The sequence below is a fragment of the Ascidiella aspersa genome, chromosome 3 (assembly GCF_963924565.1).
Source record: "Ascidiella aspersa chromosome 3, kaAscAspe10.2, whole genome shotgun sequence".
Taxonomy (NCBI): domain Eukaryota; kingdom Metazoa; phylum Chordata; class Ascidiacea; order Phlebobranchia; family Ascidiidae; genus Ascidiella; species Ascidiella aspersa.
Genome location: NC_139449.1, coordinates 13,320,187 through 13,441,654, shown reverse-complemented (window position 1 = coordinate 13,441,654; position 121,468 = coordinate 13,320,187). Strand labels below are relative to the sequence as shown.

Sequence of the window (121,468 nt, the reverse complement as noted above, 5' to 3'; positions counted from 1 at the left end):
TGAAAGACGTTTCGATACGAGCTTGTATCATCTTCAGTTTCAGTTAATGTCGATTTACTCGACCTTTTTGGCTTTGCAATTAATTATCAAGCTACATTAAAGATCCGTGCATAGTGTACCCAAATATCTCTACTGTTGTTTGCAATAAAAAAGATGATGGGATAGATGGAAACTGTGCATATAAGAAAATGATAAAAATAAAATAAACACACTTTGAAGTTACACTGCTAATAATACTTTTAAAAGTTACATAAATACACAGGATTGCTCTGCTTGACTATAAATGACTAATTTAAAGGCTGTTTCCTTATTTTTTCATTGGATGAACAAAAATACTACAAAGTTCATGTGCAGTTACCAACCACTAATTACAACTTTTTTAGGTAAAATATAAAAAAGGTCATATTAGAATTTAGCTGAGTTGAAATAAAAATAAAATAATTAAGTTGTAGCCTTTGAGAGTCAAATGCCATTGTCTAGGAGTTCAAATGCCGTTGTCTAGGAGTTTTTAAACCAAAATTGTTTGTTTTAATTGTTATCAGACCCGACTGCATTCCATAAGTTGTGGACGCCAAAGATTCCAGTAAAATTTTTGTTGGTTTAATCCTTTGTGCAGTATTTACACCAGAAATGTTTTTTATAAGCAAAAAATGCTACTTTTGCAAAAAAGAGATATTACACCAAATTATGTCAGTGGCGTGCTTTTGGGCAAAAATTTCAGGTAAAAGATATTTGGCGGAAAGGCAATGGAATACAATCATGGATAAGACTTATAACTACTACAACCAATTTGTTAATTAGCACTAAATTATATTAAACATCAAATCCAAAGGCTATAGTCAAACATTGCCTAAATTACAAATGTACGCAATTGCACAACAACAAAAAGTCGTGAATGAACATAAAACATCACACTTAAAAAAATTAAAACATTATAAGTTAATATTTATTTTAATATTTAGACTATATATATATAAAATTCATTGTCAAGATTTAAATATTTATGATATCATGTCATATTATGCAAATTTTAAACGGAAATTTAATGTTTACATGAATACCAAGTGGAAACTTCGAATATTGCATGGTGAACTTGTTCAAGCAGTTTAAAACTGCATCGCAGTAAATAAATTAACAACAAAAAATGCAAGCGCAACTGAAATTTAGCACATTTGGTTGACTTTTTGGGGCTAAATACACTTCACTTTGATTATTTAAGATATGCGCACCCGCGAGTGTAACTGCACATATGCTAGAGTGTAACTGCATATGCTAGAGTTTAACTGCACAGGGAATTGTTCTTTTCAATCTGCCAGTAACGCCCAATATAAATAGTATATTTGGATATAACAGAATTTTAATTCAAGGACCTGAACCCCTAGAAAATGTTTCAACTGAGCACCAGGGAGATCTGCGATACATTTCAGACTGGCCCATTAGAACTGGGCCTCTATCACACTTAAGTAAGAAAAATAACAATACGCAATTTTTACATAATACTAAAAAAATAACCTAACCTATCTAATCACACATTTACGAAGGAAACAATAAAGGAAATTATTTTGATATTCTTGTAACTCCAATTCCGCTTGCTTATTTAGTATCCTGTACACAGCTTAACATTTCATTGTGTATTATATCTGGAAGTAAACAAGATATTGATCAGAAATTTTTACATATTACTCGTTTGAAGCAACCCAAGCCAGCCAGCAATTAGACATTTATTAAAACAGTTATAGAGTCAAATAAAGTATGGGCGCTGATCTATAATCCTACCATAACCCACAATATTATTTGGGTTACGGTGCGAGTTAGCGTTTTGGTCGGTCAAGTATTATTATGAAATAATAAATATAATATTACTTGATCCACACACATCCAAACGCTAACCCGCACCATAAATCAAACACTGCTCCTTGACCTAATAATTGTTTGAACGTTGAGGTAGGATTCTAGACCAGAGTCGAGTATGAAATTTGCATTTTATGGCTATTGAAAATACTAATGTGATCTCTTCGCTGCTGTTTTCACTAAAAACAGGGTAACACTAATTTACGGAATGCTCGGAACGCTCACAGTATTATTAATAAATATAATAACACTTGACCCACCTTCACCCAAACGCTAACCCCACCCTAACCCAAATATTGTGCGTTGGTTTAATAATTGTTTTAACGGGGTAACACTTAAATTAGTGAGCGTTCCGACCATTCCGACCATTCATCATCCCGTAAATTAGTATTACCCCTAAAAACAAGATTAGCTACTGGCTTTGTCTGGTTTTATTATAGGTGGGTAGTTTTTAGTCGACATCATAAAAATCTTAAACAACCAAAAATAGAAATTTGGTTTTGAACAAGTTAAGGCTTAATTATCAAATACAATAAGGCCAATCGTCAATTTATTGAGAATATAGTACATTATATATTTTAACAATTAAAGCAAACGCCTTTGAAATTTTATGACAAAAATTATAAATATTGATTAAAACAGCGTTGATATTTTTATTTTTCAGATATTTCAATAATGAGTTGCTGTTTTTTTAATACGTCACGAAACTTACATTAAATGACTTACAATTCAAAGATTAGTCTCTGCATTTTTTGACCCACATTTTATAGATTTAACGCAACTTATATTGTATCCGAACCGAAACTTTTGAACCGGTTTTGAAATAACGATTATCAAACCGGAGCTGAACCGGAACTTTTCAATTGCTCGAAACCGAAACCGGAACTGAACCGGATTTCGAAAAAATGCTTGAACTCGAACAGAACCTGAACCGGAAAAGTGAAACGGTTCGACTCCCTGTTTATAATAGAGTATTTATAAAAAAAATCCTTGGGCTGCTGGTAGAGATGTTCGAAACGACATGTTATCACGATACTGATACCTATGCTTTGGTCAAAATTCAGTGGTATTTTCCTCAAAGCTATTTGGGTTAGAGTTAGAACAACGGGCTCTTTATGAACTGTTACAAATTATAGAGGAAATACCTATATTAAATTGGTTTTTGATTGGCATCTATATACCAGCAAGTAAAAAAAAATACCGACACTACCAACCAAACCATTCACCAAATTCACCTAAGATAATTTACCAATCCATCTAAATTTTGCGCGTTTAAACTAAAAAAATTTTTTTTCAGTCAAGTGATGTAAATATTTCCATTTCGCGGTGATCGGTAAACAATTAGGGGAAGGTTGCCTTAAATCGGACGTTGCCTGAGTCGGGACGTTGCTATTACGTAGACGTTCCGTTAGGTAGCGCCAATTATTAATTAGTTTTTCACGAACGTTTTCAACTAACAAAACTTTAGGTTTAAAAAGGAAGCATTTAGAACGGTTTCCCTAACCGTAAAAAGGGTTCAGCTATAGCCTACATCTTGGTAAGTTTAAATTAAATCATCGTATTAAAATATGTGTGTATGTGTGCAGTTTAAACTTCACGAAACAAAAACCACGCCTATTCGAATTAAAACAACATTAATGTTCAAAAATCAGGAAGGGAAGACGTCTTGCTCTTCCCCGAAATTTAATCTATGTCATTATGTAGAAATGTATATAGACGTTATTGTGTAAAGCGCAATCGTTCGATTCCCATAGAGCGAAGCCCATTTAGTATGTGTCACTGTATTTTAGATATTTTTGTCGCTCAGTTGCACATGACTGTCATTAAAAATATATCCTTGCAATTTGCACGCGACAATAAACAGAAATCAGATGAACTTACGCGGGACGTGTTTTGCTGGTCGCCCTGCGCGGCCAGGTCAGTCTCAAGAAATCACATAATCAAAAAACATTTTAGCCGCAAATGCAGAGAAAATTGCATGTGTTTTAGCCCATTTAAATGAATTTATGTCAAAGATGCCATGCGCAATATCGTATTCTCCAATGACCCATGCGAAAGTGTATTTTTACCGAAATGCTTTTTTAATCGCAGTTTACAAAAACAATCCTTAATACGGCGTCAGGAATCCAGGAATTTTGTTTGGGTGGAGGTCACAAAGGTATGTAACGTCACAAAGATTTAAATCTGCGCCTTCAGCATCCTTTTTTATGTACAGAATAACAGCTGACCAATGAAAAATGTTGTTTCTTTTTTAACCTCAATTAAATTGTTGGGCAACATTTAATCTAAAAAACAGATGTCATTGAAGTGCGTAGACTTTCCGAGTGTACTGTCACTGTTAAACGAAACCTCGTTCAACATAAGGACGTAAAGTTTGCACCAACATTTTACTTACAATAGAACTTGTTTTTTTACGGATGCTTTGTCAAACGATGAAATGTTTAATTTCTGTTTAATAAATATTTTTTTAATATTTTCGGATAAAGGCATGTTTCGTTATGTCGACGGATGTTTTATTTATTATATTTCAAATCACAAAAAATGAGCATTTTATCGTAAGTTTTGCGCATTGCAATATTACGTTTTGCGTTAATATTGGTTCAATTATTGCTAATAATCAGACGAGTTTACCAATTTTTTTAGTTTAAAGTTTCATTTTTTTGACAAGGACTTCACTTGGACCTATTGTGACTTGACTTTTTATTTATTCAAAAAGACTTGACTGACTTGATTTGGACTTAAGAAATTTCAAAATGACTTGTTTATAACACTGCCAAATACAGCTGTTCCTAATTTTCTTATATTCTCTGCAAAACTTAACATTTAGGCCAGGGCCGGATTAAGGTTTTCATGGACCTGGGGCTGTATGGTAGCCAGGGGCCTATTGGTCATTTTCATTCTGTCCAACCAGAAATAACATGAAATAGCATTGTTTTATTCACTTATCAAACAGATTCAATTAACATGTATTCTAGCTTTAGATAAAGCAAAATGGTTGATAACTTCGTCGCTGTTTTTTTGCCAAAAATCTAGTTTTTTTATGGAGAGTAGAGCTAACGAATGCAACCTATTTTGGCCAGAAACACATTTGATTCTTTACTCTTTAAGGACTGAAAATGGGCAACCGTTTGAACAATTAGTAATCATTATCCAACTATACATTCTTAGTACAACAGATACGTCAATTAATTTTCGTTAATAAGGCTAAACATTGAGCTTCTTTGCTACTTTCAAAGATAATCGTACTTCATTTAGCACTGCAGAAAAATAAATCATCTTTTTTTAGTTTTTCGGCTATTTTCCATTAAAATCTCAGTCACCTTTTTCGATTTTGCAACATTTTTAGTTTTTCTTCTGCCTTTTTATAGTTTTTTGCTTAATAGATATTTTACGTCAACCTATATAAAACGATCTGACACCAATGCTGGTAGGCCTATCTCTAGATCAGCATGGTTCAACTACAGGCCCGCGTGGGCCAAAAGTGGCCCGCGGACTCTCTTTATTGGCCCGTGATCTGATTTTAATGGGCCAGTAATGAAATCAAAAAATATATTTTTTATTCAGTCGAGTCGCCGGCCACACATAGATACACCTGCTTCCTTTGCTTTACTTGACGGCCAAACTTTATTTTTTGAAATATATGAACGCAAATTTTATCTCGCTTCACACGTACGTTTTACGACAACTTAGTAGCCTATGTTTGGAATTATGTCATGCCAATGCATGAAGGCATGTAATATTGTTACATTTTCTATGTGTCCACAGCCGAACTCTGTATGGCCTTCGACTCGGTACAAACTGAAATGTCTGTCAAATTATCTGATTACTGCACCTTTCTTACACCTTTGCAATATTGTATCATAAGTAACACCTATTCGACTTTTTAAACGAGATAAACGCAATTGATGTACTGTATTCCGCGTTTCGTGCGAAATTTTTACGTGTTTAATCTTTTTGTGTGTGTTCAAGTAAACGTTTTGGCGAAAGGAAAATGAAAAAAACAAACAATTTTTTTCGTGCTTCGCGCAGTGAATTTGCTTCGGTTGCTCAATTGCACATCAATTGTTTCAAAAACCGCACGTTTCTAAAGATATTATAAATCATGACGTAATGGTGACGTCATATGTCCCCTGCCAACTAAAATTCGGATACGCCATTACATCTTTGGCCCGCCATATAAAACGAATTGCTTCTGTTGGCCCGCGACAAAATAAAATTGGACCACGCTGCTCTAGATTAAAACTTAACAGACAGAGATAACGTCGGTTGGTCTTATTAAGTTGTTGCGTATGGGCCTATTTTTTCGGTGGGCCTGGGGCTGCAGCCCCCTTAGCCCCCGCCTTAATCCGCCCCTGATTGGATCACTATTCGGTATGAATCGTTTAGCTATAGGTATGAATCGTTTAGCTATGGGACCGTTTCGGTCCCCCAAAACACCTTAAAAAAAACACTGGGCGGGATAATGGTGAAATAATTTTGGTTTTGTAAATACAGTTAAACGAATTAGTAAGAAAAAAAGTTTATACTAAAGAAATTTTATTTTATTTTTGTTTGTTTATAAAGTGACAATGACGCCGCGGCCGCGAAAAACTGTCTCGAGAATATTACAAATGCGTTTCATGGAGTTTTCTCCTTGATAGTAGATACATTTTCATTGGTTCCGATTTCCCTTTCATCTGAATCAAGCCTCGATAATCGAAGTTGAAATGTGGACTGTAGCATTCACGAGATTGTAAACATCTAAAAAAATATAATGGTTAAAGCTTCAATTCATAACATAGCGTTGTTTCGCAACAGTTTTTGTCATTGAACTCTTTAAAAACGCTTGATCGGTTTTACTATATGGGGCAAATGTACGAATCCTGACAAAATGCGGATTCGTCATTTTAAAAAGTAAAATATTTGTTACACACGAGTTAGAAATTTTATCAAAAAATTGTGATTACCGGTATGTATATTCGGAGACATTGATATTTCCTGTCAAGCCAGTTGTCTCGCAACGTGAAGCAATGTTAACTGTGTTTCCAAAAAGACAGTAGCGCGGGGTTCTTTGTCCAATTACACCCGTAACGACCTCACCTGTGTGGATCCCGATTGTCAACTGCAAGTAGGTCATAAAATAACGTCATTATTATTATCTTTACAACAGATTTATTTGTAAACACTTGGATACGAAAGTATACCATATATATTATGTTTATTGTATGCGATGAAGAAAACAGTTCAAGAGAAAATGCTTTCTTTTTTAACAAGTTTACAGAGTAAAGTTTATGACACTTTACTTCGCGAGAAATAAAACTACTTGTATAATCCTTTTCGGCGCTTTACAAAACTATAGATGCCTTTCTTTCTAGCGTAAATAAGTCAACAACAACCATGTGCAACATACGACTGGAGCACAAACGGCTGTAACTGTTTTAGCATGTAGCACTTATTTACTTAAATAAAGGCTACTAAGTTTACCTCTATTGTTAAGTCATTAGCTTGCCATGCGGGACCTGTCTTTAATCAAGTGGTACCCGCGAGACGATTTGTATTGCTTTGTAAACAGTATGCATCATTTCATGTTATGTTTAGTGTGGTATTTATTGTACTTGGCTGAGTGGACAGGACGCACTACAACTTCCTAACTCATTAAGTATGTCACTGAGGACACGATTTATTTGTCTTTTGAAATGAAACTCTAAAAATAAGGAGCGATGAATGATCGTTTTCTAGGGCTGTTTAATTTGGTAGCATAATGGAAGATGCTGTTCGAGTTGCCAAATAAACCGTTTTGGAGCAGAAATAGACACTGTAAAATAGTTACAGAGCAGCAGAACCAAGTACTCCTGGCGGTTTCAAGGTACGTAAAAGAAACTTTCGAAAATTCACCGATACTGGAAGTCTGGGCACAAAGCACCAACTTGACGTTTGAAAACCTGTTATGCAGAGGATCTGCAAGAAGTGTTTCGCAAGATAGTCAATATCTCGAGCGTGGGGTTAATCGCAAGTGGTAACATTGTTTCACAAAGTTTGAAAAATCATTGTCCAACCGAAACTTGAAGCCATAAGCATTGCTTACTGATCCGCCCTAGTCATCCTTTGAATACCATTGGCTGCTGTTGCTTTATGGTATACTAGACGAAATACCCGGCGTTGCCCAGGTTAAATAGAATATTTACCATCATAATGTACGAAGTCTACCTGAATTTTACCTGGTTAAACAAAACGAAACAATCCATCATACTGTGGCTCTTTATAACTATTGCACATTACGTTGTAACATGTTAAACTAATAGCTTCATGTTATATCCCATAATTTTGGAAGCTAAGTTAGGTAATCAGCATACAACCCGAAAGTAATATTACGGATAGCGTACGATCTTCGTAAGTGGCATAAATAATGCAAACATATTTTTTTAAATGTCATACTAAATTTGCTTATCCCTAAACGTTTCTACTGCATGTGACTAAATAAAAATATCAAAACATGGCATATCGTGGGTCTGAAATCAGTTAAGTTATGCTTCCCCACAATCAGAGTAACACTCACAGCCTGTGTGAAAGCGGTAATAATGTAAAAGCGGAATGGCGTGTTTAATTCTTTGACTTATCTGTGTGGCTTTAAAGATCTAATTTTTTGTCTCTGTAATTTCCCAGTACTTTTAATTTGGTTAAAACAATCTAAAGATGAAAAATTAACGCATAACCTAATAAGAAGTTTTATGTCTGAAATGGGTCACTAAAGGAAAGTCGCAAACGCGCTGTGACCATTTAATTACTAATTCACGTGCTACCAGCATTGTATAAGCTGTTGAAGCCGCATGATAGAGTCCAACGGAAACATTTCTTGAACAACTTCATGTAGAAACATTTTTGGAAAACAGGATGCTTGGATAAAGGAAGTTGTCCATATGTGATTGTCGACGTTTGACATAAACTCATCGCGGAGGGTTGTAAATAACGGTTAAGTCAAAAATTAAATTAAATCTTGAAAATCGCATTGTGTGGGCAACGGCATTAAATGTCTATCCCGCATTTCATTACGCCAATCGACAAAGCGAAGAAACCTTTTATAAACCCTTTAAAACCACGTGGGAAATGCGTTAAGGTGGCTTAATATAGCAACACCAAATCATGGTGACACACACTATACCGTTTTAAAAACTCCTACAGGTAGTGTGCAGTCCGCCAGAATGTTAACATGTTGCAATTACGGCATGTGTGTAGCCACTTGCAAACCAAAACCAAGACCTATCCACAAGTTGAAGGCACATAAAGTTGATTGGAAAACGTTTGACTATGGTTTACAAAACCTACATTTCAAACTGAGGAAGCCCTTCTTACGGCAAAATATATTTTTTGAAATTTTCAAATATGATTTTATGCGTTTATACCTATTTTTGCTTAACGGTCCAAATATCAACTGATTTGAAAGCGAAAATCTCTCTTATTCATTTTATATTTTGCGACATTCTTCGTACACACGAAAATTGTTCAGCTACAGATTTACGTGTTATTATTTTTTACCTGAATCGGCATTCCGTCAATGACGATTTGTTCGCTTAGTTCCAACATATCAAGGGCCAACTGACATATGTGCCGAGCGTTGTCGTTGCAGTGCTCAGGCAGACCACTAACCGCCATGTATTTGTCTCCAACTGTTTCAACCTTAAAGTAAATTGTAACAATAGTATTCGTAGTTATCTAATGCGTTAAAACAGATAAAACTGAAACCTTACTTTGTAAACGAAGGGATTCTTTTTCGGATCGGAAAGCCCATCAAATGTGGTATAAACCGTATTTAACAGCTTGACTATTTTCATGGCGCCGTCCGATGTGCTGTGCTTAGCGCAAAACTAAAATATAAAACGACATTAAGATTTAGTTAGAATAATAACAAGCAGGATTGCTCAAAAATAAAGATCATGTGTAGGTTTACAGTACATCTATACATAGTTTGTTATTGTCAAACTAGGAAAATATCATATTATAAACCTTTCCGAAATCCACCAATCCACTGAAAAGAATAGTCACACTGTCGAATCTCATTGGGGGTACTTGTCTCTTGTGGCGTAACTCATTGGCAACCCAGTGAGGTAATACAGCATACAGCAATCTTTAAGTAATATACCGGTATACAGACATTTAAACAGATTTTTTTTTTGCTTTAGAGTGTTAAGGCTAGTAAGAAACTTTTGTATAATAGGGTGTGCAATGTGCACTAAAAATAAACATATAAACCCATAACATAGTATAGGCCGGGCAAAGCGTTATAAAAACAAGGAAAAGGCATAATTTAAACGTAAGGTAGAGAATGGAAATGGACCCAGTACGATGTCAAGTCTGACGTTAATCAGGTTAAAAAAAGATGTCATTCAGTATAAAAAATATTGGTATGGGGACTGTAGCCAATATGTCATTTTTTCTCAACTTATGGGTCTCGACCCCAAAACAATTTACATACAAGAAGAGCAAGATTTCCTAAAATTTGAGAAAACAGTGGAAGATCTACGAAGACAAGGCCCACTTTCATAAAATTTAAACTATTTATGATGTTTTGTTCATGTTTTGTTCATTTTTAAAAAGTCAGTAATATTTGGGTCGCCAAAGCTTCTTTGTTTTATTTACGTTTAGCATTGAGAAACACTTCAATATTCGGTAATATACTGACTTAAACGTAAAACAAACTGTTTACTTGTCAGTCATTTTCTTTTCACGTTCACGTGCAAGAAGAGTGTGCTGCAGCTTATCAGTGAGAATCTCTAGGTTCTGAGCAAGTCTGTAGTCTTCTTCAAACTGTTCCCCAAGCAAGACGAGGTCGCGAGTTGCGTCGTGAAGCGGAATGTCACTTAGACACAGCCCTCGCATCGTCAAATCCTCTAGGTTCATAACACTGCATTCATAAGAAAGGTTAAACAAAAAAACCTATAGCATTTCTTTTAAAATAAGCTTGAAAGAAAATAGGTTTTTAAAGTAGACGCTGCGTTGATTTGCAACCATGGCTGAAATGCCTTTGCCAGTTTAGTATTCCAATCGGTACCGATGACACCCTTACGCGTTCCGGGTCCTATATCCCTTAGATTCGACATTATCAAAAACCCATAATGCTGTTGCTTGTTTTGTTTTGTTTTGTTTTATTCATATATTTTATGTTTTAAAGATTACTTTAGGCAATATGAGATAGGAAATTTAAACAGGGCCTTCACATAACTACTTGTTGAGTTGATCATTTGTACGAATGCATTACATTTAACATTGCAAAACTCACCTTGGAGAGCAAAGGAATAATATTTGATCACACTCAGGAACGTAGATCATTTGTCCTTTTAATCTTAGAGTAGAGTTGTCCTGCTGGTCGCGAACATAACTAATTTTTCGTTTTACATTTTTCTCCTGGATATTTTCGTTGATTTCTACACTTTCCACCTCGTCTCTCGTATTTTCCATTGGAACCGTTTTTATCACGCCTTAGAACAAATTCTTATAAAAAACAGTATAATCACTAAAAACCCATCATAAAATTCGAGTCGTAAATAATTCTTTATTTATATTTTTTATCAAAGTTACATGTGATTCAATCCCCTTGGTAGCCTAATCCTTGTTTGTTTAATAATATTAAGTCATCACACTGTGAAAACAAGCTATGTATTATAAAATTGAACTCATAAGTAAGTGGGTTTATTCATGCAAATCTATTTGTTACAGACTTCTTATTGGTATCGTACTGCAATACCAAAAGTTTGTTAGAAAATTAAGTAAAAATTGATTTGTCATGGACAAACCTGCATTCGTACGAAGTACAAAGACTTGATTGATCTGGGACTTAATACTGTCGAATGAAAATGCGATGCGAGGTCGCACGAGTTCAAATAGATCAGTAATCTTCACTTCAGAGGGGTCGCATGCATCAGCGTTCAAATTGGAATCTTTAGAACATTGCATACGACATGTAAGTAAACGTTAATAAAAACAAAAACGTTTTCAAATTCCAATTGGTATATTATTTTGTATATCCAGACGGCCAGGACACCTAATTTAATGAACGCTTCACTTTAATTGACTTTTTAAAAGCACCTAAAATGTATTGGCATATTTTTAGGACAAACCTTAAGGCGTGCATACCACGTCTAGTGTGGTGCGTATTCGTGGGTACTGGTGTTATACGTTGCATGAGGTTTGGGTTTAAACTGGTTATTGTTAAAATGTTAGTTTGTCATTAAATCGTGAGTTAGGCTACATTTAGTGGCTGGACGCGGTCGTCTGCAAAAGTATTTAAATTTACCCTCAACTCTCTTTATTTTTAACTTGACGAAATACCCTGCGTTGCATAGGTTAAATAAGTTATTATTTTGCCTACTTGTGACAAACTACTAAACACAGTCAGCGTAAAACGCTCGATTTTTTCGTGGTAAAAACTGAATGAAACCATAAAGCTATTGCCTGTTGATTACCATTGCATATTATACTATTCCCGTGTAAGAGTGATCCTACCTCGTGCTATAGCCAATAGTAAAAAAATAATTTTGCAATTTAGCTTGTAACCGTAAATAAAGTAATGTTCGGTATTGTGTCCTAAATGGGTCGAGTAAATACTTTCTCACAATTAAAGTATGATGCGTCCATTGTGGAATCAGTGACGCTATATACCAGGGGTCGGCAAACTGTTTCTAGTCGCGGGCCAAAACCAAACTCAGAAAGGTCTCTGCGGGCCGCACAAAATGTTAACTGAGAATTGTGTTATTGAAATTTTAGATCAACTGTGAATCAAGCGGGCCTCGGATATTTTTTGCACTTAAAACGTGTTTAAGTACATTTACAGAGGCAGTAAAGTGTTGACGCAAAGCGCAAAACAGCATTTGTTTGGTTTAAAATTCGAGTTTACACGTCGTCATTCATACTACTAAAAACTACTTTGAGGGAACGCGATAACATTTAAATTTAATCTAGCTCATTGGTTGTTCCCTGACGAGCGAAGCGAGCGCGATTTTTTTGGTATGCCGGTTTTTCTTTTAAATTTCAAGTTTTTATTACATTGCCGAAAATAAAAAATGTTAAAAAAATATATGTCCAATATTTTTGAATACGTTTTCTGTTTTTCCGCGACGCACTTGGCGGTCATCCACGGCGCAACGGTAAAGAATCGCTGATCTAGTTGAAAAGGCAGCATCAAAACGAAAACAAACCGGATGTAGAATGATCATTGGCGCGAAGCGCGAATTTTTTCACCATCACGTAATTAAAATAGTCAAAAAGTATGTGAAATGGACTGTTGTCTAATTTGTCAAAGAGGCGGCGGGCCGGATAAATTACATCGGCGGGCCGTATGTTGCCGACCCCTGCTATATACTATAGCTATAGGCCCTACATGCTAGCAAAGGCGCTGGTAGTCCATAACAAACGCGTAATCCTGGTGCCAGATTATTCTAGCTATAGAGTATATGATTGTAGGTTAACAAAATGCAAGATTCCATTCAAGCTGTTTCATCTTTAAGAATACTATTACATATACTATATTGTACCATCCCAGCGTCAATTTACTAGTCGCGTAATATTGCCGATGATTTAAAAAAATGACTGATTGTGGCAATGTAACATATTTACTCTAAAAATATTTTTTGCGTGGTTAAAAAAACTGCAAGAAGCCATTATAAACTTTAAGCATCGACCATTTTAAAGTGAAAATTGATATCGCCAGCCGTTTGCGAACTACAACAACACCAAACGTTTTTGATGTACCCTGACGATGTAAATATATGTCCCAAAATAATATCGTTACCAAAAAAAAAACAAGTAATCTTACGTCAGAACCAAATAAATCTTACGTCAAAGCAGAACCGAACAAAATAGTGTACAAGATTTAAGGTTGATTTTAATCGAGCGAAGCAAGAAATTGCGTTCACCAGTTTTTATAGGCAAAATTTTACTTTAAAAGGCGCGAGACGCTTTTGTCACAAAACAAAGCTTATCACATTGCTTAAAAGATTGACATTTTTACGAAAAATTGGCAAACAATAAAGTATTGAGTGTCATTGACTCAACGCATAATAAACAAGGGTAGTATGGACAGTATACAAAGTTTAATTGTTCCTTGTACAATAAAACAAAAAGTAAACAAATAAGCTTTGACCGACCTATAGATAAAGAAGATAAAACGCTTGAAAGAATTGACTGTGCACTTATCATGTTTTATTTAAACCGATCATAAACTACACGAAAGGGGACACGAGTGCGACTAAATCCTGCCGCGTGGTATAGTATATAAAAGTTTGTCAAAAATCTTGCAATTACATAGTCCTTCTGCAAACTACGGCATATTACTGCATTAAACAAAAACTATGCCCTTATTGCGCACTACGTTTAATCAACCAGTTAATGTACGGGATACCTCACTGTCTCTGCGCTAGTTAATAAACGAGCTTGCGGTTGGTGTTTAACGGACCGGGTTGGCACAGAACCAATAAAAGCAATATTATGTTTTTTTTGATAAATGTTTTATATGAGGTAAAATAATTTATTAGAATAACTCACCATAATGTTCGTCGCGGTCATACTCAGTGTTTTGAGCAGCAATAAATGCCGGTTGGAGTTGTTCGACAACGCGAGAGATAGAAGCACCTGCTTGTTTTATGTTCATATTGCAATCGAACATCATGTGGAATGGTAAAGCCTGGTTGGAAAATAATCACGACGTGAAAACGTGTTACGCATCGTAATTGGACAATGTCAGTAGGCTACTGGTTTGCGTATTCTTGAACCGTGGTTGTGTCTAATGGCAAATAATGTGATATAGGTTCACAAATTACCAAGTCGTGCAAAAAACAACGTCCCGGAAGAAATTATTTGCCGGAACACCGTTGCGGGCCGCTTCGGCTTACTTCACCACGTGTGGACCAGGGATTCTTAAACTTTTTATCCCGCGCCCGCTTTACACAATTCATCAAAACTCGCTCCAAAATATTATGTTTTTAGCTACAAAGCCCATGTGCTTATAGTCTGCATTATACAGACAGTGTTTTCACATCAATATAAAAAGTGCTTAATTAAGAGGCGCTTAAAAGGTTAAACTGTTGAAGGGTTTCATGCAAAGTTCAGAGATGATGTCACAATGTTGAGTTAGAATGTAAAGTCATACTTAAAAACAACTAATCTTATTTCCTAAAACGAATTTCCTAAAACGGGCAATGACATGGCCGAAAAACAATTGGGTTTATATAGTGGAAGTTGCTAAAAGATATATATTGGTATTGTCTTGTGTGCCAATCCCTGGTTTAGCCCCGAAAAAGGACCAACATGGCAGCAATGTATAGTGTGTATAGTAAGTAACGGGTCACACTCAGGTTACATTAACTGAATCTACAAAACTGGAAAACTAAATTGATATCAGCGAGGAGAATTAAGATTAAGTGTTTGGCATAAAATTATATGTGTCAATCACAGCAAAAAGAATTAAAAAAATATATTCATGTTTTTGAAACGTCATAATAAATGAATTAAAAAACGTTTTTTTTTCTCAGTGAGGGTTTTACCCCGCGATGGTCAGGCAGTTATCCGGCCCTTAATGAAAAAAGATTGGTGACTCCTGCCCTATAGGCTGATATTGTGCGTTTTTATGTTCGTCGCAGGGTTGGTGTGGTTGGCATTACTGACTAAATAATCGAATTGTTACAAGCGTTTAGAATAGAAAGCAATGGCACGTTTTTTTTTATAAAACCTTAAAAACTCCTCTTTTCAAAGGAGAATAACGACGTCCAGACACAATATTATTTAACTAAATGTATTCTTCATACGTTAATTGATTGTAAAAACAAGTTTTTAGGTTAAAATTAATAATTTTAACTTATAGGTCAGTCATGTTCAAATATAATCGTCCGAATTACAAGATCTACAGTAAAACTGACAGAGCTATGCTACAAACTTTGCAAAAAGTCCTCGGTCCAATGATTGGTTCAAGTTCGCAAAGGTCGTCTTCAATGGCGGCCAAGTCTTTGTGCTTAGGACCAGACAGCGTTCCTGATTTGGCGATAATTTCAAGTTGAACATGGTCACATTCGTCACCCTTACGCCTTATCACCTATAGTTTAAAACTTGTTTGATGAACAATTACCAATAGAAGATATGCTTTTACTTAAAAATACAAGTAGTAGAAAGGCAACTAATCTTACCTTAACTTCAGTTTCAGTGCTATGTATTTGCATAGTAACCGCCTTTACAATCCCAATGACAATGTTTTCAAGGCCGTCCCGTTCTGAATAGTAATGAAGAATAAGTGAATCTTCTTTATCACCGTCAGTGCATCTAAAGCTTGGAGCCCTCATTCCGGGATATATCGAACTCAGATGATCGTGCAACGCATCCAAATTCTAAAATAATGTTCAATCTTATTTACTATTATTCTCAAATGCGATTAAGTATAGCATAAATAAAAAGTGCGATGAAAAGTTATTAGAACTGTACATTCCAATTTATTATAGTGAACAGATTTCTGACAGTGGTCACTGTGTTTCTTAGGTGAATGGTTTACCCCAGGAGAGTGAATTTTTTACTAACCAACAGATAGGGGTGAATGAAAGGAGAATGGTTAGTTTCAAATTGCTGTTTGTACGCATTGCCAGCACAGTCTAAAAATATACACACTGTCGTATTCCGTAATTGTTAGGCCTAATAGTTTTCTAGTTGCCCATAGCTCTACAACCGATTTCTCAAGCAAATCAAATGCATTTCAGAATAATTGTTTTTAGGCTTAGTTGAACAGAAAAGTAATAACACGGAACACACTAAAATCGGTGCAAAAACAATATAATTCAATCACCATTTAAGAAGGACTGCTTACTTAAGCTTCGGAACATGTGTTACTGGTTGTTCTACCAAGGTTGCAGTTTCGATTTTCACTGATTCCAAATATTTGTTTAACCAATAAAATATAACAGATGAGGGATGATTATGTTTTTAAAATGGAACCGATGATTGCATTTTCACCCTCTAAACCAGGGGTGTCCAACCTGCGGGCCCTTATGTTTACGTGCGGCCCACCACTTATTCTCACTTTCAGTATCCTTTATTTAAAACAATTGTTTTGACTATAACCAAAACGTGTAGAACGCGCAGTACGTGATGTAGGCCTAATCTTTTTTTTCTGAAACTATACTCGAGTCTAATGTCGCTGTTTAACATTCATCGAACACTTGTGCACCCATCATTGTTAAACAAGATGTGTGTTTTTGCGGACCGTTTTAAGAAAATATACCAGGCGAGAGGTGTCGTACCATGGCATGATACGGCATTTATAAACTCAATTTCCCTCCAGTTTACTTGCATATTTGCACACGACTTCAACTTGAAGAGCGGGCGTTTATTTTACCCAAGTCATTTGTCCTAAAGACTTAAATCAAGTCAAGTAAGTTTGCCCTATTGAAAGTAAATTAGGTGCGCTTAAGGCAAGTCATTGGATTCATTGACTTATGTCATTACCACACTGATGCCTTACCTCAAGAAACTCTCGAACGCTTGAACCAAGCGTTCTCATAATAATGTCGTAGCCAGCTTCTTCACAAAAAAGAAAAAAAAAGTTTCCGTACAACTCGAGAATTTTGCTTGCGTCAGTTTCTAGGCAAAACAGTTAGGAATTAGAACAAACCGTTTTTTAACAAAAAGGCAATCATTGTTCAATGTTTGTTTTAACTAAAAGTTGCATAGACGTTAGACGTTAGAGCGTATTTTTTTAAATTTGAAGGTATTTAACATGATTTACGGAAGATGTACTTCGTCACCGTAAGGCAAAACATTGTTTATTTGCTGTACATTAATTCGCTAGTGATTCATTTGCTGCCTTTATAGCAGCGCGCATAACATTTTAGTGACGTCATACGTTTAACAACTGCTGAAACGTCAATATACAACATGCTATGCACGCGGTAGCGTTAAGCAAAACAACTTTCGCATATTTTCCAATACCTTAATAAAACTCACTTAATACTACGCTAGCTGCCTTTACCAGGTCGAAAGTACAAATGTCTTCGTAAATCATTCTTTGAATGAACTGGCCCTGGAGGTTTAAATCGGCTTCTTTTCTAAAAAAAAATCACTTGGTTTAACTAAGTTATTGCTATTTTCAAAAACCACGATCCGGCCAATAAGAGACTTACTTAATTTTTTCCCATATCTCCTCCCCGTAGTTTCGCAGCACAAGTTGTTCCAGAGCGTAGTTAACGAATCCGTACTATAATAAGTAACAAAACTAGAATTGCTTTTTGGCTTCCAATATCTATACAAATGATAACTTACCATGGCTTGTAGTTTTCCTTAAATATGCAAACTGGACGTTGAATTTCTACTCCCATAAAATGATAGAAAAAAGATTAGATGTCCAGCTTTATAACAAACTCGATCATTGATTGTGTATTATCCAAAACAGTTTAACGTTTTGTGGCAACCTAACTTCGCATTTTTTGCAATCTGAAATTAGGTCGTGTGCAAGAGTCGTTTAAAATAAAGTAGGACAACAAGTATCTATCATTTATAGTTCAAAGCATTGTCTAATATGTTACCAAATGTATAATTAGTCTAAACTAAATAATAGTTGAACAAATAGTTAAAAAGTACACAGGTTAATTAGCGTTAACCTCTAAAAACAACCTAACATTTATGCTATAACAGGAATGCTTATTTTCTGCACACGCTGTCTCGCTAAATATATTTACGAAAAGTTAATATGAACTACCCTAGAAGCCAATGACAATAACACGCGAAGGGCTTTCTGCCTTGGCCTGAGTAGCAGTGTTATCCGGTGCATTGCGCAGCTTTAGGTGCGTCACATCACAGCAAACCGATCAAGTAAAACAAACACAACATTTTCTGCCATTTGGAAATTCTGACAGCAAAATCCTAGCTCATTTATCATTGTATCGCATTTCGGTAATTGCCTCACAAACAAACTATGCTGTTTGGTGCACGTTAGTCGGTCATTAAAATGTGCGTGCCTGCCCTTTACACTACATGGAAGTGAAAACAACCTCTAGAACCCAACGCTTACATTTCGCCGTAATTTTGCAAAACAGCATATTGCAATTACCAGAACGATCGAAGTCCCATGGTTTTAAGAAACCGTTGATTAACGAGCAGGCAACCCAACAGAATGGATAGAATCTTCATGGCGGAAATCGATACGATCGATTCTTATTTTCTAACAGCAAAGTGGCTTTTAAATTGATTTTGTGGCTTCCAACAAGCAACTAAGGCGAATCCATGTTGCCTTAAACACGAATGCATTGCTAAAAGTACAGCAACTCTAGTATATTTGCCTAAAAAGTATTCGAATTCAGACTAGACAGACTCATCACTTCCACATGCTTGAGCTGCGCTACTCAAACCACTCCCTGTAGGTTGCGCCCAAAACTGGGTAGCTACAAAATCTGTTTGCTCCATACACCATGTCTGCGCTCCAGCTGCTTTAATGTGGTTAGGTACACAGCAGTAAATCTATCAACGTCATCGCCACAAAAAAGAGGCCAGGCATAAATTGCAGAGTTTATTTTTATTAGAAAGCGTGTTTAGGTTCAACTGTGGCACACAAATTTTGCGAGAAAAAACATATAATACACGATGCTGAAACTACAGAACTCAGATTATTTTACAAACCATGATTTTCTGCACGAGACTAAAAAAACGGCCAGGGCTATGTTGGAGTGCAAACAAATGTAAATATAAACAAGGAGAAAGGGCACGAGAGCAAGTTGCATGCATTTAATTTTGGAACGGCTCATCAACTATATTTCCTTCGCGGCGTGGTAAGAGCATTCTCAGTATATCCTCCGAAAGCAAAAATTTCTCTTTCGTACTCGGCAATGAACCTGAATCAAAACGATAACACAACTGTCATTTATCTTATTGGGCAAATTCAAACTCGACGAATGCTAATATATATGCTACGAGGTTTGCCTACGAAGGATGAACGTCACATTGGCTGGAACACCAGAATTCGAACTCAAACGTATTCAAAATGGCAATATTTTAGTGAGTCCAGCAAGCTTGTTAACGTCAGCGAAACCGTGTACTGGATGTAATAAAGTGTTTAAAGTGTTTTTTTCCAATTTATAATATAGCTTTTTAATTTGTGGACTCCAATTTAACAGTAGACAACTCGAGATGCGCACATTGATTGTGTTTTTCGAGATGCGTACATTTTTTTTAAGTAAATTTGTCAAAAATGTTAGCTGTAGAGAATCCACGTAAAACATGTTGGCAAATAAAGCTTACAGTGCGTTAACGTATAGTTACAAGTGATCCGCGTCGGTTCAATTGCCATATTACAAAAACTTTTTCGATTGGCGCAAAAAATGAACTGATTTTATAGAATTATTTTAAAGAAACTGCATTTTGGTATCATGGCGTTAAAAAACTTTGGAAAAGCGCGATCGTTTTTTAATTTATTTCGTTTAAAGTCGCAAAAAACTAAAAGTTTATTGTTCCATTAGTTATCTTATTTAATAGGGAGTCCACCAACAAGGCTTACAAACGTCATATTTTTGGAAAAACACTTCCGCATACATTAAACTACCAATCAAATCGTTCACAAATATCATTCGCAAGTTTTGTTTTTTAAATCAACAACCAAATACGAACTTGAGCATTTGATGGATATGTCGAATTATCACTTTCATCTTATTATCTGGAATGCTCATTCGCGACAACACGCTCGGCAATTTCACTGTAAAAACATACGTTAGATTAACATTGTAGACTATATATATTTTTAAGGAAATATGGAGCTAATAATTTTGTACTGTATGTACAACATCGTAAAAGTACTTACCAAACAACCTCAGGAAATGATGAATTCCGTAAACAAATGAACATGGAACATACGCGCTGTCAGGTGGCCGGTAGTCGCAGGGTACAAGCTTCCACTTCCAAACCTTAGAAAAACAAACTACAACTAGACGGGGGTGCGGTTGTTGTATTTTTTTTTGTCGGGGGGGTATATTTTCAGGGCTTAGTGTTTATTTTTTTTTTAATTTTTTTTTTTAATATTTTTTATTACTTAAGTTTTAATTTTTACTATGTTATATTTTGTATTGTATATTTAATATTTTTTTTTCCTTAACTTGTTTCTGCAAGCAAAAACAGATATGGGCCGAAAATTTCCCCACTTAACTTATAGCTTTGGTGCGAAAGGGGTTCATATATTGCGTAATATTTTGGGAACGATCGAAACATATATTAGATAAATAGAATTTACCTAGATAATGCGTACGGCCATGTTATTACATTCTGGCCAGCTAACATGTTCAAAAAGAAAACATTATCATTCTCTTAAAATGATTTAACGCCTATGGTTTCCTATACTTTGCCAACTTTTACTCGGGAAATTTCTACCATGTCTTTGTCCGAGCAATCACCGTTTAAACAGACTTTAAATCTGAAAATGCAATAAACTTGAGTATTTTGCTCGCTTCGCCCTTGTACAGTTTCAAGTCGTGCAGGCCTGGTGTTGATATGTTTGATTGAAGTAAGATATGAAACAGGTGCAAACGGAGAAGTGTACACTGCCCTAAGGTTTCGCATTTAAATTTGAGACAGTAAAATATGCTGTTCAGTAAGAGCAAGAAGTTATTTTGCTAAGAGAAACCTCGTCGCACGCGCCCACTGTTACTAAGACAGCCCCTTCGCACAATGAACGTTGCACGAGTGGGACAATAAAGCGCAGCAGGCGTCTAGTCGCTTCGTCACTTCACGAGCTGGACAAAGCAAGCGAATATGAACAAATTCTGTATGAAAGTTTTTCTGCTGCTAGATGGCAGTCGTTAGCTACAGAAAGCTAAAACGCAATATTTCAGGTTTTTGCCCCCCAGTCAAAGGAACCTAGGGGTGCAGCCTCATAAACCTCGACATTGCACCTTCATACCACTCTACGCCATGTCTGAAAATTTGAAAGTTCTACGATGTATACTTTTTCTATAAAGCTCCGGACAAATATCGGTCTGAAACATTTTCGGGCAAAAACAAGATATGTCCCGAAAATAAATTTTCGGCCCAAATAATAAATTTTCGGCCCATATAAATAAAACAATTTCGCTGCACACCACACTGGCCATTTGAGAACTGTCATAAAATAGTTTATTTTTTAATTAAAGGGTAAAAAATTGGAGACACGTCGGACAAGCACGTCTATAGTGTAGCTATTAGGCAAAGTTATCAACCTGGTTTACCTGTGACAACTGTACCGCACGCTTTACGTCATTCCTCGCACTTCCAACAAACGCTTCTTGGCACATTTCAGTGCTACTTATCAGGTCAGATGTGCAACTGTACCTAAAGACGGTACAATGCAGTTAAATAAACAAAAATAAAAAGTTTTAATAAAAACTATATATTCTTACAAACTCCTTAGGAACAAGTGCTGGTAGTGTTGGAAAAAATGTCACTAATAAACTTCACTCAGCAAAAGGTGTTTTGTGCAAATTGTATATTTTTGTACTTATCTCTGAGAACCTGTCACAGGCATTGAGCCACTGAGAGCGACAGCGTGGAAAACAGTTTATGCATACCAACGGCTCAAGTGTTAAGGTTGTTTTAGGTTGAACTTGGCAAAATACCCGGCGTTGTCCAGGTAAAATGGATTTAAGACTATGTTGTCACCTTAAACTTGGTATGGTACAAAATTGCTGATAGCCAACCATGATCATTAAAAAAAATGAGTGTGGCAACTTAAAATGTAACCAAACAAGATTTGCGTCGTGTATATAAAATGGATCGACGAAATACTCGGCTACAGGGCGCTACACCAGACTTATTACGTTTAATACCACCATGAGAGCTAATTTATCGCGCCTGACAACGTCCTTCTTTAGACTGACAAACTGGCGGATAAATTTTGACAAATATAAATTATATATATACAGTTATACACACCCATGCAGAGTGGTGACAATATATTATGTAACAACCTTTAAATTATACTGTATAAATCCAGATTTCGTGGTAACTTTTATAGATGTTTAGTGCAGCACCCAGCCCTGTAAAGATAAGAAAATACTTGCCTATCATGTTGGTTGCACAGCAAGGGTAGAGGAGAGTTGACATTTCGTTCCTGGTTCGGCATGCCATGTTGGTGGTTTTGTGGAGCTCGAAGAAAAACGATCGTTTCAACATTAACGTAGAAATTTTCAACGCGTTCTGTAAAACCAAAGGTGCGTTGATTAAACTCCCTTGGCAGCGCTTGCTAATTGGTCTGGTCTAATACGCAGAAACCTATCCAATTACCTTTTTTCGGATCTTCTGAACTTCCTTGAATTCCCTCTGGTGATATCGGTGGAGAAATTTGCTGCACAACAAAACAGTTTAAAACAAATTTCTAAATCAGGTAATGTGTTCTACTAGACACGCAGTTTACAAAACACAAGTTCAGGGACGTATCCACAAATCAAAACAAGGGGGGTCCCGAATTTTCAATTTAGGGAATTTCCCCATTTTCTTATGACGTTATTAAATATTGACGTCATAAAGTAGTTACGGCTATGACATCGTAAAATAGTGATTGTAATGAGAAAAAAATAAACAGTCAATTAACGTCCAGCCAAAGCGAACCTTTAGACGCAAAGCGAACACGTGTGTCGTCAACACTCCTGCCAAGCGCCAGCTGGGAAACCGATTAGTGTGCAAATAGTGCAATCGTTAACTTCACGTGAAAAACGAAAACAAGACCGTAAATATGTGATTAATTTTCGTAGGATCATGGGAAAAAGGGCAGTTGTTACTCAACATCAGATATTAGTGCAGACAGCGAACAGCAAGAAACTTTATCTGAGCCCAACTCCACGTTTTTAGCGAGAAAAAAGGAAGGCTGGACTTGGCGTTGTCGATTGTAAAATGCACACTTGCTAATCAGTCAACCTGAACGAATAACGGATAAAGAAAAAAAAAATATCCCGCGTTTACGGTCGACCCTTGTACAAACAAAACACGGCATTTCGCGTTTGGTTTCGCACTTGTTTGAGACGCGTGACCAAATTACATAAAGAACATACCTGCTTCAAGCAGTGAGTTAAACCCTAACAAACCGAACAAAAAACGATAATAGAACACAAAAAAGGGGGGACTGAAAATAGCTAAAATTCGTCATTACAAAAAATTGCTATTGCTATGACAAGATTACAGAAAATTTTAGGTTCGTCTTCAGCAGCATATATTGAATAATTTATCTTCTACTATCCCCAAGTAATTTCATTGACTTATAAAAAAAGTAACAAAATATATAGTATTTTAAGCATAAAACAAACAATTTAAAAAAAAGATTAAATTTGGATAAATACAAGCATTGAATATTGATGCATTGAAAAATGCCTAAAAAGATCTAATTTTTTAACTAAATAAAATCTTCAGGATTTTTTTGATTAAATAACAGAAAGTTGTTTGTCTAGCAAAACCAAACAACTTTAAACGCATTTTGAATTTGGTAATAGGTATTTAGGAACACTAAACACGGATCTGTTGATTATCTTCAGTAGAAAGAGAGTGGCCCAAAAGAAATTGCCGAAACGTTTGCTCATAAAAGAATGAATCTTTTATCTATTATTTGGGCCACTCTCTTTCTACTGAAGGTAATAGGTATTGGTGTTAAAAAAACCCACAAAACAGCAAGGTAATTCATGTTTCAAATACCAAACCATTCTCAATATAAAATAATTTTGATTGACAAGAGAATTAGGTAGACATTTAGCATTGTTTATCTAAAAACAGTCCATTCTCAATATTTTGGCGGTCCTAAAACGTCCTGGAAAGTGGCACTTGTCAAAAAAAGAAACTTGTAAGCTAATTGTTAAACTCTTGTGAGTAGATATGCACAGGTGAAACATGTTTTGTTTTAACAAGCCTCGTGGCAGATTGGTCGTTTCATGCATGTACCCAACTTTTAAATAGTGTTTCAAACTTTTTGGTAGCAGTAGTGCACCTACTTTTTTGTGTGCAATTGAATCATGCATGAAATGTGCAACTAAAATTAAGTTGAATTACAACAAGGTAGATGTTTCTCAAAAAATTGCCAAGGCGAGAAAACATGACTTTATTTGGTCTTAAATTTGGTATACAAATATGACGTAATGGTAATAGCAAAGTTTCCTTAGGGTTTGAAACAGAAGAGTTTTTTTCAAAGCATATAATTTGGCAAAAAAGTATGAAGGCCATTGGCCATATATATTTGCATGGCCACACAAAAAAGATGGGAAAAGATCAATAAAAGTGATTTTTTTCAAGTTTTCTTTATAATATAGTCTTTTATGTTAAGACATAAAAACTACCCAAATGTGTATTGTTTCCATATTGCTTTGACAAGGGCAAAGGTGAATGAGTAAAATTTATCTATGAAGCAGTATAAGACAAAAGACACACCAGAGGAAAAAATGTTTAATGTGGTATTTAAAGTAAGTCAATCTAAACAATTTGTACCATTTCATCAAAACTTCGTTCTGGCGAATAGAGGTGGTGTGAGAGTCTGCTTGATCTACGTCGACCCTGTGTGTCATTGCCTAATCCAGTTCTATCCAGTTTAGGCTGGCCAGGAATGAGATATGTATGGGTTTCCTCTATAATTTGCTCCTCAGCAGTTTTTTTCCTGCAATACCACAAATCATGCACATTAATATATTAACAAAGTAAGTAATTGTCAAACAATATTTTAAAAAATGTATAAATATCTTCCGTAAGTACCTTGATTTGACAGGTTTTGTTGGTGCTCTTCCAGTACTCTCAGGTGACGTAGGGGTTGCTGTACAGCTATCTGTTGTGGCATATAATATTAAATGTGTTTTATTTTCTACACAATACACAAAAAAACTGATAACTGTCAATCACTGGTTCTTGAACAGTTTGCCACCAAACAAATGCTATGGGAAATGTGTTATAAAAGGATTTCAATCTAATTTTTTTTTTGAAATTTTTAGTGTTTTTAACGAACACCTGACACAAAGAACTATTTCATATGTACCTGAGAGACCAACTATAATAATTATTATTGATTTATAAATACATTGCAAACTTTAGCATTCAATTATATTCTTATTTAGTTGAACCACTTTTAGTTGCATAATAACTGTGATGCTGACAGAAAGAAATTTGAGACTCAAATGAAATCGAAAATAAAAGCAAAAAAGAAATTTTTAAGTGAGAAAATGTGAAAATCATTTTAATATAAGGAAACACTATATTATATTTTTATGGTAAAATATTGGAAAATATACTGGTTGATTTTTTTTTAATGAAAAATAAAAAAGTGGATTATTATTAGTTAAATAGAATGCAAAAATCATGCATATTTTAAATTTGTATTACAAGTTATAGGGTGTAAATGAAGTCTCTTAAAATGTGACACAAGAGTTTTTACACACCAACTGAAAAGTTTGTAAACCATCACTATTACACATTACATACTCAAGGGTAAGTTACTAATACTGTACAGAAGTTACAAGAAACAAGAAACAAAAATATAATGGTTTTGGTTTGTTAAAAAATAAAGTATATTCTTACCACTTTCAAAAAGCTTTTTTTTCACAGGAGTATGCCGAACACTTTTAACTTCCACGGTATCTTTGGTGGGAGTCTTTGTAGTGCTACATTAAAAGAGAACGTTTCTACTATTAATTTTAGTAAAGATTGCTAACTTCAAAGATTAGTCTAAAATTACTCATAGCCATCAATAATTGTTTAAAAGTAAAATTATTAATCATTTTTTACCAGTTAGTGTCTAACACTTCCTCATTAGATTTGATGTGGGAGTTGATCATGACATTTTTACATTGGGTTTGCTCACAATTGTACAATAGGACAATAGGCAGGATAAAGTCAAACAGAATTCGAAGTTCCTCACAAGTTTCCTTACACAACTGGATACTGAAATGATGAAGTTTATAATGTAGAAAGATTAGGGTAATTTGTACATATAAACTGAAATATTTCTTTAAGGTTTGACTTCTAAAAAAATTTTCAAGGCAAACTTTGCAAATAAATTTAAAAAAATATAAGGTATATGCCACTTACTTTTTCTCAGGTGGTGGAATATCGGTTGAAGCTTGGGTTGTCTTTAAATGTTTATCTGACGAGGGAAGTTGAGCCACATTTAAAGCAAAATACTTCACATAGTTTTCAAGAATTTGAACAATATTTAATTTTGCAGGTAATTGTACATGCTGTAGAAAAATAAATCGGGTTAATTGAAGTAGTAAAGGGCTGTGGGTGTTTTAGTTCAATTTGTCCTTTATTAGATAATAATTAAATAAGAGATTTTCTAAATGCAGATAAAAAGCCATCAGTGCACCTAGAGAACAACAACCCATTGCATGCCGTAACCATGGGTCCATGGCTATATTTAATGTTGTTTAAAACATATATTATTATTTATACATTGTTGTTTATAAAACTAACTAACAATTTTGTTTTCAATAATAATAATAGGTGATTAGTGGCATTACAACTGTTGTTATAGTACAGAGCTGCGACCCTTGTAAGATGCTTTGACAACTTATGTGTTGATGTTTTCAATAATGTGTATAAAAATGAAATATATTCCAATTCTGACTAATTCACTTTTAAATAACTAATCACTTTTTAAATGAAAAAGTGCTGGTTATTTATGTATCAGTGTTTTTCTCTTGAGAAATTCAAACAATTTCAATTCCTGTACATTTAAGTGGTTATAGTTTTAACACTTATTGTCCACCTGCATTAATATATCGGAAAAAAGCATTTATATAGACATATTAAAAGAACTTTGATACTATTCATTAGTATACAGTTTTTTGTTTTATCTCTTTCACTTTGAACACATTTTTCGCACTATTAAGCCACCAGCGACAATATTACATTATATGTAACATCACTTTTTGGCTACATGATATTTGCCACACTATTTTTTTAAATCATTAGGCGTAATATGAGACTGGCAAGCTTACACAGACATGGTACAACCTAATATGCGGTAGTGATAAATAGAAGATGAATTCTTTCATTGTGCTTCACCACACAAAGGTCAGATAGATTTGCTGTTTATCTCGCTTATTGCAACGTTAATTAAGGTACATGACCACAACTATCCCAGTGGGCCTTTACCAGTTATAATTAAACTGGTAAATGCTCAACTTAACCTGGACCATGCTAGGTATTTGTTGAGTTACAAATTTTTGTTGAAACATTTCATTCTTTTGTAATGTAGATCCCAGCTGATTGGTATAGACTTACATGACTGGCAAGTGCCCAAAGGAAAAATGGGTTGTTATTAGCTAAAATGGTACAAATTTGGGAGAAATTATGGCAAATACTGGACTGAAGGCTAATTGTTGCATAACTCGCTTGTAATAAAAAGTCTACGCATTCAATATAGTCCAGTAAAAAAATGAAACCATCCATACAAGAAAAATGTATATGTCAAAATCTAAATCTTTATTGCATCAAAATAGAAAAGACAGGTTAAATAATTGGTAAAAAGCAATTTGGTAGGACGAAAATTCAAAAGTTGTGACAAATATGTTGGGAAGTGTAATTTGATCAGGGCAAGTGCTGATTGGTAGACATCTAAAGCAAATTTTCTAATGCAAATTTTAATTAAATATAAAATCCGATTTCTTTATTTTTGAACAGCCAAGTGGGTCCCTGAAAATGTGTGATGGGTCATTTTGTGTCATGTTCACCATACGATACCTGCTGTAGGCTACAATGTAATCACCTAATTAGGTTTTAATTTATTTTTACAATGTTACTAGTATAAGTTTTTAAATTAACTTTAAATACACATTTACCATATTTCGCTTGGTGACTAAAATTGAATCCTCTTCAAGCCTTTTCAAAAGAGAAGGAGGTATTTCTACCTGGGCCACCTTTCTTGGTAATGGTGTGGAAATAATGGTAGTCAAATCTGTAATCCCATCATGAACAGAACTATCATTACTACAAGAGGGGGCATCATCACCTTTTTGACATGCAGGTGTTGAGGTTTTACGTCGTCGTTTCTTCAAACAATAAAAGATTGAACTAAGATTACTAATATATGATTATATTCATTAACGGCATCTTACAATAATAGGAGAATTACAGCTGCTATCAGATTCGGCAAGTTCATCTGGAATCAGTAGTTTAAGTCGTTCACTGTCGATGCTGCAGTCAGAGTCTTAAAAAATAGGGTATATAAAAAATATAGTTACGGAGGGTGTACATACAAAGATTACAAAAGTTTCCATTAGCTGCTGCCTATTAAGACAAATTTTAATATTGTGCATCTACATCTGAAACACTTATTATGCTGACACGGAGAAACTTTTTTTATTTAAGTTAGATTTAAAACAAAATTCTCAACAAATTGCCAGTGCTCCTAATGCAGTGGTCCCCAACCTGTGGGTCTAGGGTTGCCTAAAATTGTTGTGGGATCGCCATAACTCACCATATTTCTGCTGATTTAGGTAGTATGATTTATATATTTTGTTCTCTTTACAATGAACACTAATATACGTGACTGAGTGCATCCTCTATATAAGTGCTGTTTTTAGGTCTTAATCATTATATTGATTTTCTTTGATTTAGCGCAGTGAATGTCGCATTTTCACAATTTTCCTTGCAACATTCTTTCAGTGAATTATAAAAGGGCTGTTTTTTTTCCAAAAAGTAAACATTTTATTACTTAACTTAGGCAATGTGGTTTGCAGATATAAGGAGTAGAAATTAATTATTCTTAATTATGACAGCCGCTGCACCAAACTAGATTTCTTATAACCCGTTCAAAGTAAAATAGTCATTTGAAAGGTGGGCAATTATTTTGGTTCACATGTTTAGCCAGAGTTCTCTGGAATTGTGTATAATTTATGCTTGTTCGCTCGTGTAACTTTTGTCGAGCATTATTTCAAATGTTTTATTTGTATCTAAAACAAACTGGGCCACAATGTAAATTTGTCTTTGTAAAGGATGAATTTGCCTTTGTAAAGGATGATGGCCTTTAAATGGTGCCATATATTTGAAATTTAACTATAAAGAATGCATGTTTTGTTTATCTGTCAACAACATAATTTGAAGAAGTTAAGTGCAGGGTTCTGCAAAATCTTTTTGGGCGGGCCAAAAAAAGTAGTTCTAAAGTCATGCAACCCTCGTATGTTGCAAGTTGTGTTTTAATTTAAATGTTTTGCTTATGTCTGTCTGTTGGTAGCAACTTTTGTAAAAACATGGAACTTTGTCCAAATTGTAAAGACATTTTAAGCAAAAATGCATTTATTTAGATCAACTTTGCATAACTTTTATATTTTTAAAGGACTAATTTCTCATGACGCTTAGCCTACAGAGAAAGGGCTAAAATGTTTTCTCATGGCAAAATACATAAAGAAGCAACAAGTTTGAATTTAGGTAGTTAATGTTGGTCACAACTAGTTATTAGGTGTACAAAGCCTCATCCTTGACCACCAAGGTCACTCTAACATTTTAAGCATAAAAGTGTGATGTAAGAATAAACATAAAAAAAATTGTGCGACAGTGTCATTGCTGAAATGAAAAAAAGCAGAAAAAAAAAACGCACCAACTCAAAAAAAGCAATAAACAAAGAGCAGGTCTAGATTAATACCAAACAAAACAAATAGGAATATAGTATGTTATATTTGTTTAGTTTTATGTGCATCTCAAATAAAGAAAAAGTGAAAACTTTTCATTATAAAAATAAACGATTTGGACAAGGTTTTAGAATATTTGGACAACAGAAAAATCAATACAAACCTGATGAATCATCTTGGGAATTAGACTTTTTTAAAACACTGGCAACCCCAGGAAGATGGACCTTTTTGCGCCCATGGACTTTTCTAGAAAAAAAATTGTTCACAATTTCTTCATTACATCTCTTACAATACACTCTTGCACAGGGTAATACTAATTTACGGAATGATGAATGGTTGGAACGCTCACTAATATAATTGTTACCCCGTTAAAACAATTATTAAACCAACGCACAATATTTGGGTTAGGGTGGGGGTTAGCGTTTGGGTGAAGGTGGGTCAAGTGTTATTATTTAATAATAATACTGTGAGCTTTTTGACCATTCATCATTCCGTAAATTAGTGTTACCTCTCGCACAACTACAACAAGAATCTATATTCTACATGGTATAAACTCCTATGCATTCAATAATGCTGTAGACCAGGGGTAGGCAACCTACGGCCCACGGGCCGGATACGGCCCGTCAGTGATTAATCATCTGGCCCGCCACCTCTTTTTCAAACTACACACAAGGCCATATGCCTCATTTACCTTTTTGAACCATAAGAAAATGCAAAAATTTTCTCGCTTCGCGCGAGTCTCGTTTCACTTTAAACTATACATTTTCCCTTTGAGGGCGTCTTCTAAGACCAAAGGGCTGTGTGCTTGAAAACTATCTAAGTTGAAACTATTCCGAGCATGGAACTCTCTAAAATAAATGTTTCTACAACTTAATATATATTATCTTTTCTCTGATGTAGTTCGTCTTTTATGACAAACGTACACAAAAAGGTATCAGAAATGTGTTCATATTTTATTTTGTCACGTCTTTTTGCAAATTGAAAAGTTTGCCAATTTAAACTGAAAAAAGCTTCTTCGCGCTTCGCGTGTTGCTCTTTTTTTGGTATCAAATAGACATTTGTATTCAATTGCATTAAACATTTAGGTCGGACCTAGATTCAGAGTGCTTAAAAACCACACCTTTTTTACCAAGTTTTTGTGGAAATTTAGTACGGCCCGCGAAAACTTGCTGAGGTTGGTTTGGCTTGCGACTAGCAAAAGGTTTAGAATCTGATTGTTTAATAGTTTTTGGTAGAAGAGATGTTTTGCTATGGTAATGACTAGGGCCCGCAAAAGTCAACAAAGTCAAAATTTTTTACGGGACCTCGTCTGTTCATGAATTAAAGAATAAAGTTGTTTTCAGCACCTAGGGGAATGTTTTTAAGAAGTTTATAGGTCAAAATAAAGTCAAAATCTACGATAAAGTTAAAATTTACAATGAAGTCAAAATTTTCAATAAAGTCAAAATTTGTCAAATTATGGCTTTTGACAAAGTTTTTGTATTTCTTGAGAGCAATTTTTGTAAAAATCGTCATGGAAGCATTGTAAATCAGGAACTGCTGCACAATTAAACCATATTAACCCATAAAAGCAGGAAATATGTCACAATGCCCACTTGGATCAGCAGTAACTTTTATCGCAAATTTTCCATTGTTTTTTTCATTGTTACGTATTTAAACAATTCTTATAAAAGACTTTCTCTTAAACCAGGTATTTTCGAAAGATTAACAGTTGGGTTTTAGGAATAGCCTACTGACATTCTGTAATACAAAAATACCTAAGCAAGCTTTTCTGTAGTGATTTCTATGAAGCCGCGTGAAGGGGGTTACATTACTTCTTCCCTGTTTAATTTTCTGTTAATTAGAATTTACCATGCATAGAAAATCGAGGCAAAGTGCCCTTTCCACAAGGACAAAATGACACAAGCTACTTAAATCTATGGCCAAAAATCATGACACACTTTTTATAATCCATAAAACACCTTGACTTTTTGACAAAATATTACGTTTGGGTCTAAAATCGACAAAATATTATTGGGTACCTGGTATAATTAAAGGAAGAACTGTGGCCTCTACAAATAAGCAATTTCGTTAGGTCAAAATAAAGTCAAAATTTGATAAAAATAATTTTTTTTCAGGTCAAAATAAAAGTGGCCCTAGTAATGACATAACAAAACATCACTTTATTTTAACTTGTTTATAGGGACCGATTAAAGTGGATAAAAACCTATACGCAACATGCTCATCGTCAATGTGGCAAACTTTTATTGTGTGGTTTTAATTTATAAATTTAAATAAGCTGAGCAGAGTATGATTTGCTTGCTGCACATGCCTTGCAGTTATAGGGACAATTCTTGTTTTTTCAAAGTAAATTCCTTGAGAACAATTTAAGCAGGCCCTTTTGGGCTTTTAGGGTTAGTGCGACACAGTTCTATGGATCAAAGTGCCGGCTGGCAAGTGCAAATTTTAATAAGGTTAACCTTGTATGGGTAACTGACATAGTCCTAGCACACCAATGAGGCAATATTTTAAACTGACAATTTACAAAATGAACACATACACTAATCTTATAGATAGAGTAATTTAGTTGAATAATTTATAACTAGGGCGATTATTTTTTGACTTGTCAAATAAAAGTAAAAACTTTGTCAAAATTCACACGTTAGGTCAAAATTTTTCAAAATTTAAATAAAAATGCACATAAATTATTCACAAAATTAAAAAAACTATAGTCAGATTTTTAAAATCGTCGTTCAGTTAAAATTTTGTTTTGAATTATACTCAACGACATTTTAACTGTATTAGATCTTCATTAGAGCAATCAACGGTATACCGTATACGCGTACCGGCACAATTAACCACTCAGGCCTAGTATATTGCAATAGGTTCAGCTCGAATTTCTTTTTGGCTTTTTGTAGTTGTTTATCTCTTATTTGGACAAATGAATGTGCCAGTATTTGCTGTCTTTTGAAAATTAAAATGGGAAAATTTGAAATTTTCCCATTTTATATTTCGATAATATGCTTAGTCTTTGTTAATTTTCTGCAATTATTTTTACCTGTATTTCAACTGTTTTACACATTTTTCTAAAATAACCAGCGTCTTATTACGTATAAACCCCAAAAAACACTGATTTGTGTTCGATCGGTAGTCAGTAAAACATCAAAAACGTGTGGTTGACAACACCAAGACACTAATGCAGTACTTTAAACAACAATATGGTGTTTAAATTAATGTATTTTTAATAGGTCAAAATTTTGTCAAAAAAATATATTTTTAGGTCAAAATTTTAATTTTTAAGGTCAAAAAATTTAAGTTAGTCTTCTACACAAATTATTATTAAAAAATATTTAATATATTCATACAATTGCTGTATGGCTTTTCTGGCAAGCTTCCGTTGTAATTTCTTATTTTCTTCGGTGTTTTTTAAAACAAAACTTTCATCAGCCCATCTATCCCATGCACTGTTCCAACCCTACAGGTTAACATACAAAATGTTAGAATTATTTAAAGTATATGTTTATTGTATAACATTTTAAACCAAAAAAATATTGTTAATCATAAATTGCAAAGTCAATTACCTGAAAGTGGATTTTGTATTCAGGTTCTTTTTTGAGCTTGCCATCTCTGACTACATCAGCATCTAAGATCTTTAAAACAAGTTCAAAAGAGTTTAGTCGGTAAATGTATATTCTCATTCCTGGTTTTAAGTTAAGGGCGACAACATTTGAAGAAAAAAACATAATTTGAAGTACACACCACATGTTAAAGATATTTGGATGAAAATTAATGTGCAAAAACAGACAGTATATTATTAAAGTTTTTATGTTTTAATGATTCATACCTTTGCATCATACAAAACTCTAGCTTTCGTTTTATCAGGTTCAAAGCAAAGAACACGTTCTCCAACTACAAACTTTGCTTTCATTGTATATTAGCACAGAAAGTGTAAACTTCTATAAAAATGGAGAACAACAAATTTAAAGTTGCCAAAAAAATAAACTTATTTTCTGGAAATAACAAAAAGTCAAGATCATTATTGTTTTTCAACAGTAGGGGGATAAACCATCATAAAAATTCATAGCATTTTAAGGATTGTTTATATTAAAATATATTTAAAACATATGCAAACTTTTAATTAGAAAAGGCAATTCATCTGGCTTACAATGTACTATGCGCACCTAAGCGAGTCAGGCAATTAGCCAATAGTTACTTTTCGAGGGTATTTACCTGTCAACCACTGTGGAAAGTATGGCAAGTGCACCCGCGAGTTTTTTGAACCTTTTAAAAGTGCACCCCGAAAAATATCTAAACTGCACCCCAATTACGTAAAACGCTACGTTTACAGTGCAATGTAATACAAAGTGGTTTGGTAAATCATAAAGTGCACCCGAGGTGTACTTTTTTGACGTTTCTTGCATTTAAAGTATGTATTTATACCACAATATTCAAAGACAGGGTACATTACAACAAATTTCCAAATTTTTGTATTGCTGTTCAGATATTGGAACTTGTACGGAAAAATAATAGGCGCTCTTTCACTATTGTACGTGAAAAGTTATGCAAAATAAAAAATAATAATCCCGCATACCACAACGGATATTGTTTGGGTTAGAGTGCGGGTTAGCGTTTGGGTGAGGGTGGGTCAAGTAATACTATGTTTATTATTAATAATAACTTCACCCACCCTCAACCAAACGCTAACCCGCACCCTAACCCAAACAATATGCGTTTTGGTAAGCGGCATTTGAAGAAAATTTTTTTTTTTTATTAATTTTTACGTACAATAGTGAAAGAGCGCCAAATAATGCTCTTTTTGAATATAAGTATTTCAAGTCAGGAGGAAATAACGTTGCAGTTTGACCTCAAGTTCTGCATTTACAGCAAGTATTTCAAAGTTCTTTGGTAAAGTCTTATTTAGCCAGAATTAGCTAAAAATGTAATGGCCAAAATGTTACTTGTCTATTAGTCAGCAACATCTGTAGACCCCCCCATTAGCCTAAATGTTTATAAATTAGTCAAACCTAGATTTCAGTAATTAGGGGGTAACACTAATTTACGGAATGATGAATGGTCGGAACGCTCACAGTATTATTATTAAATATAATAACACTTGACCCACCTTCACCCAAACGCTAACCCCCACCCTAACCCAAATATTGTGCGTTGGTTTAATAATTGTTTTAACGGGGTAACACTTAAATTAGTGAGCGTTCCGACCATTCCGACCATTCATCATTCCGTAAATTAGTAGGAGGCCATGGTAAAAATTAGTAGGAGGCCATGGTAAAAATATTAAAATAATCGCAAGTTAGGGTGATTCCCTAGTCTAAGAAAATTAAATTCGCAAAAGGCCACATTTATTTTACTTGTCGCTTGGTGCAAATCGCGATTACCGCCACACTCAAGAAGGGCAGATCTTTCTGTTCTCCCGCCATCTCAGATCAAACATCTTTGACGAATATTTCGTTCTGTGGGTTGGACAACATATCGTAACAAAGTTATTAATTCAAAACATCAGGGAGGTGAACTGTTTGACTTTTCCGGTTTAATTTCGGTTCGGGTTGAACGATTTTTCAAAGTCTGGCTCGGTTCGGAGCAGTTTAAAGGTTTGAGTTCAGTTCCATTTCGACCATCGATATTTCAAAACCGGTTAATAAAGTTCCGGTTCGGGAGTAGCCCCATACCTGAATGCAGGGCGCCCGCAGAAAATTTTCCAGGGGGGACAATTAGGGGCGTATCCAAAAAATCAAAAAGGAAGTGCTGAATTTTCAATTAGGGAATTCCCATATTTTCCGTCTGACGTTAATAAATAATGACCTCATGAAACAGTGACGATATGACGTCATAAAAAAACAGAAACAGCCAAATAACGTCCAGAAAAAGCGAACCTTTAGACCTGCCAAGTGCCAGGCGCCAGCTCGGAAACCGCAGTGTGTAATCGTTAATTTCAGGTGAAAAAATAAATCAAGACCGTGAAATGTGTGTGATTAATTGTGGTAGAATCACACATAATTCGACTATCAGCCAGAGGCGTAGCGAGGGTATTTTGCGCCCGGGGGCAAACTATAAATTTGGCGCCCCCTCTTCCATGTTTAATCACCTTTTTTATTGAATTAACATAACATAACTTTAATTATACGGAAAACAGTTCAAATTTTAGTAGAATGTATTTTAAGAAGATTCGTTTTGGTTATACAAACTACACGTATGACTCACTTAGTCACTGTCAAACATGAATGATTTACAACTATAGATTATTTTTCTTGATTTCACTGTCGCAAACTGGTTAATCACGTCATCGAACTCTGTTGTTTCCAATGTTTCTCGTTCAACGCTAAGAATAGCAAGATTACTGAGACGATCCTGTCCCATTGATGCACGCAGATAAGACAAAATAAGTTTTAATTTTCTGAATAAACGCTCACAGCTTTCAATTGAAATTGCTATTGTTAACAGAATTTGTAGTGAAGATCGCATATTTGAAAATACGTCATCATCATGAAACAAAAAAAAAAAAAAAACTCTAAAGGAGTTTCTGGTAGCGCTTCAGTTCAGTTACTGAGCAACATTCGGCAATCACCAATTTCAATGTAAAGATCGTTGCCATTGATGTTCGTGTCGTAGAAATTTGCAAAATTTCGACGCATTGCATCCTCATCTGTGTCAGATAGAACAGTCTCTAACATCCAGCAAATATCCAAATTTATTGTTCAGGTCTTTTAGTCGTGAAAAAACGTGTTGACATCTCATGTTGAAGCCTATCAAATACATTCTTCATAACGCGCATAATTTCTTCTTCTGATAAAGACCACTGCATCTCTTGCCAGTTCTCCAGGCATTCTCTTAGGATGCACCGAATTGCTTTGAGTAGGGGGCGCAAAGCGCAGGACAATTACCACAGGGGGCGCGGTTTAATAGGCTAAAGGTTAAGAACCACTAAGTTAGACAAAACCAGCTGCACGCAGATCAGTATTTTGGCTGCTGTGATGGCTGGTAACAGCATCAGTCTGGGTTTGGGTGGCGTAGGCCGCTGGTGCTATCTTGCTTGTGGTCGTTTTTTTACCCTTGTTGTGAAAAATTTGTAAGCCTCGTTTTGGCGCCCCTCTACCTTGGCGCCCGGGGACATATGTACCCCCTGCACCCCACTAGCCACGCCTCTGCTATCAGCAGGGCAGTTCTTACGTTCCATGTGCGGGACTAGCGCTAAATTTCAAGCACGCCTTTTGCCACCTGCAATACTAAACTAAAAACGTTTTTCCGGGTATTATTATGCCACGATTAGCGTAACATCTGCGCCGAGATGTGTGCCAACTGCCAAGTCAGCTCAATTACAAGCTGAGGTTGAGGAAAAATAAGTTGTGTCAATTGCACACTTAAAACGTGGTCTTAGAATATGCTTAAAGGGCAAAATTTGGCGTTAACTATTATTACATCAAAAAAAAGAAAATTTGAAACGCGCACGACAGTCACCAGGTTTCAAGAATCTGCTTTAGTTTAACAAATGCCGATGTTATACACCAACATCGGATATTCGGGCAGAGACCGAACAGCGAAAAACACATGCGCCTAACTTCGACCTTTATTGAGCGTGAAAAAAGAAGGTTTGACTGTCAATTGTCGAATACACACTTGCTAATTAGTCAACCTAAACCAGTGGTTCTCAACCTTTTATGGTTCGTGGCCCCCTTTGAAAGGCCATTTGACCCTCGTGCACCCCCTGCTTATAAAAATACCTAGCGTTGTGTTTAACTGTTTTTACTTGTTTTACTTCTTTCTTAACCTTAATAACAAATATGGCTATATAATCAACGAATAAATGTACTTAGTTTCTAATGATTTCTAAAAATTTAACAAAATCAGTAATTTTCTACAAAATAACAAACCAGTCATTTGATTTTAAATTAACATAGTAGTCATTACAAAGCTTTATCTTACAAAGGTATTTTTTACATTCAGCTCTGTTTTGTACTGAGCCAAGCTCGTCATAATGATTTCTGAATTTTCGTTTTATAAATGCGTTACTATTACTTGAGAAATACGCTGTGCCTAACCTCGCTAAATATTGATCTAAAAACTGACCTTGAGTAATCCTGCACCATACTTGCGTTTTACGAGTTTCTTTTGCAAGTTAATGCCTTTAAGAAAATTGCGAATTTTTGCAACTGGCATTAGGCTTAGGCTACACCAGTGTTTTTTTCACCTTAAAAACAAATATCCTAAATCCGTCACATTTTCCTAGTGGTTTAACGTATAGTGGGCCTTCAATAGCCCTGAAAAGTGTGCGACAAAAAAAGTTTGCCGACCACTGATTTACAGAGTCCCACTACGTAAAACCACTACGAAAATAATGGATACGTGACGCATATAGCACATGAAAGGATTCGAAAAAATCATTTATAGTATAAGTTAACAGAAATTGAACTGTACAGTAAGTCATAAAAAAGTCATAAGTCACACCAGGGGTCGGCAACCTTTTTTGCACTGCGGACCGGTTTAAAACCTAAATTTGGCCGCGGACCGGCCTTAAAAAAACAATGTTCAGTAAAGTAAATTTAGTACAACTTTTAGCAATGAGAACTCTGAGCTTGTTTTGCGCAATCTATAGGAATTATTATTATTTAACTTAATGAAACCCGCAATATGTCCCTCACTTTCTTTCTGTTTTGTAGTTTTGCCTTTTGTGCTGTCATCGCAGAAAATCCAGATACGCACAAGTAAGATGTCGGAAATGGCAGCAAAAGGCTGTAAGGCTTTTATGGCAAGGTCAGGGTATTCTGGCAAGACCTTCATCCAAACATTGGTAAGGTAGTTGCATGAAAAGTTCATTTTAAGCAGCCATTATTTACATGTCCAGCAATTGGTCCTCTTGTCGCACTACTAAGGTCGATTCACCTGTTTCGAAAATAAATGGATAACGAATCCATTTATTTGCAATCTCACGGTTTTTACGAAAATAGCGCTTGAACTCTAGTAATATAACACGCAAGTGAAATATGTCACACAAGTAGGCAAGTTTTAGAACCTAGGTTTCGTCTATAAATTTGTTAGCAAGGTCTAAATGTTTCTCTAATGAAAATCTTAGCAGTGATTCACGCAATTTAAACGCTCGCTCTGTTCAATGTTTTTTCTCGTGAGAGCCACCTTACTTCTGTGTGCAAAAGTGTGGCACATTCATGTCCTCACAGTCACATAGTTTCTCAAACAGCCGGGTCTTACGTGCATGGGGTTTATCAATTTAACTTTATCAACCAATACACGAATGATTTTATTATACTAGAATATACTTTGGGATGAGCACTCGCTAACATAAAAAACATAATATTTTGGTCCATTTTTCGATATATTGCACAGTACGTAGCCTACAAGGAGTTGGATTTTACGATAAGAAAGATCACTTTGAATGTTGTGAATGTGCCGTAACTCCTATGGCCATACCAGACTAGCTGTTTTAAGTTATACTCGTGCATAGTGATTTTTATTATACCAATCAACCATGGCGTACATTCAAACGAAAGTTAATGTGTTTTGAATATAGAAATAGATTTAAATTTTTTACTTTTATCTTGCTTGTTACGTACGGTTTTGGTTTAAATCAAAATTTTAATCTGGCAACCCTGCTACGGACCGGTAACGAACTCCTCGCGGACCGGCGGTTGCCGACCACTAAGTTACACGACTTACACGGCGCCTTGATATCGAAAACATCGGCAAGCCATAATGATAATATAAAACGCAGAAAACAGGTTACGCGCGAAGCGCGCCAAAAAGTTTGCGTTCACATATAAGTTGGCAAAAAAATATAGCTTGACCGGCACTCTCAGAGCCACATTTGGCACAATATAAAAATTCTTAGCCACACACACTTTTGAAATAGATTGCAACAAATGTAGGGCTACCACACGCCCGACCTACATGATAGCACTAAGCAATTCAAAATATTTTTAATTTCTCACCAAGCCATTATTCCTGTAAAATTAAAAATAGTGACATCAATGAAACTAAATCTATCTTTTTTAAATTTGTCTGTACCCACCTCAAATGTTCTTATTGTCCACTGGTTAAGAACCGCTGGTTTAGGCATAGCGATCGGCCTTTATCCAAACTTGCCAATGGCGAAAGTTCGATTAAGCGTAACTTTTCGTGATAGAACGAATCCAATATTATACTTTAAACACGCCTACTGACGCGTCAAAGAACGTGTCAGCAAAATTTGTTACGAACGTTACAAGAAAGTTTTACAGTCAGAAGAAAAATGACACATTCGGTGTATTTACTTGTGGAGTGAATATAGTGATAACCAGTGACGTGCGGTGAGGTTCCGAGATGGTGAGGCACTAATTTTTTCAAGTGTCGTTTACATTTTTTTTTCTTTAACAACAACAACTAAAAGTATTAAAACAAATATCAATCGATCTTTTTTACAACAGACCCTGTTAAAAATTTTGACTGATTGGCCTTTCTGCAAAACTGATCTGAAGACAAAACAACGATATATTAAGTATTCTTATTCCAGTTCCAAATTGTCGATAAGCTAATCGAAAAACAAACAGTAATATTTTAATTGAGGTACACTAGTAACAACGAAATACCCTATGAGGGGTCTGTTTTGCCCCAACACTACCTATCGAACAAAACCCTAATTTCTTTAAAATCTCTAAACTTAAAAAGTCCAACTGTTTCGGATTAATAAACAGGCCCTTATCTACAAATTAATAAGCAAAAAAGTAGCTTTGCCTTTACTTGGACTTTGGTAACAAACTTTTAATTTTACTGTGCTATCCTTATATGAACATCCCTCAAACACATTTTCACCTCTCCTTTTTTATTGCAAAATATAATCTGTCTAATTTTTGGCCACAAACACTCTTTTGACGATAGTCACTCTTCAGTGAACAAATAATGACGCTGGCAATTTTCGTTAACAAGAAAAGTGAGGGGTCCGTTTTGCCCGCTTTCTCCTACTTTAATAAAATAAGCAGTATGTCTTAAATCACATTCATTTAAAAATAAAATCCATGCGCCTATCCTTTAGAACAAAAACATCTGTGACTTTGTTGTAGAAATCCTCTTTATTATGCCGCAACTTCTGAAGCCTCTTCATCTTAATGGCAATTATTGCTAGTGATGATAGACGCTCTTGTTCAGTTCTATTTCTATTGTATGTTTTGATCCTTTTTAATGCAGAAAATGATCGTTTCACCGAAGCTGTTGTAACTGGTATAGTGAGCACTAGCTGAAGCAACTTTGTCACCTCAGGAACTGTCCGAGTTAGATCGTTCTTTTACAAAAAACTGAGAAGCTGAGCCGGAGTTTTACATTTATTTCTGACTGTTTGTAAGCTGTAGAGTCCCACAAGATCAGCTTTCAGTTTTACAAAGTCGAAGAATTTTGCATAACTTTTTGAAAGACTCTCCAATTTGGTGTCATCAAACTTTAGAGCCATTTCGGAAAATTTAGAACAATCTAGCAAACCTAGGAAGGTAAGCTCACTAAAATTTTCAAACCTCGATTTAAGTTGAACAATGATATTATCTAAAATATTGTAAAATATTTGCTGACGTTTATTTTTAATCGACACGTGGTTTTCAATATCAGTGTCGGTAAATCTCAACTCAAGTGTTGTGCAATTCTGCTCAAACCGTTCATAAAAACTTTCAAACTCTTGTCTCTGACGCTCCACGAAGCTAACCCTGCCGCGTATTTGCTCACAACAGATAGAAATGTACATTATTTGGTTTTGAAGCACCCGGAACAAAGCATCAGTCTTATTAAAAATGCCCTCATAAACCATAATCAAAAAGACGGTTAACGGTTTTGAGAGCCATCGCTCGTATCCAGCGGACTTAATTACCGAATCATTGTCACACCTCCCTTCACCGTCGCCAATAATACGAAAAACTTTAAGCAGATCAGCGTAATACATATTTACTGTTTGCCACAATCTATCTCGAATTTGAACTCCATCTCGTAGACGACGCCCTTGGCAGACGCCGCTTTACAACATCATCCAATAGGTGAGTGCGTTTTACGGATTTACTAAAAAATGCACTTAATCCTTCCAGTGTTGAAAAAAATGTTTTGCATTCGGGCATGCATTTTGCTGAATGTAAGGGCACCAGATTCAGTATATGTGCATAACAATGCGTAAACATAGCTTCGGGTACCTCTTCTTTTATTTTGGCTTGAACCGCGTTTAAATCTGACGACATCACAGATGCTCAGTCATATAAGTCTGCGCTACCAAATTTTTCATACAATTCAACTTTTGTAAGGTTTCTAAGATATATTGAGCTATTGCACAGGCTCGTCTATCATAACTGACATCATCAAATTCCAGAAAAGCTTATTTTACTTGAAATGAGGTCCCAACTGACATAAAAATGGCGGAGATCTGTGCTTTTTGCGTGACATCTGTCGTCTCGTCGACTTCTACAGCAGCAAACGAGGCTTCATTAATGTCCTTCCTAATATCAGTTCGTATAACTTCTGCTACTGATTCAATAAGGTCATTTTGTATACGATTAGATAAACCAGAAAACACTGTAGATGTATCCAAATGTCGAGAAAGTCTTTCATCATTTTCAGCAAAAGCATACATTAATTCAACATAATTTCCACGATTAGAAGAGTTTGTACTATCATTGTTACCGCGAAAGGCTAACTCCTGCTTAGCTATAGGAAACATGTTCCATTTATAAGAACCTTTAAATTTTCTCGGTTTTCTCTAACTTGAGAATTATGAACGCTAATACTTAGTCTCTGCTGCTCATTTAATGCCAAATCAATTCTTAAGTTTTCAAAAGTCTTTAAAGCAATTTGATTTTGAATGTGAGTTTTTAATTTCTCATGTTTGGCAAAGGCTTCTCTGTAAATTTTTCAAATCGCAAAACCCTTCTTTAGTCCAAACATTATCACCCGATATCGAAAACAAGAGACAGTGAAAGCAGAAAAGACGATTTTTTAAAGCACAGCCACACAACCAGTCCTTTTTTAAATACCAATCTTTTTGAAAGCTGCGAGTTATTTTTTTTTGTCCAGTCGTCTGAAGTAAACCTTTCAAATCTGGAACAAGTCTGCCTTTATTTATAACTTCGACTTTAGATTGAAAGTTGAGTTTTGAAAAATCTCTCTGCTTAGATACTAAATCTATCTCCATTTTAGTTATATTTTATAAAAAAAACAATTCTTTATACTGCAAGAAGTCACTTACTCTACAGCAGTGTTTCCCAACCTTTTTTACACTAGTGCCCCCTTGGGCTCAGTATTATTTCATATCGCCCCCCTCATCTTGCTTTACAGTAAAGTATCATATTGATCGTTGTCTAACTTCATATTGTCTTCAATTTCGTTTCGATAAGCTGTCAGTCATATTTTAGGTTGCCTAACATACATTCACTATTGGAATTTATAGATACATTATTTCACCAGGTTATGTCATTACCAGGAAAAATTCATATCTTTCTGCACCAAGACTTTAAATCCTTTTCTAGTCGCGGGCCGCAACCAAACTCATAAATGTGTCTGTGGGCCGCGCAAAATGTTAACTAAGAAAAATGTTAGAACAACTGTGAATCAGGCGGGCCTCGGATTTTTTTTATCCATACTAATAATGAAAAGTGTAATAGTGTTTGTTAATGTTTTGAAGTCCGGGCGTACCTGGCGAGCGAAGCGAGCGCGATTTTTGGGGGGTATAACGGCATTTCTTTTAAATTTTCTGCTAGTTTTTATTACATTGGCGACAATAAAAAATGTTAAAAAATATATGTCTAATATTTTTGAATACGTTTTTCGTTTGTCCGCGACACACTTGGCAGCCTTCCACGTCCCAACGGTAAAGAAGCGCTGATCTAGTCCAAAAACAGCATCAAAACGTAAACGAACTGGACGTAGAAAGATCATTCGCGCAGCGCGAAAAATTTTCGCCCGTACTAAGTTAAAATAGTCAAAAAGTATAATGGACTCGTGTCTAGTTGTCAAAGAGTCGGCGGATAGAGGGCCGTAGATTGGCGACCCCTACTTTAAATATACAAACGTGCTAAAAACAACTTTATTCTTTGATTCGTGGACATACGAGGTCCTTAAAAATTTTTAACTTTATTGACTTTTGCGGGCCCTAGTGATAACCCTTTTATGTGTCCAATTAGCCTATATGTCTCCTTCTAAACGCTTAACCACCTGAAACCTAATAGGCCTATAAACGCATTTTTTCGCCCTTAGCGTGATAGCGTAATCAACACAAGCTAATATAGGTGTAAGTTATACAAAATTTTTGGACATTTTGTTAACTAATTTGGACTACGGAAAAGATACTAACTATGGGGACTGTTCCGGTTAAACGGGCAAAGCCATGATACGCCGAGTTATTCATAACATTTTTTAGCGTAAATCCGCACTTCCTTGTCCAATTTTTAAAAAATACACCTAAAAAGGTAATATTTTTGCCGATTTGAATAAGATTCTAATTAATTCTGATTGGCTTATGTGTTATATATTAGGACAGTCGGCTACGTTTCCGAAAACTAAAAGAAAGTATCGAGATCAAAATTGTAGCGAAATGTTACAAATTAAAACGTGACAGGACGTTAATTGTTTTTTATACATTCGCGGTGTTAATGCGCCTTTAGGTCATCATACAGTTCCCAAACGAATCAATACAACAATATGACGCCTGCCAGACGCCAAACCTTTAAAACGTCGTAACGCCCAACCTTAACACTTTACAACCGTCGCATTGGTTGAATGACTTCGCGGTGTTAAGTGGATTGCAATTGTTATATTCACTGTTTACCGTTTTCCAAAAGAGTACAGAAAAGTCGATATACTAGAATTTAAGTAGAAAGTATCCCAATTTAGTCACCAGGCCGTAAGTTTACGCAAGCCCTGTTCTATTTAGTAAAAACATAAAGATTTCTATGTTTATTCTACGAACACTAGCGGCGTAAAAATGTTGCAAATCGCAAAACATATATGGTAGTTTTGGTAACGCGACGCTATTTTATGAAGGATCTACTTTTGTTTTTGTCAAATAACCTAATTTTCTGCTTTTATAACAGTGTAAAAACAAAGGTTCTTTTATTTTTCTGACATGGAATAATCCTCTGCTTTTTAAGATGGACAAGTTTACTAAACTTAAACAAATTGGTGAAGGTTCTTTTGGAAAAGCAATTCTTGTTAAACACAAGGAGAATGGAGAAAACTATGTGGTCAAGGTAATCTATGCTATTTTGTCACTTGGTACTTAGGTACTTCATCAGGGCAACCTTGTAATAAAACATATCGCATCCGCACAGATCCCTCTTTACTTTCGACACAAACACACAATTTTTTTTTACTTGTGACACACACACACAAACAAAAACTAAATGGGTAAGGCACGTGGGTAAAATAACAATATCTAACTCTAAAGCCTGGCAATTGCAGTTTAGGACAAAATTTGGCGCTGGTCTAGAATCCTACCACAGTTCTAAAATCAACGCACAAAATTTGAGTTAGGTTGCGGGTTAGCGTTTGGGTGTGGGTGGGTCAAGTATTATTATATTCTTTATTTAATAATAATACTTGACCCACCTTTACCCAAACGCTAACCCGCACCCTAACCCAAAAGGTGTTTCGTTGTGGTAGGATTCTAGACCAGCGCCCAAAATTTATTAAATTACTTATTGCATAGCATAAACCAGTGTTTCTCAACCTTTCGCGGCGACCCAAAATATTAAGTGTAAGTATGACGACTAAGGTTGGGCGATCCAATAGTTTTTTCTTGTAAGCCAACTAAAAATAGCTTCATGTAAGCGAACAAGAACTAAGGCATTAGGATAAAGAATTTTAAATTTTAATAACTATACATTATTTGTATTGCTTCCTTTTAATTTTCTTAATTGAGAAATATTGCTCAGAGACAATCTCAATTAGTATAAACATGTGAATTACAGCAGTCAGCGACCCAACAAAATCAAACAGCGACCCAATTTTGGGTCACGACCCATAGGTTGAAAAGCACTGGCATAAACCAATCAATATACTAAATCATTCATGTTTAATTAGTTTTGTTTTTAAGGAAATTGGGATTGCCACCATGAAACCAAAAGAACGCAATGAAGCAAGAAAAGAAGTTTCAGTTTTGTCAAAAATGCGCCATCCAAATATTGTTCAATATATTGAATCTTTTGAAGGTAAATACAGCTGTAACAATCTTCATGTTTCAATATACATATAAAAAAATAGTTTATCTTACTTATTATATATGTTTGTTTCATTTAATTTATGAACTGTTAAAAATTAAAAAAATTAGACATTCTACTCAAACGCAATTATAACAATATGATAAAAAATTGATTTATTTTCTGTACTATGCACAAACTTTTGGCGGAACACATTTTTTAGTCTTCACTTTCCTGCAGTCTCTAGAGCAGCGGTTCCCAAACTTTTCTAAAAAAATTGCCTGGTGGACCCTTCGCGATTATATTGATCCCAGTTTGGGAACCGCTGCTCTAGACGTCAATATCAAGTTTGCTGCATATAACCTAGCAATGCCACTCTTCTTAATCCATCCCTTTAAATAACTGTTTAGACATATCTGTCCTATGTAAAGCACCTAACATGAAATTCTATCAAAGTTACCACACAGAATAAATATGTTTTTTCTGAAAATATCTATTTTTATAATGCCAGTTGTAATTAATGTACATAATGTACATGTCTAATTTTGGCCCCATTTTATTCGCTTGAAACAGAAATTGGGACACATTTTTTTAAACTTTAGAAAAGTAAAAACTGAAGGTATTATATTTCACTTGCACTGTTCTTGCAAAATAGTAATCCTATGGACTCCAGGTAATGTTTGACATTTCGATTCTGAAAAAAAAACATTTTAAAATGTTTTGCAAGCATACTTTCTTGAAAGCAGGTACCCCAAAATTTTAGTTTAGCAGGAAAACTGTAATTACACCTATGAGTTGGTCAGAGGTCACATCACACAAGAACAATTTGTAAGTGTGCACTGGATGTTGATGGAAACTTACTCTCATAGAAAGCTATAAAATACACTACTTCATCATAAAAAACAGCAATGAAATATGTTTAGAAAATGGCAAGCTATATATTGTTATGGAGTATTGCGACGGTGGTGATCTATATGCTTTGATTAACAAGCAGCGTGGAACACAATTTGGTGAAAGACAGGTCCTTGATTGGTTTGTTCAAATATGTCTTGCACTAAAACATGTCCATGATCGTAAAATTTTACACAGAGACATAAAAACATCGGTAAGATATTCCTTTTTTATTGTTATTCTATATTTAACATCAGTGAAGTTATACTGATTGCTTTCTTTTTTAAATTACATGGAAGTTCTAGGGCAATGTAAGTTCAAATCTGGGTATATTTGTAACTTGTATAGATTTTTAGATATAATATTCAAGTAGTAAATTCTGTAAATTTTATGTTTTATTCATGCACCACTCTTTTTTATAGAATATATTTCTTACCAAAGGTGGTTTAATCAAACTTGGTGATTTTGGAATTGCAAGAGTGCTAAATAATACAATGGAGTTAGCTAGAACCTGTATCGGTAAAAGTGTTATTTATATTTTAAACATATAATACAGTTTTTGGATATTTAATGATTTGCAGTGCTTGGACACTTTTTCTAAAGTAGTTTGTTTAGAACGTTAAATATTGAATAATGAAAATATTTACTTTATTATTGGGGACATGACCTTTTATTAATTCTAAATGTGTCTTTTTTTTCGCTCAAGTGAATAAACAATTTTTAATTTTTTTTTTATTTTTCATGCAATTATTTGCTGCAGGCACACCTTACTACCTCAGCCCAGAGATTTGTGAAAATAAACCATACAACAACAAAAGTGATGTTTGGGCTCTTGGTTGTGTTGTGTACGAGATTCTCACATTAAAACATGCTTTTGAAGCTGGAAATATGAAAAACCTTGTTTTAAAAATTATCAGGTAGTGTTATTTACATGTAATAGAACAGCACGGGAACTAGAAAAAATGTAAACTCAGTATCAAGTTTACCTACTTGAAATCCTCAAACGATAGGAGTTATGTTTTTTAGTAAAAATTTCACATCATTAAAAATATTTTAAAGAAATACGTGGGTAAAAAAGCCTACTTCAAATTTCAAACTAATAATTCAAAGTTCTCTTAATCCACTTTTATTATAAATGAAGTTAAAGTTTTGCTTTAAGCACAGTAGTGCTTGACTTTGTAAACAGTAACTACCAACTCCTGTTAATTATTTACTTTTAATAATAAAAAATAAACAAATCATGTATGCAATTAGGTTCATGTGCAATCAATGATCTTGAATAGTGCAACTTCTGCATTTAAAAATAAACATTTGTTTATAGCCTAGTAAATGCCGTACTTCCTGCTATTTTCTGCTAAGTTTTATAATATTTTACGTTTTTCAAAAGTAAATACTAAACACTATAAAACCCTTAAAACTTACCACGGGCAGATCCAGGATTTTTGTTTTTGGGGAACGGGTCCGGTAAATCCTTAGGTATGACGTCACAAAGTTACGTCATGACTAGACGTCATAAAAAAATTAATCATAAAAATACTTGTTCTCGAGCAAGTATGTCGGCAAATTGCAGCCTAATCCATTAAGAAAACAAAAATTTTTTTGGTTGGGGGAATGCTCTGATGTTTAAGCCTCATTAACTTACTGGTGGATACTTTCATTTTTTTTATTTAAATTTCTCGACTAGGCTTTGTAAACATCTTATTTGCCATTAGCACCACAATTCTTATATATTTTAGTGAGTAGTTTGACCGAATAAAAATTTGCTGGTTTGAAATTACTTTTGTAATGTAGGGGATCTTATCCTCCTGTTCCTTCGCGGTACTCCTACGATCTTCGCTCACTGGTGTCCCAGCTGTTCCGAAGAAACCCCCGGGAACGGCCATCAGTCAACAGCATCCTAAAAAAGTCATTTATCGCTCCTCTCACTGTGCGATTTCTTTCTCCTGAGCAACACGAATCCGAGTTTAGTCACACGGTTCTGCATCGTGGACGCAACCCACGGCCCTCAAGTCGACCATCAAGTGCTGTGAGCCGCTACCAACCGGTGGCAGGTAACTGCTGATAAAACGACCTAACTTGTCATATGCAATAAAACCATCGTCCGGGGCCCAATACTTCCTTCATTTACCGTTCTTATCACACTCTGCAATCCTTTATATTATTTACTCAGAAAAGCGTATAAAGAATCTTGAAGTTCGCGGCGCACCTGTGAACGCGAGGAGGCAGCAAATTGCGGCAGCCTACGGGCCGTCGGTAGCTGTGAGGAAACCGCCCCGTGCTGCTGCCGTGCGACCAAGCAGAGTGGCCAACTCGCGACAAGTTGTCAATGATGTCTTAGACGTAAGCTCTCTGCTACCATATTATTTTGTAAGCGGCATTACTGCAACAAATTTAGTTGCCATATGTAACAATTGCTGATATGTCGTGGTGTACAACGACAATAGTTTTTCTTCTGATTGGTTTTAAACAGTTGTTTGTCCCAGTAAGTGAATTGGGGTCTTCATTGGTTTTTTTGTTTTGACACATATTTATATTATTTTCATCTACTTAATCCACTTTGTTGTATTTAAAAAACTGCCGCTAAATTAGTTATCACTTTTATTTTCGTAGCAAAAGAGACAACAACTGCAAGAGGAACAACAACTGCGCAAGGATAAGATTTTGGCCGAGAAAAAGAAACGTTTAGTACGTTTGTATTTCTTATTTAGACATTTGACAAATTACAATTTTTTTAAGGCGGACACGCCCACTTTGTTTAGTGACACGTTTCCTACCCAAAAGCCTTAATCGCGCCGCAGCTTATCCTATATTATACTGAAGTCTACCTTTATTGCTAATTTTTCCTCCATTATCTCTACGGCATATAACACGGGTAACGTATTCTCGTTTTAATTATTTGCTTTGATGATGTCAGCTGGTATTTGCTGCCGAAACGTCAGTTCGAATCTGACTAACGTTGCTCTGGTTAATAACTAATGTTGCTGTCCGACCAGGATGATCTCCAGAAACGACAGAAGGACCGTGCTGAAAAACTGAGAGAAGCGCAGCAACTACGTGATCGAGATGAGGCAAGGGTCATGAATCTCAAAAGGTCCGCAGATATTTTCGTCGATAAAGAGGTCTGTCGCTTAATCGTATCACATTGTGTTGCTTGAGTGGGAGGTTTTTGTATTATAGTTATTTATGTCAAGTTTTTTTTTTAAATTATTTGTTTTTGCAATTGGTGTTATCACATAGGGATGCCCGATACTTAATATTTATTCCGATACCGATACCCGATGTTTTGGACAATACGTATCGCGATTCAGTCCTATACCGAATAACGTCATTACTATACTCAAACAAAATAGATGACATTTAAATGTTTAAAGGCCTTTTGCCAGGTTATTAGGTCAAAATGTGATTTAGCGTTAAGAGGTTTAATTACTCCCAGTTGTTCACTTAGGATCCGTAATAAATTTACATTATAAAATAGAACCGCTGCGTTGCAAATCATTGCTGAAATTACTATATTTATTATTTATAATCGGATCGGCACCGATGCCGCCTTAGTATCGGACGTGCACCTATACCACCACTTGGCAAGGGTATCGCCTAAGCTCCGATATTACGTGACATCTCTATTATCATTACTATAAAAAGTAAGCAACATCCGGCCGAAAGTATGTAACACTAAGTCGCTGACCATTAGCATCGCAAGACATAAATATAGTTTCTTTATTTAAAAAGGGTGGCTTTTCTGAAAATGCAGCGATATATTATTCATAAGAAAAATGGGTTGGAATATCGTGAATGATTCCCTAAAGCACTTCAAGAAGAGAGAAAATTCCAGCTTTAGCCTCTAGAAATATCGCTTTTAGCAAGACGAATCTATAACTGGTTATGATATTTATCAAAACTGTTTGAAAAGCTTTAATTTCAAGTAATTTGTGAAAGGCCATTTCGTAATATAAAAATAATATGTGTTGTCTTGATATCTCCTGACCAAGACTTAATTTTTTTTGTAGGTTAAAAAGTTGAGTAAAGGTGAAGAGGCGAGGGATCGTCCAATATCTGCTCCCCAAGAACGCAACGATTACGGCAAGTACCATCAATATCTGGACATGCTCAACAAAGGAGACAGGTCAATACGGTTAGACGTTGCTCTATCTTTTTTTCATTTCGTGCTGCGATATAAAACTTTTGGTAGATGTCTGCGCTAAAAAAATATCATTAACTTGCGCAGTCTTTTCTAGCGTTTCTAATATGTGCAAGCAAAAACAGAAACAGTTAAAATTTACGCTGGAAACTTTACGTATGGTGACAAACATTTCAAGACCCTGCTTAACGTTTGCTAAAACTGGCGCTTTGGTACTCTCCAGGGCTGAAGCTGCTAAATTTGCTGCTCCTGGGCTGGATAAAGTACGAGCAGCATGGGAGGAAAGGGAAAGGGCTCAGAATGCTATCATGATCGCACAAGTCAACAGGTAAAATCATCGTATGCATTTCCATCCATTTCTTCCCCATTTGCAACATACTAAATGCCTGTATATCTTATAAAAATCGTGACTGTGTTTCTACAAATTATATGGCATTCTGGTGACAAATTTTAAGTAGATTGAACGGTAAGATATGCTGTTGCTACCAGGCATGGTATACTAAAAAGAAGCACTTTATTTTCTTAAACGTTTTGGCTGTACATAAATAAAAATGTAGCAGAAACGTTGGAGGAAATGTATAAGAACCAGAAGAGCTTCTTTTTGGTAGGAATTTCGAATATTGAGAAACAAATGTTAATTTGTAGAGCTGCCGGCGAAGATGCTTCTAATCGCGCGCAAGTTGTCAATGAGTATCTTCAACGGAAGCAAGAAGCGCTACAAAACAAGAATAAAGGAGATATTGATCGTTACCGGGTACCAATTTATAATTTAGTTTAGACTTAAACATGCTTGGAATACTGCTGATTGATATTTATCCAGAGTAGACCAACAATTGCATTTTGCATTTGTTGAATATATAAACTGAAACATATATGGGCAACCTGAAAAACATTATCAACGACGAATTCTGTATTTGAAAATTTGCGAAAGATTGTGCAAATCGATCAATTTGGGTTTTGCTAAATTTCTGAAGTACTAATTTAAAAATCTTGCTTTCTAAATATAAAATATATAAAATTATTTAGAACGGCGTTGGGTTAAGAAAACCAAAAGCTGGAGTAGCAGCTGCTCTTCAACCTTACTCAGCAAAGTCAAAAGGTTAGTTGAATATTACAATTAACTTTTACCAAAGTATGTATTATATATATCACTATTAAAAACAACCTTAACATAACTCGTTGGACGTTCATCTCTTTCAGGAAAAATAAAGAAGTATTTTTTTTGTATTAATAACCAATAATTATGCCTCCAAATTAACAGAAATCGCTAAACCATACTGTTTATTAAGATTCCTTAGTGACCCCATTAAGCTTTTCATAAATGTACTCAATATTGGAATAATTTTTATTTGGTAATAATTGAAGTAACCATGTGTTGTCTACCATTTATTGCGTGTAGATTGTAGAAATCAGTTTATTTTTCCTTTTTTTAGGCTCGGAAGAACAGCGTTACCTAGACAGATTGCAGCAGATACGAATGCAGAACTTCCACGAGAGACGCGCCCTGCAGAATAAACACATGGATAACAAGCCCTACAAGGTCAAGTGTTTGATACATACATTTGTATGTTCATATAATGAAACATATTATTATGTGATAAAAACGTTCAACTTTTTAGAGACAATATGTTACATCAGGGGTTCTTAAACATTTTTCACCGCGGACACCTAATTTTTGTTTGCTTCGCGTGGACCACGGTAGGCAAGTTTTTCAAAGATGACGTCATAAATTGACGCTACAATACAAAAAGATTCATAAATCTGATGATATCGGTCCGAAAATGTGTGAATACAGTCAGTGTAAAACCGTTTTATTTTTAATTAAACGTTTTTCTTTAAAAAAATGATTAGGCTAACTTCTTAAATATATACTAATATTTCAATTAGGCCTTCATGGACCCCCTAGAACTAGTTCACGTACCCCAAGGGGTCCATGGACCCCAGTTTAAGAACCCCTGCGTTACACATTGTTGATTTTGTTTTCGCCCCAACTTTCATACTGGATTTGTATAGGTGGTTGAGGCTGAACCTGTGTCAGATGTTGACGTAAACAGGAAGAAGAAAATGGAGGCTCTTCAACAGCAAGCTAACGACCGCGCTCGCCTGCTGCAAAATAACATGGAGGAACGGAGGAAGAAAATGTCGAAAGCAGCCGACGAGAAAAGGCAGCTGGAAGAAAAGGTTCTAGTCAAACGGGAGAATGTACAGTTAGACTTAACCTAAAAAGTGTATCTTTTTGATAAAACTACTGAAGCCATTGTATTCGATAAAATCGACATTTCGCTGTTACAAACGTTTGGCAATACCTCATGCCATCATCAGTCTAAAAATACAAGTGAAGATAAAAGCGCTAAACCATGCACAAAAGAAAAAAAGGCAAAAATAACAGGAAAAAAGGGCGTTGTATAGGTCAGTGAGTACCATTAGGTGTTAAAAAGATACAAAGGTGCCGAGCTGGTATCGATGTTAAGCTCGGTTTGTGATGCTGAATCATCAGAGACTCCAACAAATATAGACGGTGTATGTATTGTGTTTCAAAATGTGTTTTTGGTCTATAAAAACGGGATGTTGAAAAGCCTTTTTATCAAATTTACTCGTATTACAGGCTCGAGCACGTGGAATTGTTCCCCCTGACGAGAGGCCGGTCAAGTACAACCCATCTCCTATCGGAATCACACAAGCACTTCATGCGGTTGGTGCGCCCATCATGCAAGATGAGTGCGGCGACAAGCCAGAAGACAGCGAATTATCCATTCCCAGTGCTGGTCATGCTGACATTCGTAGGAGGATTTTGCGACGCGTGAATGAGCGTTTCAGCATAGACCTCGAATCGGAAACTGACAAATCTTCAGTTGATTCGTCACCTGAAGATAAAACTAAACCGTAAGTTTGAAGGAATTAAAATGTACAAAATACTTTATTAAGGGAATCGGTTTAGTTTAAAGCAGCACACACATAGTAGACAAGCAAACTTTTCAGTTTGCCAATTATTGTTGTGCATTTGTTTGTTGACGTGTTTTGTTGTGTTTCAGGCCGGAGGCTGTAAATGCCGCTTCTGGTGCAAGTACCACAGTAAGACCATTGCCAGAAGTACCGAAACTCAAAGAAGCGGAGGTATTTAAAACATCTAAGGAACTTGCTTCTATCAAAAAATTCCAAATTAGAAACACGTGGCTCTTGGATGTGAAAATATTTTTACCTATGGCTGATCTTGTTTTAAAATATCGCCCATGAATTGTACATGCTTAAAGAGAACGCACAAGATGTTGCAAGTCAATTTTTTCCGGAGAAACATGTATAATTAGTTTTTTTTTAATACCTTAGCAATAACATTCGAAACAATTTTGTATCCCTTTGGTTTTCTTAACCTAAAAACAAGTGGCACTGTTGACAAATTAAGTAAGGGTTCTTTACTTGCTTGTTATATATTTTACACTCGATGGTGCACAGTTGTACGATAGCGTGTCAACAGTATCCAATATTTGTTTTCCAATTTATTAAAGGTTAGTTTGGCATTACCGGTGGATTTATACATTTGTTTAATATAGGCGATTGCACGAATTCTTGGTTGTATCACTATAAGGAGTCTTAGCCAAATTGACATTATTAATATTGTTTTTTGCAATGTTATACTTTTAGTGTTGTGACTTTTTGGGCGTGACATTTTACATCCCACAAACCAATTTGCGGTTAGTGGACTTAAGCAAACTAGTGATTCGGCAAATATGAAAAGTGCAAATAAAAATTGACCAAGCTAAGGATTATTTTTTCTTTACATGCTTACTTACCTCACACTGGTATCTATTAAAAATAAAATCACGTTTAAACATTTTTTAAATATATTTTTCTTTTATTCGGAAATAATATTTAAGTTACACACTTCAGAGCTATCACTTTTTCGAAGGTCAAATTCATTTTACAATTATTTTTGTTTTTTGTTTTGTTTAGAAAGCCGCTGGGTGGAAGGCATGGGGCGGAGGAGAAGATATTAAGAAAAGAATTGCTCAACTTCCTTTGCAAGAAACTGCTTCTCAGATGGATGGTGGGTATTTTCACTAAATATAATGTTTGATTATTTGCCATTTGGTATTTTTTTAAAACAGTGTCGATTAAAAAATAGTGTGGGTGATTGTTGGTATAATCCTAAAGTTGATTTTTATTTAATGTCGGCATAGCAACATCGGTTGTTGATCAACAACAAATGTCTAAAAACGGCCAGCAAGCAGCTCCTTTGAAAAAGCAGTGGGTTCTGCCAAGTGGAACTTTTGTGCGTCGTTTGAACCAGATGGAACTTAGCGAGCCAACTATCACTATGGCGACTGCGCATAGTGAGTTGCTACGTCATTTTTTCGTAAACATTTTGGATCAGGCTACCCACCACCATAAGACAGACCGGTTTTTATCGTCTAACTTAGCGGTTTCCAAAATGGGGTCTGCGGACCAACTGGGGCCCGTACAGTAAGTTTCAGAGGGTCCACAAGGAGAATTAGTCATGTCTTAACATAAGGCTTTGTCGAATGTTGTTAATAATGTTAAACATTATCTGTCATCATTATTGTCTTTAGTTATGTTTATTTTCGATAATACCTCATAAAGTATCTATTATTCTGTATTCCCTGCTATGAGTGAATCGTTCGCATTAGTTACAAAGTTGTTACATTATTAGAAAGAATCGTGACTTCACTAGTGTACTACAAGAAACATCAACTGACCTTTGAATTTCTATAGGGCCGCGAAATGTCAAAATAATTGTAACGGGCCCACCAGGCAAAATATGTAAAAAAGTTTGGGAACCGCTGGTCTAACTAAAATTTAGACTGTTTGACATGTTTAATATTTCTGATCGGTTTGGTGAATATGTCGTTGATTTTTTAAAGAAACTCCTATGCTGCAAGATGATGTCGTTACTAGCGGCAATGCAGCTATCCCGGAAAAAAGTGAAGTACAAAAATCTCCAGTTCCTTCCAAAAACTTAATGCGGCTCGCGCCCAAGTTCGGAGGAAAAAACACGTTCGTGGTGGACCGAAACCCAGAAAACGCAAAATTGGAAGAAGAAAATTCACTAGAAATTGCAAAAACAAACATTGTTTCTCAAATAGAAGATAAACCTGACTTGTTTTCAAGTGATGAGGAGATTGAAGAGGTGGCAATGCTTGAGAATCTTCTCGCAAAGGATGATTCGGATGTGGTTAAACGCGAAGCATGGTCGGAGAAGTCAATTAAAACGGAAGAACAGGAAAATACGACAGCTAATGAACCCAAGTATGACTTGGATTCAGCTTTCGCGATCGTTAAATAAGCACTATTTGTCCCGCTAATTTTTTGTCGTTTAGCGATTTTATGATTTAAAAACGATCACAAAAAATAACAATTTGGGTAAACAAAAGCTGATGTAAAGCATGTTAAACCTCTAAATCCAATAAAAAACGATCTAATAAGGCTTTAGGTCAGGACTTTCCAAATTTTGGGGCGGGGTCACGCTACGAATTGAGAGGTCGCTTCATCCCTTTCCACAATCTGTTATATCCATGAATAAATCAAAATAGCTCTTCTGGTAATTATATTTATTATTTAACGTTTCGGCAACCATTAACATATATGAGCTATTGTAATTAATATATATGCCAGGTAGCAACGGTTCGTGTGTTATATGCATATAATTTTTTTTTCTGACTTTCGATACGCAAATGTAAAAATTGAGTTCACACATTTCTTTAACAAGTGCGTGCGTCTAAAGCAGACAACAAAAACGTTCTGTATTTCCTGCCAACCAAGGGCCGAGAAAACACACTTTTACTGTTTTATTTGACAACTCCTATGCTACGTGCAATGCAACACAGAAAATACTATGCGAAGTAAAAAAATAAATATTAGCGTTTTAAAGTAAGTTTACACAAAATAAACTTGTCTAAAAAACAGTTTTGAAAAAAATATTTAAAAAAATGGCTCTGAGCAATAAAAGTCGTTTGAATTGCAATTTACCTCCTTGTTTTTTTCAACAGTAGGACGCCTACTCCTCCTCTCCGACCCTTGCCACCCACTCCCAGTGTTAGTGAGAGTCCGCTCTTCACTAAAAGGCTCAAGCCAAAATCGATGATTTCCACCTCGCCAGTAAAATCGGTACGCATCATCTTTTATTTTGTATTTGCAATAACGCTCCGGGTAGATAAACGAGGTTTGGTGTTTACTGTTTTATTTTTTTTTTGTTAGACGCACGCGGACTTTGAGAAGCAAGATAATTTGAGTAAGAGCTTGTATTGCACAGCAAGTGAGATGGTGTTGATGAAACTTACTCTTGGTCAATTTGACTCTCCTTCGCCAAAGGTAAGAAACGTTAAATCGTAATCGTTGGTCTGCAGGCTAGTTGTTTTCTAGCCTGCCCTGCTTGCATCATAGATCAACAGATTCGTTGAGTCTGCAATGGCTTTCGGTGTACTATTTATACGTAAGCCGCACGTTGGTCAAAAAGCAGCTTCAGAAGGGCTAGATCTCAGTTGTAACACACTGTGTGTGCAATGTGCACGTTTCATTGACTATTTTATGTGTATTTGTTTATGTTGTTCTCGAAATAATGCAAACTGAAATGCTCGAGTAAGACCACGTAAAACTACCCGAGTCCCGAGTCCGACATGCGCATGCACAGTACCACATTTTGAAACTGGTATGGCCGCCACCTGGAAATTGTAAAGGTGGAATAGCATATGGTGGAATATTTTCCAACTATGTATTGTGAGAGAATGAATTATACGACACCTCTAAAAGTCGATTGCTGAATATCCACGTTATTTTAGCTACGTAAATTGGCGGAACACAGGCTGTAGAGTCAGGGCCAGACTCGAAACTCGACGAAATCGCACATTTGGTCGGACTCGGTAGTCGGACTCGTGGTATTTTTAACCGACTCCGCGGCCTGATGCTAACTGTAACAACTGTTATTACTAGATGCTACGGACTTGCTCTCTCCCTGACCTCTTAAAGATCCCGGAGGAAGAACCAACCACGAATGATCCCTCTCAATCAGTGACGTCAGAGAAACCCGGTGATTTAGAAGTGCCCCGGATATCAGTGGCGTCTTCTATGAACGACACCAACTTCGATGAAGATGAGGAGCCGCAGGATTTAGGGAGTGTCTCTGATGAGGAGGAGGGAAGTTGCCACTTGGATGATGCGGTTGCTACTGACGACGAGGAGCTCGACCACATGAGGGAGCAGTTAAAGAACGCGCTGAAAACCAGCGATGGTGATGCTCTGCTTTTTGTTGTTTGGACTTACAACTGCTTTCAAGTTACACAGTCCTAAAACTGACTAACGGATTTTTGTTTCTCTTACCAATCTGACAAGAACCATTGTTTTACAATTTACATGCTATCTATAGGCCTAATACTTTTATGCATTTTTTTTATGTGAAATATAGCTATATTTGGGTACACTATGCACGGATCTGTAATGTAGCATGATAATAAATTGCAACGCCAAAAAGGTCTAGTAGATCGACCTTTTTAGCTTTGCAATTTATTATATAGCTACTGTATATTTGACTTTAAACTAAAATATTTCTTCCCAAAAATAAGTTTGAAGGAAAGTGCGATAGTCCACTAAACCATTTTTTCACTTTTAAGGTTCATCTTCGCCTCCATTTGCTGCAGGATTTATGTCCTCGCACAAGATATCGGCGGACAGTGACGAGGAAAGTTGGGAGTCAGGTGACTAAAACACATTGTACTTGTTTCTGGTAAAAAATCTGACACTTCTTTTCTAGTTCGAAGATTTGATCACATCGGAAACCTAACTTGCGTCAGCTATATTCGTTATGGGTATCACAAAATTTGAAATGCATATAGACCAGTGGTTCCCAACCTTTTTGTTGTCACGGACCCCTTTAGAGAAATTATTAATTCTGCGGACCCCTACCTAAATTTTGCCTGAAACTCAATTAACATACACCGAAAAGCCATCGCAGACTCGCCGAATCTGTCGATCTATGATGCAAGCAGAGCAAGCCAGAAAAACAACTGGCCTGCAGTGAGGTTCGAACTCACGACCTCCGGTCAAGCCGGGACCGTCGCTCTACCAACTGAGCTATGCAGGCTCAGAGAGGAGCGAGTCGAGAAACAACCATGCGCCAATACTTGCACAATGTGCGACGGTCCCGGCTTGACCGGAGGTCGTGAGTTCGAACCTCACTGCAGGCCAGTTGTTTTTCTGGCTTGCTCTGCTTGCATCATAGATCGACAGATTCGGCGAGTCTGCGATGGCTTTTCGGTGTACTATTGATACGGAAGCCATAATCGTTGGTCATAAAGCAACTTCCGAGGGGCTAGATCACAGATGTTATTAAACACATATGTTTGTGTGTGTCTTTCATCAATTAACATACTATTGACTTTTGAAATAACTATGCTACCCAACTACTGTACTGTCAGATTGTTGTTGTTGTTGAATAAAAACAGTAAAAAAATGTTCAAGAACGTTGTAGATTTTTGTGGTTTTGGCCCAAGGGTTGGGGGTGCATTTTTTGAATGGGGTTTGAAAAAATGTTGTTTTGTTAATGAAATATTTACTCCCGGGTGGAGAATGTTTTTTTTTGTTCATCGTTTATCTATGGTTTCGTGGTCATCAAACATTTTGTTTTTAATTGATCGTAGGTTTTTTTTATTAATAGGGGGAAAATAAATTGTTTTTTATGTGATTTGAGGGAGAGGGGGTACGTCACAAATGAATGCAGAACATTTTCGGCCCATATCTGTTTATGCTTGCAGAAACAAGTCAAGGAAAAGTTTTGGGATGTGTATATGTCTATCAAAAGTTCTTTTGCATCTGTAAAGTCATAGGTGAAGGCAAGAAATTTTTCGGCCCATATCTTTTTTTGCTTGCAGAAACAAGTCAAGAGAAAGTACAACTTAATATAAACCGTAAAACGAATAAACCAAAGTGTAATATATAATATTACAAAAATTAACCTTGTAAATAACGCTATTTATAATGACACAATTATTGAATCCCCCTTGAAAATAAGGCCCTGAAAAATGACCCCTTACAAAATATACAACAACCGCAACCCAATCACGGACCCCCAAATGCTTTCTCTCGGTGGACCTCAGGTTGGGAACCACTGATATAGACACTCGAGATTAATATATTTTTTTATAGAAGATACTGGGTGTACCGAAAAAGTCTATTGGACTAAATCTTTGTTCATGTTATAACGAAATTTAGGCATCATCAACAAGCTAAACCTCTTTAGGATTATACGGTGTGACTGCACATCGACGTACAGTCGTACACACATTATTATCGGTTCAGAAAGCATCGCATAGACTGATAACATATTACGAGCTAGCTGTAATGTTTACTAATTGATCCAGTGGATTTTTTTGTTACTCCCCATATATAGTCTTTAACATAAGACCAATTTCGAGTTTCTATAGTGTCTATATTTTGATATTTGCAGCTCATTAGAACATGGATGACGTCATTGTGACGCGTTAGACACCATATTTTTCGGGGATATTTTAGGTAGTTTTTTGGCACCTGGCCGTGATAAATCAGCGGAAACACTTTTGCAATTCGTTTTTTTTTTAATTCTGGCAATGGTTATATTATTAACAAATAAGAATCTGGAAGTATAGTTTTTCCGACAAACGGCAACAATTATTTTGTTTAACATTAATGAATAATAATAATTACCAACACTGTTGTGTAGTAGGAAGTGGAAGCAGTTCTTTCGAAGATGACGATTGTAATCATCCCAAAAAAGATAATTCCGACACAGAAAGTATATTTTGCCGCTTGGAGCGCAATAGAGAGCAGTTAGAAAAGGAGTTGGGCTTCGATGCATTTCTTAATGCTTATAAATGCGTGCAAGTAAGTATTTGTTATCATTTTAACTGTCTGTCACAGACCATTGCAGAGGGAGAGGCTATAAGGATTTATAAAAATACAAGTACTCGAAATGGCCAAAATTTTGAAACACTTTCACTAAACCAGGGATTGAAGCGCCCAGTTAACGGTTAGCAAGGAGACGCGAAGGACTGACTGGGAAAAATAAACTTGTTTGATTTGTTTATTATCAAGTTTTGCCAACATGAATGTAATTTCTAAAACTACTTTTTGCCATGATATTTTTTTTTTTACATTATGTTTTTGCCAAACATTTAATCCATGGTTCTTGGACCTAGATCGCTTTTAGTGGCGAAACCGGTCATCGCCTTCAAACTATATTTTTGGCGACTTTTATATATAAAGGTTTCTAAAAAAAACTTTTTCAAGTTTCACTACGATTTTGTCTGTTTTAAGGAAATCTTTTCAGCCCAAACCCGCCGTGCACACTACGCCTTTTATATTGTGCTGTATGGAATTATATACTTTAGAATAGCAATTTTTGACAGATTAATAAATGCAATTGTATAGAGCAATATGCGAATCTCCTTTATGTGCCCTAATATTAAAAAGTTTGGCCAATTTAAACCAAATAAATGCAATTTTTTGCGCTTTGAGCCATTAGACTTAACTTCAGTTGCATAATGTGCTCCGTGAACAGCAGTTTTTTAATATTCGTTGTTTGACTTCATGACTTTAATCTAAGACGCAACTTTGTGACATCATCTCGAAAAATTTTCATGCCCCCTCCCCCAAACAAAAAATCCACAGTGGCCAACTTCACCTATTGGACATAATATTTTGTTACTTAATATTTTATTTTGATTTTGCGTAATAATTCGTTTGCTAATAATTCGAACTCATCTTAATTCAATTTTTCGTTGCAAATGTTTTTATGGTATGTGTTTTCAACTTTTTCAGGCAATTCATGAAGACGAAGACGAAGAGTTGGCGGTGTGCCAGGAAAAGGTGAAATCGGTTTTGGGCGACAGATTTGATGATCTCTACCCAAGAATACTGCAACTTGTCATGGCCGATGGCGCTTATTGTGAAGGTGGGCTTAACACTTGATTCGTAATATTTATATTTAAATAACTGTATTTTAATTAGGAAATAAAAACGTTAAATATTTCGTAAAGACATCATTGTTAATTAGACACCAATATTTATAAATGCAACATTTTATATGTTATTAGGCTAAGATGAATCTGTTGCATTTTTGTCGACGCAAACCGAGGGCATAATAATATAACATAACTGTTGTTGTTTTAGATAACGATTGATATGGAATGCTGTTTCAACGTGCTGCTGCTCCTGTACAACAACAGATTTCGCTAATGTGTTATTTCCCAAAACGTTTTTGTTTCATATAGCACCGAAATAAGCTTTAAGTATACATTCGGATAGTTTATTTGGTTCTGTGGCAAATGAAAAAAATCGCTTTAAATCGCAATCGTTACTGTGAATTCAACTGAAATTGCTATAATAAAGTTAATTTGCCTAGACATTTAGGCTCGGTTTATCATTTACTTTGTTCATGCTTAAGTAGTATGGAAATTTAAAACAGTGAGGTGAAGTACAATTATTCCAAATGATCCCCTGACTAGTAACAGGAAAATGCTAGTACCTTTATTGCCGTTTACAGTAGCTCATAACTTGACAACATTATATAACGTTGGTGCGTTGGTATAAACCTTAAATTGAAATGGCCTGGTGGATGAGGGATTTTTCTTGGCTTTTTTTCGACCTCATAGAATGCTTACACCACACTGAGAGAAATAGATTAAGTGATTGGAACAATATAATGTATAATGTGTGTAAGTCACGACTAAAATGTAGTTTAAAAGAGTTAAAAAGATATTCGTGTAAGCAATTTTTTCTCGAAGAGTCCCCCGCGCTCCTTGCAAATCCTCCACGCCCCCTATCGCATATATCGTCCTGTGTAAAATCATTTTTTCTGGAATGACAATAATTAACTACACGTAGGCTATCAAACAGCTTTTACATAATCTTCAGCTTTTCAGAAATTCAATATAGATCTTTAAGAGAGAAATTATTATAAATAATTTTCTCCTTATGGTCAAGTTAAATAATATATATATCATTTCAATTTTTTTGTCTATACAAAGGAAAGTTTCTAACACCGTAACCGAGTTCGGCTGTCCTATTCACTATTAGTTTTGTTATTTATTCCCATCCAATCTTCCCCACCGTACCACTTTTCAACAGGGGACGTGGCGTTGTTTTGCACAATGTGCGCAAAAATGTGAATGACTTTAACCAAGAGGTAGAGGAATAGTCGTTGGAAACTTGGAGGAAGAGTCGAAGAAAGACTGGGAGTGAAGAGTCTGAGTCACAGTTGGAGGAAGAAATGGTTAGAGTCAAAAGAAGAGTTGCAGTCAGAAGAAGAGTTAAAGAAAGAGTCGGAGTCAGAGTTACTGGAAGAGGTGAAGGAAGAGTTGAAAAAGTGTTGATGGCAAAGTTGGGCAAGAATTGGTGAAAGAGTTTAAAGAAAAATTCAACCAAAGAAGTAATATTAAAGGAAGAAGTTAGAGAAAAAGAGAGATAGAGGAGAACATTAGACGAAAAACAGTTAGAGAACAATAGTTAGAGGAGTAGAGTTAGCGGAGAAGAGTTAGAGGAATAGCCTAGAGTTAAAGGATAAAGAGTAAGAGAAAAATAGTTAGAAGAAGAGCCATAGGCCCACAATTGTGTCCGCATTACCTATCTCAAAATGTGCGCACATTTTTAAATCCATTTTATAATGTGTGCACATTTTTTCACATTTTTGCGCACATTGTGCAAAAATACTCGCAATACCGTCCTCACTGTTTGCCCTAAAGCTTGTCAAGATATATCGCGTCAAGCAATCGACACCGCATCATCTTTAAGACGAATTAAACGGCGTGTAAAACAATTTAAAGCTTTTTTCACTGTCGAACCAGTGCCTATATATTGACGTCCATATAGGCACTGGTCGAACTATGCTCTTTATTGCATAGGCTTTATTGTTATTCGGTTATGCAAATGTTTATAGTTTAGCAAATTAAATACCCAGTTAATAAACGATAAACATTCTACATCAGCTTATGTAAAGTTTCAACAAATTGCGCTGATCATTGTAGCGAAAAATGTTGGACTTTGAACCACGATTGCTATTTAAAACCAGCGCTAAACGTTTCGTTTTCATTGACCCTCAACAAGAATACGTGTTTGTTGTTTATCACAGCAGTGAAGTCAAAATAATCCAACACTTTTTGAAGAAACAAAACGGTCATAAGTTATTTGCATCACCCAAACGCTGGTAGTAGTTCACTATAAGATGATTTTAAAGCACAAATGCTACTGTTAGTTTAATGTTATCTCAGAGCAGTATTTGGTGCTGGTCTGCAATCCTACCACTTTTTTACAGTAACGAAACGAGTTGTCAAAATAGAAAATGCAAGAAAGAAATAAACATGAGAGAATGAATATAATAATAATACTTAATCCACGCTAACTTGCACCCTAACCCAAATAATGTTCGCAATGTAAATCCCCGGACGAAAAAGTAATTCCATGTTTGCATTTTTTAATAGAACAGCACTAATCTCTATAGTGCTGCCAAGATGTTTGGTGTGCAGGGTTTTGTTGCCAGGAGTCTCGGAAGAGCTTTTATTTCTAATGTACGGTCTGTTTCAAGCCAGCCAAAAATCACAACCCATTACAGTGTGATTCAACGCAAAGATGACGAAAGGTGGGCTGGTAAGTAATTCAAACTTGTTTTTATCTATCTATATACACTTATTCTAAACAGGGTTATCTTAACATTCATTCGGACCACTTATATTAAAAAAATAATTATATTAACACCGATCTTGCACCCTCAATATGTGAGTTTAAAACAACCCCATGCAACATTTTTTGGCGCTCTTTCACTATTGTACGTAAAAAGTTGTGCAAAAAAAAAAAATAATAATACCGCATACCACAACGCATATTGTTTGGGTTAGGGTGCGGGTTAGCGTTTGGGTGAAGGTGGGTCAAGTAATATTATGTTTATTATTAATAATAACTTGACCCACCCTCAACCAAACGCTAACCCGCACCCTAACCCAAACAATATGTGTTGTGGTATGCGGCATTTGAAGAAAAATTTTTTTTTATTAATTTTTACGTACAATAGTGAAAGAGCGCCCATTTTTTTGCCATCCCTTATCTTTTTTCTGGGCTGAACTAATTTTTCGAAGTGGGGTGCCATGGTAAAAGGATGGTGAAAAAGGTAGAGAAGCTCTGTATTAGCTGAACCTGAAGGCTATATAGTTTTTGTATCAACATTTTTTTAGGTGTTGAAATGGAGCGATATGTGGATGAAGCTGATGTTGTAATTGTTGGTGGCGGTCCAGCAGGATTATCTTGTGCAATTCGACTAAAACAACTTGCCAAAGAAACTGGAAAAGATATTCGAGTGTGTCTCTTTGAGAAAGCTGCAACTCTGGGTAAAGTTGGCTAGTCTTTTTACAATCTTTGTCTAAAAGATTATTTGGAGCAGAGACTTAAAAAATATAACCCCCTGTTGCCTGACACAAAATGCTGTAACATCCCATTGCCAAATCGATATTATTAAAGCACAATAAACTTGAATATTAAGATTGAAAATGATTCACAATATCCCCGCATACAAGAGGTATTTCATGAAAACACTAGCTGATTTTTTTATGTATAATGATGTACAGTTTTCTTTTAACTAGTCGAACAGTATTATAGATTTAAAAATCTGTTTGAGTGACCACAGTACTGCATTTCAAAGATTACCTAGTTTTTTGCCTTTTGATAATTTGTATACCATGCTATATGTTGCAACTTTATGTTTATAATGGTGATCCGGTTCAAACAAGCTTATATTTTTGGTGCAAAGTTTTAATGCCCTGTGTCTGTCTTAGAAATGTGGTTTATTATTATAAATTGTACCAAACAAAGTAATTGTTACAGGTTCACATACTCTTTCTGGAGCCTGTTTGGAGCCACATGCTCTTAATGAGTTGATACCAGACTGGAAAGAAAAAGGAGCACCACTAAAAACTCCTGTCACTCATGATCGGTTTGCTTTTTTGACAAAAAAATGGAGGATTCCAATCCCAATTTTGAAAGGTTTAGTTACATTAACTGTTAAATTGTATGCCATTAATATGCACAGGTGAACCTTGCCATAGATATTGTTTACGTTGTTGTCCAGTAATTTAACCTGTCTTTCTATTTCGGTGTACATACATACTTATCAAGATGATGTTGATTTACGCGACCTTTTTGGCTTTGAAATTTATTATTAAGCTACATTACAGATCCGTGCATAGTGTATCCAAAACACTTTTGTTTAGTTCTTTAGTTGCCCAAGCTTGCATCATTAGCAATTTACAAACTAATTGTCTTTCAGTGTATGGTGTTTAACATAATAATTTGTCACAAGTTTAGCACAGTACTTAGGTCTGGTTGGGACCATTTTTTGGCACTGGCCAGGCAGACAAGTGGGTGTTGACTAATTGCACTGCAATTGCTTGCATTGGCAAGCAGGTAAATGCAAAATCCCAACACTGTTGTGTATAACAAACATTCAATTTTGTTTGGTTAATTTATTTGTATCAAGCCAATTTCTTACCTTCAATCTTTTTATTCAGGGTTTCCAATGTTCAATGAAGGTAATTACATTGTTCGGTTGGGCAATTTTGTGAAATGGCTCGGTGAACAAGCTGAAGAGCTTGAAGTTGAGGTATTTTATAAATAAAAAAAGCTACAAATTTTTTTTTAGCAACAAACATTGCTTTTGATTCAGGTTAGGCAGTCCATTAAACAAACATGTGCCATTTGCTTTCCTGTTTTGTATAGTAAATATAAGGTTGTTATTCAGTCGTCTACTATAAAACATTAAATAAATATAATAAATTTCCAGCATTGCCTAGTTACCTAGTCCTAGCTGTAATCTTCTTAGGTTCCAAGACAAAATTATGTTATGTCTTGTTTTGTGTGACTATTCTTTACTTTACAGTGTCCCAAATTAAGTCTAATCCAGTGATTCTTAACTGCTGGCAATAGAGCTGTTCGCAACTGAGCCACAGACCTAGGGGAAAATCTGTTATACCCTAATATCTGTGGTGCTCAAACTGCAATTTTCTTACAAATATAATTTTTTTATAAGATTAATTTTATAGTAATGTCATTTAATACAAAACTCAAATCACAAAATTACAAACTTCGCCTAATTTGTTATCAAACTTTTTAATAAAAGTTGCTTTTACAATCCAATCTGACAATCCACTACCTATATTCAAATATTCGGTCGGTGATAACGATTAAATTATGATATTTATATATAATATTTAAATAATGTTTAGATTTACCCCGGATTTGCCTGTACGGAACTTCTTTGGCATGATGATGGAAGTGTAAAGGGGATTGCAACTAATGATGTTGGAATCCACAAGGATGGCTCGCCTAAGGTACACACATATGGTGACAAATGTAGCCTTGGAATAAATTGTTTAAATTTATGTTAATCTAAATCTTATTTAATCACTAAATCTATTATTTAAAAAAAAAATTAGCTACTAATTCTTTTAATATTTAGAAAACAAATTGACTTTATTTTTTAACACCAAAAGCAACCAAATGGACTTTTATTTGTGAAGATAAGTAGTTGGAAAATAAGGTTTAAAGTACAAACCGTTAATTCACACATACTTTTTAATATTGACTTTTTATATTATGTAATATTATACACAGAGTAATAAATTTTGTTAAAGCTGAATGTTATGTCAACTGACGTAGACCTTTTTATTATTGTACCGGCACCGGCAGTGATCTGCAAATTCGATTTATAATTATTGGCTAGTTTATTTACTTGAATTTGATATACACAAGTTACTGTTTAATATAGGACACATTTGAGAGAGGTATGGAATTCCATTCCAAAGTCACCATTTTTTCTGAAGGTTGTCATGGTGCACTTGCAAAACAACTTTATCAAAGTGAACATCTAAATCTGAGAGAAGACTGTTTTCCACAGTCATACGGCATTGGAATAAAAGTAAAATATATGTTTAGACGTTTTATATTTATGTCAGTTCTGTTTAAAATGCATTCATTAGGATACATAATACATATGTTATTAATTTAACCTTTTTTTATATTAGGTCTCATGCTCAGTGTTCGGAACTGTACAATATAAGATAATACAATATTTTCCAGGAACTTTGGTCAATTGAAAAATCCAAGTGGAAACCAGGTTCTGTTGAACACACAGTAGGTTGGCCTGCAGATTACAGAACATATGCTGGTTCGTTCCTGTATCATTTGGATGAAGGAGAACCAATGGTTTCTGTTGGTTATGTGGTAAGTTTGTATAATCCATATATGTCTCTTTTATGTTTTTATTTTTTAATTCAGGTGTTATAAACCTTGAAAGTACTTTAAACAACTATTGTCTGAGTTGAATTAATATCAAACTAAAATAGTTTTCTCAAAAAAGTTGTTTTAATTTTAAATGCAGTAAAATTTATTTATAGTGAAAAACTACTTTTTGTGTAATTTTCGCATAAATGTTTTTATATGTTGCCATGTCGGAACCTTTTCACATTTAAAATAAAAAAAATAGTATTGCTTGAAATTAAATAATCTTTTTTAGCACATTAAAACAGATAAATACAGGAATAGCTTTGTAATATTACAGTTAATGTTAACGTGCAAGAGAGAAGAACAACATTATGTTGATATAGTTTATAACCCCACCTTACAGAATATAAAGAAGCTGGATCACTACCATTATACAGCCCTGTCTATTTACAACACAATAAACTTTTACCAATTGGTTAAGGTTGGTCAGTTACCATATTGTTAATCCTTTGAGAGTGTATGACTTACAGTTTGTGACAAAACAACGCAACATTCCAATAAATTATTACCAGGTGTCTGCAATTTCTCTTATGTGTGAACACATAACAATCAAGTGAACACTTTACTCTCCCTTAACAAATAAAGATTACTTTGTTTGCTCATATCCAAGTCCAACACACAGTGCAAAGTTTATAACAGCCACTTTCACTACCTAACTCATGAAAATTTAAAAAGTACAATCCAGGACGATACTGCATGCAATCCTACACATGGTAATGTCTACTCTTTTATGGAATAGATTATATATTTAACTGTAAAAGTTTTCTCACAAGAAAATGAGAAAATTTGAAATTTTTTAAAATTGAAAATTTTTTAATTGAAATCTTTATCCATTCATATGCTTTTTATTCTTGTAGAGTATAACCCGTTGAATTTACCCATTAGTTTTCCTTTTACATAAGGTTATAATCTAGCAAATTTATCATTAATTTAATTTTTTAGGTTGCTTTTTTAAAACTAGTGGATTTAAAATTGGAGTCGATTAATTTTAAAAATGTGGTGTATCTATTTTGTGATACAGATTGGTTTAGACTACATCAATCCCTACCTCAACCCATTCAAAGAATTCCAGCGATTTAAACAACACCCTTCCATTCGCCCTACATTTGAGGGAGGAACCAGGATATCTTATGGCGCCCGTGCACTCAACGAGGGGGGATTCCAAAACATTCCAAAACTTGCCTTTCCTGGTGGATGCTTAATTGGTAATCTAATGTACCATTATGGTGTTTTACAGCAGATGTAACATACCAATCATTATTTCTTTTTAAACTTTTATGTGTCAAAAAGCCATACTGATTCTGTATTGTAAATGTATAAAATACTAACTTAAGGAAAAACTTTGTCTAGGACAGAAACATGTTTTTATCAGTTAAGTAATTAGACTTTTTTTGGTACCAATTAAGTGCTAAATGTGTCACCAACAATTGACTGTTTAAATGTTTGCTACTATTTTTTTTGTAGGTTGCAGCCCTGGGTTTATGAATGTTCCGAAAATCAAGGGAACTCACACTGCAATGAAAAGTGGAATGGTGTGTGCTGAAGCTGTATTCAATGCTGTTACTGATGAAACAAGAATATCAGAAACTAGTGGTAAGGTAAATCTTTTAAAAGCATTACAAAAAATGCTTGCTGTAAATTGCAGAATAGTTATATTTTTATATTTAAAAAATTATATTTATATTATCTGGTTCAAAAGACTGTGGGGTATTGTGGTCACAATCAAAGAAAGGGATCAAGCGCTATATGAAAAACAATGTGAAATAAATAAATATTCTGTATTCTGTATATATATATATATATATATAATACTGTATACACTTAAACATTCATACGCAAGTATGTACAACTGCGAATAAGTCGGACTGACCAGCGATAAGGGCACACATCTCAGATTATACCGGGTTCCTTTAAAGTTTATAGAGTTTATAGAATTAATTTTTATTTTTATTATGATGCCATCTCACTGGTATTATTTTTTTTGTGTGGTCAAAGTGCAAGTATGTATTTTAGGTTTGTTAGTTTCGGAATATGAAGAAAACCTGAAGAAGAGTTGGCTGTGGAAGGAAATTAAAGGAGTCCGCAACATCCGACCAGCATTTGACACTATATTTGGATTGTATGGGGGATTGGTTTACACGGCACTTTTCTATATCATTGGACGGGGCAAGGAACCGTGGACATTTAAACCTAAAGGTCAGTTGGAATTTTAGTCAGGTTAGGTATGGGGGATATGTAATGTTGAATCCTAAGGATCCGATATTCGAATACAAATCTGCTTTATGCCGGGTAATTAAACCCGATATAACTTTTTTCATCATTTTAACGTTAAAGGTTTCTCACAATTTGTATATAGGAGAGTAACAAGTTTTGATTTAGGCCTTTCTCTTTGCTAAACATTTAAGGTGCTTGTTGTAAATGTAGTAATCTAGTACGGCGCCAGGCGTTTTTTTCGGGCAACAAATTACTTTCCAATAATTTTCACCTACTCATTATAAAATGTCCTTTAAATCATATTGGATTGTAGCCAGGTCAAGGATGCACCACAGAATACTTTTTTTGACTGCTTGTCCGATACCGTTTGTAATGGGGTACAACGAAAACACAACAATGTTTTATAAAACGGACGAAGAGTCCATTGGGTTGCATTGCACTCACTATATGTCAACAAATTGAGTTTTGTGAAAACCTGGTATTTGTATCATTTCTTTTGTAGTTATACATTAGAAATGCTTACACAATGGCCATCGTTTGTATTCGAAACCTAGTATTTGAAAATACCTTGGTATTCTACTTAATATATCCCCAGCAAACGTTGCCGTTTTTGCTGGTCTTTTAAAATATATTCAATGTAATTTAAAAAAAGACAAATATAACATTATCGGGTACTTTATTGTAAACAAATGAATCGAATGATCAATTTTTCGCTATATATGCATATGCAACGCATAGATGTCGATAATAATTCGAAAAGTATTACACATGCTCTGTACCACCTAATAACCCTCCCCCCCACAGGGATCGACTACAAGCACCTCAAGCCAGCATCAGAATGTCGACCGATCGAATACCCGAAACCTGACAACGAAGTGTCTTTCGACTTGCTATCTTCCGTTGCATTAAGTGGAACTAACCACGACCACGATCAACCTGCACACCTCACTCTCAAGAACGACGATATTCCTGTGATGCGCAATCTCGCTGTTTTTGATGGACCCGAACAAAGATTTTGTCCAGCAGGTTAGCATTCTTTATCTTGTTACTCGTACGTGTTAGATTTTTTGGCTTGTCAAAAGTGTTTATCAACGTATTTCATCGATGCCCTTCTACACTGCAAAATGTAAAAAAAAAACAGAATCAGCTATGTGCAGGCAGGGGCTGATTCAGTCGGCACGTTCCCCCCAAATAACTTTATTTTCAGCCTACATTAACTACGTAGAAAAAAAAATTTGTCGCACAAATCTCAATTATGTTTATTTTATGTTTAATCCATTTCGATAAAATCAGTTTATCTCTGAAAATATTTTTAGTTCCCCCACCAAAACTCCTAGATTTGCACCTGTTTGCAACAGTTTAAATGAACTATTATTATTGAGTTCCATAATATATTGTGTTATCCTAAAATCCCTACTCGACCGCCTTGTCATCTTACGACAACCTTTTTCAGGTGTTTACGAGTACGTACCGCTAGAGGGCGGTAAAGAAGGAGAGATGAGATTGCAGATTAACGCCCAAAACTGTGTTCACTGCAAAACCTGTGATATTAAGGACCCAAGTCAGAACATTAACTGGGTCTGTCCAGAAGGTGGCGGCGGACCAGCGTACAATGGAATGTGAATAAACAACGCTGTAGTGTATACGCTTTTATTCTCTTCCCTTTTCGAAGTTGCACAACCGCAAGAAACTCGCACGTGAAATATGCAACGCTAACATCACCGGGCCAACGTTTTTCAACGCGTTAAAAAATTAAATAATCATATATATATGCCAGAAAGTTATGTAGGTGTTATTTCATATGGTGACTCGAGGCATATTATTTAGAAATATAGTTTAAAGAAGCGAAATGGCCACCTTTCGGTTTATAATGCCGTTAGGCTTATAATTTTTAAACATACATTTATTTATTATAATAAAAAACGATTTTGCTTATTCAAATCGCACTTTAGGATTTGTTATTTCAAATTGCATTTTGCAAAAGTTTATTTAAATGACTTGTCCTTTGTTGGTGGAGGTGTTTTTTCTTTTTAAAGTGCCCTCCGGTAAGCTCTAGTTTGTCTGGAAGGCACGCATTTGGCATTCTCATTATAACATGCGAACAACCCCCGTGTGGAAAGACTAGATGATTGTGCGTGGAAAGTAATGCATCAATTTGTATCGAGCTTGATTGCTTCATTCTGTTTTTTCGCTACGTTGTTTTTTTGCTTTGCGCGTGTTTCGAGGTTGGATGTGTTTCGATCAAATTTCCGAAAATATATTTATTGTTAAAATTTCCGGTTTGTTTTCCACTTTACCATAACCGTAAGGTTGTATGACTAATGCACTTTAGGACAAAATGTAAATACATTCAAAGTTAATCGCTGCAGATTTCGTGTTGGCGCCTAAACAAGTGATAGCGTAAATTATCATGTTGACGTGTCAGACAGTGAAAGAAGCGTTCCGTGTATGATGCATGAATTAGGTCGCAAGTTTCGCATATAACGACTTGATGATGCGTTTTCAGTCGATTCATGAACTACTCCGCGGACAGAGAAGTTGGTGTTGCAAACAGAATGCACGTGATAGGTCGGGCGCTGAAGTAACTGTGAGAATATTGAAGGTGTAACCTATACCTTAGTATGTTAGATTGAGGTTTCCCAAAAGTAAGCATGTGTCTTCTTGTAGAACGGCCTAAGAAAAGCAAATTGGTGTTCTGTTTAGTCAACCTTTATGAAGATAGAGACTGGACACACTTTCACTTATGCTGAGTGACCAGAATTAGCCTTTTAAGATTTTTTTGGAATCCGTCGCGACAAACAGTTACTTGAAGTCAACGTTTTACATTTGTTTGAAACTGCATTATGCAGTTTGATGTCCAACTGGTAAGTCGACTACACCAGTTGCAGAAACCCTTGATGACGCCAGTATTTTGTTGCTGCTACGTACAGGAAACTCTGCCTTCCTGTGCATTGCCCTGGTGCCTGCATTGTGTTAGTTCATATTGTAGCAGTCAGTGTACAATGGCGTTTGGCATATAAAGTTATTTGTAAATGATGAAATTCCGCACCTTCATGCGAGAACTTATTCGCTAGTAAGTCAAATTCATGAGATCTAGCGTTATAGGAAGATTGAAAGTTTATTTTTACCAATTGAACCAGTTAATGTAAGTGACTTGGAAGAGTGTTAGACTGTTAGTGTAAAATGTGATGGCACCTATTTTTAATATAGTAGTGTCTAAACACAAATTCGTTGGCGGCAAGTACTAATAGTGACAGTTATGGACGGAGGGATATAATGGTGATTGGAAAATAATGTTACTCCATGGCTAAAATGGCAGCATTGTGAAATACAAGAAGTCTTTTATTTTCCCTATATTGATGGGATTTTAAAACTAAGCGTACAATCAATTGTTAAGCCTAATATCCCCAGTAATAAGGTAGGCTAGCAACTAAACAAATATATTTTTAGCTTAGTTTATTGGGGTTGCTGCAGTGGTTCCCAAATTGTGGGTAATGCCCAGTAGTATAGTAGGCTGCCATTTCAATTGACTGCAGATCGCTGTTAAAAAAATCTGTCTCGTAATATGTATGCCATCATTGTAATGCTAAAATTAGCGCTATAGTTACTTAAATCGTTTATGCAAATCGGAAAGATAATTAAATACATAGTTTTGTCCCATTTCTACATATATCCGACTGATGTAAGATGTTAATCACGAACAACTTCCATCTTCAAAAGTTATAAATACCAATATTGTAGCCGCAATACACGCTAGCGCATTCTGCTCATAGGAAAAATATATTGAATTACTTGTTAGCAGAAACATGGCAAAACTTTTTGCTGCTTAACAATTTAAACATAGTTTATTATTAAAAGTAAACCTAAGCTTGCAGCGTTTTATGGGCTATAATGAGCCGAAAGAATTGTTCGATGGAACAAAAACGGTTTAAAATACTTGCATGATGGAAAAAATAAAAGAATATTGGAGGACCGCCCTGTAACGTATGGCACATTTTAACTAAACAATTCTGAACTTGATTCGTAATGCCTTGAAAAGTGAACAAAAAAAGTCCTGTTATTCTGTTGTATCCAAGACAATTTTTACCGTCATAAATTGCGACTAAAAAAGCAGAGAGAGCTACTACAGCAAACAAAAAATCGCTGAAATTTCCAAAACACAGATGTAATATTATTTTAATCCTTAGTTTTCACCACAATGTTTATAAATTAGACAATGTCCTCCCTTAATTCAACTGACAACGAAGAGATGGCGGAAAGCTGTAGATCTGCGCAAAAGTTGAAGAAAGTAACTTACAGTTCGTCTGAAAGGGTGGCATCACGAATTAAAAAGCTGAAACGAACATTGCGAAAGACCTACTCAAATGTTGATGAGAGCACTGGAGCCTCGACAAGTCAGTCCCTCAATTGCCCAAATAATTCGCTTACCTTGCCATCCAAAGTGACGGAGACCCACCTCGCCGAATTACGTGCCAATGTTCCAGACAGTCAAGACTCTGACTCGAGTCTTGATGAGGTGGAACAGTGTGCAACTACAAGCAGCATTTGCGCCAACCAAATATGCGACAGTGACACACCAGGACAATATGTTTTAGCGCAGAACGACGACAATACAACACCCGTTGAAGATTACAATGAAACCCCTGGCATTGCGGAGGATGTGCAATCAGTGCAACCCGATCCGGAAGATAAACACGTGTACATTAACATGAGCGAACTGTTTGAGAAACCAAACGTTAATCTTTTGTCGATATTGCCTAACTCCTCTGTACCATGCCTTATGTCTGCACCAGGAAGTTCCGGTCTGGAAAATCAATTATCACCCAACGATAAGCAAGCGTCAGATGGTAGGTCATTACTCATTACAATTCACAATGACTAGACTGGTATGGCCCTATACTACCAGTTACCATTTTGTAAATCTTTTTTTTTTTTAAATAACTTACGCCCCTGTCAGTTCATTTGCAAAGTAGCTTAAATCCGAGTCAACGTTTTTTAATTAATAATAAATAAGTTAAGTGATTGCCATAGAAAGTCAATTCCAGGTCTAGTAATTAACATAACACAATGTTACATTATTACAATGAGTAATGTAATTTCTTCCTAAGAAATATTTCACATTGCAATATTCATAAACGAAACGAATAGTAATTACATTTTTTAAGTTCACAAATTTAAACAACCCATTTTACGAAATAAATGCAGTGACTTAAGTGCACTTTATGTCATTGACTTACGTCTTTAAAAATGTAAAACTTACCGTGAACGGTAATTTAATTTACATGGAAGGTTCCTTAAAGTTTTACTTTCTTTCTATACAATCGGGAATCGTTATCTATTTACATTCAAATAAACTTTACTGATTAAGTTAGAATGCAAATCATTGTAAGTGGTTTGAAAGCCCTTGCCATTTCTGTTTAAGCGAATTTAGTGTTATTTTTTCGCACAAATGTTATTTTTTTCAGATGTTTGTCGACTTGCCATGGAACTAAAATGTAAGGATTTCGTTAAATCAAGGGAGTCGCATGGAAATAGTTCATCAGCTTACTTTCAGTATTCAGATCCCTACTTTCCTTCACTGATGCAGGTAGAAATATGTCAATAAATCGTCAAATACCTTGAAAAAGGCACATATAAACGTATTAAAAGGGTTTCCAGCAACAAGACCACAAAATATAATTAAATTAATGTCGAAATAAAACACAGTTTGTAATAAAACCAAAATAGGACTAATGGCCAATAGTCGGAATAAGACCTAAACGACCAGAAAAATATTTTAACAACCCCTTACCGAATCCCAAACAACGCCCCTTTGTTTAACACTAATTCCTCAATTATTCAAACCCTAACCCAAGTTCTAACCATACTAATTGTCCAGAGCTAACCCAAAACAAGGGCATCAGTTAGATACCAGAAAAGCACCCGTCTCTAAATGGCGTCGTATTGACTAGGCCGAAACGACTATACTGGAACCTTTGATAATTCCGCTTTAGATATCGTTGCTTCGTGATTAATATTGTGTGTTACTTTTCAATAAAGGATTCCATTCGAGAAATGGCGTTAGATGGACAGTTTTCTGACGTCACATTGCAAATTGATGATCACCGATTCTTATGCCATCGAATGATTCTTGCTGCAAGTAGCAAATATTTTAGGTAGGTTAAAGATAGTGCTACCATTGATATATTTGTATTGTACAAACCAACGTCAATATCAATATAATCAAATCTCAAATTCTCAAAAAAACGTTAACACTTACGAGATTGCTCAATATTTGTCAAAACTGTAGAATTTATTTCAGAATAATGCTGCGGTAGTTCTCAAACCTTCTTAGCTTGAAAATATTGGCGGCACCATTTTAACAAAACAACAGTTTCATAACTTGACAATCACACTTTATATATAGCGCAAGACAATAGGTATGTTTAAGTACTTATATATTATTATCACTTCGTCAGTTTTCAAATAGATCGTCTACATTTATGCCGCATGCTGCGGAGTGCAGGCCCATTTGGAACACGAATGGGTTATTTTCTAAAATAATAAAAAGTTTAGCGGCAAACTCAAGAATCTCTCGAGACACAGAGTTAAAGAATCGCCGGGTTAAGTTCTCTATTCGCGTCATTTCCGGCTGTTTCCAAATTCCAATAAAGAAAAAGGCATTGTGTTATTATGATGTAAGAGGAAATAAAGTTCCCGTTAACTTACTAGACTAGATCTAAAAAGTATAGGATTAATTTACTTCATATTTGTAATGCTGTATCTGAAACTAAAGGGTTTTTTTCAAAGTTAACTAAGACCCTATGTTTCCACACTCTATTTTAACACTTTTCGTCCCTAAACGCTGTGACTTCTAACTATAACATCGCTCTGTGGTAATCTACGCGCTGTTAAGTGTCAAGTTATATTAGGCCTACTGTTATTCTATGTCGTCGAGATGATTCCTTCTCTATTTTTCCACTGTTAACCACGATGCATATAGTTGCACGATACGCTTACGGCTTATACATACTTTCTCGTTTTATAGGCCTACTAAATTTTTAACTCTTTTTATAAAATTAAAAATTATAGGGCAATGTTCTGCAACGATTACAAAGAAAGAAACCAGCCCTCTGTTACAATCCGAGGAGTATCTTCGGACGTTATGAAGATACTTATTCGTTACTCCTACACTTCATTTTTAGAAATCAATCGCGAAAGTGTTCAAAGTGTCCTCGAGGCTGCAAGCCTACTACAGGTTAATGATTATTGCTTATGATACGCTACAACTAACATTGTTGCCAATCTTGTACTAGAGCAGATCTTCTTAACAGTTGATCTATAGTATAGATTCTATACTATAGATTCTATGAGAAATAACAATGGGGATCAGTTTTCATGTTCGTCTTTAGTTTAATCTTCAAAAATTGCCGTTTACTTGTATTTATTTGTGGTCAACAAGGTAGTCTGAATAGACGTTGTGGTCTACCAACGAATAAAGTTGAGAATAAATAACAGTTGGGGTCAGTTTTCAGTTTCGTCGTTAGATTTAGCTCTTAACATTTGCCGTTTACTTCTATTTGTTTGGGGTCAACAGGGTTATCTCTATAGACACGATGAACCGCCAATGGTTATAAATTTGAGAATTTGCACTTCAATTAAAGCCTACTAGCTGTTTACAAAAGTTGTTTTTTAATTGTTGCCAATTTGTACAAAAAACATATAGGATAAAGTGTTTTTTGTTTTAATCAGTTCGAGAGAGTTCTGGAAGCTTGTTCCAACTATTTTGTGGGCGAACTTGACGTAGAAAATGCGCCAGGTATTATGGAGCTTGCTCATACACACAACCTACATCATTTGCTGGTGCTGGCAAGACTCAAGTGCGTCACATGCTTTGACCAGCTGCAGGAAGTGAGTATATAAATCTAGCGAGTCAACTTTTTTCAAGCGCCATTGTTTTAATTTATGTGTGCTGACTCCTCTTCTTTCGATGCTATAGCAATTGTCGCATAGAAAACCGAAAGTCGGATCATTGACCATTGATCACAACAATGAACAGAACCCTAACTAATTCAATAAAAATTCCAAGAACTATCAATTCAAAGTCTTCCAAGATATCTGTTATTGGGATTAACACGTCGTTAACCAATTTTATTTGCTGGTGTTTAAGTGCACAACGCTTTAGGTTACTGAACAATAATATTTTTTTGATTAGGAATAATTATGTCGGTCAACTAAAATCTTCGTACTAAGAATGTCTTTTCGCTTTTTAATATATATATTACGGTTTTGCGTAAGTATACAAGATAAGGTTTAACAATTATGGAATTGTTCGTTCAGACAATTTTTTTTTCATTGTTTGTACCAACGTTTCTTTGACCTATTCGTGTAATCGTCATCAGGGCAATTAACTTGCAAGTTAGCAAAAATATAAAATATGCAGCCAAATGATAAAAGCATTTGAACAGGTCGACCGAACAAGGTGAAAATAGCGTTGTCTTGTTGTTGGCTTTGTTCAGTCGCCGTTTTTTATTGTGGTCTTATTTCTTGACTGCATTTATATGAATTTTTCGCGAAGTTGCAAGTTTTATTGCCTTGTTGAAGATAACCTGAAGTCATTGAAACGTTGGCACAATCAAAAGTTTGCCGGATAACCAATTTTTAATCGAACAATGCCTGGTAGCAACAATATACTTATAAATAAAGTTAAACTTTCCTTGCCCTTCTGTTAACCTTAAATTAGTTATCCCCGAGACTTGCCACTATGTAGAAATCGGACATTGTTGTACTGTCCACTGAACTCTTGGAAACTTTGGTGTGCCGTGGTGATTTGATGATTCACTACGAGGAGCAAGTGTTTCAACTCGTTATGTTTTGGTGCCAACATTCTCCTGAAAAACGAAAACCACATTTGCCCAAACTTCTCAAACATGTAAGTTACAATGGATGCACAAATCGACGTTATAGAGCAGTATTATGATTGATTTTTTTTTGTAAAATTTTTCATTTTAAAAAGTAAAAAGAATGGCAATTGACACAAATGTTGTTATTTAAGCTTCTTTTTATTACCGAGTATTTTCCTAATTCTCTCAATAAGTAAAGTTGGACAAAAACAACCTTATTAAACATAACAATTTTAATAAAGTAAAATGTATTGATTTTATCAATCTATACTTTCGAATTGTTATTTTTTTACTCGCGACCAAATTTCGTATTCCAATTCAAGTTATATGTTTGTTACTCATAACGGTCACCGGAATCGAAACTTGCAGCAAAAGATAACGAATATGACACTCGAGCAAGCGGGGGAAATTACGTCATAACGTTACGTCACAGAGTTACATCAAAACGTAATGCCACAAATTGGCATCAAAATCGGACGTCATAAAAGTAAACTTAAGTACACCACACAGTTCGTTTATTTTGTTAAAGTTATAGGTTGGAGTGGTGTTACTTTTATTACAAAAGCTATTCGTGAAAAGAAATAAAAAACTTATATTGTTTGAAGTTGCAAAAACTTTTTGATAGTGCGATAAGACGCTCGACGCCTTTGGGCTGAAACAAACTGAAACAAACAATTAACAGTATTAGCACTTTCTCTGTGAATATTTGAGCTATTTATTAAACAGTACGAAAAATTAAACAAATTTTGGTATTAACAAATATCGTTTTTAATCGCATGCGTGCGTGCGGCACACACCATGTTTTCCTCGAATGGCCGATCAGAGCGGGTAACTTAATCACGTGAATAATGCGTTAGCATAAAGTTTTTGTGGAATCATCTCCTCACAAAATGAAAATACTAACCTTAAAATCAACAGGAATATTGTACAGGACAGAAAAAAATTAATGTGTGATGCGGCACACACCATGTTTTTCTCGAATGGCCGATCAGAGCGGGTAACTTAATCACGTGATTAATGCGTAAGCATAAAGTTTTTGTGGAATCATCTTACAAAACGAAAATACTAACCTTAAAATCAACAGGAATATTCTACAGCAGGGGTCCGCAATTACTTTTTGGCGCGACCCCTAATTACTAGTACCGAGGTCTTGCGACCCAAATTCTTCGAGATGGTTTTAACAAAATAGCTTTGCTAAAAAAACGGCAACTATTGTGTTTCTATTTATTATGACAAATCTATGTTATGTGCTTTGTTGATGGGTTCTGTAACACAACTAAAAAGATGCCTCGAGTTTTACTACTTGTGATGTCTCATTCGGATGACAAATATGATTTAGCAACCAATATGTACTCTTGGGGTAGGAGCCCCCACCAACTCAAACCCCTTCAACCCCCGTCCGCTACTTAGTTTAGTGCAATAATTACTGGCAAGGTGTGTAATGATTTTTTGGTGCTGCAGGCCTAAACTGGGTGCAACTCACCAAAAATGCTCGACGTCTCGCAATCGTTTTAGGAAACTTAACACTATAAGCTCAACATTATAAGGCGCGGATCTAAGGATTTTTCAGGGGACAATATACATTTTTAGACAGAAATCGGCAACCTTTACCAAGTCGCTGGCCAAAGCAAACTCAGCAAGTTCTCGGCTTTTTAAATTTTCTTTCATGCTACGACAATTTTTTTTTTATTATGTGCTTTCATACTACGACAAATTTCCTACTTAGGCCTATAGTTGTCATGCGCACGTCACGTTTGGTCTGAGAAAAAACTTACAGAAAACGGGCTAAAAAGCGTTTTTAAAAAAGCATATAATAGGAAGTAAACCCAGATTCCGGCTCAGCAGATTAGTTTGGTGTGGTAATGCCCATAACAGTGTTGGATTGCGAGCTCTCTTTCCCATAGCCTGGATTGAACAAAGGTCTCACGATATTTCACGGGTCTTGGTGTATATATTTCGCTTGACAAGTCTAGTCGCGCTCAAAGTAAGACGGCTCTTCATAAAAACAATTAAAAAAACTTACCAAATATAGGCCGCTTTTAAAAATATTAAGGCTTTTGCGACCCAAACTTAATGGTCCCGCGACCCAAATTTGGGTCGCGACCCCGTATTTGCGGACCCCTGTTCTACAGGACAGAAAAAAGTAATGTGTGATAACTCGATGTTGTTCATTCAATAATCACCATAAAGTTTAGTCATAATTAATACAGATTTTGTCAATTTTCGCGCCCCCCTTGTGAACCTCGCGCGCCCCCCAGTTTAAGAACCACTGGCCTAAACGATATTACATTCCAGTTAAATTTTATTGGGTAAACGTGTAATGTCGGGTCAGAGGTTGATACGCTATGCTATATAGGCCAGTGGTTCTTAACCTATCGTTAGTCATGTACCCCTTATATGGACGCTCAAGAAATTGTGATTCCTGATCACGTTTAACAAAAAAGTGAAGACTTCACAGAACGTCACGCGAAAGGTCTCTAAGTCATATTTAATCAATAAAAACTGCCCAAACGTTTGTATTAAATAACAAGGAAGTTTATATAGTCTACTATTGAGTGTGCCTCGCAAATTATTGGCCCCAGATGCTGACAACCCAGGACCACCTTTTAAAGGCAGAAGCGGCCTATCATGGCTCACAGTAAACAACCACTGTTCAAGCACCTTTAAAACTTTCTTTACTCAATTTTTTTAACTTAATATAAAGGCACCCAATTGTAAAATTATCAAATACCATTAATATTAAAAATAAAGATAACAAATGTTTAACGACGTAAAGGTCAAATTTCCCTTGATCGACCCGGCATATTTCGTCACGAAAGTGGAACCTCATCCTTTTATCAAAAACAACCCAGATCTATTTGATTTCCTTATGGAAGCAAGGCGTTACCGAACCATTGGTGACGTCACAGAGGGATCACGTATTGTTCCTCGCCAGAGCGCCTTGGTCCACCAAGTAAGTGATAAATTAAGAAACTTGTGAAATTGCGTTCTCTAAAAGGCTAATTTATAGGCGCGAAATGTATTTTTTTGTAATTATTTTTTTTTGTGTGTGTGAATATTACTGTTTTACACAGGTTTTTGTGACGGTCGGTGGTTGTGACAAAGATGACAAGTTCATCGGAGAAGTGTCAGTGTTGGACTTCCAGCACAAAACACGCGCCACTCTTTGCCAGCTGCCGAACAGCAGCAACTCAACGCGGAGAACTTCTCAGTCGAACGGCAACAACCCTGCCAACCCTGCCAACCCTGAGAGGTCGAAATGGGCGGAGTTCGGCTGCGTGTCATGGAAGAATAACATTGTAATAAGCGGAGGGAAGGAAAGCAGAAAGGTAGTTATTATTATAAGTTAACTCAGCTGACAGACCATTTTATCTTCTTTACAAACCTAAAGCTATTATCGCAATATGCACCGAATCCTAAAACGAAGTACAGTAGGAAATAAATTACTATATTTTGTAATATGACATTCGGCTGTCTAAAGACTTATTTCACGATAGGAAGCGTGGATGTTCATTACTTCCCTGCGTCAGTGGGTCGAGCTCGGCGGACTTAACACGGGCAGATGGCGTCACCGTATGGTAACCTGTGGAGGATATATGTATGTGGTTGGAGGGTACGACGGCTTACTGAGGGTCGACAGCTTGGAAAAGTATAATTCAAGGTAAAAGAGAAATACAATTTCATAGAGGAGTCAGGTGGCACTGTATTGTAAGACCGCAACAGACATAATAGCTTTGACCTGATGAAGCAAGGTTAAAAAAAGAGATGAAGCAAGGTTGTGCGAAAGCTTGATTCCTCTATTTAGAATTAGACATATACGGCAATTAACAAAGGATTTAATAGTTGAAACAGTGGGTTGCTTAATTACTTGTGACTTGCTGAAACCGTAGAGAAAATCGATGGAAGGAACAACGTCATATGATGGAAGGCGTCAGCTCAGCAGCAGTTTGTGAGTGCGATCAGATGATCTATGTTATCGGTGGTGGACCCAGCGTACGAATCTCATCTGAAAAAGTACAGGTAGGAGTTTGTTACTTTACCCAAACATATTTATATGGCAAAACGTGGAAAGTATATATATTGATCACGCCTACATGAACAAATGTGATCAAAATTGACGATACAGTTTCTATTAAATCAACTAGAGTTTTATAACCGGCTTATTTTACTCGAACCGTAACGAAAATACATAGTGCAATTACCTTTTATTATTTCTTTATTTCGTTTTTTTGTTTAGTTGTTTTTTTCGCAAAAGGTTACCCAACCCTGGTTTATAGTCACTATTTATGCAAATTGACACAGTTAAATATCCTATTACAAACAATGGCGGACTGCATGATATAGATCAGTGGTCTCCAACCATTTTAATAAGCGACCCCAATTTAAATAAATTGAAATCAGAATTAACATTGCGACCCAATTTTTGTTTTCATATATAATACTGCTGGAACTACGTAACATGAGTGAATTTGGGAAATTATACATTTCCAGAGAACTATGACTACATATGTACATCAAAATGATTTATTAAAAAAAACACCTATTTTATAAGATTATCTTTTCTATGTACTCAGTCACGTTTATTAAGATGACGTCATTGTAAAGAAAACAAAATACGTAAATCGTTCTAAAACCGCAGAAATATTGTGAGTTATGGCGACACCAAAAAAAATTAGGCGACCCACACGCATTGGCTCCCTGAAGTTTTGATATAACCAGTGTTTCGTTACTTTTTTCGCGGCGACCCAAACGATAAGCGTAGGCAGCCTATAACGGGGAAGCGCCCCATTTTTTTTTTGAACATTTTATAATTGAACAAAACAATAGACAAATAGTATAAATTAAAATGAATTGAATTAAAATCAGCGATGTCTTTGTATTTTTCTCAAATTTGATCTGGACGGATCTTGACCATGTGAAGTATTACAGTCGGCGAACCGTCGTGACCCATAGATTGAACACTCAGTGATACAATGCACATAATTTTCTCTAGTCAATTACCGCAATTTATTAAAATTGTTTTAAGGTGTACGACCCTACCAGCGATCTTTGGCGGTTTTCGACTTCGATGCCCGAACCTGCGAAGTGCATCAATGCTGTCTCGTACAACCGCAAGATCTACGTGGTTGGGGGAACACTTAAACGCCTGCTTCGGTTTGATGTTGACTCTGCGATTTGGGAGCAAGTGGGGGAGAAATTGACCTCCGAGAGGGCTAGTTGTGGGGTGACACTGTGCAGTGACAAGGTTAGCAAGCATCACTTATACAGACTATAGTAATGGCTTAATTGATTTAGCATTAACCGGATTACTTGTCATCCAAAACAATCTGTTTTCTAAAAGTTTTCGTTTATTAAATACTATCCCTCAGTCTGTTTAGTCATTATAAAACAAATTGGTGACAAAAAAGATGATTAAATAGACACTAAATATACGTCAAAGTAAATAAAGATATCTGATTTAAATCCTTAAACGATCTGGTTTACCTTTACACTTTTACAGTTTTGTTCACTTCGCTTATAGATTTTTATTGTTGGAGGAAGAGACGAGACGGGAAAAGTAATGTCAAACGTTAGTTACCTGGATACCGACAGCAATGTGATCAGATCCGAGTGCAACGTTCCTTGTGGTATTTCGCACCACGGGTGCATCACTCTACAAAAGTATGACCAGATACGATCGAAGATGGTGTAGACCGTAACATTCCTGTCATTCAACAGCATATAGCCTACTCTTCAAAAGTGGTCATTTTTAGATTTATATTGTGTTTCTATTTTCTTCGCTACCCATGCAACCAGCATTAAAGAAGCAGCAAAACCTTTTAATTGTTGTGTTAATGTGGTTTAACCACGATTGTTTAGAAAATGTGTATATTTATATATTAAAGTCTAGGCCAGGGGTTCTCAAACGGGGGTCCGTGGACCCCTATGGGCTATGCGTAAACTACTTAATTGGTATATGATGGGCTACTTGGACCAAAAAACCTACGTTAAACTCGCTTATAAGTTTTTATAAATTAACCAGTTGGGTACAAGCAGACAACAGGCATATTTACGCTTTCTAACGGAAAAGCATTGGGAAATGAGAACGTGCAACAATGAAGTTTCTTTTGTTCCCTAATTTTGAAGAAATATATCAAGTTCTAGTTACAGTGATTGCTTATTCCCGATTATGCGTAATATTTGGTCAACACCACCGCAAACAAAATTTATTTCGAATAAGAGAACTAGACCTACACAATTGTATACAATTCAAGGATGTTATCGATTACCACCAAGCGTAAAAGTCAAATGGTTTAAGGCAGTGGTCGGCAACCGCCGGTCCCTAGCAGGGTTGCCAAATTAAAATTTTGATCTAAACTCAAACCGTATGTACCGTGGTCTTTCTGTTTCGGTGTATATACTTACGGGCCTGCAGCCTTGATTGTCCGTCTGTCTGGTTTGACTGTTCGAATAAAGGAGGTTGCACCAGAGTGCGCGGCCAATCATTGTTTCACCCACAGAGAAATACTTGCTAGACAAAAATAATAACTGACTTTATCGTGTATTCGAACCCAAGCGTTGCCATAAAAGCCTTAAAAACTTTACTGTCATTTCCGACATCTTACTTATGCGATGCTGGATTTTCTGTACAGCAACAAAGGCTGTAAGGGAGACATTGTGGGTTTTGTTAAGTTTAAAACAAGCTCTAAGTTCTCATTGAAAAAGAGTTGTACCATAATTAATTTCCTTGACTGAACATTTGCTTTTGATGGCCAGGCCGTGATAAAATATTAGTTTTTGACCTGTCCGCAGTGCAAAAAATTGCCGGCCACTGGGTTAAGGCATAACGGAAACACATTTCAGATTCACGGAATGCGCAAAAATCTTTTGCATTTACGTGTAGTTTAAAAATGCAAAGGTTGTGTTGCGCTGTTGGATTAATGACCCACACTACTTTTGCCAATTCAAACTCGGTATACCTTTACACTGTGTTTTACTTCCTTGTATGTTTATTCCGCTTTACTAGGACATATTTTCAGCAAATTCGCGGGCGTCACAGTCATTGTGAACTAAGGCAATAGTTAAACTGGAGGTAAGTCAAACTTACATATTGTCATATATATGCTAACTATAGGCAAACTTAATTATTATAATAATTGTTTCCGAGTTCTGCGCTAGTTTGTACAATCTTTACATAGTTTTGCTGGCAACCCATGGTCATTTCTAAATGATACCATATCTGACGAAAGTTTAGAGTTTTACGTAGCTACACTACATTTTTTCCGTTTGTTGACAGTAATAACCTACTACACACCTTTGACCTTTAAGTTTGCAAATGCATCATTAAAAACCGTAAAAGTCCCAGCAATATTGCTGCAGTTTTTTTTCATTCCATCAAAATCATTCAACACGTGCAGAATCATACAAAACAATTAGGTCAAAGATAACAATTTCATTGTACATCGGCTTTCAGCAATGCATCTCAACATACGGCTATGGACAGAATATTACACATTTCACGTCGTGTCTGATCTGCATATCACGAGCAATGAAACCGTGCTGAGTGCCTTTTTATTCTTTTCGTGCTTTCTTATTGTGAACTCAAAAGTGTTTACTTTGTATCTTATCAGCATCACATTTTCAAAGCAGCTAAAATACGAATTTGGAAACATTTTAAAATCCTGAGGGTTTCAAGCCTATTGTCGCTGGCTTCATTGAAGTTATGTGTTTTGTCCTGATCTGATTCACTGTCATCAATTTATAGGCATCCCAATTGGCTTGATCTTGCATACTCGATTGTAGCTTTTCATCGGTTGGATAAGGGCGAACCTAAAAACGACACAATATATTGCTATATGTTAATACATAAGGCTTGTCACCGAAACTATAAGGGGTAAAAAAATTATCAACTGATGCTGGTCGTAAAGATATCCATTTCATTTTGTACCTTCAGTCTTGAGAAGCCGAGATATTTACCATTAACCATTCACAAAAACTTGGTGTTTTTCTCACCTTTCGAACAAGTGATTCTCTAAGTTCCGCGTCAAAGTGCTTCATGAAGAAATCTTTGTTGATAAGAATACACTCAGCGCCTTCAGATATCAAAGATACTGTAGTAGCACCTTCCGACTTGTCGAATAGTATCGGCAGTAGACCCTTAGAACGTAAATAAAACATTTATACTGTGAAGTATTTAGTCGTATATCATGTTTTTAATTTTGGCCTGATTAAAACCCTGCACATTGACCAAAAATATTTTCCAGCGTGTACAATGTACATTAACTGGCCTTTCAGTTAAAAGCAAGGTATATTTTTAGCAGAATTGTTTTGTCTTGATTAAAAAATACTTTTGTCATAGTACATTTAGAAGGTATTAAACGGTAAACTACTACATATTTTTTTAAGTATTGTTAAAATCTATAGCATCTCTTATCTTTATTGCCCAGCAAATCTGCTTATATATCCAGCCGTATATTTTGTACAATTTTAGAAACACGCGAATAGTCTTTAAGGTTCTGTTAGGTTTTCATACAAACACATCTCGTTCTCCAAGAGTTTGTATGTGGATATACACTGGCTTCTCCCTTTTTGTCTGTTGGTTTTCGTATTGAACTTCGGCAAACGATGGGCGTGGCAGTGCATTTTCGTTCAGTGTGGGAAGACTTACAGCTGCTGAGGATGCCTAAAGTGGAAAAGAAGCATTGTTACTTTGAAAACTGTTTTTATTCTAAAATCAATCTTAAGTTATTATTGAAAATATTTATTTAGCAGTGTATAAAATAATACATCAGAATCGCATCCTATAGTAGTTGTACAGTAAGACAAAATTCTACTCTACAAAGCCTTGACGTGGCCCAATGACTTTTGATTCCAAGATTATAAAGCGCTTCAGGTTTTTAATACTTTTGACAAAAAAAGCATTTGTAGCGCGTTAAGTTCTTTTAAACCTCTGATATGTTGTTGAAATATTCTCTTGTGTTTTTCTACAAAACTGTCATATGGTATGACATAGGTTACAAGAAATAAAATCATTTTGCCTATTGGTATTCTGCAGGTGATATGCAAATATTAACTTTAACTTTTATTTAAGTTGAAAATTAAAAATAATTATTTTCAAACCCACCCACGAGTTAAGCCCAACAGTACTAACTGCGGTCCCAAAAGGCAGAATACCTTCTTTCTCTGTTTCCACGACCATGCGTCAACCAAACTGGTTCGGTTTCTTTTTAAAATATGGGTTCGATAGTTACTTTCCATAGACTCCCTTCTGCTGTAATTGCCACCTGGAAAGACAAGAATGTACCTTTTTTCACATCTTACAGGAAGTCATTCTATCATCTGATTCTAACGTTTGCAAATACCACACTGCCAGAAAAACGTGCTGTATGAAATTGCCAGCTATAATGGCAACTTAATTAAATGCATGGCTCATGATAATACACCGGAAGTCTCCTAGATATTTACTGAATAAGTCGATCTATTACGCAAGCAAGGCGAGGATAGAAAAACCAAGCTTATGGTGAGGTTTGAACTCATGGCCTACGACCATATCGAGCTCGTTGCTCCCCCAACTGAGCTATAGAAGCAGACAAGGGGAGTGAGTCGCAGCCATGACACCATTACCTACTGCATCATGTTCGGAAATGCATGCTTATTCGATCAGTCCAGGGTTTCTCCTTCCCAGGGCCCAGGGTTTCTCCTTCGCCCCCCCCTGGGGGTCCACGGAGCGGTCATTGGGGGGCCACGGGCATAACTCTTTAGCTATAGGTATTGCAAAAACAAAGTGTAATTTTTTTAATATGTCATATAACTCAAACTAGTGTTTTTTAATATGACTGTTAAACTTTCTTGTAACGTTATGTAACACATTTTTCTGATACTTGCTTTGACTCGTCAGTAGGGATGTCTAAAGTAGAATATTGGATCATTTTATTCGTTTTATCACCTAAAGTTACGCCGCACGTAGGCGAGTGGCAAGTTTGGGTAAAGGTCTGTCGCTGTGGCGAAACAATTACTGGGCTGTTTTATACGTAGTCATGTAGTGCGGCGTCACCGTGTTTTCTAGTGGCATGTTACTTGCCGATAGCCCGATACCCTTCGCCTAAGCATTAAATGTCCGGCAAAAGCTGAAACATTCCACCGTAAAACGCATAAAGTATACGCTTCAGCAGTGGTTCCCAAACTGTGATACGCGTACCACCGGTGGTACGCGAGAGTCTTTTAGGTGGTACGCGACTACGTATAAATTTTGCGAAAACTTTTCAAGGCATACGTATAAATTTGCGAAAACTTTCAGATTGGGTAATTAGCAATGTTGCGTTTCAGTTACCTTTAATTTGAGGTTTCGCACGTTTATGACGTAACACTTAACTGGTTCCACATAATAAAACGTTAATTGCTAGCTGGTTTGTAGTAATGAACTAATAGCAGCAGTGTAGTATGCCGTATGTATAATGATATTTCAATCATATTGAACTACTGTAATTTCTTTTAAAATAGAGGGTCAGTGCGAGAACTAAAGGAACATGTCTAAAACGAAAGTACAGTCATCTACATCGATCGCATTAAAACTATTGGTTGGGTTTTGCTTAATTTATGGCTTTTATGTCTTCTTGGAATGACACTTGCTAAACTTTAATACAGCTACATGCTCATTTTCCTATATATATGCTAAAATAGTTATAGTTTGGTTCCAGTCAGATGTAACTTGGCTAGGTGGTACATGAACACTGTACACAAGCTTAAAATGGTACGTGAGAAAAAAAGTTTGGGAATCACTGCGCTACAGGGTATACTCAAGGTCAATTTTAGGCCAATATTCAGCTAGGTTATGCACTGCTTATTTGCCAAGAAATAGTAAAGCATTAATAAAACTAAAATTAAGAAATCATCTCCACGAATGTAGTGGCATCGCCTGGCTCAGTACAAAACAGAGCCGAATTTAAAACATGTCATTGTAAGACCAAGCTTTGTAATGACTAACTAAGTAAATTTAAATTAAAATGACTTATTTGTTAAATTAAGTATGTGCATGCGTTTGTTGATAAATGGCTGTATTGGCTAATAACGTGAAGAAGTAAAATACGTTAAACACAATGCTAGGCATTTTTTTAAGCAGGGGGCCACGAGGGTTGAGAACATTTCAAAAGGGGCCACGAGGGTTGAGAAAAAAAGGCTACCAGTGAACTGTGATTTAAATGTCGTTAACGTTGATCAAAAAGACGAGTTCTGAATGGTTAGATAACAGTCGTTATACAATATACACGTATGTGTATATGTAATTGTAAATATATTGGCAGAGGATAACCTATAAATTTCACAGTACAAAAATCTGTGTAGATTATTCCGCGGTTAATATTGATGCAGTGGCGTAGCCAGCCGAAAATTTTTTTTTGGGGGGGCCAAAAAGTTGGAATTTTTTGTTTAGCTTTCGTCATTGTATTAACTGCCGTAACGAACACAAATAACAATGCTAGCAAACCGTTTCGAGCAGCAACTGACTAAGTGTTACCGCAATACTCAAAAACAAATCAAAGAGCAAATTATTGTATAGCAAACGTTATATTAACTACATGATTTGTGACGTAACAATGCATGACAATTGAAGGTGTGGCATGCCTGTGATCGACTTTTGTGGTACTGCTCATAAATGCTAAAAAACAGAGTGTTAAAAGTAAAATATTTATAAATTTTGGGAGGGGCCATGGCCCCTCAGGCCCCCCCCTGGCTACGCCTATGTATTGATGCTATGTGGATCTCTTGCGATCCACAAATAGACAAGAGACTTTTTAGTGAAATCATCTGTTCCGCAATTAATAAAGAGGGAGTTCTGATATCATGTTAATTTTTCAAAGATAATGCGGCGACATGTTTTTTGTGTTTCAAGAGGAATCGCTCCATTTTCTAAACAAATGGTTCCCAAACTGGCGCAAACCACATATAGGGCTCACAAGAACAATTAACGGGTATAAACTGGTGAGTGTTGAGTAGGGAAGATTGCCCATGATGGCACACGTTTTTTCAAATGATTGTAGTTCTCAGTTATAACAATAATTTTGAATAATATCATGCCTACTTGATACCTATGCCCGTAACGTTTAAAAAACACTTATAACTTTGCCTCTAGCGTTCTAACTTTCGTCTTAGAAAAAACGTTGTTGTGTCCCGTCTTTAGAAACCAGAGTTTCATATGATGGGACAGTGTGATTCGCAAGATGGGACAGGATAAATCCGTTGTTTTACATTAATCAATTTGTACCGCAAGCATTAAAAACAACTTTAACTCCACCTGCTACACTTACATCAGTTCAAGACTAGCCTGTTTAGAACAATTTCACAGAATCTTACAACGAATTTGCTGTGGTAAGCGAAAATTAATATTTTTAAATCCACAGGACAAGTGCGTGACAAAGAGTGATTGTCTTGGAACGTTAGTTTTGTTGTGTCTATATTTTTACATTGAATACATTATACAAATATTCTGTCTGTGTTGATAGCTCTCAAAACACACGACCTAGGCCAAATCTCGTCTGTTTGCTCGTTTGTTTTTTACGGGACTTTTAAACAATAATTTTGTTTTAATTCGAATAGGTATGGTCTTACAAACCTGTTGATACGGTGATACATTTTAACCAGGTGCATTTCTTAACGTATTTTATGGGTAGGGAAACCGTATATAATGTTTTACGTCATACATCAAAAATTTAAAACTAACCATATTAAAATTTGTTAGTTGAAAACTTTGGAACTAGTATAACAAAATGTTAGCTTCTTAAAAAGAGGTAATGGCAAGTCCATTTTTTGTCACAATAACCCAAAATGTAGGTTGCAACAAATAGTTCCTCACTTGGAAACGAACTGTCCCATCTAACGCACCCCACATCACCATATACAGAAGATATACCGGCTGCTTATAGGTACAAGATAATATGAAAAACTTACCTGTATAAGTAAAGTAAGCCTGGTAAATTACCCATATATTAGTAAAAAATGAATTTTATACAACTTCAACAAATATGAAATAACTCAGATATAAAAATAATAAAACCAGCAAGAAAACACCCCTATTTTCTTTAGATTGATATGTTCTAAAAACGCCGTCAGCCTACTGCAGCGTTTCTCAACCGGTGCACCATGTAGGGCTGCTAGGTGCGCCGCGAGAGAACGGCAAAAACATGTCGAAAGAAGTCCAAAATTAATCGGAATAGGACTTTAATGTACAAAATAACGTTTTACGTGTCAAAGACTGGAAGTCCCTTTAAAGATATGCAACCATAAAACCCCTATAACAAACAATTAGAGGCAATTTAAGAGAAATGTCGGTACACCTAAAAAATTTCGCGTTCGCTTCGCTCGTAAGGTGCGCCGCCACGTTTTTATACGTCTCTAAGTGCGCCCCCAAATAAAAAAGGTTAAGAAACACTGGCCTACTGAAATGTTTTTGTGTTAAAATGATGGCTACCCTTGTGTGCTTCAAAAAATAATTAAGAATTGGCGCTACCTAATGGCACGTCGATGTAATCCTCAAGTCCCGACTCAGGCAACGTCCCATCTAGGGCAACCTTCCCCTATTCATGTAGTGCTATTACAACCTGGCAAAAACGATTTTATAGACTCAGTGACTATAACTTATATATCATGGCTCCATTCAAAGTTAGCTAACTTAGGGTTTACTTTTTTTATATCTCCTAGGCCAGGGTATTTAGAGCTCCACAGTTATTTAATTCGAGTCCGACTTGACCAGTATATACTTCAGTAGTGTTGCTACGAATATAATTGACTTATATTAAATACATTTCTATAACGAAATAACGAAATAAATTTTGCACAATGTTGATTAAATTAATCCCCACCTTTTTCGTCTACATCATATTGCTGAAGGGGAAACAAATCAAAGCTTGATTGCTGCACGTCCGCACTATAATCAACATGTCTCGAATTTATACAGAATAATTGTGTAAACACAATTCAGCAAAGCGTTTTTGTTATGGTATTTAAAAAAAATACTTTGTTATTTTTACAAAAAAATGCAACCTTTCCTCGAGCTCCTCTTGTGTGTCATCATTGTCCTGTTCAATATCACGGCCAGTCATAAGAAGAGCAAATGTTTCTCTTGAAATTGGATGATTTTCTTGCCACTTTTTATATTTTATTTGAATTGCGGCCTTATGCGCCTCGATGATTTTTTTATTGCCTAAAATGTTTAATAAATTTTACAAATTTATAGAAAATCCCATTTAAAACGGAACAAATATTGATACAATAAACCAAACTTGCTTTGATTTGGCGCACTAGGAACAAGTTTTTTTGTCGAGTTACTAATTTTGGGAGAACCTCTGCGAAAAAAACTGCATTAAACATTCCATATTTAACCTTTACAAAACCTTACGACTTACTTAACCACGGACATATTTAACCTATGCATGAGGGATGGCTTTATGGGTCCGGTCAACAGTGAAACTGGCGAAACCAATGACGGCAGCACAATTTGTCCGTAAGTCGTTAAAGAATCTAAAAATTATGTTTTAAATATAACAAAGGATAAATATAGGCCTAACTCGAAAAGCCTACCGCGAGATCCAGGGACGACTTTTTCTTGGTGCTCAAGGTCGGAAGGAGACGCTTTTAATTCATTGATATTCGGTCTTTTCGCCGGAAGACATTTTACAACGCGGCAAAATCCCTGTTGTATATAACTAAAGTTAAATTAGATACATAACAGCCAGACGCGAATTCAGGTTGTTTTTCGCGAGCTTTATATGGAAGCTAAACATGAAAATCCGAGCCAAATTGTAGCCTTGTAATGCCTTATTTGGTATATTTAGCCGTCAATATAAAAAAGACCTTTAGCTTACGCAAAACTAAAAGGCCGAATGAAGAGACAACTTTATATCACTCGAATAACAAGCTTCGCTTTCAACGGAAAAAATGTCACTTCGTATGGTAATCGTGGGCTTTTATGCGTCAGTGCTTATCAGATTCAAGTGAATAGCTTCTTTCAGGATAATATTTCGGTTCTGACGAAAGTTCGACAAAGAACCTCCTACAAATGGATTTCGTTGAGCCTAGGTTGAAAAAGGCCCCGAAGCAAGTTCTTTGTTAAAAATATTTATAAGTTCGTTTTTTCAACAACCTTAAGAACAAAAGGCCTAAAAATTTGCACAATATCATATATGAACAGAAAGTTTGTAGACTTACTGATTTGACCACAACGATGACGTCACTTTCATTGCTATTTGGGCAAATCACAACTCCCACCCGAAAATAGGTGAAGGCGCAAATCTGAGGTTTGTTACGAGGCAACTTATATAGCGGATAACCCTTGAACTCTGGTAGATTCCTTAAAAAGACCATGAACTCTGGTTCACCTCCGTCCATCCTACAAAACAACAAAATATGTCTTCGCAGGGTTAAACGCCAATTACGATCTAGGATGGCGTGCTTGAAAATGTCACCTGTGCATGAAGATTTCGATAAAATCTTTTCGCCCTACAGTGAGCAGGGACAGACGAGTCTGGCTCACAACATTGTTGTTTCTCTGTTCATGGCGTATTATCGCAAGCTCCCCGAAACTCTTGCCACGCTTTAGTATGCTTACCTTGAACAGAGCATTTTACCATGATTTTAGATGTTAGATTTATATCACAACCAAATTTCGTTCAACACACAACTCACCGTCTCCACATATCCTTCACCGGATCTGTTTATTTTATTTCGTGTTACAAGCGCAGTTCCTGATATAATCAGATAAAAGGTCTCAGCCTTATGTCCCTGTCGAATTATTATTCTTTTGGGTTCAAACCTGTATACAAATATCGTTATTTGTTAATTCAGTTTTACCTAATTTCAGACCTTGGCATAAAATTAGTGACTAAAGGGAATGTTTACGTTAAATTTATGTTTGGTTAACCCATATTAGTGCTCTGTAAACTTATTTGTTTGAGTCATGTCAAGACGGTTTAAAAAATGGCGATAGGCTACACCTACAAAACATGCTAAAACAGCATACTTTATACTGGCGGCGTACTTTTTATAAATTACTAACCCAGTTTGGGAAAGTTCACAATACGGCCACTTTTTTAAACAAGCCGAGGGTGGATTTATTTCGCAGTAAATCTAAAAGGCGGCAAAGTTTAAAATTACTTGAACGTTTTAATTTTGCACTTTCAAAATTATCAACATCTTAAACTCTACGGGTAGGCTATGCCCTGCTTATTTTGTGCAAAGCAGATAAACGTTTTTAAAAATTGGCCCTAAGAACAGAGAGCCCGAAATTGTTTTTATACTTCTGTACAATTATAATTTGCTGTTTTCGACAATACTTGTTGGGTATTCTAGAAGTCTTAAAAATAACCGAAAACTTAATCGGTGATGTAAGTAAATTCAACTTCAAGCCAGGTCATTTTTTGTCTGCTGCACACCATTTAGCAACATTGACATACGTATTATTTTACTAGAGCGTTTAATACTTAATCCTTATTTTCCTACTCGTCAAGCCACGCCACACGAACCAAAGCTTCTTGCATGCGAAGAGGAAATTCAGCGAATTCTTCTACACTAGCTCTCAGTCGTTTCACAGCCTACATTATAATTTAATGTCATATTATTGTTGTTCACAAATTAGAATAGTTAAAAGTTTCGTACATATTTTACTTGTTTTTCAGTTCGCTGATGAGGTACGATTGTTAATATATACTTTACTTTGTCGTTTAGACAACTCTGAAAGAACAAACAAACAAATTTAGAGTTAACCCTATTTATTAAAGATTTCTGTATTTTAGATTTTTAGAACATATATTTGTACTTACTTCCGTAACCGCTCTGTAATCGTTAGGTTCGAAGGTTAGCCCTCCTCGATATGATCTTGCAGCCACCAAGTCACTGGAAAGCATTGCGAAGGACATTTGGCTTACATGCGATACCACAGATATCTTGCGGTAGTTGTCTAGACATCGCAATAACAAGCGAATAACTGATGCAATACGGCGAAACTTTTCGTAGGGCTGTAAATAATTAAAATTCATATTAACATATCTATTGCCAACGAATTACTAGGCCTACACATAGCCTATAAGTGTTTTTTTTTTTTTCCAAACCTATATTTTAATTTTAAAGCATCTTAATCGAGCAACATTGCTCGTTACTTATAAACAATTGTAAAAAAAATTACTGTTAGTGGTTCGTAAGATCTTTGATGCTTTCGTTTTCGTTGCATACGCAACTCGCGAAGAAACTCATGTGACAGGTAACCAACTCGTAACCTCCTCTGCAAGAATCTGTGAAAAAAATATTATACGGACGAACCTAAATAAGTATTCAAGGACAAGTGTTCCCGATCGTTATTTAGCATTATTTAGCATGTAGTAGAAATAAACTTGTGCTTACTTTACAGATAGTACTATAAATCACACAAATAAAAACAACGACCCTAAAACCTATAAATATATAATAGTTTATTAACATTCATTGTTAGAACCTGACATCATTCGATTTTGTCCAGTTCATGAACCGCCAAAATTAATGAAAAAAAAACGTAAATATCATTTTGCTCCATACTACATGTGCAAATTACACCCATATATTGTATTTGCCGAACAACGTTAAAACACCTAAGCAATTAGAGCTTTGTATGTTTTTCAACAACAGAATCTTGCCCCCTTAACGAAACACGTTATGCCGACGATAGAAATGAGTCATTAAAGCAGGGTGTCGAACCGGAACCGAATCGGAACTTTATGAACCGGTTTTGAGCCAAATTTTTCCTAATCCTTACCGAACCGGAACCGTTCTTTATAATATTTTAAAGAGTCGAACCGGAACCGAACCGAATAATTTGAAAGAACCTGAACCTTAACCGAACATGAACCCGTAAACAAAAGCGGTTCATTCCAGCATAATGTCACAACTTGTGTTTTACAGACAAGTGGTGTCATGTTTGTAATTTTATGAAAAAAAAAATTAATATTGATTAAATAAAAGTTTATTTTTTATTTTTTAGATGTTTTAATAATGAGTTGCTGGTATTTTAATACATCACGTAACTTAGATTCAAATGACAATTTAAAGATGATTCTCTACTTTCATTGACCCACAATTTTGAGATTTAAGGCAACTTTTATTGTATCCGAACCGGCCCTTTATGAACCGGTTTTAAAATAACGAAGGTCAAACTGGAGCTGAACCGGAACTTTTAGATTACTCGTAACCAAAACCGGAACTGAACCCGCTTTTCAAAAAATCCTTAAACCCGAACCGAACCTGAACCGGAAAAGTCAAACGGTTGGACTTCCTGAATTAAAGTGCGCTTTTCAAATTATGACGTTTTTTGCGTTTTCCTTTTTTTGTAATCCGACGAAAAAACACTCTTTGATTTCCACACTACTAACTACTTGATGCAAAAAGGTTATCGCATTGACTGACGGACAATTTACCTGTGATTAATACCTTCAGCTTGTGAGTAGGCCTTGTGTCGGACGCGATTATGTCCGCTGTTGTCGTGATAGTTGGCTTTGCCAAACTCTGATAATATAGACGCATTTCTTGATGATCGATTCTTGCCAAACCGTGACGACTCTAAATGTGGGAAGCTATCGTTTCTCGATAAACGAGTTATTTGGCCTAATTGAACTGTGGCTCTTTTAGGTAGATGATTCTTGCGTGAATTTCTGTCGCTTGATTTCGCCTCAGACGGCGCTGTAACATTTTGCACTGTGGTGAAAACAGAAATCGAGCTTCTTCGACGTTGCATAACATTATTAATTGGTTGTTTGATTAACCCACTTTCGTCTCTTCCATCGACAACATAACTTTCCACAGGTTCACAAGTATTGTTAAGCGATTCAATCTTACTGATGTCATCCATAACATCGAGCGACGATGTCGATTTAGTCTTCGACTGGCCATGGTCAATATCTTCTGAATACGACGGAAAAAGCAAATATTGTGTTGATGGAAAAGTGTTGGAGTCTTCGTCTGCAATTGAAGAAACTGATTCTATATTTGGATTAACACCTTCACTGTTTCCGAAAGTTTTATTTAAAAATTTCCCCCCAAGAAATATTGGTGCGACATGGGATCTTCTTCTGCGTTGATTTAAGTTCTTCTCCGGAAGTTTAACTTGTTCTTTGATGTACTTTGCCCCGTCGCTATTGCTTAAAAATGGTGGATAGCCAGCTCTTGTTCGCGAAGCGTCCAACAAAACTCTCTCGTTCAAATCAATTTCCACGTTAAGTTGTTGGTTTCCAAGCATTTTTTCTGCTTTACTCAAGTCAAGCATCGTTTTAAATTTGCTTTGTAAAGTTTCACCATCATTAGATTCTTCCGCTGGTAACAGATTATCCGACTGCATGAAGTCCAGGTTCATTCAAATTACAATACTTAAAGTCTATATAAGAAAAATGGTCAACATAAATAAAACCTTAACGTGTGTGTTTTAAAACCACTAACAAATGGTGACCAAGTTGTATAACAAAAGGCGCTAATTGCAGCTGAAAATTTTCTGATCTCAATATATTTTGTTTCGCAGCTATAAATTAGGCTAGAAGCAAAAGAAAACGTCGAAATGAGCTTGTGCTAAGTCAAACTCGAAAACCCTTGGTCAACTCGAAAACAGTAACGTATTTTTAAATCTCGCAACCTTCCATTACGCTGGTCTGTATTGCTTTGTATTTCGCACAATGAACGTTCGAAGTGAAGTTAAACCCATTGAATTGGATTGTGTATTTTGCCCCGCCGGTGTATTTTTATTCAACAGCTGAACAACATATTTACGCGCTCGTTTACTGCTTTAACGTTTTCCAGTGATTCTACTTACAACACTTCGTTATAGAAATGCTTCCGGTAAGTTATATCCAGCCAACTGATCATGCCATATCAAATAAATCACATCAAACCTTGGACAAAGGTTAACGAAGATAAAGGAGATGAATAAATATTGAATTGAACACAGGTCAGTCACACCTGGTAAACAGGATAGATGCGACGGTAGATGGTTGTTGGGCAACTCAGTAGCCGCGTTTTATTGTCCTGCTATTATGTGGACTAGTCTGAATTGATCGAATGGGACAGCTAGTTGGCTTTACCGTTGATCAATAGGGAGAGTTACTGTTTAAAAGCAGAGACCATGGTGCCGAGAAAACAAACTCAAAGTCTCACTAAGGGATGTTCTAGGTGCCTTTATGCTAAAACCCTACTGATTATATATCACCATTTAAATACCCACATAGGGCGCAATGTTAACAACAGATGTAATATTTTCGCTATTTCCAAATAAAATGTTTAAATTGTGTTGATTTTTACACTAAACTTGAGAGGAAAATAATACGCACTATACCCAGAAAGAAAAATTTGTTAAGGGGCATTTCCACGACTTGATTAAAAATCTTTGCTTCATATATTCGATACACAAACAGTAACAAATCTTTAAAAATACAGATCTACGGTTAATACAAAACGACTTAACCAGTTTTATTGCAAAATTGGTATTCGACTGACTTGATGTAAATACATTTAGAATCGAGACAAGATAAACTATAAAATAGAATGTGACCACTGGACCTCGAATACATCGAATTCTGAAAATTTCCGCATTAGCATTTTCACAAAAGCACGATTTAGTCTATATTCAAGTCGAATTGGAATCTGTGACAAAAAACGAATGATAGTTTAACCTACTGTTCCGACGCATAGTTACGACAATAACATTTTAACAGTTTTAAATTGAGTTTATTGTTCCCCATCTGTTTGAAAAGTAAAAGAACAAAATTGTGCAAGAATATAAAACGAACGTGTATTTGTTGTCCATTCGCAAAATCTAATTTTGAGTTGGCAATGCGACGTCTAGCGCCCTCTTACTATTTTCCTTTTACATGTTTGTTGAGTTGCAAGCTAGGGAGCAATCCTGTCTAATATCCTAACCCAAGCTAATTTATTGCCATTACATAAACCTCGTTTTATCTTAAAAAGGCTATACGTAAAACTTTATCATATCAATTTAATTATTTTTTAGAGTTAACAGTGCTCCGCAAACGGTGTGACGCCAGACCATGACAGCAGGTGGCAGCAGTGTCACGTTCTCGGTGGTTATTTTGCCTGCGCTGTTAAAAGGTTATGTCTTCTATCGGTAAAAATGACACAAGAAAAATCAAACTAAGACATGCATTTCGACTAATACCAATCCTGGTAAAACATTGTAAACTTTCCCAAAATATTCTAAAAAATTACAACTGTTAGCTTTTACCAAAAGTTAAATTTTAATAATAATGTTAGTATAAGTAGGCCTACTTAACGTTCAAACCTTAAAAGCACAACGAACCCCCATAAACACTTTATCAATATAGACAAACCTAGGAAATAAGTGTAGGACGTAGGATCTTGATATTTTTATTGTCTCCTTGGTTTGTGATATAAAATTTATCTTAGTTGTGTATCAAAAGACCATTTAAGTTACGTATAAAGTATATCACATATATAAAGTAGAAAGTACTGTATATAACATATATTTTTTAGGTATTATTTTTTGAAGACATTAATTCCATGGTGCAGTTTAACTGAGACAAGACAAAATATTTAGGGGATAGAATACTAACACTTTTTAAAAAGAACGAAAAACTGCTAAATTGGAAACAAGACATCACAAGTTTTGGCCTATTCGGCGCATTATAAAATGGTGTGATGAGTTTATTCGCTTTGAGCTGCCTTAGATTTTGTCTAAGACGGTAATTATTAGTTTTACTAAGTTACTAATAGAATAATATTGATTTGTATATAGATTTTTACTGATATAAAATATACATATTAATCTTGTTCGACGTCGTACTTAAATAACCACGAAAAATAATGGATCTGGTGAAGAATAGTGCTATTATCAAAAGTGAAAAAAGGTGATGATGAACTCTTTGATATTATACTATTATAGTATCTCAAAAAACATTTAAAGGCAAGAATAAAAAAGAACGTGCTTTTTGTTGACCAACGTTGAATAAACCGTTTATGAAATACCAAAAACTAAAAAAAAAACATCTTGATATGGTCTCAGTAAACTAAAAGTAGTACCTACAAGACCCCCCAACCCCAAAATTTATGTCAAGCACTGGCAGCGCCCGTTTCAGTTACCGCTTTATGTACTACGACCAAGCCATTTTTTGGATAAATATAGAAAATAAAGTTTGCACGTTTTTATGTAGGCATCAGGGACGGATGCACGATTTTTATTTTGGAAGGCATGACATTTTTTCCTTTATTTGAGAAAAACAAACTATACAATCTAAAACGATTTAGAAATCCCGAGAAAACGATTTAGAAATCCCCGAAAACTTTTTTGCAATTATGTGGCGCAAGGCATGAGAAAATGACCAAGGGGGACACGGCTGAAAAAGATTAAGAACTATGGCATCAGGTGGTTTGTCTATGGCATCAGGTGGTTCTCAGCAGACGCTTTCTTTAAATTTAGACAACAATAAAGCAAAATATAAGCTATACATTATAATGCTGAAAAGGAAAACTCTGTTTACTGATGAGCTACGCCAGACGTATCCGGGTTTCAGAAAAGGACGTGTTAATTTCGAAGCTGAATGCAATACTTTGATATGGCACGTTTTTCTCAAACGTAACAATTCTACTTTCGTTTTACTTGCAGGCAAGAAAATGTCCTCTTTTAAGGTGCTGAAAAAATGATATCCCTACTCTGCAACCTGTATTTTACCCATTTAAGCAACTAAATTAAAGTGGGGATTTTTTGCAATCCACTCATATTAATGTAATAAATAAACCACCCGCATTACATGGTTAAAAAATATTTCACCATTTACTATTACACTTTAACAACTTACATTTTGCCGCCTTAACAGTTTTAAAATTTGATACTGCGCATGCGCACGTCGGACTCGGGTAGTTTTACGTGGACTTACCCGAGTCCCGAGTCCGACTTCGACAAAACAAGCCGACTCCGTCGAGTCCCGAGTCCGACTCCGACTCCGCAGCCCTGGTATAAATGAATGAAAGACACACACAAACATATGTGTTTAATAACATCTGTGATCTAGCCCCTCGGAAGTTGCTTTATGACCAACGATTACGGCTTCCGTATCAATAGTACACCGAAAAGCCATCGCAGACTCGCCGAATCTGTCGATCTATGATGCAAGCAGAGCAAGCCAGAAAAACAACTGGCCTGCAGTGAGGTTCGAACCCCTGGTATAAACTGCTATTTTTTTTTTTTTTTTTTTTTTTACGAAAAAAGCAGTTTTTTATAGATGGAATATATTCATTATTGCCAGCAAACAAATAAATAGGTCGTTATCAATTGTGGTATTCCTACAGTTCTATAGTTTTTCAATGTTATCATTTACTTATGTGGATCAGACGTGAAATATTATCTGCTTTATGACCTCTTTTTTTGTGTGTCAGAACTTATGGTATTTATGTTCTATCAAATTATAAAAAATCAACTCTGTGTTAAATAAATATATAGGCCAGGGCTATTGTTTTAGATATAGGCCTACATGGTTATATATGCGACTGCGATTAAGTATATAATTACATCTGTAAATAGCTAAAAGTAAAGGTATCAAGTAGCTTGAATTATGCAGTTGACTTAGTCTTGAAAATCATGACGTCAGCAATCAGCATATTTTACATAATATTACGAAAAAATATATATGGAACTCATATTCACCACAAACTGCATTATTTAAAAGAAAATGGGATTACCCGATATTAATGATATGATGATAACGCAAATTTGGAATGGCTTTTTTAAGCGGCCTATATAAATTAGCTGCCGAAACTGCTTTTGGCCCATACTCCTTTGACTGATTTTGGGCACGCGCCTGTAAGTTGCCTTCGTTTTTTCCCGGAAACGCAACGTCCGTCTGCATTGCCAGTTGGACCGACTCCAGAAACGTATCAGGAAGTTGTATTGAAGGGTTTCTTCTGTTGTCACGAAATATTTAAACCGAGTCGCTGAGGAATTTAATTGCAAAAAATATACAGGATTTTTTTTGCGCTACTCAGACTTAGCATAAAGCATGGAAGCCAATCGGCGAATTGCGACTTTACATTTTCCTAATCGTTCCTGGTATTGACATCATTGCCATTTTAAGAAATTCGCAAGTTGAAAGGGGTATTCGCGTGTCTTTCGTGGGATGTACGTGGAAGGAATAATCCAACATGAGAATAGTTGTGCTTTGTCAACTTTATACTGACTGAAATCTGCCGCCGGCTAACTTGCCGTCAATGCTGCCATCACTGTAAATAGCATATCACAGAGAAATCGCGAGACACAATAGTAAACACTGCATTTGGGTTTCATGTGCTTAGTCGCTTTTAGCAGCTGGTTAGCGTGCAAGCTAGAGCACTGTAAGTTGGGTACAGTTCATTATAACTATATCATTTTTTCAATATAGATAACAATAAGCTAGGTGATTAACTGACCAACTAACTCTGTCAGAAAGGTTTAATTTAGACTGAGGTCAAGTGATGTTATGTAAGTTACAGCAAACAATTAGGCAGAAGTACAAGTAGGCTAGTATTATGACGTTGTTGTCATAAGTGCAAATTTGCCAAAACAGTTTTCCTTTCATTTAAAAAGTTAACTAGTTGTTGTATTAGTGTATAGTAGTATTATACAACCAAATCATGATAATTTACCGTGTAAGGTTTGTAGTGGAAGCAGTTGTGTTTTTGCCATAATATAAAGCGCCAGAACGAAATACCTCATAACCTGTAAGTGTAATCGAAGTACTTCTCACTCTTAAGTTACACTATTTAAATTGCAGAAAAGATTTTATATAAAAAAACAATATAGGTTGATGATTCAGTTTGTATGTGAAACACTTATCCATGAAATGAAACTGCACATTGTGCACACTTGTATGATTTTGCTTTACTTCATGAGTCAAAGCAGAGGTGGTGTAACAAAAAGAAGCACCTCACAATCGAATGTTGAGAGGGGCTCAACTGTGGTCGGCGGTTGGCCCTACCCTGTTACCACCGACGCACCAAACGACTGGTCTCGCATGTTGCAAACACCTGCCTGGAAGAGTGTTGTAAGCGGTAGGGACAGGGCGAGTAGTGCCATACCTAAATATGCACAGCGATATTATTTTTTTTAATATAGTCTACTAAAGTAACTATAATAACCTGGTGGATAAAGTTTGTATATAAGGGGAAAAATGTGAAAAAATTTTATAGGTGTTTAATCAATTAGCGTCAATGTGTTTTTTACCGTTATCGTGTGGCTGTGACCACTGTCCAGACACATTTATAATCGTTTCTTATTACTGTAATTGTTACTTTAATGTTTAAACTTTATGGCCACAATAGGGAACGTAACAACCTGACAAGCAGACCCCAGCTTACACAATTTGTTTTATAGTTATGTATTTCTAATAGTTTGTTTTTTCAGTATCAAATGTTGACATTATATTTCTCGTGGACGGGTCAGGATCAGTGTCCGAAAAGGGAATTTGGAAACGCATCCTTTCCTGGATTGTGAACATGGCTGCGCAACTTGATATATCCAACGGTATATGTACAGTGCATGTATTTTAATTGTAAGCTTGTTTTCTCTGATCGTGTTTCTAATAGTTCAAATTTATGTTTGAAACAATATAGTTTAAATTTAAATTAATTTAAATATATGTACTTTTTTGAGATGGTTATGTCGGTGTTTCGATTGATATGTTATTGTATTTGTTTTTGGCAGAGGCTGTTCAAATTGGGGTTGTTCAGTATTCACACAAGTTAATAAACGTGCCTTTGAAGGGACAAACTTATTTACGCACTGAACTCCCTCTTGGTCGTTGCAAAACTCTCCACTGCTTTAGCGAGCATGTTTCACGAATAAAAATACGGGTAGGTCTACCATTCGGCTATTTGAGTTTCATGAACGCATTAATAATATTAAGGAAAATTACTTAGTCGCGAAACAGTACTTTTATGATAAATTTATAATTTTATTTTTAGCCTTACACAAGTTTTACTGGAGCAGCTATAAACAAAACGATTAAAGAAGATTTTCAGCATTCGAACAGAAGTGCCAATCGGGTTTTGATATTGCTTACTGATGGTCCGTCTTATGATGACGTAACGTACGCGTCACACTTCGCTCGCAAAAATGTAATTAGCAAATGTTAAGTTAAGGATGATCGATTATCTTTCAATATGTCTTGATTGTGGCGCAGCGACATATAATAGACACTTAGAGTAACCTGGCAGTACCGCCATTTTGTTTTATTTATTAGTATTTTATTTATATATCAACCAGTATTTCTTTAGAACGTCACTTTATTTTGCATTGGAGTTGATAAGTATAAGCTTTCTGAGCTTCAGATGATCGCCAATGGAGAGTATGGTAACAGCTTACGAGTTTATCAACCTGAAAGCTACCGCACTTTGGCAACACTCATTCCTAGTCTAAGCAACGAGATAAAAGCGTCCTTTAATATACCAGGTGTGTTTGTGTGAAATAGTTTATTTAAGGAAAAACACAATCTGTGCTTAGCTAAATCGAACTATCATTCAAAGGTATATTTTTTATGTTCAAAAACAACATTCCACTGCTGGTCGAATTTGAGAGAAGAAGGATAAACTTAATAACACAAGTTTCGCTAAACTTTTGCAAAGCTGTTTATTTTGAAAATTTCTATTTGGCAGTTTAATTAAGTAGCTCTTCCGCCATTTAAATTCAGTACGTTCAAAATGGCTCAAAAGCATGATATAACGTCGAGATAATTAAGCTATGCCTCGGAAAACAATCGCCAGATTCTGGAATGTTTTGTAATTAAACAGATATCTGCTTGTGGCCACAGGTTTTAACCTTTACAGGCTTGCCACCGATATTGTCTTCATTGTGCAATAGTTTACGGCAAACATTTTGCTGCTACTGTCCACCATTTGGCTGTATAAAATTGCTACTGATTAAAATATACCAATTAACATTGAGCGTTATTATAAAATATTGTTTCTGTAGTTAAATCACAGCAAAAATGTTTAAATGGCCAGAGTCGTTCTAACACGCTTTATTTTAGTTTGTCCTCCCCTTCTCACGCCATATCACGGGACTTTGACATGCAGCAACTCAAATAATGTTGGCTCAAACTGCACGTATGTGTGTGACGCTTCTTACAACAAACGGCGTCAAACTGTGCAGAGAACTTGCTTGTTCTTTCCCGATATTGGCCCATATTGGAGCGGTACGAAGGTGACGTGTGGATGTAAGTCTTATTCCGTCTTGTCAATGTACCCTAACATTTTCTAAAATTATAATATACTCTTGTGGATATTAAAAGCAATATATTTTTGGAAATTTTTAACAATGTAACAACAAATATACTTTTTGTATCGTCAGTTTGTTCGACCAAGTTCGATATGCTTTTTATCTTGGATTCGTCATCGAGCATTGGCGAGCGAAATTTCCGTGTTATGAAGGATTTTGTTACAAGACTAATTGACACATTTGACATCGGCGAACACGGCGTTCTGGTGAGAAATTCAAAATATGAAACTGCCCGCAAAAAAGGGTATCTTTATTTATATCTTTTGTGAAACGAGATACGTATTTTGCGATTTTCGTAAACTCTCGATCGCAATTTCATTGAAATACTGTGCTGTCGTTTTCCATGTTAAATGTTTTCCACACTATTTGTTGCTCGTTACCTTCACAGCAACCATACAACAAAACCAAAACTGGCTCTTGCTGTTTGCGCCTGGTCGAGATAGTTTAAGTCATACCGCGATATGATTGGGACCTTGTCAAATACCATATAGTTTTGTGGCAAAGAAAAGGCATCTAGGGGCAGCTACACACTAAGTTACGAAGACCATCTGTTTTAAGGTGTCTGCAATTCGCTATAACAGAGAGGTTACGTCATTATGGAATTACGACGATTACAAGAGCAAGGACGCACTAATGCAGGTAACATTTGCCTTTAGGCCTCTCGTCACTAGATTATCTGAGGCCTGTTAAGCCATGTTTGTTGATTCCGCGTGGTGTCATCATCGCCGAAATGTAAAACATGTTCGCGACCTCTTGTCCTAAGTGAGGAAAGATGTTTAGGCTAAGTGCCATTAAACTGCGTTTTACCTCAAAGAGGGATTTTTGTTCATTTGGTCTGCTGTGACACGTCTATTTAACCTTTAAAGCAGTTCAGCAATCACAAACGTCATATAAAGTATTGCGGTAGCTATAAGTCAGCTATCGGCGACTCAAGTAATTTCATATTTTTAGGCAGCGTTATTTAAAAGCTTTCGAAAATACTTAATTTACCTTTTTTATATACAGTATTTGGAATGGAATGCAATTTTCACCTAATTTGTTTTGCCTCTTACTTTTTCTTAGTCTTTTGTTACGACCTATATGCGACAAGTATTCAGCGTAATCTAAAATGAAAACAGTAAATTTTCCAGCAATAAGGATAACTAACTGCCCGTCAAATAAACATTGAAACACAATGCGATTTTTATACTATAACTGTGAACCATATACGTTTATGAGAAAAAATAAATTGTTCAGACCTATGTACATTTAGATAATTACATCATTTTTGTGGTTATCGTGACGTGCAAAACCTGCCTCAGGATACTCCACTTGCCGCAATCACATGTTTTTAGGCAATCCTGTTGCCAATCCTATGTGCATGGGTATGTAAGCCGCGCGTAATTTATTATGTAAACGAAAGCTTTCAGGCAAGAGCGTGCAAAAGTTCGTGTTAAGCAAGTTCATCAGAAAACAGTTTTCTTCCATCCAAATCTATCTATAAATTTGTTTTCGGAAGCTTGGGATTGTAACGCGAAATTCACATTGGACTCTTTGAACAGGCCGTGAGCAACATCGAATATTTAGGCAGCGGCACCAAAACAGGTGACGCTCTCCGACACGCTATCGATATCAAGTTCGGGGCCAAATCCGGACGAAGGAAGGGGATTTCCCATCTTACGGTGGTATTGACAGACGGGAAATCGCACGACAGTGTGCGAGGTTAGTAATTGAAATAGGTCAGTCATTTGGTACTTTTGGTACAAAATATAAGTAGCCAGTGGAAATACGGTCTCACAAATTGTTATCTATTTCAAATAGCTCATAACTGATTACAGAGCTGCCCCCCGCTATTTATCTATGTCTCTATGGTCCAGTTGTATTTGGTCTCCGAAAGTGCTTTGACAGCAATTCGTGGTTTTAAGTGTAAATATAACATGGAATATGGAGGTTTAGTCGATTTTTAATCAACGTGGAGCTTCTAGTTGATGTACGGTTTAACAACAATACATAAAATAAGCTGGGTGCTAATTTGGTTCTACTTGTCAGAAAGGCTAAAATAATTTATTAGGTAAAAAAATAAGTTTTCGTCATTTTAAAACGAGCGACTGTCGTTGCACAGCTCTGACAATACAGACCAAATTAAATTTGGCAGAGGACTCTGATAAAACGGCAATGTAACAAATTTAACAAGTATGTACTGAACATCAATAAAACAATTCCAAGGTAGTGGTCTAAGCACACTTTTAGTTTGATTCAGGTTCTACGTAGGCATGTTGTTTACCTCATAACTTCAGGTTTTATGTAGGCATGTTTTTGGCATCATAACAAGCTAGTATGTTCTGCTTAGAAATGTTTTATACAACTTCATTAAAAATTTAAAATTTTACTCTATAATGTTTTAAAACTTTTGTCTCGCTCCAGATCAAAGTTCTTATATGAGGAAGTCGTAACGTAAGAGGGGTTCTGAATTTAGAAAGTTGTAATAGTTTTTATCATTTAGTTTTGACAAAGTTATACTCAGATAAATAAAAATTGCAGTTAATTTAACTTACAGGCGAAAAGCCAAATAGACATTCGACTTACTAGACATCTAAAAATACATTCGCTGTTTCACTCCGCTTTACGCGTTCGAAAAATGTGTTTGTTTATTTGAGGTCCAGCCGAACAACTTCAACGTAAATCGAAGGTGATTGCAATCGGGGTGAACTCGTTTGGTAGTGCGCAAATCGACACGATCGCCTCAGATCCTGATCAGCTCTATTCACACACGGTCGACAACTTTGTTGCGTTGCTCTCTATTTTACCGTAAGCACAATTCGTTTGGTTATCCTTTCAGCCTTCACTGAATCCAAATCTTAATCAAGATTCTGGTTTCTGATAATGTAACAACAGCGCAATAAGCGGTAAACATTTATTGCTTTTATACTCCCCATTTTTTTCCCTTAATCTTTTCAATGACTTTAACCATAACTGTCTGGATGTCAATATAAATTTAACTATTAAAATCTTTCAATTCCAAATTAAATTTAGTAATTGAAATGGAAAATTAGCATAATTATAATAGTTATTATTTTTAGCAGTCAGCACAGTTTTATTGGACGTTTATCGATAATTAATATTATACTTGTAGAATATGGACTTGTTCAAATATTACAGTAATCAAATCTTTTTTGTTTAAATGTTTATTTCAGGGATGTAGCACGGAACATTTGTAACGCACAGAGCTCCCTAGCTAACTCAACATGCTCACCTGCATCTCTACCTAATCCGAGCAACTGTGGACAGGCTCTCAAATGTAGCGCCTCTAACCGGATAGGGTCTATATGCAGGGCGCAATGTTGCCCTGGATTCCACATTCCTTCTGGCCACGAAGCATCGTGTTACTATGACGGCAACTGGTCGACAACCACTTGGCAGTGCGTACGTAAGTCGACGCACTAGAAACCCAAGCAATGCTAAATGGGTGCAAAGGCCTAAACCTCTAGTAAAGAGCATTTGTTAATCTTCTCTCAATTGCCCTGCCTTATGCGTTTTGTATTTTTTGGGGGGGGAACAACACAGCGCGTTAGCATTATTATTCGGACGATTGTGCAGTATAAAAACGACCCGATCAACATTTATTTCCAAAACTAACTTAATTTTATCATTAAAAAATGCCACAAAGCAATGGTCTCGCTTTTGATTAAAATCTGTTTTAACAGGAAAACGTTGCCACCCGATTCCTCGAACTCCAGGACTTGTGTTGACGTGCGACGCTGGCAATGACGTGGGCTCTAGATGCAATATTTCGTGCAGAAGTGGATTTCGTATTTCAGCTGACGTACCTCGGCGCAACTGCGACGTGAGTTTAAAATATAGGCTACCGTAATCGACGGACCTTACCCTCATTTGATGTGTCTTTATATTTAATACATTAAAAAAGGGTTTGATTTACCACTTTAGGCCAGTGCTTCCCAACCAGTGGGTCGCGCAGCTATTCCAGTTGGGTCGCGATGCATTTCTAAATGTTACAGTTTTCTAAGATCGGGAAATTATTGCATTATCGTTACGTAACATTTATGCAACAATGTATCAAATGCGTATCAATTAAATGTGTTTTGTTGCATGAATAATTTCAGTACGTATACCATTAGAAAAATGCAGATTTAATGTAACTGTTATTCTTATTTCCAATAAGTTGCGCTTTAAATAATTGCTGAACAATTTGGTGATATCTCATTGTGGGTCGCACAATAAAACTTGCATTAAAAGTGGGTCGCAACTGAAAAAGGTTGAGAAGCACTGCTTGAGACCATTAAATATTTCAAACTGTTTTAATATTGCATTACAGACAAAAAAAATTAAATGGAAACGTTTACTAACCTTTTCACCTATTGTAAATTTCTTAAAGACGTATGTTTTTGGACGTTACACACGTTGTTCCTATGAATGCCTGAACACCTCCATAATTAGATGGGATAACAAGCCGGCGAAATGCCTTGGTGAGTGAGACGGACTACAAAATACTTGCTCGCCATAGATGTACAGTTTTTGTTTTAAGTTAGTTGGTGTAACTTACTGCTGTTTTCTTTGCTTAATAAATTGACTACATGATAATTAAACAGACCATTGGTTATATGGGCCTGAAAGGTGTGTAAATATATTTTTTTCGCAAAACAATTTTGTTACATGCATAGTTATTGATCTCACTTAATTTTAACTACCCATGTTTGTTATCAAAACTGTTTACAGAACACTTTTGAACTGTACAATTAATTATGCCCGATTTTTGCTCCGTCGGTTCATAAATAGCCCTTTTATCCCTTATAGTTTGCCACTATGCATGTATTAAATCGCTGAGAATGTTTAAAACCTGTGTTTCACCAATAGAGTGATAGCTTCTTGTCTGTCATTTGTGTGACTCACTTGGCAGGTAAAAGTCCTATTGTAGAACAAGAAAGGTATTTAAGTAAAATTTTAAGCCGTCCTTCATCAGCTTATCTTATTCGGAGGATCTAGTGCTTTAAGCTTGTATAAAGACCAAAGCTCGCATCTTTACGGTAATAAAGAAAAACAAGACATATTTTGCATGGAAATAGCAAATCTCCACATGTAGTTTTGAAATACAGTAAATCCGCATACCATTCACGGATTATAAATCCAGTAGTCTAATATAATCAATCTACTTGACGTAATTAAAATAAAAAGTACCGTGACGTAATTATATAAAAGGTCTGCGCGAGTGGCCCTTAATACCTGCATGGTCTGATTAAGTCAATTGCTATATTTAAAAACAGCATCTTGAATGGCGATTGTTTTTTGTAAAACGAAACAACTTAGAAAACAAACCTGAATCAAACAGCAGACATAAATCACAGAGATTCGTCCATGCGCATCAAATCCATGTGAAAATGGTGGAAATTGCAGCAATCTACGAGATGACTTCAAGTGCGACTGTCCAAGGGGATTCACAGGAAAGAAATGCAACAGAGACATCGACGAATGCCATTCAAATCCATGCCGGAACAACGCACTCTGCCTAGACTTGATAGATGACTATAAGTGCGCGTGCAAGCCAGGTAAGTCTTATGTGCAGCAAGGATACATTTATCATTAAAATAATTGTTAAATATAGATCTATTTACCGCGTCTACTTAAATTCTTCCCATTGTTGAATCACTGAGAGATCTCAGTAATCCACGAGTTTTGCGTGAAATACACATGGGTGCTCTGAAGTATGTACAGTACAGAACTAATCTGCCAAGAGTGTGGATTAGCCCGGGCAAAAGTTTAAAGTCCGGTTTCTTGAATTTTAGCCCCGTAATTACTAAAAATAAACTGGGTACAAAAATTTTACCTTCCGCCTATGACGCAATCTTCGATGACAGATCTGCCAATGACGCAATCTTCGCTGTGGTATTACATTTTAAACACTTAAAAAATTATTTTGCGCCAAGCAAGCCAAAGCTTTATGGTCTGCACTATGAATGATAACCATAGGCCCTAAATCCACTACTAAATTTACCAATCCTAAATCCACCACTAAATTTACTCCAACCCTACACCTAGCCAAAACCTAAACAAGACGAGGATAAGCTAAACGATCAGTGTTGCAATACCATCATTTATTGACTTGACTGAAGTGCACTTAATCACAATGACTTGATGTACTTACATATTTTGCGTGAAATGACTTGACTTAGACAAATGACTTGTCTTACACTTGTTATTTGCACAAATGACTTATGTTATAGTGCTTTAATTATTGCTTTAAAGACATAGAATACAGTGCCTTAATTTAATAATTTTTAGTAAAATTTGGTTACTTTAGTCGAAAAAGGTAGTGCACGTTAACTTAATATTTGTTTCGTTTTTTTTGTTTTTGTTTTTGATTTACGGATATTTATCAGAATGGAACATAAATATGCTGTTGCTACCAGGCATAATGTATACTGAAAATAATTCTTTCGGTACTTATTTATTTTATCTGTTGTTCCGGCTACCTATAAAGGATGTCATCACCAGGGAAGATACAACAACACGCTCACCACCACGTGAATTAAAACGACTAAAAAGGTTGAAGGCATTCTGTGTATAGGTAGCTGACGTCGGATAAAATAAATAAGTCATAGAAGAACCTATTTTCAGTACAGAATGGAACATGTTTACCGTTTTCATTGTTTATTATTAAGTTTTTAAGTTTATTATTAACGTTTGATGTAAATGCTGTGATTCGAAATTGACTTGCGTATTATTTAATTTCTTGGTACTTGACTTGCTATTTGTTTAAAATGACTTGACTGGGACATAAAATATAATGACTTGACTGGGACTTGTTTACAGCACAGTAAGCGGAGACTCTAAATCAGTTCAAAATAATTCCTATACAGGTTAGCTTTTTAGGACTGTCTTAGAATAATTCTGTTGGGACTTTATTTACCAAGTACATTAGTCCCAATTATTTTTAATATTTCGAACTAATGGAAATGATGGATTTGTTGCGATACGCGTATTTTGAAATTACCCATGATTTAGCCAAAAATCTCTTTTTTATTTTCACGTCACTCAAACTATCACCGGTACTAGATATCCGTCAACGCTATTTTTGATGCCATATCATATTGTTGTTTTTTCTGGTGCCTTCGGAACGATTGTCTTCGGTTGTTACTAAAGGTCAATCGTACGACTATATACGTATGTCCGATACTTCACATTTTATTTCAATACCAATATCAGATTACTTGGACATAAATTATCGCCACCCGATTAATAAACGTTCAAAAATAACTTGTCCAGTTTATTAGGCCCAAATTTGCTTTACTGTTAAAAGATTTAGTTGGATCGGAAATCATGGCTAAAATTTTATTCTTAATTATATTATCGGACATTCCGTGTCAGACCAAAGTCGAGTGACTTATTTCTATCGCGCATATTGCCGAACGCCAAAACACAAAACTCTCGCTCGTTTTGTATAATTTCGTCATGCTTTGTTTTGCCATAGGCTTAAAAGTATTGGAAGCGCGTTTCTCCAAATACCCTTAATTACACGAAATGAGTCTATCAGATATCAAAGTCTCTGCAGGCTTAAGTACAGTCACCCCGAAGCTTATAATATTTATTTCCAGGTCTATTGTAACTCTTAACGGAGTGCTGGCTACGAGAAAAGAAATCGACTTAAAGAAAACAAATTAAACTATATATTATATACTTGGACATGTGGATTTCAAAATCTCTTTAGGGCGAATACTGAGTTTGAGTTGACAGATTTCAGTAAACTGCAAATGTATTTAAACCAGAGGTTCCCAACGTGGGCGGTACCGCCCCCTTGTGGGCGTTGGTGAGTTACATGGGGGCGTTTTGGGTCTTTTTCTCATTTGGGGGGCGCTGAACACAAATACGGGGGCGTTACAAGAAAGTACTTAAATTTAATAAAAAATTATAACAAACAGTGATGTAGGTAACTTTTAACCTTAAATGGCAACTTCTTTACTGCGAACTTGTAGTAGTTTCCCGACCATTGTTACGTAATAATTGGCTTTCTTATGTAAAGTTGTTGGTTGTTGTTGCGTTTCACCGTTTTATACGCGGTAAAATGGTTGTATATTTAAAGAGGGGGTCGCCAACCTACGGCCCAAGGGCCGGATTCGGCCCGCCGTTCCTGTGACAACGAGACACGAGTCCATTTCAAATACTTTTTGACTATTTTAACTTAGTACGGGCTAAAAATTTTCGCGATTCGCGCGAATGATCTTTCTACATCCTGTTTGTTTACGTTTCAATGATGTCTTTGGACTAGATCAGCGCTTCCTTACCGTTGCGCCGTGGAAGGCTGCCAAGTGCGTCACGGACCAACGGAAAACGTATTCAAAAATATCACATATATTTTTTAACATTTTTTGATTTTTTTGGGCAATGTAGTAAAAACTAGCAGGAAATTTAAAAGAAATGCCGATATACCTCAAAAAAATCGCGATCGCTTCGCTCGCCAGGTGCAGCCCAATTATCTATTAAAGTTATCGCGTTTCCTCAAAGTAGCTTTATTACACTTTTGGTAGTAGTATGGATGAAAAAATCCGACGGCTGCCTGATACACAGTTATTCTAACATTTTAATAACACAATTCTTAGTTAACATTTTGTCCGTCCACAGAGACCTTTCTGAGTTTGGTTGGCGACTAGAAAAGGTTGCCGATCCCTCATTAAAAAGTCTTTGTGCAGAAAGTTGAATTTTCCCTGGTAATGACATTTTCATTCAACCTGATGAAATAATGTATCTATAAATTCCTTAGTGAATGGGACGACCTAAAAAATATGACTGACAGCTAATAGAAACGAAAGTGAAGACAATATGATGTTAGACAACGATTAATATAATACTTTACTGTAAAACAAGATGAGGGGGGCGATATGAAATAATATTGAGCCCAAGGGTGCACTAGTGTAAAAAAGGTTGGGAAACACTGATTTAAACGATTTCTTCTTGCACTTTAGGTTACTCAGGAAAAAGCTGTGACACAAAAATAGACAACTGCCGACATTCAAAATGCAACAATGGAACATGCAAAGACCTCATTACGAGTAAATATAAGCTTTCAGCTAAAGTTGGTTTGTTGATGTTTTTTTAAACTAAACATGCTAATGCGTTACAGGGACGCATCTATGGTAAGGGGCCACAAGGCCATCCCCTTTCAATTATTTGTTTGGCCTCCACAATATAAATGCAAAACTTTTACTGCGCATTGCGCAAGTGATTTATTTTGGATATGATCACAACAGTGAAAGAACAACGGGCCTATTCAAATTTCAATTTTTGTTGATAAAAGATAAATTAACGATAAACCTTATCACTTTTTCCTGAAGTATTTTTTGCTTTTCTATGTGACCATTGCCAAGCGGCACGTGGCTTCAAAAACTTTCCAAAATAATTGCGCAAAAGCATAACATATAGTTATTAACACCCCTCAAACTTTAAAGTTCACAGTATAAACGTGTCGTTACCCCTTTTGAGCTAAATGCAAATTTTTACGTGGTTTACGTGGCAGAGCTGTTCGGCTAAAGATTTCCAAATCTTTACTGTAACTATTAAAACGTCACGTTTTTTCTATATTTAAAGTGTTGTCGATTTAAATTAAATAAACGCTATAACGTCACGAAGTCACGGTTTGCCACCTTATCCTTGAATGCTTTTAGATTACAATCAATTTGAGCTCAGCAAGTTTTTAAGGGTGCTTATCTCATTACGTCACATGATAATTCTGTGACGAAATCTCTGAAAATGAATTCCCCAGAACACAAGTCCGTCCATCATGCTTAATCTACACAAGTTTAATGAAATATACCCTAAAACTGAATTAAATTTGTAAAAAATGAAAACGTAGCAACATGTTTACCGATTTTAGAATTTGAATGCATATGCCATGCGGGATTTAGCGGAAAATACTGTGAAAACGTTATCGACTGGTGCCTACAAAATGAATGTGAGAGGGGAAACTGCGTTAACTCTGTCCAAAACTACAGTTGTTCCTGTCCTGAAGGATATTCTGGAGTTTACTGCGAAATTGACGTTTGCACCAACAACCCGTGCGTGAACGGCTGTAAGTGTTTGATTCGGTTACCTTCTACAGACATTTTATAACATATACCTTTATCAAACAGTTTGTGACGTAATTTGACGCGATTACTTATTTTAAACTCCAAACTTTTCCTTAACGACAACCATGAAGTACCTCAATGATACGTATTCCTTCGAATCGGATAATGCTATAAATTTTAATAGTTTACTTTTAGTTTGTGTATTTGTACATGACTTACGATTTGTTGGTCCAACGATGTTACACGTTAAACAAACGAGTTACATTGACTAAAGTCATTTTATAATGATTGTTTGTCACACATTTTTTTTAAATATATCTGATGATTTGTCGACAATTTTAATATATCTGATCTTTTGATTTATCGTTTGTGCTTAAATATCGGTAAAACCAATCAATTGTGGTTAAGGCGAAATAAAACCAAAACAAGCGTTTAATCAACAATTTGTTGTGCTGTCTACCCCTGATCTGTATATAGTCACTGTGTGTTCCGCAAAAATCATTTACGTATTTTAACATAAAATGTTCGTTTTTTACGCGGTTTGAAGTATGTTATCTGGAATCGCCTGGAAAGTTCAGATGTTATTGTGAACCTGGTTTTACGGGAGTACTGTGCAATAAAGACGTGGTGGAATGCGCGAGTAATCCTTGTCGAAATGGCGGAACTTGCAATGACCTGCCAACAGCAAACTCTTACAAGTAGGTTACGTATGTACATGAAAATATGATGTCATAAAAGTGTTATTTAGTCATTTTTGTTTTTTTTGTTTAAGTTTTGAATTCCTGTCGCGGTATATATTATAAAAATACAATTGTCTAACGGAGCAGTGGGTGTTAACCGTTCAAAACCTAAACCCGTAAAAATATAGAAATCCTTTTATGAAACGGCAACCAAAAGTTCAAAGGCGCCATTATTTACTGAGCCAACTAGGACTAGTAACTAATAAATAACTCCTACAAAGGAATATACTATTATACAGATTAACTATAGGTAATATAGGAATGTTAGTTCTGTTGGAGAATTTTAGAGCAAATGATTACTTTTAGCATAATTGTAGTGCGGTTGCACCATAATGAATTAATGATATAACATACTAAAATTAGGTAAGCAATTTTGCGCAAAGCGTGAACATTTTGTTTATTTAGGCTAAAAAGGTAAAGTTGACTAAAAATATAGTTTGTCAACTGCACTAACAAAAAATCTTTTGGCATACCGGCACAATTTTTTTGCGAACTGGCGGTTGAGAACAACTGCCTTATTATATAACATTTAAATGATTTAACTATGTATTACGTATTTTGTATTGAATATTTAGTAAAACCTGTAAATTCATTGCTTATAGCTGTACTTGCCTAAGTGGATTTCATGGCCGGAATTGTGAACTAGACGTTGATGAATGTCGAAATGACATCTGCCAAAACAACGCCAGTTGTAGCAACACTGTCGGAAGTTTTATGTGCGACTGTCAACCAGGATTTAACGGTTCCTTTTGCGAATTTAACATCGACGAGTGTGCATCACAACCATGTCTTAACAACGCAACTTGCAGGTTTGTAAACGTGCTTTTTCTTAAGTCGGTCACTTATATTATTTTCGATCTAAATTAAACGTTTTTTAACTTAAATTTGTAATTATCCCACAACTTATATAAAAATTGTGTTTGAACGATGCAATAAATTACAATCCTACCAAAAATTAGAAGCACTAGAATAATTACATATATTTAGAACATATTTTCAAAATTAGAAGCACTGAAATAAATACATATAGCTAGAATTTTTTTTAATTAGAAGCACTGGAATAAATACATATATTTAGAACTTTTTAATGTTTCCTGTATTTACATTATTTTATTTATATCGTGATATGGTGTAACGCCGCCTGCATTTGTAGTGATGACTTGCACGGTTATTCCTGTACTTGCTTAACCGGATTTACCGGCCTTCAATGTGAAACGGACTTTGACGAATGCGTCTCCTCACCATGCTTGAACAACGCAACTTGCGACAATACCCTTGGCTTTTTTACGTGTTTGTGCGCGATTGGGTACGAAGGGGAGCTGTGTGAGAAGAAAATTAACTACTGTGCCAATATCTCGTGTGGCGGCAACGGAGAGTGTGTGAATCTAACCACTGGGTTTAGGTATGTTTATGGCCCTACTTACAACTTGATCGACTGTGTATAGATAGGACTGTGTCTTCGCTGGAAAATGAGACGGGCATTCAAACTTTTATTTTGACAGACAACATTATACGTAAAATGTGCGCATATTTTGACATTGGAAAATATACCCAAATTTGGATACCGGAAATCTATTTAAAAATGTCTACATTTATAGACAGGTAGTCACGATTTTTCGAAAAGATTTCGGATTAAAATCAGGTTGCCTAATTAAAATAATAGCTGGACTGCTGAAGCTATGAACATCACGCAACGTTAAAAATGGAACTATAACTCCAACAAACGGATAGATAAAGTTTAACCAAGGCAAGACTATATTTTAGCTCAGACACGTTTGTAATTGACCTATATCTTTCTAGACATGGCTATGGCCATTTTAGCAATTACGTAATATAGATAGCTTTACATTTTAGCAATTACGTAATATAGATAGCTATGTTTGCTTAATAATTAAATAATAAGGTAATAGGCGGGATATTGTTTGTGATTAGCTCCTGCTGATTAGTCCACAACTATAAAGGTGAGTTACAGTTTTGTTAACTTGTGTGCTTTTTTGCAGATTGCTGCCTTGTCTGTATGATTCTTCCCCAAATCGAACGACAATGAATTTATTTTTAAATATAAACTTTTTTTCAGATGCAATTGTACAACCGGATTTGAAGGCGATTTGTGTCAAAATCACATAAATAGATGTAGTTCGAATCCTTGTAAAAATGGCGGGATATGTCATGTCACTAACGGAACGTTTACTTGTTTGTGTCCGATGGGCTGGTATGGAAGTACGTGTGAGAAAATCAACGAATGCTTTCCCAACCCATGCCAGAATAATGGAACTTGTAACAAAATAAAAGAAGGATTTTCTTGCGCATGTCTTCCCGGGCAAACGGGCAAAACGGTAAAGAGACCAGTATAAATAAGATTGTTTTGGACCCATTGCAAATCTACTTAGGGCACTAAATCTTACCTTTGTTAAGTTGAAATAAACTTGTAATCAATTTCGTTTGAAAATTTTTTTTAGTTATGTAAAAATCGTGGCTTGCCACAATCTAATTTTTATTCATCCTTCCGAACCAACCTTCGTAAAATTCCAAAAAATGGTACATAAATAAAATATCTTTGGTAGATGAATGATTAGTATAAAAATTTTGCTTTTCAGTGGCAAAAATGACATTATTTTGTAACTTGCCGTAATGTGAATTGCCGTAATAAGAATATCAAAGCCCATACAGAAGTAGGTATCATTTTGAACGTTTCGAATAAATCTTTATTCATTTTCAACATAGAGAGAAGGCACTAATAGTAAATGTATTTGAACGAAACGTTCAAAATGATACCTACTTCTGTATGGGCTTTGATATTCTTATTACGTCTTACTACAACCTCCAACCATTATGCTCCAAAGTGTGAATTGCGTTTGGACCAATGTGATGGATTGCCATGCGGAACAAACGGGGAATGCATTCCAACAACTACAGGATTGAGCTGCATCTGTCACAAAGGGTACACGGGAACTAACTGCCAGATGGATATAAATGAATGCAGTTTAGATCCGTGCATGAACGGCGGATTGTGTAAGAACAGCAACGGTTCATTTTCATGCGTTTGTCTTGATGGTTGGAATGGCGATTTATGTAAAACTGATATAAATGAGTGTTGGGCAAGGCCATGTGAAAACAACGGAATCTGTCAGAGTGAGTGTTCTTTATCACATCCGTGTGATTGCTTTTTCGCGATTATTTGTATTGGCGTAATATACTGCGTACGGAAATCGTGATAAAGAATTGCGAAACTATGCTATAGTTAAATAGATAAATGCACTTGTTTTGGTTAATATAAAAAATAACTATTTAATTAATTTGCATTTAAACAATGCTTTGTAACTGATTGCAGACACTCCGGGCTCTTACAACTGTTTATGTGTTGCCGGCTTTGGTGGTATTTACTGTCGGAATAAAATCAGGACATGCCAACCAGAACTGTGTCAAAACGGAGGTGTGCAGTGTGATT

General features: G+C 35.7%; 7 protein-coding genes across 9 annotated transcripts in view; 4 read left to right on the top strand and 3 right to left on the bottom strand.

The window, feature by feature from the left end:
- Window positions 1–6,455: 6,455 nt before the first annotated feature.
- LOC146160297 (guanylate cyclase soluble subunit beta-1-like) lies at window positions 6,456–18,226 on the bottom strand. The gene is made up of 15 exons (XM_083384921.1): window positions 18,118–18,226; window positions 17,979–18,052; window positions 17,803–17,903; window positions 17,321–17,439; window positions 15,999–16,196; window positions 15,752–15,907; window positions 14,365–14,503; window positions 11,619–11,762; window positions 11,105–11,303; window positions 10,532–10,729; window positions 9,832–9,952; window positions 9,576–9,692; window positions 9,364–9,504; window positions 6,798–6,952; window positions 6,456–6,591 (listed from the first exon to the last, which is right to left on the bottom strand). Exons 1-15 carry the CDS (start codon window positions 18,118–18,120, stop codon window positions 6,456–6,458), a joined length of 2,001 nt encoding a protein of 666 aa, XP_083241047.1. The 5' UTR covers window positions 18,121–18,226.
- Window positions 18,227–19,347: 1,121 nt separating this feature from the next.
- On the bottom strand, window positions 19,348–34,376 carry LOC146160296 (MSL complex subunit 3-like). Its single transcript, XM_083384570.1, has 17 exons — window positions 34,228–34,376; window positions 33,965–34,033; window positions 33,749–33,858; window positions 30,568–30,650; window positions 28,893–28,984; window positions 28,617–28,826; window positions 26,863–27,011; window positions 26,560–26,715; window positions 26,353–26,435; window positions 25,537–25,606; window positions 25,276–25,441; window positions 23,095–23,155; window positions 22,872–23,007; window positions 22,041–22,143; window positions 20,645–20,747; window positions 20,455–20,539; window positions 19,348–19,682 (listed from the first exon to the last, which is right to left on the bottom strand). Exons 1-17 carry the CDS (start codon window positions 34,309–34,311, stop codon window positions 19,595–19,597), a joined length of 1,848 nt encoding a protein of 615 aa, XP_083240696.1. The 5' UTR covers window positions 34,312–34,376; the 3' UTR covers window positions 19,348–19,594.
- An 11,008-nt stretch (window positions 34,377–45,384) lies between these two features.
- Window positions 45,385–62,976, top strand: LOC146160295 (serine/threonine-protein kinase Nek1-like). 2 transcript variants are annotated; one of them, XM_083383642.1, is made up of 27 exons: window positions 45,385–45,595; window positions 46,441–46,555; window positions 47,467–47,648; window positions 47,857–47,953; window positions 48,195–48,351; window positions 49,226–49,485; window positions 49,605–49,774; window positions 50,045–50,119; window positions 50,428–50,553; window positions 51,442–51,557; window positions 51,796–51,900; window positions 52,218–52,326; window positions 52,599–52,671; window positions 53,006–53,112; window positions 53,586–53,753; window positions 54,178–54,455; window positions 54,605–54,686; window positions 55,521–55,614; window positions 55,748–55,900; window positions 56,450–56,834; window positions 57,575–57,692; window positions 57,783–57,896; window positions 58,515–58,812; window positions 59,192–59,275; window positions 61,279–61,436; window positions 62,373–62,505; window positions 62,724–62,976. In XM_083383642.1, the coding sequence occupies exons 1-27, from the start codon at window positions 45,497–45,499 to the stop codon at window positions 62,732–62,734; spliced, it is 3,867 nt and encodes a 1,288-aa protein (XP_083239768.1). In that variant the 5' UTR covers window positions 45,385–45,496; the 3' UTR covers window positions 62,735–62,976. The 2 variants fall into 2 exon arrangements, with proteins under 2 accessions (XP_083239768.1, XP_083239767.1); XM_083383641.1 differs by having other exon boundaries at window positions 61,276–61,436.
- Window positions 62,977–64,859: 1,883 nt separating this feature from the next.
- LOC146160294 (electron transfer flavoprotein-ubiquinone oxidoreductase, mitochondrial-like) lies at window positions 64,860–73,468 on the top strand. Its single transcript, XM_083383407.1, has 12 exons — window positions 64,860–65,195; window positions 65,777–65,929; window positions 66,423–66,581; window positions 67,106–67,197; window positions 67,820–67,924; window positions 68,362–68,511; window positions 68,673–68,816; window positions 69,898–70,081; window positions 70,341–70,469; window positions 70,890–71,072; window positions 71,895–72,116; window positions 72,544–73,468. Exons 1-12 carry the CDS (start codon window positions 65,060–65,062, stop codon window positions 72,711–72,713), a joined length of 1,827 nt encoding a protein of 608 aa, XP_083239533.1. The 5' UTR covers window positions 64,860–65,059; the 3' UTR covers window positions 72,714–73,468.
- Window positions 73,469–74,987: 1,519 nt separating this feature from the next.
- On the top strand, window positions 74,988–85,789 carry LOC146160293 (kelch-like protein 6). Its single transcript, XM_083384555.1, has 12 exons — window positions 74,988–75,937; window positions 76,556–76,677; window positions 77,130–77,245; window positions 78,162–78,327; window positions 78,822–78,980; window positions 79,840–80,001; window positions 82,749–82,925; window positions 83,047–83,301; window positions 83,470–83,633; window positions 83,863–83,992; window positions 84,999–85,217; window positions 85,494–85,789. Exons 1-12 carry the CDS (start codon window positions 75,307–75,309, stop codon window positions 85,662–85,664), a joined length of 2,472 nt encoding a protein of 823 aa, XP_083240681.1. The 5' UTR covers window positions 74,988–75,306; the 3' UTR covers window positions 85,665–85,789.
- A 1,547-nt stretch (window positions 85,790–87,336) lies between these two features.
- On the bottom strand, window positions 87,337–99,331 carry LOC146160292 (uncharacterized). 2 transcript variants are annotated; one of them, XM_083384039.1, is made up of 17 exons: window positions 98,383–99,331; window positions 97,122–97,227; window positions 96,760–96,954; window positions 96,596–96,670; window positions 96,440–96,531; window positions 95,627–95,753; window positions 95,407–95,549; window positions 95,150–95,330; window positions 94,523–94,634; window positions 94,348–94,462; window positions 94,229–94,287; window positions 93,986–94,145; window positions 93,805–93,869; window positions 89,126–89,235; window positions 88,485–88,634; window positions 87,965–88,108; window positions 87,337–87,781 (listed from the first exon to the last, which is right to left on the bottom strand). In XM_083384039.1, exons 1-17 carry the CDS (start codon window positions 99,312–99,314, stop codon window positions 87,626–87,628), a joined length of 2,922 nt encoding a protein of 973 aa, XP_083240165.1. In that variant the 5' UTR covers window positions 99,315–99,331; the 3' UTR covers window positions 87,337–87,625. The 2 variants fall into 2 exon arrangements, with proteins under 2 accessions (XP_083240165.1, XP_083240166.1); XM_083384040.1 differs by lacking the exons at window positions 87,337–87,781; window positions 87,965–88,108 and having other exon boundaries at window positions 88,481–88,634; window positions 89,076–89,235.
- A 5,417-nt stretch (window positions 99,332–104,748) lies between these two features.
- LOC146160291 (uncharacterized) overlaps window positions 104,749–121,468 on the top strand; it is a 24,971-nt gene continuing 8,251 nt past the window's right edge. Inside the window, exons 1-22 of the mRNA XM_083383415.1 lie at window positions 104,749–105,004; window positions 105,357–105,476; window positions 105,657–105,805; window positions 105,917–106,069; window positions 106,229–106,403; window positions 106,981–107,166; window positions 107,301–107,434; window positions 107,787–107,867; window positions 108,770–108,929; window positions 109,865–110,015; window positions 110,402–110,634; window positions 110,912–111,051; window positions 111,601–111,691; window positions 112,568–112,768; window positions 116,180–116,266; window positions 117,088–117,282; window positions 117,828–117,978; window positions 118,623–118,829; window positions 119,174–119,422; window positions 120,098–120,356; window positions 120,864–121,152; window positions 121,352–121,453. Coding sequence (XP_083239541.1) covers window positions 104,761–105,004; window positions 105,357–105,476; window positions 105,657–105,805; window positions 105,917–106,069; window positions 106,229–106,403; window positions 106,981–107,166; window positions 107,301–107,434; window positions 107,787–107,867; window positions 108,770–108,929; window positions 109,865–110,015; window positions 110,402–110,634; window positions 110,912–111,051; window positions 111,601–111,691; window positions 112,568–112,768; window positions 116,180–116,266; window positions 117,088–117,282; window positions 117,828–117,978; window positions 118,623–118,829; window positions 119,174–119,422; window positions 120,098–120,356; window positions 120,864–121,152; window positions 121,352–121,453 — 3,757 coding nt within the window. The 5' untranslated portion in view covers window positions 104,749–104,760. The remainder of the gene's footprint in view (window positions 105,005–105,356; window positions 105,477–105,656; window positions 105,806–105,916; window positions 106,070–106,228; window positions 106,404–106,980; window positions 107,167–107,300; window positions 107,435–107,786; window positions 107,868–108,769; window positions 108,930–109,864; window positions 110,016–110,401; window positions 110,635–110,911; window positions 111,052–111,600; window positions 111,692–112,567; window positions 112,769–116,179; window positions 116,267–117,087; window positions 117,283–117,827; window positions 117,979–118,622; window positions 118,830–119,173; window positions 119,423–120,097; window positions 120,357–120,863; window positions 121,153–121,351; window positions 121,454–121,468) is intronic.

Bases quoted from the DNA above. Each gene is read 5' to 3' on its own strand.
- LOC146160294 (XM_083383407.1), top strand. From the start codon at position 65,060: ATGTTTGGTGTGCAGGGTTTTGTTGCCAGGAGTCTCGGAAGAGCTTTT. The intron at 65,930-66,422 runs GTAAAGTTGGCT...TAATTGTTACAG, and splicing joins TGAGAAAGCTGCAACTCTGG to GTTCACATACTCTTTCTGGA. The intron at 71,073-71,894 runs GTCAGTTGGAAT...TCCCCCCCACAG, and splicing joins GTGGACATTTAAACCTAAAG to GGATCGACTACAAGCACCTC.
- LOC146160295 (XM_083383641.1), top strand. From the start codon at position 45,497: ATGGACAAGTTTACTAAACTTAAACAAATTGGTGAAGGTTCTTTTGGA. The intron at 55,901-56,449 runs GTGAGTTGCTAC...GATTTTTTAAAG, and splicing joins CACTATGGCGACTGCGCATA to AAACTCCTATGCTGCAAGAT. The intron at 56,835-57,574 runs GTATGACTTGGA...TTTTTTCAACAG, and splicing joins ACGACAGCTAATGAACCCAA to TAGGACGCCTACTCCTCCTC.
- LOC146160297 (XM_083384921.1), bottom strand. The intron at 15,908-15,998 runs GTAAGATTAGTT...TTTAAACTATAG, and splicing joins GCACTGAAACTGAAGTTAAG to GTGATAAGGCGTAAGGGTGA. The intron at 6,592-6,797 runs GTAATCACAATT...ATATTTTTTTAG, and splicing joins GTCTCCGAATATACATACCG to ATGTTTACAATCTCGTGAAT.
- LOC146160296 (XM_083384570.1), bottom strand. From the start codon at position 34,311: ATGAAAGCAAAGTTTGTAGTTGGAGAACGTGTTCTTTGCTTTGAACCT. The intron at 20,540-20,644 runs GTAAGTACTTTT...ATGTTTTTACAG, and splicing joins TCATTTCCTGAGGTTGTTTG to TGAAATTGCCGAGCGTGTTG. The intron at 19,683-20,454 runs GTTCGTATTTGG...GTTTTGATTCAG, and splicing joins CATATCCATCAAATGCTCAA to GTTCATTGCCGAGTACGAAA.
- LOC146160293 (XM_083384555.1), top strand. From the start codon at position 75,307: ATGTCCTCCCTTAATTCAACTGACAACGAAGAGATGGCGGAAAGCTGT. The intron at 78,981-79,839 runs GTGAGTATATAA...GCCACTATGTAG, and splicing joins GCTTTGACCAGCTGCAGGAA to AAATCGGACATTGTTGTACT. The intron at 83,302-83,469 runs GTAGTTATTATT...ATTTCACGATAG, and splicing joins GAGGGAAGGAAAGCAGAAAG to GAAGCGTGGATGTTCATTAC.
- LOC146160292 (XM_083384039.1), bottom strand. From the start codon at position 99,314: ATGAACCTGGACTTCATGCAGTCGGATAATCTGTTACCAGCGGAAGAA. The intron at 94,288-94,347 runs GTAAGTCGTAAG...TTTTTTTCGCAG, and splicing joins TTAAATATGTCCGTGGTTAA to AGGTTCTCCCAAAATTAGTA. The intron at 93,870-93,985 runs GTTGCATTTTTT...TGTTGATTATAG, and splicing joins CAAGAGGAGCTCGAGGAAAG to TGCGGACGTGCAGCAATCAA.